Source organism: Cebidichthys violaceus, unplaced genomic scaffold (assembly GCF_023349555.1).
Source record: "Cebidichthys violaceus isolate CVI_PGR_0920_01 unplaced genomic scaffold, fCebVio1.0.p SCAF_8, whole genome shotgun sequence".
NCBI lineage: Eukaryota > Metazoa > Chordata > Actinopteri > Perciformes > Stichaeidae > Cebidichthys > Cebidichthys violaceus.
The window spans coordinates 2091368-2230000 of record NW_027176964.1 but is presented as its reverse complement, the minus strand read 5'-3'; the positions used below and the strand labels follow the sequence as shown (position 1 = coordinate 2230000).

The window sequence follows — 138633 nt, the reverse complement described above, 5'->3', positions numbered from 1 at the left end:
CCCAGCAATCTTGAGGTCCAGAGAGCAGAACTTATCAGAGTCATCCTCCCTTCCTGTTGGGTAGCTCCACGCCAAAACACGGAAGTTGTTTCGTTTAAATGGTTGTCCTTCAAGCGGATAGTTGGTGTGAACCACAACCCTCCTCCCCTGAAGGTTCGGACCCAAGCGAAACTGGAGCTCAAAACCTGTGGAGGCAGAAATGTTTTCATGAATTGCTTTATTTCAACACATGGCAATCATGAAAGATAAACTGCTATGTTTAAATAATTATGGCCACGCCACCAATGTTTATTAGGGGTGTGCCAAATGATCCAAAATGGATATATCACTGTATTTTGGGGGTTTTTGTGGTGGCGTTGTGGTGGAGCGAGCGTGAAGTGTTTTTTCACTCTTTCAGGATAGTTTATTACAGGCAGCTGGTGCAGGGTGCTGGTGCAGGGTGCTGGTGCAGGGTGCTCACACAGCGGCATGAAAGCTCCCCAAAAGGCAAAACATGGCGATCGTCCCCTGGTGGCTGGCTGTTAGTTTAGGATGCGCTCGATTTGATATGCAGCAGAGTTTTCTATGACTGGAGCACGCCAAAATCATGTACGCAATTAATATCCAATTAACTGTGCATCACTTGAGCCTGGTTATTTGCTTCCTTCTATAGTCTCAACATCAGTACTGTGACATAAGAGACTGCTCTGCAGCTCTCAAATGAACAAACAGAATACTACACAAATATGTCACTCATAGCCAAAGAAATTGCCAAAAAAATATCAAACTTCCTGGTTCTTCAGAGTGGACCATAAAAGGATGTCTATATTTAGTCCAGTTTAACAGCCAGCCCACAACATCCATATCAGGTTCAGAGTGCTGCAAATGTCAAATGGTAAAGTTCTATGTCCAAATTAACTGCTCGCTCTCTCTCTCTCTCTCTCTCTCTCTCTCACTCACACTCACACTCACACACACACACACACACACACACACACACACACACGTTACTAGGTGAATGTGCCACGTTAAATCCTACTTTGATGACAAAGTCTAACAAAAAAGTGTTTCTATCCCGAGTCCCTGGATTATCCTTCGTAAATATCAAGTAGAACAAAAGGTAAATGGACTGCATTTATACAGCACCTTTCTACCTTCACTTATTTACTCATTCACACACACATTGACACAGCAATGGTGACGGAGCTGCCATGCCAGACCCTGGCCGTACTTGGGATTTAGTGTCTTGCTCAAGGGCACTTCAACACACGGACAGGAGGAGCCTGTGATCGAACCTCCAACCTTGTGATTAAACCTGAGGCAATATATCTCTCTTACTCTTCTCTTCATTCCCCTAAAAACTTTAAATATTTCGATGGCTCATCCTGCCCTCAGGTCAGATATATAAAACATCAAAAGATATGAATTGGCAACAACTGTGTTTATTTTTTTTTAACTTTTTGTTCATTTCCAAAAGAGTGTGATTTTATTGTAGTGTATTCATTTCTCCCTGGGCCTCTGCCTCAGGATGTATGGATGGAGGCTTCATACCTCTCTTACTCTCCAGAGACTTGTGCTCATTAAGCCACGCCCTCTTTAAATGATCAAATCAAATCCCTGAACAAACTCATCAGTCCTTCTCATAATTTGATCCCACCCACTTGGAAACATGTTATATCAAAGAGGTTAAAAAACGCTCTCACTGCTGTTTCACTGGGATTAAGCTTTATGTTTGACCTTTGAATATTCATTTAAATCCCCCCCAATGCAGAATTTTTTCAATCCACAAAAAAAAATGACTTCCTGAACACAAACCATCACTGATTCCAAGTGGACTAGTTGGGGGCAAAAGGACTTCATGACACCAACACTGCATACCCTAAATTCACCTTAAAATAAGTCAGTTGGTTTTGTGCATCACCAATGTGTGTTAATGTATATAAAGCAGAATCCAATAAACATAGATCTAATTTACACGGCCTGAGCAGCCTCTCTAATACATTCAGACATTAAGTACAGAGGAACACTAAAGTGCAGTTGTTTAAAAAAGCATTACCTTGTTCAAGTCTGAACAGGGTCCTCTCTAAATTCTCCTTGTCGTTAAGCATCAGGACTCGGATTTGCTTCAGGTGTTGAGGCAACATACTGGTAAAATCTTCAAACTGATATGATCCCTGGCCTCCTGAAAAGAAGAAAAAAAAGGTTAATAAATAGTTATAATCATTTACTTAACACAAAACACCAAATTATAAAACCAAGTTTCTTTTGTTTCTGAGCTGTATGAAATAGTCCTTAAACTGTACCACGTCACCATTGTACTCCAATGGAAGAAAAAGTAGCACACTACAATGTCATAGTGACAGGTGTGAAGCACTAAAAGCCTGCAGACTGAAACGAGGCAGGAAATCCAACCCACTCTTGATTGTAAGAACCATTCAATAACATTAAAGGCGCAGTACATACAGTAGACCTCTGATTCATGTTTTCTAATGGATTGAATGTTTCATGATGAATGTTTTGGGGGAAAAAGAGTTCAGGAATCCAGGGTTCAAAAAAAATAAAAAATGATTTGATCATTTTGGGTACATTTCCCAATCAATTAACCTACCATCCATTTCAATACCTAAATGTCTGCTGCTATTTTTATAGTCAGATTGTGGCTGTATTGATTGTGGCAGATTGAGTTGAACCCATCAGTAAAACAACCACAGACTGTAAAGAGACCAATGGGTTAGACCACGCAATAACTGTAAACTCAGAGGAAAGAAACTCTGAAGTAACAAGCAGAGTTACTAAACAGCAGAAGTGTGTCATATTACACTATCTACTTTTTCTGCTATCAGAGGTCTGGCAATTACAAATTTCATCAATATGCAAGGTTTTTAAACCACTTGAGCTCCAAAGGAGCCAAAACATCTGTGACCAAACGACGAATACACCAGTCAAAAAAACTGGCATGAAGACAAGAGAGATCAAATGTTAAATAAGGATCTTCCGACAATGACTTGATTGAGACATGCGTTGTGCAAACTGTTGTAACAGTATTTGTATTTAGCTGTATTTATTAAGTACAATTTTGAGGCACTTGTGAATGGGTCTCGTATGTTAATGAAGTATTTCAATTGCTGGTGGCAGCTGCGCAGCCATTGGCCACTTCCGCATTCACAGCCCAATTCCACCAATAAAGACAGTTTATTAAACGTCCAATCTGTGCCAAAGCGATTGATGGGCCAGACCGAACCATCGGCCTTTACTTTATCCAGTAGGACATACGAAGCCCTTAAAAGTGTCTCTTCATTAAACAACTACGAAATTCAAATGTTGCTTTGCTGCACATACACATTGATGCATTAGTGATAATAAATGGTATACTATAAACAACAATATGACATCCTGATGAGGGCCATTATGCACAATGAGCACTTACTTTTGATAATATAGATACGTGTTATGAATTGTTCCTATTGTTTGCTATTACTATTATAATTTATATTTCAGCAAAGGATCTGAATAGATCGTTCATCCCTGACTATTTGGCTTCTTGGACTCTGGGATCATATCCACATATTACAACTGACTGATTCCTTACAGTGTGCAATCAGATTTTCAAGGATGAACGTTACAGTACTAGAAACTAGTGACTACTCAAATAGACTGGTATGTCTTCATACCACAGGCCCTACAATTAGAATCAGACACCACAGTCATAGGCTGCTGTTTTAGAAGATTTTATTCAAGCAACATCACATGGGAAAGGCACATTTAGGAAAATATACATGTGCGTTGACTTCCTGGAACTTCCTCGTCGACACATAGAGGCCCAGGATAGTACTTAAGCTAATGCACATGGGTAGATATACAACAGCCGAGACTGCACACAGGAACAGAACATACTGTTTGGATTCTGGTCTGTACATCGGAGCAGGTCGATGCATCCAGAGTCACTGAACCCTCCCTCTGAGTCTGCGCAGTGCTTCGGTCCGATAAGAACAAGGTCAGGAATCCTACCGTTAATGTCACACTACCTATTTATAAAACTCTTCCGACCACTGTTCAGTTTGCCTGGAACACCGGGTCCATACCAATACAGAGTGACAACAGATGTAGACAATGTCAACATGACGGTAGATAAGTATTCGCCACGGTGATACAGAAACCTGCAGCGGATATCCCGTTTGTGGTGGGACTCCGAATTCCATTCAAAATAGTGGCCATTTAATGTTTACTCGCTTACTAGCACGCCGTTATTAAACATACAATAGAATACAAAACACTAATTTGATTGTTAGTAACAATTTAACAATTCGGCGTAAGTACACGTTACCAAAGGCACCTTATTTTAATTACGCCACACACGTTACTTGCAGTTCATTTGGTACTTCATGTCTTCTGCCGCAGCAGAATGTACTGTAGTGGGCGGTGCCGTTAAATTGAAATGTCATTGGGGAAAGTAATGTAAACTTGAGAATGGGTATTTAATGTTTCATAAAGAAAAATGATGTACCTTCGCCGCAAGGAAACGCTAAAAATGTTGATTAATGGACAAAATGCTAAATGGTTATGAGCATTCGTCGTCTATAAACAACTAAGGGTGTGTTTTCCCATATTAGGGTGTAATGTTGAATTACGAAGCGCAACGTGCAAAGCGTTAAAGCAAGGTTAATATTATAATTAAAGTTATAACAGTAAGCTAAACTTATGACAGCTAACGCTAGCTAACACCCGTTAGCTAACGTTAGTGATGCATGATTCGACCTGCTAGCCTACAGCTGGGGATACAACTCGAACAAGCGTAATAGCATGACAATATGACACGATAATCCAAACAGCTGAATATCCATTCCCACTCACCTGTCAGTTGCGTCTTCGTCAGGTCACAGCAACAGGAGGACAGCTTCAAGTGTGTCAGCTCTGTTTGTCTTGTATGCACAGTGGGTGAACCAAGGGGGCGTGGTCTGCAGACCGGGGGCCTTTACCGTAATAACCCCAGTAAAACGGAATTATTGAATGTTTTTAATACATTTTCAAACCTGTATTTATTTAACAAATAAATGTGTTCACTGCTCATTTAGTGTAAGTATGAATTTCATACATGACTACAGGAAGCTGCCCAGTAGCTTCAGTCAGTCTTGTACCTAACCTATTTGGGAATTTAGTGCCTTGCTCATGTGAACTTCAGAGGTGGTTGCTGAAGCACTACAACAGACCCTTAAGCCCAGTCACTTAGCTTCTGTGTTGACAGAAGAAAAAATGTCAAGCGCTTACTTAGACAACATAGTCTGCTCTGCAGCAATAACTAACTGATTGAAATAGGATATTGCAGCCAAAATGCTCATTCTATTGCAGAATTTCTGTTGCGCAATTTCTAAGCTTTACCAGACACATACACACTGCACGTAGGCACATCAACAGACAAGCGAGTTACATAAAATGGCACTGCAGTGCAGCTGTTGGGCAGACAAGAGCAGCACCCCAGGTCTGTACCACAAGACCACTGGCTAGTAACATAATACTAAGATTATGTCATACATTGACATAGATAAAGTAAATTAAAATGTAATCTGAAATCATGGAAGAATTACTATTTTCATTAGAATTTATTTTCTATCAAATTGTTCTTCAAGATGACTCACCAGGCCTGGTCATTAGAAATACTGCGACACAATGAATTTACAAAGCATAATGTGTCATGAACAAATCTCTTGCACATGCAGACTCCTCAATGTACATCATGAAATGACTGTCCCTCTCATACCACTAGAGGGACATCTTGTCCACACACATCAACAATGGATAAATCCAAATGTAGATTAAAATCCCAAACTATGAGAAGCTGAAGCACATTTTTCTGGTTGAACAAAATATGTATAGCCTTTCCTACTTGCACAATAATTATATTTCTTCAGTATGCATTCCCACTGGGAAAATAAGAACATGAAGGAAACTCAAACCACTAGCTTGCAGAATGAAATGTTGGACACTACTTTCCCACAATGGAAGCACAATGAAAATGCAGCTAATCAAAGCTGTTAAAACTTGTAATGCTCCAGGGACATTGCACAAAACGAAAGAATACAATATTGAAATCCCTCAAATAACTTGTTCATGCTTGCTACTGCTCAATTTTAAATATAGAACTGACATTATCGATTTTATCGACTCAAATTTGAAGTCATCTGTTGGCGCCCTGTATCATTTCCTGTGCAAAACATGATATTACATGAATACCTACCAAAATAATATGTAGTCAATATTATACAGAGTTATATTTTATGGTTTAGGGATTGGGACAACAACAGTGCATACTATTTATTTATAATAACATTTTAATATGTTTGTTCCTATTTGGTGCATCAGAGGTGAAAACCCACTGGAGCAATGGTGATTCATATGGAGTCAGCGTGGCTCATATAATGACTGTTGATGTGTCCGTCTTCTGACTGAGTACTTGACACAGTAGAATGTTCTCTTTCAAAAACAGCTTTTCTTTAATTGGTAAGAGAGAAAAGAAACAAGAAGGCAGCATTCTGCAGTGTTCTGAATTCTTGTGTAACAGATCATTATCAGCACATGGACAGAAAAGATGTGCTTGTATTTTATACACTGACTGCTGAGTGTGTTTGTTTTGCTTTCATCACACAGTTCTTCTTATTATCAACTACTCTTAATGTGGTACAACTATGTCACTCTGTTCTGTCTTAATGATATATATATATCAGAGGTCTTTATTTAAATTTATGTTTACTTTATTCTAAATGGACCATGATTTACGAAATTAGCATCATGCTGTATAGAAGAAGACTTGAAACTAGAGATTGAGACCATAAACTCATGTCTACAATGTTTACTGAGGTCATAAATCAACTGAGAAGTAGAGTAGAGTCATTTTCTAATAGATCTTACACATTCAGACTTATTCATGCAACCAGAGGATTCTGAAAGACTCATTTGTCATTTGAAAGAATGCAAGTTTAAGGCACTTCCACATTTTAGCCTTGAAGGTTGCTGCCTGTCACAGACCAGCTAGGTGTCGACTTGCTCAATAAACGCAATCCATGGACATTTTGACTTGTCAACAGGTGTTGATAATAGCAGCATTAACTGCTGTATTGCATTGCAATTACTGTTGGAATGGAGCCATACTTGATGTAATAATTTACACATGTGGTTTTGCTGCTATTACAAAACAACTTGACTGCTGTGACAGAAAAACTGTTGGAACCATTGGGGACCAAAGGAACCCAACTCTCTGAGATCAGAGCTGTGCAGCAACTTTGGAATAGTGGCCACAGTCCGAAATACAGGTCATGTAACACGCTGGGGACGAACATATCAGTCATGGAGGAGTCAGCCGGCTCAGCCAGAGAAGGACTCCAATGCTCTTGCTCTGTGGGCCCAAAAACACAGAAGCCTGAGGAACTTTGTCTGCATGTATGCATGGTAGGCAAGGCATTTCAGTGGAATAAATGGGGAGTCATTTGGAATGTTATCCAGTTTAACAGGTATGAAAGGATCCTAATGCAGTGTTAAATTCCCTTCTCTTGGTTTAAATTAAATTAAATTAAATTAAATTAAATTAAATTAAATTAAATTGATGCTAGCAGACCATTTATATACTGTATATTTATACATTTTCACATAACTTCTTCTCATATAGATGAACAGCCTTAGCTGTAAATGGAAAGTACACCTTGGTAATGAAACCTGCCCTGGAGTGAAAAGTCATATCAGGATGTTCCAATAGTTCAGCCATCAGGTTGTAAAACTGCTGCAATAATAGGCACACACACACACACACAGACAGCACTGGGACAGAGGAAATGATATTGTACTCACATATACATACTGCCAAGCTTGGACTACTTTCCTTCTACTGCAGCAGGACGAGTGGTGAGTAACAGCCTTATTACTCACTTTGGTTAAAGAGTTTTCCTTAGAAGTAGATTCTTTATGTGATATTTTATCATTTCTGCAAGTGGTGGCCCTCCACTACCTGAGGCTTGCTGAGCAATAACCTTTAGTCACAAAGGCCATCATCAAGAGAAGTTTGCAGTGATTGGAATAGAATGGAAATCTTTCTACTTAGTGTTTAAATGTCTGCTGTTCTTTCTGCTTAAAGATGTGTCCTGAAAAATGCATAGAGTCACTGAGACTTGAAAAACAAAACAATCTCAAAGAGACACAAAATAACTTCACAGAGACACACATCAACTGCAAAGAGACTCAAAATTACCACAAAGATACACAAAGCAACAAAGACTCAACATGACTACAAAGAGAAACAAAGCTACTGCAAAGAGACTGAGCAGCAATAGCAGAACTGCAATACTAAAATGTTGGAGAGCCTTAGCTAAATTCTTTATCCTATGGTAGATTTGTTTGAAAGTGTGACAATGGCTGTATGGAGACAACTGGTCAGGCAGTTTATAAGTCCAGAAATATGGCTTGTGGTCATGCTGAATTTATTCTTTGCTGGATTGTGTGATTTCTTTTCCATTTCAGAAATCGTGGCCACCGTGTAGCAGCTGATACTTTAACTCATAGATGTCTCCTGTGGGCTTGTGTGGCCTTCTCTTTATCTCTGTCTTGGTGTGTTATTGGGCGCCAGCAGGCTGCTATGCCAACGGCAAGGTCACCAAAGTCTGTGGCAGCATGGAACCCCGCCATGGTGTCCCCGGTCAAACCGGTCACAGCCCCTACCGCCTATACACCAACACCACCACGTTCAGTCCCAGAGAACGGATCAAAGGTAACCAAGGAATGTGACAAGTCAGTCATCAAGGTTTGTGGAAATGGTTAAACCCAACACTGCCAGTTCAGGTATATCGATGGAACCCAGTGCTGTGATAAAGGCTCTAATGTGAAAAATCCAAAAAACTCATAAAGTCACTCCCATAATATGCAGTACTCCAAAACGGAGAAGCCAGTGAGCAGTCATTTGCAATTTCAACAAATTAGATTTGAGACTCCCTTTAACCTGGTCAAAATACAGGTCTTAGTACAATCTTAGTAACTTATTAGTATAGAACCAAATGAATAAACATGATTGATAATGTTAATATTATTTTCTTTCAACTCTTACATTTTTGAAACACTCTTTTCCAGTCATCCTCTCCGGAACATCGTATTTTGAGGGCTTTCTGCTTCAGGCCAAGGATGCAGCCAATCAGGGCTCAGTATCCACAGTTGGCACCTTCACCCTGACCAATCGGAACAAGACACAGCTGCTCACCTGTAATAAGCACCAGGTGTGCACACGCAAACATGCATATATAGACTGTTTTTTCATTATTATTATTATTATTATTACATAATACATATGAAAAATGAAATTAAAAAAGCTTTGTGTGCGTGTGTGTGTGTGTCCAGGGTTCAGCAGTGAGCCATACGAGTGACGCCAAACAGACAGAGGTTTGTGTCATATGGAATGCTCCTACAGATGCTCCCAGACAGGTTCAGTTTTTGTGAGTTTATTTCTTTCTAAATGCTCATTCAAAGCCAGCTGATGAAACTTTTTCTGAACAGTGACTACATGTGGACACAAATAATGATACATTACAAAATAGTGTTCCATTAGCTCAAGTAGAGTCAGAAAGTCAGAAAACGAACTCAGCCATCTCAGTTACACAGCATTAAGTGTTATTAGCAACATTAGCTAATGTAACTTGATGTAACTGAGCTCAGACAATTCAATTGGCTAAGCAACCCCTTGACTCTGCATTGCGTTGGCTGGAGGAATGATGGACAGGTGGCTTGCATCCATTTCTGTGCTTACTTTTTCTGTCTGGATAGAAACTGAACGGTTGATTTAAACCAGGCACAATCGTTTGTACTGTCAACTTGTCAAATAACAACGATTGGTCAGTGGCCTTTGGTGTCTTGAAACAGATGCATAAAGCAACCTTTTAGCGGCTGTATGAGACAAACTTGGCTTTCAGCTAACTCCAATGTAAACCCATCTGCATCAGTATTAGACGGTAAGAGCAGCAGACGTAATATAAAGAGCAAGAAAGTCCAATTGGGATTGGATGGGTGAAACAAACACAGGACTTTCCCCTACTACACCGTTGTTCATGTCTCGTGTGAAACTAATTTCATGTTGACTTATTTTACCATAGTTTTGCTAAGCAACTTTCATACTTTGCTAATGACATTTATGTAACAGACATAATTACTTTACTGAAGAAACATCCTTTTTTTTCAACCCAAACTACGTTCTTTTCTTAAGCCAGAACAAGTAGTTTTGTTGCGTAAGTAAACCTAAAAATGTAAAAAAAAATAAAGTACAAAACCTACATTGTAAGTTTATTTTGAAAAGACATTATGCATGTAACAAGCAAAGACTGACATCCAAAACTGACTCTAGAAGAGCATCATTTGAATCATAGGGCTACTGACCACACGTCGGTATTTGAGTTGGGTGTCTATATGTGTTGCACTTGGCAACAAGTCACAGTAAAAATTGTATAACAAATACAGTAGCATAACAATTTGTACCTTGATAGGAAAATAATACATATACTGATGTACTGTTACACTACAAAAGACAAACAAGTTATTAAAGAATGACCACTAGTTAGCTTGTTTGCTATGCATTACTTCCAGTGGTTACATTAGTAGCATAGAATTCATAAAGAGGACATACTGATGTGAATTTGTGCAACATGCTCAGCTAAACCATGGGAATAATTCTCACAATGTTTTGGTTGTTGTCCATCTTATCAGTAACACCTGTGTTTGATTTGAATGAACCCTTTGTCGCAGACGTCTAAATAGTACAGGCTTTGTCCTCTGGAGAGCATCAATATGCGTATTCAAATATGATAAATATTATTTATAGGTGGAAATTTTAAGCTGAGGTCCAAGTTTCGGTATTTGACGTTTTTTGAGTGAGACTGTGTTCATATATGCTAATTTAAAGAATTTAGTTTTATGACTATGTGACTTTATTTTAAAGGTCTGTATTGACTCTATGACAGAATATGTCACAATACCTGTGTATGTGTATTTTTCCAGTGTGAGTGTAGTTGCCCACTACAATGTATATTGGGTGAAGCTGCCTGGGCCAGTCATCTATCAGCATGGTGTTACTCCCCACCCGCCTCAGTCAGACACACCTCCTCCAGTACAACCTACTACCACACCCGCCATCCTGCCTGGGCCTGTGAGTGTTATACACTTTAATGTGAACCGAGTGAAACAAATTAAGACTAATAACGCCATCTCCCTATCTTACACTTTTAGTTTACTTCTGATGGATGTGGCCAATCAAAATCCTGCCTGCTGGATCCTCCAGGCTGTGATCCAAAAGAAGATCCCCACTGCTTCTTCCTGTCCATGACTACCGAGGGACCGGACAAAACGGTTTGACTTTGAACATTTTCATTTACTGCAATCTGCATTCATTAAAAAGGCTTGAGTAGACAACACAATTTAAAACTGCTGCTTTACAAGCTGTTTCTCTTACTGTCTTGTTTAATGCCTGACATTGTTCAGAGCTAGACTGGGCTATCTGAAATTATACAAATAACATAGTAATAAATGATATTAGTGCCGCCCATTGAATCTTTGTCTCTTTTCTCTGCAGTCTGTGATATTTGAGCTGAGTGGCCCGGCGGAGGGATACATTGCCTTTGCACTGTCCTGGGACACATGGATGGTAAGCTAGTCCCTCAGTGTATTGCAACATTCTGCAGCAAATACAGACCAGTTTGATCTTCAGTCTAATCAGGAGAATATCTGGAGCTTTGATCAAGAATCACTCCTTAGTGTGCAGCGTGATTTCTGAGAAGAACAACTTTCTGTTATCACACATTTACCAAAATGTTGCACCTATTAACCTGACTATGTAAGTGTATACTGTATGTATTTGTGTTTATGCTTGTGTGTGTGTATGTGTGTGTTTGCAGGGCAACGATGACGTGTATATGTGTGTTAAAGATGGGGATAGAGTATCAGTGAGCGCTGCCTTCGTTAGTGGAAGAACCCACCCTGAGGACCAGTCACAGGTGACAAATGGTTCTGCTTGCTAAGCTAGGCTAACCACACCATCCATACCTGAGGCACAGACAGGCGATTGACATCCATCTTCTCACAAAGAAAGCAAATAAAAGTAATTCCCCAAATCTTCCTCCCTGAAATTGTTTTGCACCTTAGGCCAAACTTGTTGTTGTCCTTCTTTCTGTGTGTGTGTTTGCAGTTTGGTCTGTCCTCTGTGTTCTGGCGGCTGGCAGATGGAGCGATTCAGTGCAAATTCAGCAGACCAGTCAAACTGGTCAACCAGGAACCAGCCCGCTATGATCTGGACCATGACTACTTTTTGTTTCTCACCAGCGGACATGCTCAGTATGGTAAAATAGTCTGCACACACCCATGCAGGAAACAGAACTCATTGACCCTGCAGTCATCCTGTGTCTTGGAGGCCAATCAAAGTTCTTATCAAGGTTTATAACGTCAAACGGATGTAAGTTTGATCAGCATCAACAGGATGTCATTATCAATGATTTCTTACACTCTGGTTAACGGTTAATTGGCCTTTCAAGACTGAAGTGATTTATTGAATGCATGACACAAATACATTCTCATTTTTTACTAACTTGCAGTTTTTAGCTTTACTGCAGTCTGAGTTTAAGCACTTATTGTCTCATATTTTCACACATTTGATGGATTCATTTTAATTGCTGTTTGTTCAAAGCTTTATCTGACTTCCAAAAGTTTGGGATTCCTAGAATGACCGTTAAACAGTTACACTGAAAAAATGTATGTCCCACTGTAGTGCAGATTTTGTGCTGACATACAGTAATTACATTTTCTTGGATCTCTCCTCTAGGTAAAGTATGGAAACATAGTCACCAGCCATTAATCTCAACCCACAGGAAACACATCACTGGACCCCCTGAGGTCCTACAAGGCTCCCGTGGACCCATCATTATGAAAATGCATGGTTTGTTGAGTACTTCAATATTACATTCAGGTCACTGTGAGTATCTGGTGGAGTCATGTTAGCCCAAGAATGTGTTAACTAGACTCTGTGAGTTACCTATGACATATGTAGAACATGTAAAATCATCATCAGTATTCTTTATGCACAAACAATGATGAAAACACAAAATGATTGAATAAGGATGTCAGTCTAGCAGCTGATTTTAGTCAGAAGGAGGAGATGCAATAGTTTATGATGATGTTGCAGGGCAGTATTAAATGTTTAAATCGTTAATGTAACATTTAGTGGTACGTTTGGGAAGAGCGTTCAGCTGAATTGGCTTCACTCCTCTAGGAGCACTGATGCTGTTAGCCTGGATGCTAACAGGAAGTGTTGGTACCGTCTTCGCCAGCTTCTACAAACCTGATTGGTCAAATCGAACTCTGCTCGGCCAGAAAGTCTGGTTCCAGGTAGATATTATGCACACACACGCGGAATCTAAGCAAAAAATAAAGTGAAAGAAATGGAAATACCATGATGTTGAACGCTACTATGCTGTGTGTGTGTGTGTGTGTGTGTGTGTGTGTGTGTGTAGGTACATCGAGGCCTGATGATGCTGACTGTGACCCTGACCATTGTAGCCTTTTGCCTCCCATTTTTCTACAGAAAAGGTTGGAGCAAGGTACAGTACATACACACACACTGCAAAAAATATATTGTTTTACATTTTGACTGTACTGCTGTAATATTCATACAACACCAGCAGAGAGGGGTGTTTTATCAGTTATCAATTAATGCACAACTCTAGTGTGTGCGTGTGTGTCTGTGTGTGTTTGTGTGTGTGTGTGATTGTGCAGCATGCAGGTGTCCATCCATACCTGGGCTGCTGTGTTCTAACATTATCTTTGATTCAACCAACAATGGCTGCAATCAGACCATCACCTGACTCACACAGGTAATGCAATACCTCCTATACGTTTACATTCAGAAGAGGGTGCAATGTTTCCTAGGTGTCCGAGGTGATCTGAATCCTGTCTGCCTCTCAAGACCACACCCCTCTGATGCCCACAGAATTTCAACATTTAACTGTTGATTTATTTCCTGACTGAGTTCCTGTTGGGGTTAGCAGACAATGTCCAGGCTTCTTTATAGGTACACCTATTCAACTGCTCATTAAGGACTCAACTTAATGCATTTAGGCATGTAGTCATGGTCAGAACAATCTACTGTAGTTCAAACCAAGCATCAGAATGGGGAAGAAAGGATAGAAGTGACTTTGAACATAGCTTGGTTGTTGGTGGCAGACGGGCTGGTTTAAGAATATCCCAAATTGCTGATCTACTGAGATTTAACTCGTCAAATTCCTTTGCCTTGTATTGTGTTGTGCCAAACAGTTACAGATAACAGTTAACAGATACATATATTTATATCAATTCATCATCAAGGTCTAATAATCTGTGGACCTTGTTAAAAAAAAAAGGCGGTGATACTTGTAAACTCTAAGCAATTATTTCACAAAATCCTCCAAGAACTGAAAGGGTGAGTTCAGAAGTGGGGATGTATGTATACTTCATAAGTATACTTCTGTGTTCTGCAAAGTAAAATGATCAATGGAATTTACAAAATCAGTTATTTAGGGAGGGATATAACAGCATCAGTTTCCTGTCGGAAAGGGTCTGATGGTGAGGTAAAGCGGCTGTGGAGCAGCAGAAAAAATGTTGTCACCTAAAAGAAGGCCTGGTTGATGTGTATGCTATATTTAGAATATTTCTCACTGCTTGCCATCAGGCAGCCCTTTCCAACAGGGAACTGAAGCTGTTATATCCATCCATTCTCTTTTGAAAGCCACCAGATTCCATGAACAAAAATAGTAATTTTGCCTCATGGAACAGTTGTCCACCGCTGCCTCAATCAGTTAGTTTTATTGTATTACTGCATGACTTTTGGATTCAAACTAACGTGGCGTCCACAGCAGCACATTCAATGCCTAAAAAAATAGCTTCAATGCCGGTGCCCCTGACAGCTTCTTCAAATTGGGAGCTTGCGAACCACCATCTAAGTTACTGTAGGTAAGATGGATCAGGATATATGTAATATATATGTGGAAAGTCATCGTGCAGAAACCTACGTCAGGTCCTGTGGGAAAACGTTTTAGATGGGGTTAAGGGAAATAGCATTTTGACGCTAAAATGTACATACTTCAAGCTAAATTTGAATTTGAATATACAAGGAACACCACTGGAACGCTACAGAATGATATACAAACCTCAACAAATAAATAAATAAATAATGGACCCGCCCTTTAATGATATTGTTATTACAGTATATCAATATATCATATATATTTGTATTTCTGTCCAGGAGATACATCTTTAACTGGGGCCACTGGGGGGTTGGGTCTGTGACTGAGATCATGGCAGGTTGGTGTGCATTCAATTTATTTCTGAGCATTAAAAAAAAAAGAACAGTCCTACCTGGCTGATCAAAGTAACATCATGTCCTCTATGTGACTGCAGTGGCAGCCATGTTCCTGGGGACGCGTCAATCATCGCTGCTCTTCCCCCAGCCATGGGCAACACATGTTCTGATTGGCTACGTGACATGGCTGGCCTCATTTAGGTTCCTCCTCCTGATGCACAAGCACCTTTACACCAAGAAAAGTATGAAAACTAGATTGAAGTTGATTTCATGTTAGGCTTATACAAGGAATTTGCTGCTCGGCTTTTACTCTGATGAATTATGATGCTTCTTCATGACTGAGTATTGAGGGCGCTGCTGAGTGATTCCCCATATACCTGCATGCTACTCTAACTGTTGTTTGTTTGATCAGCAGCATCGGGGTCAGATGACCAACAAGCCATCCTCTCTGACCAATCAGAGCATAGTCGCTGGGTAGGTATGAGCCTCCATTTGTGTTCCCTGGTATTCTTAAACTGGATCACTGTCATTGCTTACTGACACATAGTCAGCATTAAGCGTTTAGTGATTTTGGGTTCACCTGTACCTTTCCTGTTATAGGTCTAATTAGACTATTCTTCTATGATGCTGGTAGTCATGAATTTGTTAACTTTAATCCATGCTAGCTGTTTCCCCGTTTTCAGTCTTTATGCTATTTCCCAAGATTTCACCTATTGCTTTTAAAGTTATGACAAGGAACTTTTAACTGGTTATGAAACAGTCGCAATTCAAAACCGCTGCCTCCAAATGACTTATGCAAATGAGCTCATCAGCAAGAATTGGGTCATTGGGTTGGATTACCCGTGAAATCACACAAAATAATTTACTGCACGCAAGTTCACCAAAAACTCCTTCAGCTCAGACTCCAGCGGAGCCTCCTCAACCGGCAGCAGAGGCTCCTCCTCTGGCCAGGAGCAGATCTTTGCCTCGCTGCTCAGCCTGTCCCCAGCGGGAGCCAACACCGACACCACACTGCTGGAGACCCAGGCTGTATTGCATTGCTGGGCCCACTGGAGGGAAGGGAGGCATTTGAAAACCCGGAACGAGGACTGCATGGGGCAGACCGTCATGCTGCAGTAAAATTAAAGGTTCTCTAAAGAGAGACTCATTAAAATGCTACCAGGACTACCGGTACATTATCAAAGGGCTTGAGAATAGGTGTATGACAAAGCAGCAATGCCTCTGCTCAGGCATTGCATATAATCGATACAGTTTATATCGGTAACTTTAGTATCATCACAAACTGCAAAGCCTTGACTCACCGCTGTGAACCCTACTGTTGGGTGGGATGGCGTGCTCTGGCACCCTGCAGGTCACACATCGCTATACTTTTATATACAAGGCAATTCTTGGTCTGCTCCCATCCTATCTATGTATTCCTGTGTTCTTTGGGGTCACAGGATTTTTATATGCAGAATGTTTTAAAACTCCATGATTGAAAGACCTGTGTGACCTTTTGATCTCAATGGGACCTATCCTGGTTAAATAAAGGTTCAAAAGGGAGAAGAACAGTGAAAACACTGTGGACTGACTGAAGTGAGAGACATCTAAGAAAGGTTTTGAGTCTATTTGTTTAACTTCTACCTTACTTTTTGTTGCAGGAGTTCCTCATAAAGTCTCTCATCTTGACTGCCTTGGCTCTGGGAAGCTCTGGTTTCCTAATGGCCCTGCTGTCTGCTATTGCTGAAATTTGACATTTTAATGTCAAAGAAACTCAATTTCAAGACCATGATCATTTTTAAAAGGTGACTTTTTATGCAAGTCTTGGAATGACTATATAATCCCATGTTGATAACAGAACGTATGAGGAATTTAACGTTAATATTCAACACACAAACAAATCTATGTTTCTTTTTTCTTCATCAGTATGTTGGTTGTATTTGTGTAGCTACATGTTTACTTTATTCCTATACATCTCAGATACATCTTCTATTTTATTAGTAATGTTTAATAATAGCATGTCTAGGCCCTTATTGAATAAATCATGAAAGAAAACTCTTTCATCAGCACAATAGCCTGCAACAATGATTCTCATGTACTTGAACTAAACAATCGGGGTTGTCTTAGTAACTGTGAATCTGAGTTGTCATTAAAATAAAGAAAGCTAGTATTTGAAATGCACAGTAAATATTAATTCTATTGGATACATCCTTTATTTTTTTTAAAAACAATTCATTCATTTTATTTATCTGTACACATAAACCCTCACATCGGAACAGGAAAAACTCCCCAAAAACCCTTTAAGAGAAAAGAGGAAGAGACCTTAGAGAGAGCAACAGAGCAGGATCCTCTATCAGGACGAAGTGTGATAGATGTCATGTGTACAGAATGAACAACATAACAGAGTTACAACACAGTCAATGCATATGACAGAACCACGCAGGAGGCAAGACTGTCCTCCAGGTATAACCAGGATCCATGGAAACCTGCGAGGTGAGAAAGCACAAAGACTCCAGGGAAGAAGCAAAGTCAGTAATGTGCGCTAATGGTATCGGTAATAGAAAATAGTAATGTGAGTAATAATAAAAATGATATTAGCAGTGGGTGTCAGCAGGGCCATGGCGGGAGGAAGGACCTAAACCAGCGTAGTGCATTTCCTTTAATGCAAATCAAATGTTCTAGGATGTCAGGATGTAATGATCAATGGTGTCTAACCCAGCACTGAGGTCTAACAAGACAAGAACAGAGACAAGTCCTTTGTCTGATGTAATTAGAAGGTCATTAGTTATTTTTACCAGAGCTGTCTTTGTGCTATGATGCTTTCTAAATCCTGACTGGAAATCCTCAAATAAACTATTGTTATGTAGAAAGTCACACAACTGATTCACGACTGCTTTCTCAAGGATCTTAGAGAGGAAGGGAAGGTTAGAGATCGTCTATAGTTAGCCAACACCTCTGGGTCAAGAGTGGGCCTCTTAAGAAGAGGTTTAATTACAGCTACTTTGAAGGACTGTGGTACATGGCCTGTTAGTAAAGACAGGTTGACAATACCTAGTAAAGAGGTGCTAATTAAAGGTAAAACTTCTTTAAGCAGCCTAGTCGGGATGGGGTCTAAGATACAGGTAGAAGGTTTAGACAATTCAACTCTACTGTCATCAGAGCATGGCATTACTTTTGTAAATGAATGTGGTACCACATTTGTGTATCATATGACATCACATAGTGTATTTGCATTAGCAGTGGTTATTTTGTTAAAGCAGTTCATCAATTGGACTCCAGTGAGTCCACAGGCCTCCAGCCGCCGTCATTTTAGTGTTGGACAAGCATGACGGGTCTGTTTGCACACACGCCTTGAACCAAGTTACAGTGGTGACATTATATAAATGCTCAGGTCTATTACCCCAGAGCTTTTTCTACCAGCAGTTCATCTGTGCATCATGTATTTATTCATGTCTCCATCATTAGTAAAGCTGCCTGTAAAATCTACGTAAGCGCCTCACACAGTTCTTTCTCAGGAGAAGGGTGAAGTGATCTGATCAAGGACCAATGGGACAGAATTCTTTTAATTTGGTGGAAAGACTTTATATACGATTAATATCGATGAGAGCTACAGTACATTACGGACAGGTTCAATCACAAAGTAAGAGAATGTACATTTTAATTATCTTTAAAATACAGAAGGATTCATTGTATATAAAGGTGTATAAAACGGTTGCATGTGCTGAGAAGAGTCTTACTTTTGACCACACAGAAAAAAAAAGATCTCCTCTACTGCGTGTCCAGAGAAAAAATTGTTATGTCCACCAAGAACTCATACAGAATGATGCCTATGAACCATCATTCTACAGGCTCCCCATCGTCTTTCTTTAGGATCACTCCTGGGGCAAAGAACTGTGGAATACCTGATATGGTTTCTCTGTACCAGACCGTGGTGCCTTCATGCAGCTGTCAGTGCTCCCATGAACATTTTAGTTGTTTGACTTGGGATTGATAGCAGACCACCTCAGCGTGCCACTCAGACAGTTTCAGAACATTCACATGTGGAATTTTGAAATGAAAGCCACCTAAAATGTAATATGTAAACTGTGTTTTATTCAAGTTCAGATTACAATTAAAAAGAAGCTCTATGCTCCACAGTGCACGGACCCTTTTTATTTTTCCAATGGCCTTTCTAGCACCACCCTAAGGGCAGACTCTCCCCTTGTAGTCCTTGGATGAGTCTCGGAATGGCAAAACGAGCAAAAGGCTGGATTACCAATCAAGGAATGTGGGCAACTACCCTGTCTTCTACAAATAATTTGTATCTATTACTAAATTGGTTTCTCAATTATGTTGTGGTAAAAAATGAAATCGCTGATTGGATTTTTATTTATGCACCACACCAGAGTCACAGGGAGGAGGTGGCCTTACAGAGACCAGGGCTCACGTCCAGAGTCCTGTCTGCGGCTCGACTTCGGCATCAAATACACCTTGGTGAAAGTTAGGGAAAGATCGGGATCAAGAAATGTAAGTAAACACGTTGTGTCTTGTGCTTCAAGTCACTGAGGACTTTGTCTATGAGACTAAGACCTTGAGCGTTACCTCGACCAAGTGCTACAAGGGCCGAAACATAACCATGAAAAGTTAAATGCTGTGGCCACTACAAGCTGATATTGTACACAATATTCTAACTGGTTATTTTTGTGGAAAACAAATGAAAAACGTTGTAACTGGACATTTTACTGTTAGAGTATACACATTTTTGCTAATTGACAGATACATTTATTAAGTCCAACTGAAATTGAATTGCAATTTTTTGTACGCCTCAGCAACATAATCACCTCATTTCTCCTGTGTTCTCCTTTGAGAAAATGATCGGCAAGCAAAAACGGAAAAATTCTTATTTTTAAATCTTGGTTTCATGGTAGCGGCCCCTAGATTTCAATTAATTCAGCGGAATACTGTTCCGGTATATGTCGACATAAATGGAGAGCTTATTTAGATACAGACAATCAAATCTATCACAAAAGCAGTAACGTCAGTGTTCTCTCAGCCAGACAGCAGCTTCACAACACAAGAGACGCAGACTCACCAGCTTAAGTTTCCTTCTTATGTAACTTACAAACATGAACACACGTATTGTCCAGCACCCTCAGCAAAATAAATGCAAAGGTCAACAATAAATGATCATACGACATGTATGATCATTTGTTTGTTTGTTTCTTGTATTATGATGTGACTAGTATCCTGAGGCTTGTGTTCTCCAGTGCTGCTGTTCTGAATAAAAAATGCTACACTGGCGTGACATCACATTATACTGTACAGCAATGTATTACATAACATTCTTAACCCAAGATAACATGTAAATCAATGTGACATCACAAATCACAGCTTCTCCACGCCTTCAATGGAACACAAGGACCGTTACGCTGCAAAGACATCACACACACACAATATCTCAATGATGCAATGACGATCGCAGGAAGAAAGCAAGCGTGTAGGAGGTTATACAGTTCAGTTTCTATGTAAAAAAAAAAGCAACAACAGCACACTAATCCTCTGAAAGGTTGGATAAGACGGTCGCAGATGACAGATGTGCTTCCCTTGTGTGTGTGTGTGTGTGTGTGTGTGTGAGAGAGAGAGAGGAAGAGAGAGAATATTGTGCATGCGTGCATTCCGTCCTATAATAAGTGTGTCAGTGTGAGAGTGTGAGGCTGAACGTTTGTGTGTCGCAAATGTCGCTAAAGCTGCTGTTTTCTGATTGGCTGCTGCCCACACACACTCAATATGCACCCCGCTGGCACTGAGATGTGTGAGAGAGAGAGAGAGAGGGTGATGTAAAGGGGAAATAGGAATAGAAACAGAGCCCAGTGTTACCAGTTGACATCGCACCACTTCAACCGCTGGAACAGCAGGTAAGACACAACAACCCTCCTTATGTTTTCAGTGCTTTCGCTCGGCTTGAAAGTTCTTCTGAGGCCTCTGGAACACATTGACAAGAACGTGAATGAATCAGTGATCCACAAGATTGTTGTGTCTTCTGTGTGCTTCATACATTTGAGAATAGGTGTTCTGTTGTGCAGCGTTAGAGTTATGATACCTGAATAGATGCAACCTGTAGGGTAAACAAAAACACAGTCTGGTGTGTATTTGAAGAAAATGATGAAGATGTGTGATCTGTTCAGTCTGTATTTTCATTTGAATTAAAATACAGACTGAACTTAATGACTATTTTCCTAACCTAAGTCCAAGCCAAATCAATGACAAAACTACTGACATACTGCTTGAGTTTGTCTTTGACTCATAGTCAACACAACACATGGCACTGTTTTGTCTTTACATTATCCATCTAACAAATCCATTTTGAATCTAACAAATCAAGCACATTCCTTTCTCAAACTTTTGACCCCACCTATGAAATGACCTCATTTACCAGCAGTGGTAAAAGTCAAGTTTGACTGTCAGTCCATCCAAATCAAGAACAAGCTTCTCTCTAGATTCCTTATTGCACTGGTGTTCAACAATCCTCATCAAAGATCTACAAAATGATGTTCCCATACAACTAAACTGCATCATCATCATACATATATATTTGTAACCCAAAATTTGATCAAAGGTATCACTGTTCAGTCTCTAGTGGTTGCCAAAAGGCATTCTGGGAAATGTAGGCGTGGAGAAAAATGTGTGCTTAAATGTGCGATTAATCATGAAATATTTTCTAGAATGCACTGAGGGATTTAAGATCAGAGAGGGGAGATTATGTTGATGGGTTTAGCAATCCTCGATATGTTGGATTACAAATTGATTAATAATATTTGTCAAGTTAATTGACTACTCTCATATTTATTTATGCATGCCATCCTAATATTATGTGCAACTCCAATTTTCACAAGGAAATCTCCAGAAGCCTTGGAGAAACAACTGAAACTTGATCCATGTGTCATTATGATAGCATGACAACGTGTGAAACAAAGCTGGATGTCTGTTATCTCTCAGCCCGAGGGGTGAACGCATGTATTATGTTGCCCCGTGTGTGGATTGATCTGTGGGTGTGGAATACAGGAAACACTGTTGATGTTCCTGCAGAGTTAAAAAGCGTGTATGTGTGTGTGTGTGTGTGTGTGTGTGTGTGTGTGTGTGTGTGTGTGTGTTTGGGATAGAGCTGGCAGCACAGTGTCAGCTACCCGTGACCTTGTATTTCATCTACTAGTCAAGAGAAAAGCGTGTAATGATTTACACTGTAGGAAAAATCCAATAGAGCCATTTTGATACATTACATAAAAGTAGGATTACAATCACATATGCTTGATTAAAAAGGGAATCCCATCCCTTCAGTGACCTCTGATATGACATGATGCGTGACAAATTAAAGTAAAAACCATGGAGTGTATAACTCTATGGGAGAAATGAACAACGTTCTTCTAAAGGACATTCCCTGTTTTGATGATGGTGATGAAGGGACGCTCCAATCGGTTCCCATTGGTGTTGGGATGGGTCATAGCATAGGATTCACAGCATTATGTTTCTCCACTTATTTATTTATTGACCTCATGACATTTTCCACTGAGGTTCCATCGAGGAAGATTATCAATATTTATCTGACAATATTTCATCCTATTACCTAATGGAAGAAATATGTATCCATATCACTAGATAATGACTCCTGGACCAAAATCTGCAGATTCTCATGACAAATAAACCCAAATTCCAGCTGATTCAGTGTAAGGTAACACACACCACACTCCAACAAATTCAGCAAATAGGCCTCCATGTATTCTTTTTCTTTAACTTTTTATTGTTGTTTTGTTGATGATTTTTTTTTAATTCTTGTTTATTTTTGGGGTGTTGGCAGTGATGGTGATAGCAATAGTATAGGCCTACATTCTTTTTAAATTATTATTTTAATTTCAATTAATTTTGTTAAAGCTTTATGTATCTATATATTTTCGTCTCTTCTTCCTCCCTTTTCAAACAACAGTGGTCAATCTATTCTTACTTTAACTATTTTCTTTTCTGTCTTTCAGTAGAATATACGGTTATATAGCACCTATCAACAATACATTTATTGTGCCTTGTGTCACCTGTTTCCATATGCATCGTCTCACAGAATAAATCAAAAGAATTCAGTGAAACATTGAGCCGGTGAAGGATACACTAGGTAGTGATCCTGGCACAGCTTTGTCTTTCAGACTTGTTTTTACAACGTACCTCAGGGACATCTGTAAGAACTCCCCCACATAAAGACACCATGCACTATAATCTGTAGCATTACTGTCTGTATAAAATCGAATCATTTGTAATCTATAGCTGCCCCATACACTACACGTCTATTATTTACCATAAAGGGTTAAGAGCAGATTGTCACCAGATTAAAGCCCAAGTCATTAAATCAACAGTCTGGTTTGGTAGCAGCTCAATGATGATTTCCTATCTGAAGGTCAAATCTGGTTTGCTTCCCCGAGTGATGTCTCCCTCTCTTCCCGTTCATTTATCTGTCTGTCTGTCTGTATCCCTCTCTCTAATCTGTAGTCCTTATCCAGGGTGGCTGGCACTCAGTGTGTTTGTGTGTGTGCGTGTGGTGCCAGATGTGATCTGGTGTACAGTCACTGGAACCTTACCTCAGGTCACAGAGCTCACAAACTCTCTCTCTCTCTCTCTCTCTCACACACACACACACACACACACACACACACACACACACACACACACACACACACACACACACACACACACAGATGACATAACAATCAGTCGATGTTAAAGGTCATGAATCAAACTCCAAAGGGCTCATTTCATTTCATCCGTCACTTTTCTTTTTAATGCAACAATGGTGAGAATGTCATGATATATTTGTGTAATCAGCAGTGGTGGGACAGGTGTTACTGATGGAACGAATGACTAAGGCGAAGTATAATGTCTGCGTTATGACTCTGAGATGGAGCAGAAATTCAGACGCAAGTTGTGGCAATCAGGAGCTACGAGTTTTAAAGTACCTCTATGAGCTGGTCTGTTGAAACTACAATAACCATCCATCCATCCATCCATTTTCCTTTGCTTATCCGGGGTCGGATTTGCGGTGGCCGCAGGCCAAGCAGGCTGACCCAGACCTCCCTCTCCCCCACAACATTTTCTAGCTCATTCCTGGGGATCCAGAGGCATTCCCAGGCTAGCTGGGAGATGTGTTGATACCTTGTCCATGAAAGTCATGAACAGGACCGGTGACAAAGGGCAGCTCTGGCGGAGGCCAACACCCACCGAGGAACGTGTCTGACTTATTGCTGAGAATACGGACACAGTTCCTACTGCAGTCGTACAGAGACCGGATGGCCCGTTGTAACGGGTCCGGCACCCCATACTCCCGCAGCACCCCCCACAAGAAACCCTGAGGGACCTGGTTGAAAGCCTTCTCCATGTCCACAAAGCAACCAAGGAACTTTTTGACTACCGTAGCAGCCTCCGCCAGGGATATGGGTGCGCCCCCTCCCAAGTTTTCAGGTGCTGCCTCCTCTCCAGAGGACATGTTGATCGGGTTTAGGAGTTCCTCAAAGTGCTCTTTCCACCACCCGCCGATGTCCCCCACCCGGGTCAGCTGGCTTGCCAGAACCTCCTTGAGGTCAACCGAAAGTCCTCGTCCATGGCCTCCACGAACTCCTCCCATGCCCGAGTTTTAGCATCCGCGACCACCGCAGCTGCAGCCCTTCTGGCCTGCCAGTACCTCTCAGCAGCTTCAGGAGACCCCTAAGCCAACCAGGCCCGAATGGCCTCCTTCTTCAGCTTGACGCCTTCCCTCACCTCCGGTGTCCACCACCGGGTTCTTGGGTTGCCGCCACAACAGGTACCGATGACCTTCCGACCACAACTCCTAGCGGCTGCGTCCACAATAGAGGTTTTGAACATGGTCCACTCGGATGTCCCCAACCTCCCTCGGGATGTGTGAGAAGCTCTTCCGGAGGTGGGAGTTAAAGACCTCCCGGTATCGCTCTACCTCCTGCACCAGCTAGCGAGGTGACATTCCACATCTCTAGAGCTAGTCTATGCAGCCGGCGATCGGCTCACCTAGACCCCCGGCCCGGCCCGCTGCCCGGTCTGCATTGCACCCAACCCCGATGCTTGTCCCTGCGGGTGGTGAGTCCACAGGGTAGCTGCTCCATGTTGTTTCTTCGGGCTGAGCCCGACCGTCCCCATGGGCGAAGCCCGGCCACCAGACGCTCGAGTTCCCCTCCTGGGTCTGGGTGCCCCGGTTTCCCTGGTCCGGGCGAGGTGGCTGAAGACTGTGGGCTGCGTTTCATCTGGGTTATTTTGAACCGCTCTTAGTATGGGCTCTCCCCTGAGACCTGTTTGCCTTGGGAGACCCTAGGCACTACTGCCCCAGACAACATAGCTCCCAGGATCACTCAAACTCTACCACGTTAAGGTGGCGATTTGTGGATAACAATAACCAACTTCCTGTAATCTTTAGAACCCCAGCATGCACCTGTCCCTTTCACCTCACCTAGCATCTTTGATCTTTGTCTCATGTCTCCCCCTTCGTACCATGGGGATGCTCGCCTCATTCTTTGAAAATTGGATGGTATTCTATAGTTATGTTTAGAGGCTCTGGCATAGCTACTCCTTCTTTCCTCAGGTCTCTACTTTCTTGGGATTAGTAAAGCAGTTCAACGTGATCTCACAGGAATATGTGTTTAAACTATGTGCCACCATACACAGAGAAAATGTTGGTTTCGGCAACAAAACTACTTTGGAAAGAAAAGATCATAGTTTGAGTTAAGATCAGCACCTTAGTTATGTTAAATGACTTAAAAAGCCCTTTTCTTATTTGACTTCTCCTGGGTGAGTCTTGTTTTTGTTTGACCTGGACTTTGATTAAAACGTATTTCTTTTGATCCTGAGAACTTTTGTGTCCACCACAACAAGGATCTCCATTGATGTATTCTATGTTGTGAAATAAAACGTTAAAGTCTAAGCTTGTGCTACAGACCTTATTTTAGACATCCAACCATTGACTTTAAGACGAGGGAACCGGAAGTAAAGAAAATGCGTACTTATCTTCGTGTTTTAGGACTAATAGAGAGGCGAACTGCTGCCCCTTCTGATTGGCCACCACGTGACCTTTTTTCAGAAACTATGATACAATTTTGCAAATCAAGAAAGTTGCATAATTTTGTAAAAGTGTTGTATCAGACAATATGACTATTTGTAATTAGAAAGACTACACAAATCCGAAAGTGGTTAAAGTGGTGTCTTTTGCTGACGCTACTTCGCCTCTCTATTCCTGCAATACTCGTGAATTTAGTGAACATTACATCCCGATAGGCCTACTTGATAAGATGGCTATCTTTTACAGTGTTGGAGCCTGGGGGGGCAGCCGGATGCAGCAGGCGGTAGAGGGTTGATACATATGTAGAGAGAGGAATACAGGAGAGAGAGAGAGAGAGAGAGAGAGAGAGAGAGAGAGAGAGAGAGAGAGAGATGAACAATAGTATGCCAATACTGATTTATCTCTTCTGCTCTAATTCACCGGCCCAGGTCGATACATCCTTCCTCTCTCCCTCTGCTCCTCTCTCTTCACTCTCCTCTACCTCTCTCCAACACACACACACACACACACACACACACACACACACACACACACACACACACACACACACACACATACACGCGCGCGGCAGCCGCTTGTTGTATGCGTCCCTCCTCGCCCCGCCGGGTGGCCGCCTGGCTGCTCGCGCTGCCGTTGGGGAGAGGTGGAGAGGAATGCGCGCGCCGCGGCCGCCTGGAGATGATCTCGTTTTGGCTGCTGTGCTGGAAGCTGTTGGTAGGTAAATGACCGAATCAGCGACACGCGTCAACAACATCTTTTTAAAACCAACAGCAACACTCGTCCCGGGGTGTGTGTTCTTCTCGTCGCGCGGTGCAGATTCAGGCAGGATTTTGGCACCACGTAGCAGAGGTGTGTGCACAAGGCTTTGGCTTAGCTCGAGCTACGATCAAATCCCAATTTTCTTGGCGTCTGCGTGCGCTTATCTGTCACGATTTTGGTGCTTTGCCCGGTTTTTGGATGCTGCCTTATATAACACACTTGGCTCAGCGCTCCTCTGACAGACTAGAATATTGTAGAAGAACAGAATAGTATGGTGAGAATGTAACCACACAGAGCAAAATGAAACATGTGAGTACACCAGTAGAAGATTCGTGAAATGTTGAATGCTTCCTGATGAGGCAACATACCTTTAATTATGCCTCATCTTCGACACATGATGTGTAAAGCTGTTCTGTAATCCTCCCATCACACACGCACACGCACACGCACACACACCCACACATACAAACGAAGAGGTGTCTGATTAAACGGTGCTGATGAGGCCGTCTCCAGCTGTTGATGGAGGGGCAAACAAGAGGTTTGAGGCTGGAAGTTGATTCACTTTACAGGCAATGTAATTCAGTGTATGAACGGCTTTCATATTTAATATCTGGAGTTGAAAAGTTGTGCTCGGGGACAGAGGCCATAGGTCCAAGGTGAAGTGATGGGAAGCTTGGATTAGAGCTGAGAGCTGCTGCACAACTAATAACGCTCCAATCCGTCCCCATTTGTTGTGATTTAGAATAGATTGATTGAATGAAGACAGAATCATCTATCTATTAAATATCCTATAAATCCTCTCAATGTCTGCTCACCAGCAGTATATTTGACTTTCTTTTGACTTTTTTTGAGGTAAAATAAATAACACTCAAAATCTGGTTGTAACATTAAACTGTGGTGGTGCCTGAAAATGCAGATTGCATTATTATTGTCAACAGAACAGCGGTGCATGTTGTTATCAATGAGAATGATAATCACAACCAATTTCAGGGGCAGATGGCGGATATATGAGAGGGAGAAATATTGAGTGTCTTTGACAGTATTTATGGAAAAGCCAGTGATTTAGGATGCAACAGAAGTGTTCAATAAATGGGCATCATTCTCAGTTTGTGGAATGCTGTTGTGGTTTCTTTTTAATCCCGACCTTAATCTTTTCCAAGCCACAACAAATTGTCTGACGATGGCAGAAACCATGACTGTTTCTGCCATTTGCAGATCATGATTCTGCTCTCTGATGTCTTTTTTTTTCTCAGATTCAAAATGCATGCTTATCAGCAATCAGTTGAAGAAGTCATTGGCTGTAGGGTGAACGTAACATGAAGGAAATGCCTATTGAGCTTAATTCAGGGCTGGAGTCTCAGTGCTCACTAGCGTCACTGATGCAGAGGCATTACATTATGTTCCTGAGGCTGGGCTGCATCCTGCAGTTATTTCAAGTCTAGTGTTTGTTCATATTTTTAGGTTAGCAAGCATGGATAGCGATATTGGAATTATCCTATTTTATTTGTTGAACTTCTGTACATCTACTATCTCATCACCTCTATGTCACGATATGCAGCTCAAGTAGGCCATGTAAGACATTCAGATGACTGAGTACGAGTAATGGAATCGTATCGTGATCATACATCAACATATTGTCATACAATTATTTCATCTAAATGGATGATAACAAGCACAGCACACATTTGTCAGAAAGTCTGATCAAACTGTTATATTAATACAACTATTTCCTCTATGTGATTACTATGTTTTTGTGTGGACGGATGTAAACATAGTCGGTGAATAGCTGGAAATGTTTTTTTTATTTTTTCTCTCTATGATTTTTACTTGAAACTGTTGCGTTCATTTTGCAGAAAATTCAAAAATAATTAGTAAAAATATAATATAATATAAGTATTTAATCACACAGGAGTATACAAACAGAGGCATTACCGTGTGATTATTTATAGATCCTTTATTTATTGACCTAGCAGAAAACGTGCTGTGTTGTGATATATTGTTATCGAGATATGAAATGACATTTATCTTGAGAGAAGATTTTGCGACATGTGTGAAGTGAAAGAGAACTGACTTTAGCAGCTTGCCTGCCTCTGCAGCTATACTTAGTGTTACCATAGCAGCACCTCTCGCCTGTCACCAGCACATGCCTGGAACGACAGACCATAATAATCTGCTAGCCCACTCACAGCCAACGCATTGCCACCATGGTAACAATAAGAAGGCTTGAGTTTCAAACATTAACAGGGCCTATGCACTGCTGCAATCTATTCCACCGTGTGTTTGTTATATGTGACTTGCTCTATATGTTTATATAACTGTCTTCGCTATTTCCTTTTACTTTTTTGTATATTCCAAACAAACCACATTTTTCACTTACATAAAGCAATATAGCATTTTTGTTTACGGTTGAATCACTAGTAATGATTCATGGGATCCCTTTTCTACCAGGAAAAGAGCTGAGCAAAACAAAGTTACCGGAGTTCATACTCACTGTATTTCTCTCACTCTGTCTCTCTCACTCTGTCTCTCTCTCTCTCTCTCTCTCTCTGTGTCTCTCTCTCTCTCTCTCTCTCTCTCTCTCTCTCTCTCTCTCTCTCTCTCTCTTTCTCTATGTCTCTCTCTCTCTCTCTCTCTCTGGAAATCCTGGCTTGGAGTGTTTTATGCATGTTTGTATTCTGAGGAGTTTACTAGAACAAGGTCCTCTTTTTGTTACATAATTACAGCTTGTGACATCTTTTACATTTTTTTGCAAAAAACAAAAAAAGAACATCCAAAGCCCAAAGTTGAAAACTGAATAGCGAATATGTAAAATATTTGAATATTCGGATCCAGACAAATTGCAAGGTAACAAGTCAAAATTCTGTGATACAAAGTGGAAACTCTGATTATTAAAGTCACAATTATGAGATAGTAATACTACTAGTAATAATAAGTAGGGGTGGAAGGTATAAAAGGTATAGGGAGTGTACAGTATAATACATTATTAAAGCTACTAATGCCTTTAGTACTTTTGATCATTAGTATTTAAATTTGATCAATTTATTTGAATTGTTTTCAGTGAATAACCACTATAGGTGACACTAACAAAATAAAAAGATAATGTTGTTTCACATTGACTTTTGGTCGGTTGAAATTATGCCATGCAGTTGATGTACCAGTGCCTCAAAATCTTACCGTGATATAAATGTTAGGGCATACCGCCCAGCCTTAATAATATTTAAAATGTCACAATTGAATTATTTTGTTATAAAACAAATACTTATACTAAAACTAGCGTCTTAAGATTTACAATTTCTGGCGGGAATGGACTTCCATACAAATATTGTATGAATAACCATAACACGTTAAGAATGTATTAGTATTCAGGCTACAATGAAGTTACCTCGTTATAATATTTGTGTCCACAGAGAGCGACAGCTGGGCTAAGGAGGACAACAGCTGAGCTAACGGATGGTAACCCCGACAACGGTAGCTCCGGCAACAATAACCCTGTCGACGACTCTCCCAGTCCTGTACGGCCAACGGATCCAGTTACCATGGAGATCAGCTCATCGCCACCGCTAACAAACACGGAGAGTGAAAACTTGGTTATCTGGGACAGCCAGGAAGTAGAGGAGCTCCATTACCCAGAGGTCCATGGGCTGAAGCAGCCAATCGGGGACGAGAAGGAGGAAGAAGAAGCTGCAGAAAAAGAAAATGTAATAAGAGATGCAGATGAGTGCGACTATCTTGTTTTTGCAATAGGAGAGCAAAAGGGAGATGATGAAGGAGGTGAAAGTGAAGGAGGACAAGACATAGAGAGAGGAGGAGAGGAGGTAGAAGATGGAGGAAGCGGGGAAACGGAAAGAAAGGAGGAAGGGAGTGGAGATACAGAAAGAGGAGAAGGAGGAAGAGGAGACCAAAAAGAAGAGGAGGAATGCAGAGGAGAGACAGTGGGAGAGATGAGAGATGGTGCTCTGTCAGAGCTCTTCTTCATCTCCTGCAGCCCGGTGTGTCCTTCATCTGAGCCTCTGATTGTCACGTCAGGTCCTTCAGAACCGTCTATAGACGCCATGTTGCATGAGGCCTGGGGTCACGACCGTGGCAACAGAGATGACCTCGGTGACAGTCACCTCAGCGACTGCCTCCAAGCTGAGCTGGCTATCGTGTACTCCGACAGCGACGCAGGTGACGACCAATGGGCTAGCTTCGCGCGCTGTGATGTCACCAACCACGAAGAAGCAGGAGGGGGAATTCACGATAGTGTCTGCGATGGAGAGAGCAAGGAAGAGGAGAGAGGAGGACGCAATACGGAGAGAGGGGAAGAAGAGGGTGAGGCAGAAGTAGAGAGTGAAGAAGAGGGTGAGGCAGAAGTAGAGAGTAAAAAAGTTGAGCAAAGAGAGGAGGAGGAGAGGAGGGGAGGCAGGGATGGTGATGATGAAGAGCAGATGATGTCGAGGAGAGATCTATTCCTGCGCTCACCTTCTGTCAGCTCCACAGCCAGCTCCACAGACCCTGACAGAAAGGTAGGACTTCTTTTTATGTAACTTTGAGCCCAAAAAGTTAATTTCCTGTTCATCTTGGCTCAGTGGTAGAGCAGGGTCGTCCTTCCATCAGATGATCGTCAGTTCGATCTCCGGCTCGCCAGTCCATGCACCTTGCATGGTAGCCCCTGTCATCAGAGCATGAATGGGTGTGAATGGGTGAATCAGGACATGTAGAGTTAAAAATGCTGTGATTGGCCGAGAGACTAGAAAAGCGCTTTACAAGTGCAGACAGAAGACTATCCTATCTTTTATGCCCAGTAGCCCTATGCATTATGTTCACATTATATGATTAGCAAACAAATATTTACTGTGATATTGGGGAGTAATGTCTATATGGCCGCCGCTCTGCACTGTTGTCATATGGCAGTTACAGCTAACAACGCTTACCCGACCAGTAGTGTCCTTGCAGAATTCTAGCACCCTACACTGTTAGCTCGGTCAGCATGTTTGCCGTAGTCGCCGGCTAATGCGCTCCCATGATCAGAGCCACTGAGCGGCAATCAATATGCTCTCAATCTGGTATTATGCACCTTTAAACGTTGTGTCTGGGGCACATTTAATAATGATACTCACTCTATATATGAAGGAGATATACGCTACTAAAACATTGCATTTCTACGTAAAAACTTACATTAGCAGAGTACGTTAGAACTAGCGTTAGCACTTCTATGCTACGCTAGCTACTGAAGGAATGTTTACACATGCTGCTTTAGCTTTTTAATGATTGTAACAATGAATAAAGACTGACCTGGTTATACAGGAGCAGTCAAAATGTGAGTATATTACTTGAGGTAGCTCCGACAACGTGACAGAGGAGCAGCAGGGGGCGGGGCTTAGCAAAGTGTCTACTATGTTCATCGCAAGTCCAGTAAAGAAAAAGTATAGCAGTGTGACCTGTATGTTGGGCTGGGCGATAAGTGGATATGAAAATGTATCAGTCAGTTTTACAATTTTACAATCAGTGTATAGCTGGAAATATTCACTTTTCTCTTTCTATAATTTAGCTCTAAAACTGTTAATTTTGCACTTAAGTTCTTAATTAAATTAGAAAATACGTGTGTGAGTATATTACAAGTATTTAAGTCACACAGGAGTATACAACAAGAGGCTTGAGGAATTTAGCTTAGCACCAAGACCTGCAGCAGGGGAAACAGCTAGTCTGGCTCAGTTGAAAGTTAAGTAAAGCTCCCTTATTAACATGTGGTGTCTGCTTCATCCGTAGATATAGAGGTAAATTAAAAAGATGACAATTTGTGGCTTTGGTGGTTATCAAACAACAGCTGGATGCAGCGACACCAACCTGTGTCATAGCTGGAGATGGGAGGATTAAATATTTTTTTTAAACAGCATGTAATCCATCCCCTATGGAGACAGCAATGCCACTCACTGCCAATACAAAATCCTGATGAAATCGAATGACTTGTGTTTGACTTGTGTTGAGAGTTGCTGTCCCCTGTGGGCCACTGCAGGTAATTCATGGCAAAATTTGGATAATGGACCACATGATGTTACTATACAGACATCAGAATATGTGAATCCTCCAATACTTGAGTTATATTTTCATATTCTCCCTTTTCCTCTGAAGGTCTTTATATTGTAGCACATCTGTTAAATTGTTCAGTCTCTGTTTATTAGTAATACTGTATGAATATTAAAATGCTTCTGTGGTGGGTCCCATCTTATGTCTGTTCTGAGACTGAAAACAATCACCAATCACCTCCACGTGTTTATTAGTTTGATTGTGTGTGATTGTGCTCTTTTCTCTCAGGCTCCCGTAGATTTCTGTGTCCGAGAAGAGACCCACAGTGAAAATGTCTCCACTGAGCATGTGGACTTCCTGTTGGCTCGCCAGCAGTGGAGGAAGATGGAGGAGGAGGTCAAAGGTCAGCCAATCCCCAAACCAGGGCTCAGAGCTCAGGGGAGCTTCCAGGGCACCCACACTTCACTGTACCCCCCCACTCGCAGCCCCCGACTCAAACACAGGTAAACCTGGGAGTTATAACAGTTCACTTGTCCTATTTGGATGGAACTTTATCAGACACTATTTGTCCTTCTGACACTAGTTGAAAAATGTAATTTATAAAAAAAAAAAACAGCTTAGTATATAATACAAATTGTTATATTGTATATATTTTAATTGAGACTAATCACTTTTTCTATAGTAAAGTTGTCGACTATTGCTCAGAAAAAACAACAACATTTGAGGATGTCTGATTGGGCTTTAGGAAATTATGATGCGCATTGTTCACTGTTGTCAGAGATTTTATTGGCCAAAAGAAAAAGAAGTGTGTGTGTGAGTGTGAGTGTGTGTGTGTGTGTGTGTGTGTGTGTGTGTGTGTGTGTGTGTGTGTGAGTGTGTGTGTGTGTGTGTGTGTGTGTGTGTGTGTGTGTGTGTGTGTGTGTGTGTGTGAGTGTGGGTGCTCCTCTGTCCAGAGTACTGAAACGGAGTGGGGAATGATAGAGAGATGCGGTTTCTCAGTCTGATTGCATTTCGTGGTTGTAAATAGAACTTTTGTTCATTGTGCACTTTATTGAGATTCACGAGTCTTAAAATCAGCTTGAACAGAGGTAGAGATGTGAAAGTGTGTCCTTCATGTATATTCAGCTGCCTTGATAACTAGCCCACTATTTTTTGTGTTATGTGAATGGAACAATGCTACATTTTGTTACTAGAATATACAAACATACATGTTACCCCGTTAATACAGTATAAAGTAAACAAACTATATAAAAAAGACAAAACAAAGACCAAAGACAAATACAAATAAATACAGACAAAAACTATAAATTCAATTAAATTTAATTAAATGATACTAAAGATGTTTTCCTCTACATCTTGAGAAAAAAACCCAAGAAAATAGCTCTCTTGTCTGCAAAAGTCAAGCATCATGTCGGTTTCATTTTGGCGGACAGTCACATATCTGATCTGATACACAATATAAATGAGATGCTGTCAGGCGGAGTGGAGAAAACTTCAAAGTCAACAACAACTTGAATGGCTGTGTTTACAGGGGAATTTAGAATCTTCAATGGAAACACAACTCTTTAGCTTTAGTTCATCTTAACTTAAGCTGGATTTCCTCCTGTCCCCTCAAAGGGAGATCCATCCACCTGTGCCCAGGGAACCCACCCTGTCCTCCACCCTGTCCCCCAGTTCAGAGGACTCAGGCCTGGATGACTTGTCCTACCGCAGCCCGCTGGAGGAGCCGGAGAGTGCAGTGGAGAGAGAGATCCGACTGACTCTGGAGAGGGAGGAGCGGCACCGCAGAGAGAGGGGGGTGATTACACAGGGCCTCACTATACCCAGGTAACAGAACATTATCATTATTATTATTAACAGGGAAAATAAAGTGCTGTTTTTCTTTTGCTACACTTCAATAATGTGCCATTTCAGAGTATTGTAGATTGGGTTAGTATCAGGGAGAAGGGGGGGCACGCAGTGTGTTCTCTTGCTGGATCCCTTCATCAGTAACCGAACAGAGGACGAGCTTTCTGTCACTGTTGCTTTGTTTTAACTCCACCTTCTACCAGCTCAGCTCGTTTGGAAAGAACCAGGTACCGTTCACTAGTCGAGCTGTACCGAGCAGTGGAAACGTGGCATTTGTTCACCAGCTTGTCATCAACTTTGTCTGTCTGTCTGTGTGCTGCTGGGAAAGTTATTTACTGAGGGTTCATTAGAGCTGACTGTTGAAACCAGTTTGAGAGTGTGTGTGTAGGCAGGAAAACCAGAACAATGAGCGAAGAAAGGCTTCACTGCCCCGCAGAGCTGAGGAGAACTGCTGAGTTGATGATAATTCTCTGTTATGGCACTTTGGGCCAAACCTAATCGTCATTTATCACGTTAACGTAAAAAGATTTAAGAAATATGGAGATGCAATATTGCATTAAAAGTCCAACCAAATGTTTGTGCAGAATCACCTGTATTCCAAGCCAAAATATCCTAAATGAACTTGTTTCAGACTGATTGTTCTTTTTCTATTGTTCTGTGTGCAGACCCTCCACCTCTCAGACGGGACGATCTCCACCCAGACCTCCAGCCTGCCGCACCCCCACCTTGTCCATCTCTCCATCCCCTTCTTGCTCCTCTTCCCTTCCCCGTTCTGTCTACCATGAAATGACGGCCAATAATGTCATTATCTTGGAACCCGACTGCTCCAGCTCCGCCTCCAGGAACCGCTTACTATCTACCGCAATCGGGGGCCTCTCCGATTGGCCGATTAGCCAGGACGCTGTGCCTTCCGGCAACGTCATCGTTGTGGAAACCTCCAACCTCATCATTCGCAGCGCTTCCGAATTCTGTCTAAGCTCCGGCCCCGTGTCCACGGAAACGCAGGAGAGCACCTTCTCGTCCAATCCGTTCTTTAAGCTACGCTCCCTCAGCAGCCAATCGCTGGTGGAGCAAGAAATCCGCATGGTGAGGCAGAGGGAGGAGGAGTGGAGGAGGCAGCGGGAGGAGATGTGGAGGCGGGGGAGGGAGGAGGAGTGGAGGAGAGGGAGAGAGAGGTACGACACTGTGCTGGTGTCTCCGGGCCTGAGCGATAACATCAGTTTCAACGGTACGTATACGAATCATGGCCACTTATCCAAGTATCAGGAACATTTATGGGGACATGAACACCAGAACATCCCAGAAACGTTTGACTGTAATGTTTAGTTGTGGTGCAGAGAGGTCAAACAGTTCGACTGGGCACCAATCAAACCGAACCAACTGAACCGCTGCTCTCCTGCACAACATTTGATGATTGCCTTAATTGAAAAACATTGGGGGGATTTAGTTGAAAATAGTGTCAGGATTGTTTGCAGACAACAGTGTGTTTTCACCGTTCTTAGTCCATTGCTGAACAGAACACTAGTTAATACTCTGTACTGAATGTATAGGATGAAAAATACATTTTAAAAAACTGCTTTCAGCCTACAATGATAATGTTATGTAATAATAATATAATAAGATAATTATTTTTTTCCGGTGAGATTGAATTGTCTTTTTGTTTCCTTTGTTTTCATTCCAGTGCCAGAGGTTCTAGACAGATGTGTGTCCTCTCCTTCGTCCCCCTCCAGGACCCGCAAAATGGAACGATCCAGCATGTCTTGTGACCACAAGGTTTGCTTACATACACACACACACACACACACACACACACACACACACACACACACACACACACACACACACACACCCCTGTACGATCTTTGTGTGGGCCCTCATTGACATAATACATTCCCCAGCCCCTTACCCTAACTGTAACCATCACAACTAAATGCCTTAAACCTCAAACAGGCCTTCGAAGAGGTGAGGAGCAGCCAAAATTGTCCTTACTGTGATTGAATTCATCAGTCAATTGACCCATAGTTAGGTCCCGCCCCAAGAATACAGACTGGCCAATCATAGCGTAACATCGGCTAGCTCCGACCAGGGTCCGACAACTGTACAGCTCTGCTCCCAACACTCTCATGCATTGGTTTCAGATTTTCCTCACTTTCAGGCTGGTTTTGTAGATTTCCTATTTAAACCCAGCTCGGCTTTTCTAAGTAGGCTAATACATATTAGACACACAGCATTCTAGGCTAGCCAGCCCGGTCTCTTAAAAATATGTTCCCATGCAACAAAACTGCGTTGTCAATTAGGTTTCAAGGTAAACGTAATTTGTTCTTGATTTATCACAAATAGATTTCAAATCATAGTCCGCAAAAGTGCACATCAGGAGGACATTGAGCTGGATCAATCATACACTGGGCTCATCGTGTCAAATGCTACAATGACTTCTATCACCTGCCGCTCAGCTTTTACATTTTATAGAACCGTAGAAGCCGGTAAAATGTCAGAAAGGTGTAAAGAAATAGAAACTGCCCCCAAACCCACTAACGAGTCTGTTGTACATCCTGAAAGTTGCATGAAATGACATCTTGTGTCCACGTGGGGGCAGCGCAATAAATTGACAACACAACACTGACGTGTTGACGACAACTTTAAATCTGAAGCAGTTGGCTAGTTACAGATCCAGTAGAAGCAGAGACACAATATCATTCATTTGGAGTTGTGTTTCTGCTCTCTCTCCTCCTGAAAAAGCATCTGGTTCTTTAGCTGCTAGAACTCAGTATTGATCTATTGATAGAAGTATTGGTGATGGAAATGACTTGTACAGTACACAGTACATACACAGTACTTTATAGGACATATACAACTCACCAATGAGCAAACATTTAACTTAACGTAAGATTTTATTCCATGACAGTAATATTTACTCAGACATGTCATGTCCTCCCTGATGCACTGTTTGTAATGTTTACTCTCACACAGCAGCTGCTTGTAGTTCACTGTGTTGGATTGCTTCATGTATCAGTACATGGCATGAAAATCACATTTTAATTTTTCAAATTTGTTCTTTTGCAATTTCTATTTTGGGTAATTGATTTCTTCCTTTACTCGTTCATTCATTTATTAATTGTGAACTTTCTGATTTATTCAATCAGTTGGACTGATTAATTATTAAATCTATTAGTTCACAATTTAGCAAATATATTCATTATTCGTCATCACTCTTGCATTCATGCGTCTAATAATTCCTCCAACCATCCCGTCCTTTGTTTATTTTTCTATTGCCCCATCCATCCATCCATCCCATAATCCATCCAACTATTTCCATCCATCCACCCATCTTGGCTCCAGTGGTTCAGCTGAATGTCCCCCTCCCTCCAGTTCCCCTCATCCCTCTCTTCGATGCCAAGACGACAGAACGCCATGGCGCAGCGATGGGAGGCCTCCCTATTAGCCAATCAGAAGAAGGAGTGACCAACAACAACGCTCAGCTGTCAGCCATTTAAAAGCCAAAATGACATCTTACTCTGTTACTTCCTACTTCTGTCCAGAAAAAGTCACACAGTGTACTGCAATGTTTGTCAAAACTTTGGGTTTGAACCAATGGGTCACAAATGTGTTGCCTGTGGGATGCCCTGTGAGAAGAGGACTGTTTCTGTCTGTAAGCCTGGTTTCAAAGATTAAGGTTTGGGTTTCCATAATGCTTTAATGTCTGAAAAAGTCCAGAAGTCCTGTTTTTGAAGTCAAACTGGTCTTTTGCATGATCTGTGAAACATTGTGACACAATGGGCCTGCAGCCACAGTTTAGACATTTTTTCTCATATGATAACTTGTGTGGACTTCTTAGGCTCATTCCCCGGAGGCGTATCACAATAATAACCGAGTATAAAAGTGCAATCATAATAACGCCACTGTTTTTGACATGTGACACAGACTTTATGTGAACTGCAGATATGTCAAAATCTGCGGTCCTGTTAATATTTGATATAAACAGCACTTTGATTTCTAGATGTTTATGAATTATGGTACTAGTACAACTGTAGATACGTTTTGATTTTTATGACTATGACTGACTGTAATGCAGTGATTTTCAAACTTTTTCTGGGCAGTCGCATTTTAATTTTAGATATTCATTTAGTCTCTATATTTCCATGTGACTAACAGCATAGAGCGTTTATTTTAAGATATTGTAGTTATGCAGAGACTTGAGAAGTTACATGCAAAAATGATTTAGCATGTCGTGATCTTTTTCAAATTCATAGTATTATAAAGGTGCCAACCCAGACTTTAAAAATCTCTGCATTAAGCCGGGGCCACACTGTGCAGCGCAGACCCGCTGTGTGTGTCACGCGCTTGGTGTCCACACAGACAGCGTTAATGCTGCTGCTGCTGCCAGCCCGTCTTTCTACAACAAGTTTGCCATTCATAATGGCCAGAATGTTTCATTTCGTTTCATTATAATTTAATTTATATTTGTTTAAGAAGTTAAGAAGCGTGTGCTCATTTTCAATAATAATAACAATCCATAATTAAGAGCCGGCACTCTATTTATTTATGGAGCCATGCAAGTCACTGCATTTTAACACTGCCCTGCAAATATTTAAGAATAAAAGCCTTCTGTTAACAAAGTGAAGGGATGCTGTTCCAGAAAGATCCCTGAGGACTTTTATTTTGAAACGTAAACAGGACGTGTCCTGGGTTTATAATAAATATTTATGTATATATATATATTTATATATATACGTTTTCTGTCTGCAACATGTTCTAATGATAACGACATTGAAACTGTTGCTGGTATGAAAAGATCATTTTTACAGCCTCCCTTTGCTGTGAACTGCGTAACAGGCAGAAAAATGAGGCGAGTCCTTGAATCTCTATTAGAGCTGCGCCGCTCACACAGACAGTGTGTCTGCTCTGACCTGTCGATACGGGCGCCCAAATAAAAAGCAAGGGAGTGTGGCCCCGGCGTCAGTGAAACGTTATATAAAGAGCCATCGATCAAAAGAGTTTGGATGTTCCAGGTTTCCGTGTCAGCCATTTTGGCTAAACAGTGCTAGCTGCTAACGGAATAGCATTTTGGTCACTGTCGCACAGACTGTAGCTTCTGCCTCTTCTTTGGAAGAGGTTGGTTGTTACCCAGAACGAGGCGCATACAGGATTTTTTCAGGATATTGTACCTTCAAAGTTGCAAGCCATGCTAGTTTTCTTTACTCCTACGTCAGCATGGCCTGGAACATGACATGGACATGTTGATGTTCAATAGTAGCCTAAAAATAGACTCATTTTTTAAATAATGAAACCTTTTATTAGATAGCTACCTATTGTAATATTAGTTTTGGTGAGCTCTGTTTGCCCATTGGCTTTTGAAGAACCATATGAATACAGGTTCTGATGTTGCAGCAGAAACATCACAAGTCAACTGGTGACAGGAAGGCTAAAGTAGCCGGGTTTCCATTCTATTGTCCAGCGAATTTTAAGCAAACTTTTGAAACGTCGCAAAAAAAGAATTGCGGAATTAGGTGGGTTTCCATTAACTGGCTCGGAGCGAATGAACAGAGTAGAAGAAGTGGAGGTTGTGAACCGAAAACAAAACAAGTCGGCTTGGCCTCGATAGGAAAATGGAGAGAGGTCTCTGTTTGCCAACTTTGTATTGTTCTTTCATGTCAACTACTATTGATCATGTTTTATGCAGTTTGGAAACAAAGACAATTCAATTTATTTTGTGTAGCCCAAAATCAATTTTTTTTTTTTTAATCTTTACAATCTGTACACATACGACATTCCTTTGTCCCGGGACAAAAACCCTTTAACTGGGTGAAAAAAAAGGAAGAAGAGGAGGATCCAAAGCAGAAATAGATGACCAGTCATGCGAGTTAAATGTTCACTCAGTCAGAATTTACTCTGTTAATGCTTTCTTAATTCATTCAGCACATCAACTCTTTTTGGACAAAGGCAAAAACCTCCTCAAACAAGGGTAAAACTTTTTTTTATCGAAATATGCTTCCATACAGCTTTTCTAATGCCACACTTCTAAATGGGCACAAAATATTAAACAAAGCTTTTTTCTTTTTTTTAAACATCCAATATGGATGGCTGACACCTGACTCCCACAGGGACCCCAATTTATGTTTCCTAGGATGGCGGAGTTATGACCCGCCCTACTTTGCCTCTGATTGGCTGGTCATCGTTGCCTTGGTTGGGTGGGTGGTTGGTTCGGCTGAGGCATTAGCAGTGAGATTGCGCCATCCTAGGAAAAATGATATCGCCACAGGGACATGGGCGGTGCGTTCATTGCTAGCTAGCTTACAGCTAATGTCTGTATAGTTTTTACATTAGCTGTTTAGGGCAAATAAATAATCAGTGTATGTCAAAATTATACGATTAACTCAAATATTCCCATCCAGTCTGAACATGCCTTGAAAATGAGCTGTCATTACCACATTTGTATTATGTGTGGCAGTGTGAGCAGGTTTCTTTTGTTTGTTTTTATTGCTACGAACTGTCCAAACTCTGCTGTTCAAGCAAAATAACTTGTGCACTTCTAAAATAATCAGATATTCTAATCTAGTCTAGTGAAGAGTTTTACATATTTTTATGTCCTGTCCTGATTCCTAAAAAGAGATTTCTTGTATTGTATTTTTGCTGCATATATTTATGAATTGAGCAATGCTTATAAATCCCTAAAGCTTTTATTTGTAAAAGGTTTCTAATATATTGTGTCAGAGTGAATTGGAAGTCTGCAATGTTTTTAGGCAGATGACTCTTTTCTGGGTGTGCATGTGTAATCCATTATAATAGAAATCCATCCTCCATACATAGAAATCCATCCTCCATGTTTCAGCTAGTCAGAGCTTACTTTAGTTTGGCTTCTATAGCTGCAGAACAAGCTCACTCACTGGGTTCCCTGATAAACTCAACTCCACTCGGCTGTCTAGCAAAGGTGCATTCAAATCAACTCAGAAATTAGATAGTGACAGGGTTGAAATAATACCAGGCGAGTGGGATGTTAGTCACATTATCGTGACTATGTTTTGAGTGTGCTATGAGCATTGGTGTGATGTCACAACTGTGTTACAGTATAGAATACAGTACAACTGATCTGAACCTGAAGCTGCCTCTAAACATATGATGAGGCTTGTATCTTTATTTTCTGCAATCAATTTGGAGAGGCCAGGTTTGAATTTCTTCAAATCTATCTTAGTACAAAACTGTATTTAATGTGAAAGAGATGTTGGTTACAATTTCCCTCTTCATACTGGCTGTAACAGTACAACAGACTGACGATGTAAGAGACGAGGCACAAAATAGTCCTCACTCAGTGAAAGTTCAGCTGAAGTTAATGAGGCTTCAGCGGTCAAGATGCTATCTTCGTCTGTGACGGGGTGCGTTAGTCCCTTTGATTTCTCTTCCCCATCTTACTATGCTAGTCTCAATGTACATGTGAGATATACAAGCAGGTAGTTTTAACCAAAGGAAAAACCAACCGTTGTGTTTCTTCATGAATATGAGATTGACAGCGAGGAAATAGCATGACTTTGCCATTGTTTCTCTCAACCTACCTGGTCCACATCTTATCTAGTGATTTATCCTATGAAACAAAACCAGTTTGATGGACTGTACCTTTGGAAGATATACACTTGATTTGACTTACTGTAATTGCAGTGTCCTCATATTAGCTTTATATTGTATTGTGTCTTGTTGCCCATCTCTTCTATTGCAGCACAGTCGGCATGAAAACATGTTGGCAATTTGTATGTTTCTGCAAAACCGTGGATGCGTTGAATACGGACATTTTTGCAGTGGCGTAGTATAACAAGCGGAGAAGATGACGTAGTATATGGAGTGACCGTGGTATAATAGCGTTACTGACTGTTACGTGGTACAATAACAGGTATAAGAAAGAATGTTCTCTAAGGAGGGCAGGAGGGGTTATCACACAAACACAGGACTTTCACCCAGGTGTGAAACTAAAAGTAAACGTTGAGTTTATGATTGCATCATACCGTTGTTACACTTCTAACCAAATGTTACATTAAAAGGCCGGCTGAGGGAGAATGTTATTTATTTTGTCTAGTTACGTCGGATATGGTTGTTACATTGTTGTGTTCTTACTTTGTTACGTTGTTACTTTGTTACATTGTTACGCTATTATTTTAACACAAACCATGATCTTGTTATTTGAGGCTGATATGAAACATATTTCTGAAAAGCATTTTTGCATCAGAAACGTACAATGCCAACATTGTTTCTGGCGACTGGCTTGTCTTCCTCAATGTAGGAAGAGATCCTGTCAGGGCCAGCGTGGAGAGGACCAAGAACTGTTTCAATGTACCTTTAGCATGGGACTGTTATTTTAAGGTAGACTTGAAAAAATCGGAACATATCCTTTAAGAATAAAAATCTAGGCGCTGTGATGTCATATGGGATTCTGAGATGAATTGAATGCATAATAATAAGAACTGCTATGTCCAAAGCCGGGCAGATTAGAGGTTGAGCATGTCATGGCGGTACTGTGTTAGATGCACTGTATGAACGCACATAATACACACCCTGTGAATCCACATCCATGCCTGGTCTGCACCCTGTTTTAGTTGCATCACCTTAACTATCTAAGATACTTTATTACTCCACAACACTGCTTATAGTGTTTACAAAGGACGTGCTCTTAGTCATGAAGTTACATTTCTGAATGGTAGTGTGGTCATGGCACCTCTTAATGAACAGGCAGTGAGCTGACACTGTGTGACAGAATATTCTGTACGGCTCATACAAACAGATGTCCAGACTATCACTGCTTTTCCTCACTAGCCTAGCATCACTTATTCTGGTTCTGTTTATTTATTAGTTTATTTGCCTTGAGCTTCAGTCATTTATTATTGCCAAATGGAAGGTCAGGTGATGACATCTTCAATAAAGCGTGTGACTCCTGAAACCTGCTGTGTGGTCACCGTCTCTTTATCTTTCAGCAACCATGTTGATGGTCAGACACAAACACGTTTTTTATTTTTTTAAATATATTTTACAGAAAGTAAGTAATCCTGACTCCAGTTTGCAGAGATAACTTCCTGAATGGAATAGGTTTTACACAAGTCACCATATAAATATCATTATTATATATAAATAATATTGACTAAATAGGATCACTCTCCAGCATCTCTGTAAATATGGCAAATAATTTAAATACAGATACAGGTATGAGCAATAGCTTATGGTGGCATATATGATCAAATCCTGAGATAAAAAATACGTGCTTGAAATGAAACGATCAAACTGAAACTGTAAATGTAAATGCACAAACACTTTCCTCACTAGAAATTACTCCCTTGGGTTTCCTGAAAAAAAAAAAGATACTCTGACACAGGAAGTCTTTATTGTCAGATTAATGAACGCACACCATAACAAACAAGGAGAAGAGAACTCACTGCTGCAAGTGAATCCATCAGATTTCACTTAACATCACATCACATGCAGTGAAGAGGCCTGTGAGCTGATCACCTTCTCAGTGATGGTTCTGTGTGTTAATGGTGATTAGACTCAGAGAGTCGGTTCAGTTTGCTTAGATCACAACTCCTAAATAAGAACATCTCCACAGCTAAGTCTGTAGTCTTAAGACATTCCCACACGGCTAAACTGCTAAAAGAGTATGAGATGAAGGTTGAACAGAACACAGCATCAACATTAGAAGTAGAGGAAGATGCAACACGCTCATCGTCGACAGTGGATGAAGCGGGAGCATTGGAGGATGATCGGCAGGCTGGTGATGACCGAACACCTACGAAACAGCTGAGAGCTCTGCAGCATGTCAGAGGGACGGACCTTCACTCCTCTGTACCTACACAACACACACAACACACACACACACACACACACACACACACACACACACACACACACCATCACCAGTGCAGCTCCACTTTGAACCTGACGTTGTGCATTTCATTAACGCATCTCTACTATCTTCCAACTTGCACATATTCTTAATACTTCTTCTGTCTGAATTTTGCACATTCCCACACAGATAATTTTTTTACATATTCCTGATATATTTGTTTGTATATTTTCTATTGTAAATGTTTCTATTTCATATAATTTATGTCTCTTGACCTTTCCACTGTAATTATTGTTGTGCATTAAACACCATAAGAAATCCTTGTATGTGGAAACTTGCTTGGGAATAACAGTTTCTGATAAAGAGCTACAAAACATTCATACTCAGAGTGAAGAAGCCTACAAAAATGAAAAGGCATTCATATTTATCAGAATGAAACATAACAATGCCTTCTGATTTTCATCTGGGAAGAAACCTGGTCCTACCTGATGCACAAATATATTTGCTTATCTGAACAGAATAACGTATTCAGCACTTAAGATATGAAATAATACGGATAAAAGGATTCAGATCAGCTCTTCTTTCATCAGCGTTAGTTTCCCTTCTGGAGCTTTCATCAGCAGACGTTTGTTCAGCTTTTAAAAGCTCTGAAACAAGTAAGTGTAAAATGAGTTGAGATTGCTTCATCAGCCACACAAAGATAGTGTTTTTCTGTTGAGGTCTGGAGGTGTTAAGACAACATGTGGACTGCTTGTGTCCTGCAGAGACACTGGTACCATTGTATGCAATGACAAATGAATGTTGTCTGTCTGTCAGTGCCAATGATACACGTACTGTCATCAGTCATCAGACCTGATGCTGTCCTGTTCACACACACACACACACACACACACACACACACACACACACACACACACACACACACACACACACACACACACACACACACACACACGCACAGAGTGGTGTAATGACATGGCATCAGTGTCAATATGAAGAAACACAGACTGATGTCCAGCATGACTTTGTGGGGGACATCTGAGCTGATTCATATCCAACAGGATTAATGTCACACACACACACACACACACACACACACACACACACACACACACACACTGTGATGAGGGTTAGACAAGCAGAGACAGAGTAATCAGTAACAAAAGGTTTATTAGCGTCATCACCTGACAGTGTAGACAAACTGCTACAGTTCAAACTTCTGACGTTAGTATAAAACAGTGACAATCATCGGCAGTTAAAAACACTATTGCTAGTCAAAAGAAACACATTCAATGAAGATCTCACTTGGATGTTGGCTCAACATCTAAAGGTATCAGTCGATTGAAATCGTTGATCTAGCATTTATTTTCTGGCTACTAGGTGTCTCTGAAATCTACTTTGGAACAGCACCCTACAGAAACACGTGTGTAAAAACACATTGCTGAAATATATTTCATTATCTTCAGGTCCACTCTGAGATCTAATAGCTGCTCCTCAGTGTGATCCAGCTTACCTCTCCTGGTTTGTTCCAGCAGAGGGAGCCGTAGGAGAGCAGAGCTCTAAACATGCACACACATTTAGAGCTCTATATGATGTATATTACACACATCCTCCTCATCATCACTGTAAAGGTCTTCAACACTCTGTTTAGAGTCATTTTCATATCGCACTGTACATATGCATGTAATCCTTACAATATGTGTTATTTGATAATACTGTACAGGGAGTTACGTTTTTATTCAATTAATTATATTTATATAACTCCTCTATTTGAAATATATTCAAGTTTAGCAAACCTAGCCGCTGACTGAGCATCTGTTTTGCTAACGATTTGTTATGTTAACTGTACCTGCCCCCAGTGGGCCTCGCTCTTCCTCAGCTCCACCCTCCCGTCCATATATGTTCAATTTTGGTTCCAAAATACCAAAAATGGCAAACTCAAGGCTTCAAAACAGCAGTCCGCAAACCAAAGGGTGACGTCACGTCCACTCATAGATATTCAGTCTACACTTTCTCAGAGTGGTGAAGCTGAAGTTGAATTTGAAGTTCAAATGTTACATGAAGCCAAAACAAATCGCTCAAAGAGGCTAAAAAGCCCAGAAGAGCTGCCAAGTCGGTGATGATTCTCTGCTGGTGAAACACTAAACGGATGTTAAGTCCTGCTTTACTTGAATTTCCTACAGTAACTGTTGACCTGTGACCTACAGCACATCCAGGTAACTTCTGGTTCTCCTCGTTTCATTACTGAATATGAGACTAAAGCTGTGAAATTGGCCTCTTTACTTTCTTTGTTTCGTACATGTTTTCTGTCATTGTGATACAGAGCAAGATTACAGTGGAGATGTCCGTGGCTAAGTGGAGAGCAGAGCTGCCTTTCAATCAGAGGATCAGCGGTTCGAACCCCTGTTCCACTAGTCTCATGTCAATGTCTCCTTGAGCCTTAACCCCAAAATGTCTCCTGTGTCTGAGGTGTGTAGATAGATACTGATTTGTAAGTCGCTTTGGATAAAAGCATCTGCTAAATGACTGTAATGTCTTTGCTAGAGGTGTTTTACTAAAAAAGAGCAACTTCCTTTATACTGTCTTCACTATAAACAATCTCCACTGGGACCAGAACATAGTAAAGAAAAAGCAGCCGATCACAGTTCCTGTGGTCCTGATGTGGAGCTACATTTCTAAGGAGGCATACGTCATCTAATGCCTTAGATCTGTCAGACCAGTTCCTAGTTCTAGTAGCTTATTAACACAATGTCAGCAAACTAATCAAGCCAAGGAATCACTCATGTGTGGAATGATGGCTCTGATGTTGATTTGGGGTTTTCAGAGTGCTCGAGCATTTCCGTCCATTTCAAGCCCCAGTTTATGACAAGCATGCATGTCATTAGGTTAGCAGACTGACACAGCGGGTTATTGAGTAGACATGCATTAGTTAGCACACAGTACAGCAGGGTTTGTGTTTTTTCTGGATCTTTCTGATACCTGGTCCCATCCGTGTCTCCGTCCATCTGTCTTCAACTCCCTCCACACGTCCCCCGTTTCCATTGGCTGAACTTCCTGTTGGATAGCCATCATGGCGCTTCTTCTCCCTCATACTGCGGTCGTCGCTGCAGTCTTCGTTGTCCTCGATGATCACCAGCTCTGCCTTCAGGGAGCCCTCAAACTCCTGAGCCCGCCCACTGTCATCCTGCGCCGTCTGGAAGCCCATGAAGATGGCTGTGATTGGCTCAGTGGTTTCCATGGCGTTGAGGATGGTGTAAGGGATGTCGTCTCCGTAGAGGGGGGAGGGCACTCTGTCAGAGTGGGCGGGGCCACTGTACAGGGCAGCGGGTGGTCTGCCATCGTGGCTGGGTTTGGATGGTGGGCTGTAGCAATAAAGTTCTTCTTCGTCCACGCTGACGTAATCCCTAAGAGGAATATAGTTGGCTGGAGTGTAGCAGAGCTCCGCCTGGCAGGCAGACTCTGTTTCCTGGTCATGTGATCTGCGAGGAGGGCAATCATTGGCTCTGCCTCCATTTACCACACTATTGCTTTGGGTGATGCTGCCGGTGTGACAGTTTCTCACCTGGTAGGAACTGCAGTGACGGTCTTTCTGGTTGCCAAAGGGATGTCCCACCCTCTTATGGCTTCCAAGGCGATGAGCTTCCCTCAGGTTGCTTTGGTTATTTCTCTCTTCCTGCCGTCTGTAACTACTGTCCTGGTGACCGGAGCCATACTGTAGCCCAGGTTGTCTCTGCCCGTTAAAGTCTTTCTCCGGTACGGTGTGTCTGAGGAGATGGCTCCCGTAATGTCCTCGCTGGTTTCTGAGGTGGAACCCCTCCTCCGCTCCGTCGCTCTCATCTCGGTGGTTGTAAAAGCAACGCTCTTCCGTTCTGCTGCGGTTAAGGTGGTAGTTTTGGTGGTTTACTTGGCGATGCACTGTGGCGCTTCTCAGCAACTGTTCCACCTCTTTGGCTGAGAGCTCGGAGACACAGCTCTGATCATGTGACATCTAAACGTAGAAATACATGCGTCGTCATGAGGAGAACACAATGAGAGGTTCATAGTATCAGACAGTTTAGAGTTTCCCTTTTTACGTCATCTATTTATTTTCATTGCTTTGCTGATGATGCGCAAATTTATAAGGCCCTAAAGTCCTATTAGAAGGATGGACTGACATCAAGTGTAGGAAATCTAAAACTTCCTGCAACTCAATGAAGAAAAATCTGAAATAATGAAATAATCTTGTGAGGCTCATTAAACACATCAGAATTCAGTGATACATTTGATAACCTCAGTTAACCCTAGAGCTAGGAATGATCTTCTGTCTATCTTACTCTAATATAACTTGTGATTTTAATGTTAATAAGGTAGTTCACACTTGTAATCATCAGCTTGTTATTGTTCCCAAAATCAGATCATTTCATCATTCACTGACGAGTAGAGAGTTACTCGTGCTAAATGAATCAAGGCTTGGTTCCTGTAGCTCTCTTTAATGCTTTAAGTTAGACAGACTGTTAACTGGAACAAAAAAGAGATCACATAACCTCCATCTAGCGTCATTGAATTAGCTTCCATTTGACTTTAGAATTCATTTTAAGGTTTAACTCCTTACATTGTAAGCACTCCATGGTCTGTCTTCAGTGTACCTGCACTGAGCACTCGTCCATCTGTCTATGGACCAAGGCTGTAATGTAACCCTATTGGGACGGGTTGGCATCGCCATTTACGTCCACCTTAAGTGTTACGTGTTCTGATTGATAATGTCTGACTATAATTATGGAAAGAGTCTTGCTGTGAAAACACTGCGAGTGCCGATGTGTTTGTAGAGAAATTGCACATGGCTAAATATTGAGATGATTTGGACAATGTGTAAGAGGTCTTTGAACTCAATGACCAGAGTATGTAGAGAGGCAACAGGCAGAGGAGGATGAACCCTTATGACACTTATAATAACAACCTAAGCCTCTCAGTGGAAAATGCCGTCCTACTCTCTTTCCCTACATTCCCTGTCTTTCCCCACTAAGTCTCACTATCTCATAAAGAAATATATTTACATCATGCCCAAAAATAATCCTACAAAAAATTAAAATGTATTTTCATTAACTTCAAAGACCATGAAAAGAACATTCATTTGTATTTATGTGCCCTGTCATTTTTTTTGTACCACCATATGAATGTTTGGGGTTGTTTGTTACGAAGCACGTTGTCAGTGTAAGCTTTGAAAAAGGCTGTATAAATAAAGGTTATCAGTGAATACCTCTTGTGAATTCAAGGCATAAACACACTTCCTGCCGTCGTCGTAAACCTTGAGGCCGGCGCGCTGGTTTAACTCCTCAGGAGGAACTGTTGCAGTAGAAAGTACTGTGCTTTGCCCAGTCAACAGGTTTTTAGTCACATTGATCTCCATGGCGAACAGAGCTGGGACACACAAGGAAGACAGAGTTAATATCAGGTCATGTTGGCTAAATCTCAGTCCCTCGGTCCAGGTTGCTTCAATGACAAGCAGTGACAAACGCTCCCTTGTAAATTTTTTTAAAAGTTCCCTCTTCAGTGAGAGTAGAAATCATGTGTCATGCATGTTTACCTCTCCTACACAGCCTACTGCAGCCTCTCTCAGATGTCTCGTCTCAATCAGCACCAGGTAATGAGCTGGTTTACTAGTTGTGCACTAGTTTTCCTGTTTTTTTTCTTCAGGTTTTTGGAGTATCCTGGTTTTGTGATGGAGCGTGTAAACACCATATTCTGGTAGCAGAAATCTGGATAAACCCTAATCCTGGTTTTGAGAAAGCCAAATATGCAAGCTGTTTTACTGGGATGGAAACCAGGAGAGTAAACACCTTATCCAGGGTTCTGATCACTGTCAGCCATGTTTTCAGATGTGCCCTCAACTGGTAGTTACACAGTACAACTAAATATAGAGTGGGAAACAATTAAACAAAATAATTACAGTCTGACAAGAGTAATGAGGACGATACTCTGGTCTTTAATTACTGTTAGATGGAAAAGCTGAATGCAAAGTGAGTTTATCATCAACTGTTGAGGAAACGACAGTGTGGCAGGATGCAAAGACACAAGGATACTATAGAAGGACATGAATATCCACGTCATGCAAACTATGAAGGCAACTCAAAGTTGGTTATCATCCTTAACTGGTATTCAAACAGGGTTGTAATCAAATCAGGATCTTAAATCTGACAGCGGGGCCATGTTAGCGTGTTTAACTTACATTTGACGAGTGATTAAGGTAAACTTGGTCTCCACTGGGATCCAAGCTGACTACATCTGCTGTCCTCTACAAGCAAGTGAGCTACAAGCTTTTCAGACACATCTCAAGTGAATGTTTGATACTAAAACGCAGCTTTTCAGTAGATTATTCCTTTAAGGTTATTTGTCATCAAACTACAGGACTATATCATCACTCCTAAACTGCAAAGACCAATGTGCTTTGAAAGACTTTACAGGTATGTGTAGAAATGATCTCACTCTTTCTTTGTGTGTTTGCTTCAGAGTGTTTGTTGGCTGGTGGAGAGGGGGATTCTGGGACATCAGGGATCCCTTTGGTGACCAGTAACGCCTCTGTGGGACAGAAAACAGAACTGCTAACACATATTCATCTTGTGTGCTGGTTAAAGCATCCAAATGATGTCATGACTTACCAGGAACGAAGCTGTCCCGGGCCTCCTAGAGGACAAACACAAATCAACATGTAAATGCAACATGTCGAAAGCACCAAAACACTGTACAGCTGTGTCAGCCCGGTCACCAGGAGAATATCTTGGCATTGTGCGTTCACACGACTTTCACTGTTTGTGTGCCGTGTGAAACCAAAAAGCAGCGTTGGCTTTGTTAGGTAACGATGTTACATATGTAACAAAGTCTGCTAAGGGCAGTTGTTGTTGTTTAGTAACGCTAGTTAAGTTGTTAAGTTACGTTGTTATTTTAATCTTTTCTCGAACCTTAACCAAGCTGTTTGGTTCCCTAAACACAACAAATTTCAAAACGTCAACCATGTTGTCATTGTGCGTCTCTGTAAGCGAGACACATGGCTGAATATATTCATGAAATGTATTTTGCATTCAGAAATTGTCATTCAGTGTATCCTGTGGTTTGCAGAAATGTACAATGCCAATGTGTGTGTCTGTGAGAGACAGAGTGTGCGACTACCTTGATAATGTCCCTTGGACTTTTCTCCACAGCCTTCAGTCTGCTGAGGATGAAAGTCTCGTTGGTAGAAATCATAAACTCCTCTCTCTCCAAAGACTCCACCTCCATTTCTATCCTAATGGGTCAGAGGAGACAGTGTAGGTTCAATAGATCATATTGGTTTGTGTGTGTGAGTGTGTGTGTGTGTGTGTGTGTGTGTGTGTGTGTGTTTTGTACCTGTGGATGTTGAGCTGCAGTGCTCTGGTCTGCTGCTGGTCAGACAGAAGGCTCTGTTGCTGTGGAGAGTCTGTTGCATTGTGGGAAGCTGAGTCCTGTAGCAGCCACTGCTCTCTCAGGGCTTTTTTCTAATGATTTCAGAGGATTTAATAACGAGGATTAAGATCTATTTAAATGTAATCAGGTTTACATCTACAGCTGCCAACAGGTGTCATTTCCCCTGATCAATGTTCTTCTCATTGTGATTTCACTAAATGAGTTCACATGGCAGCAGCTGATCAGTGTAGTCAAACAGGTAATGGTGACCACAGTGTCTTTCTTATGAACGTTTGTGGACAAACAGATGGACAGAGTGATTATTCGTGCTAATAAGAGATAATACCCATCTATCCAAACGGTTTACCACACACCTCATCTGGTGTTAGCGCTGCCCATTTGTACATTTACTGAGACAAAGTATAAGAGTGTAACGTGAACCTTTAGATGCTGAAGTTTGAGTTTTTCTCGGTCCAGCTCCAGTTTCCTCTGTTTAATGTCTTCCTGGATGCGATGTTTCTCCTGTTACATTACAGACAAAAGATAGAAGGTTATAGGCAGATATATACATACATTTCTTTAATGAATGTTTGGGTTAGTAAACTGTATAAATGTTGTAGGTATGGCAACAAAAAGCATTACAGTGATGGCCTGCAGCCTCTCTTTCAGCAGGTCAGACTCCTCCATGCTGCAGGAGGGAGAAAAAGAGAGCAAGGAGACAGTGGACAAGAAACAGGAGATACTTGTTGGACACCTTTTTTTCCACTGTTCAACATTGAAATAAAGGCAAACTGCACTGATCTACAAGATTATCCAATCAGAGCCCAGCCAGACGACTGTAACAATGATGACAGCTTTAACAACACACAGCAGTACAAATGGATTTGAGTTGATAGCAGGAAAACCTCCAGTTTATGGGATCAATAAGAAGTCTTATTGATCTTACTCTACTGTAATGCATCACAGTACTTCATCTGTATCTATTATTAAGTAAAACCAAAAAAATATTCATATTGAAATTCATATTTCAATGTGTGTCTGTGTGTGTGTGTGTGTGTGTGTAGTTTCCCCTTTCTGCCACATACTGTACAGTAGAGATGCACTGATTGCTATTTTCATAGCCGGCTCAGATTTTCTGTCTAAGAACTAGGATTGACAGTGAGGCTCCAGACAATCTTTTTTTTTAAGACAGTGTAAAGCTTACACTGGAAGCCGTGAAACATTCTTAATGTTATACTTATTGTCATCTGTAGTTATTTATACTACATTTTACAAGATTACATATACTTTATTGGAACGTCATATACATACATAAAATTGAAAATGTAAAACGGATTGGCATCTCTACTGCACAGTCTCACATTTCTACAGAGTCAGAGTGCAATAAAGTCTCGGCCACACGAGGGGGGAAAACAATCCATCATTCTAAATGGACTTTGTATTGTGTGAAGGTGCTAGCAAACAACAGAAAATGCCTCAAGCTGCCGTGTAGTGGGATGCACCACCAACAAGGTAAAGAAGCCAGAACTATGTTTTTATGAACTACTGAATTAAAAAACTGACAATAAGGACAATAAGACGTGAGGCTTCAGCAGGACGAATGGGGAAACAGTGGAATTATGACACTCAGTTTGCCTAATGTTACATGTGCAGCATGCATTCTGTCCTAATGTCAGTTTTGGGACAACTATATATATATATATATATATATATATATATATATATATATATATATATATATATTTTTATGCAAGTTGTGTTATAATGGAATGTGGATGTTATTGTGGCAGATTGTTTTCCCTTTCTAGTACATGTGGTTTTCTCTATCTGTATTATGTTTTATGTACACAGTCTATATTAAGTATACTGTCAATCATTGTGACCACATGATGATTTTAATGTTTATGTGTTAACTACATGTCTAAAACTAACTGCTGCTGTATCAGGGGTAGATTTGTGACTTCCTATTCAGAAGCACTTGAGGGGTCACATCTAGTGGGTCAATGGGGTGTCCAGGTCCTGCTGGTCCTGCTGGTCCAGCTGTCCACCGTGTGAGCCATGTCATTGTTGCCTTGTTGTGGTTTTAAATATTTGCTTTTTCAGCCGTCTATGGTTTAAATATAGCTCACAGCAAACGTTAAAAAAAAGATTTCATGACAGTTCTAAGGGTCAAATTAGGTTTCTTTTATTCTTGTCTTCATTCACGTGATGATTTCCTTATTGCTACCATTTCTTTCTGTTCTGAATATAAACAATATGTATTGCCTTTTTTTAAGGAATACAATAAAAGACTGAAAGACTCCTCATCTCCTTCACCTCCCAGTCAATTCCCTCTCATCTGTCTCCAGCACACAAAAACACATAACAATATAAAATACTGACAATACATTCAATACAATATTACATATAAGTTGTTATTACATATAGCATACAATATTGGCCAGGAGGTAACCCCTTGAGGTAACTTAATAAGTGTCATCGTCACTGTTCATCAGAGGGTGCTGCTGTGAAGTCTGGGTAAACGACATCACAGAGGAAACTGCTTATAGTGATCAGTGTCACAGTGATAAACCGCCTTTATGCACAAAAAGCTTTGGACGAAATCATTCTTAGACAAATACTGTTTAAATAACTTGCTTATAGTAATCAAGTCGTCCGCTTACAGACTTCATTTTGGGTCCTTTCATACATGATAACGTATGGGAAAGAAATGGTATATTTTATACTTTATTTTGATATTAGACATTACACTGAAACCAGTGCCAAGCTGTTGCTTCGTAGCCTATTTGCACTACTGAAGTTACTGTGTATGTAAACAGCACAATGCTGTTTTAGGCTATCGACTAATTATACTTTGAACTACAGTTAACTATGTTTTATATACAGTACTGTATTATAGTGTATTTTAATTTAATTTAATTTATTTGATTAATTAATGTCATTAATTTGAAAAGCGTTTGAAACAGCTGTACTGCATTTTGAACTTCAAAATTAAATAAACGTTAAAAACACCACTCTTTGGGTTTATACCCCACCCTGCAGAGCCTGCTGTGTGAATATAGGCAGGAGGCTGTGTGTTTAATATAGATGTGGGTCAGGAGAGTTTATAGTGGGGGTTCAAACATGTTCACATGTATAAGGGGGTCAGGGGGTGGAGGGTATTCTTAGACAGAAACATGCTCATTTACTGCTTCTATTTCCAGGTCACCATTTGGCAAACTGAGTGAAGATCCAGGTGTCTGGTGTGAGCCTCATATACTTCTCTACTGGTATTGAACCAACACCTCCTAAGGCCTGCAGTATACCCCATAGCTAAACAAATATAATATAGATATGCTAACATGTTATTGACCCACTGCCTCAGGTCAGCCAGGAGAAAAGGGTCTCAGATTAATATTGCTCCAAATACCTTTAACAAATCAGTCAGAGAGGGACTACATATTGTTCTGCCCTCGCAAGGCATCCGTGCTGTCAGCCTGAGGCTCAATCTGACCCTCTGTCAGTCACATAGGCTGTCAAACAGTTCATCCACTCAGTCCTCACATCGCCTCGTAAAAAAGGGAAAACACATTTGCCAACCACACAGTTATTAATCAATAAGGATGACTGTGTTATCACTCCTACAAAATAAAAGCAGAGTAGAGTTTATATCCTGTCAGTCAGTCAGGTAACGAGTCAGTAAAGCAGTGGGCAAACTGAGCTAATCTGCTCATGAGGCTGGTAATCTGTGTAAGCCATCTGCTTGGCAGCAACAATACAGACAGAAGGACAGATTGACGACCATGTGCTCAGTACCTCACTATCTACAAATTCTCCCAACTGTTCCTGTGCATTTACTTTATGTCACTGACGTCACAGTATCACCGTACGGGGCTCTACTCTTTCAGCTGTCTCTAAATAGAATGAAACACACACGACTTTTCAAAGAAATCACATGAATGCATCTCCAAAACATTAAAATTACATCTTTCTTCATTTGGCCTATACTTTCACACAGTGTACCAACTATCAAAGTACAGTACAGTACTAAAGTACTAAAAAACTACTACACAACCGCTAAGTATCTGCAGTATGTAATACAGTAATTACAGAGCATATGATGAGTTTGTGTTGAGTGAATTTATAAACGTCTCAAATGAATACTGTGGGTGTGTGTACAGAGTTAACGTTAAAGGTTTTTATACCACTGCCTTGTATAGCTCACAAAACTCAGCTCAAACTACGGGACAAGCAGCAGCAAGGAGAAACTGAAGCTTAAACAGAATTAAAGAATTATCTCTCTCTGTCTCTCTCTCTCTCTCTCTCTGTGTGTGTGTGTGTCTCTCTCTCTCTCTCTGTGTCTCTCTGTGTCTCTCTCTCTCTCTCTCTCTCTCTCTCTCTCTCTCTCCCAGACTGTGCACTTCACCATAATGAGCCTATCAATTTTCATTCTGTCAACATATATACCTCTGAAGCTGTCATTTGTTGCTGAAGTTACTTGTAATTATTAAGTGAATGTTGGGTAACTTGAGTCCTTAATGACAAAGTCACTTTAATAGCTGGTGGCACACCTTATTATTTATGTACACAACAAGGAAACACGTCATACTTCCCACCTATTAATACTATAAAAGAAAGACGTGCAGAAAATCGTGTTCAGTTAGCTTACCTCGCAGAAGCCCGCTAGCTCTCTCGTGCTGGACGGTTGTGTCGCTGTCTGTCCCGCGGGAAGCGCGAGACCTCAAGGCTCCAGGTGTAGGTGGGCGGGGCTTTGCGGTTGCGCGTGTGCTACAGTTGATTGACAGTTGGCTGTCCCTCTGTCAGCCAATAGAAGTGATCCAAACTATTGCTAGAAAAATGTCCACTAACGAAAAGTAATTAATCAACTCATAACTGACTGTTCTGTAACTGTGCATGATGCTGTACTGCATTTTTAACTCGTCAATACAATTTGGAAAATAACGAAGCTGTTTATATTCATGTAATAAATATACAAATGTCAATTAGATAATAATCTGCATGAGAAGTAAAGAGAAGAAAATTTGTTCAACTGTTCAACACCCCCCTAGACTTAGATCTTTCATACAGAAGAGTCAAATATATGTTCATATTTACAGTACATGAGGCTGCTGTATTATTCTTTTTTTTACAGAATGCACATCATACCAGCTGATGAAACCAGGTTGTATCATACATTTTTTTAAATGTTTTTTAAAACAATTTTTAAAGTTAAAGTTCTGCCTGTTTACATACACTGTAGAAGGTATTAAAATAGAAGGATGAGTAGCATGGGAACAAAAGACACTGAGTGTATTCATCATTCATCAGATGTGAATGAAACCCTTCAATTGCATGTGAAGTTAGACCTTAAAATTATTAATATTATTATCTTTTTTGTGTGAAAGAGGCATACAGGAGAAAATACATATTAATTTTGTTTTATGTCAGACATTGGCAGCCTTATTCCAAAATATATCATAAAAGTATTGGCCGTCATTAACCCATAAAGACTTAACCATAGTGCTGTAGTAAGAATCAACAATACGCTCTGCAGTTGTCTCCTGAAAGGTTGTCATTGAATAAGTATATCACTAACAGTAGCCAAGACAATTACAGCCAAAAACAAAGGCTTACAAACATTTAGACCTACATATAATCTAATGCACAGTCATTGACTGAGCAACTGTTGTTTTCTGTTTGATTTGATTGTGCAGCAAAGAAAATACATCTTGGATTGTTGGATCAGTTTAAGGGTAAATTAAAGGGAATCGGTGAATGAATGAGTGTGAATGGGTGAATGGTGACACGCTCTGGTCGGACGACTAGAAATGCGCGGTACAAATTGTGACAACTGGAGGCAGACTTGAACCCAAAAGCACGACAACACACAAACTCAGGTTCAGGTAGAAGTGGTTTACTTCAAAGTTAAAAATCCGAAGACAAGCAAAGGGTCAAACCAGGTAATCAGTCCGTGTAGCAAACAAATCCCAAAGACAGTCAAAAGGTCAGGAACGGGCAACAACAACAGGAGTGAATAGGCAAAAACATACTAGACAATTTGAGAGAATTTTGAGGGAATGAGGTAATCAGAGGATCTGAGATGACAGGAGAATTAAAGGCAGGGTCAAAACAAGACATGACAGACTAAGTTGTGACACATGTACTAAGTTTACCATTCTAAACTCCCTTGGTTTGATTGTGGATGTAAAATCAATTGTTGTTCCTATATGTGTCTACATTTATAGAAACATCTGATGTTCATAAAGAAAGCTGATGCTTATGGCTTATAATAGGTTGAAACGTGTATTTATGAATAAACTAGATTATTTTTAATAAACTCATTATTGGAATGACCCAAACACATCTTTTAGCTTTCAATAAATAATGTATTTAGAACATATGTTTTTGTTGTTGTTAATTTTAAGTAAAGGGACTGCTGAATGTTTTCATTAGTATTAAGTTGTTTTGATGATAATGTGATACAATGTCTTTATATTGGGTCATGCCTGACAGTAAACCTTTATTATTATTATTTATTATTATTGGAAGGGTCCCTTCACTCTAAATGACAGCACAGTCAAATCAAATCAAAAATGTGAATTACACTTACTTGCCCATTTCTTTTATTATGTAAGTGTTTGAAGGGGGAGTTCTGGTACTGTACGACTGTCCGACCCTTAAGAAGCACTCTGTGGGAGAGCAGAGCAGCTCTGAGTGAGCTGAGGTGAAGTCGCTGCCTCCCCACTAACCTGTCTGACATCTTACTGACTCTTGTTTCACAATAAGAGCACAGAAACTCAAACATGACCAACAGAAAAACCACGGAAGAAGTCACCACACCACTGCACAAACTAAGTCATCTCAGGTAAGTAAATGAGTGAAACACCATGTATCTATTCATGTATCATAATCACATGTAAATCAAATATTCAGAATGAATGTGAGGCAGAAATCCATCATGACAGCTACAGGGCAACTTGAGTCAAGGTCCTACGTCATTGTGATACAGTATCTATATTAACATACACTACTGCTCATACAGAAGAGTCAAATATATGTTCATATTTACAGTACATGAGGCTACTGTATTATTCTTTTTTTTACAGAATGCACATCATACCAGCTGATGAAACCAGGTTGTATCATACATTTTTTTTAAATGTTTTTTAAAACAATTTTTAAAGTTAAAGTTCTGCCTGTGTACATACACTGTAGAAGGTATTAAAATAGAAGGATGAGTAGCATGGGAACAAAAGACACTGAGTGTATTCAAAGTAAATAATCTCTTTGCTGGCCTGTGAGTTTGAAGTGATACACAGCACTGTACTTTAAAACATGATGCATATTCAACATAGATTTTACCTGAACAGAAAAAATCTCATCAAACAATGTCTATAAGTATCTTTGGGAATGAGGGAGGTTTTTTTACTTCCTAACAAGTCTTTTCACTATAGAACAAACTAAATGAAAGAACTTAGACATGCAAATAAATGACAGAACAAAGATATATATAACCAACAGCATTATAACTTAAGCAATACAACAACCATCTTGAGATGATGGAACATATACTGCCTACAAGTACTCTGCTGCCAGCTGGAGGGAGACTATGACCACTAACCACATATATCACACGTGCAAGTAAATTACTCCTCACAGTTTCTCTTTAAACACCTTAAAACTTATGGATAACTACTATATCCCATAATGTATAATATGAATTCATGGTCCACAGTTTTTACAAAATGTCATATTATGTAGTGACAACTGGTTTGCAGCAATTAAACTAATTAAGGCCTTTGCACACCAAGTCCATATTTTGTTGCCCAAAACTGCAGAAAATTCCGTTTTGACAACAGGTTCATTTTTCCGAATTTTTTGGCCTCCGTCAAAAGCTGAGAGAGTTGTTTGACCACTCAGAGCCACCATAAAACCAACTCTAAAGTGGGATCTGATACGCTAATACACTTCATCTCTCAGCACAAAGCACTTTATGACAAAGAAAATATAGAATACACAGAAAAAGCGGCAGGTGATTTCAGAACAGTTTGGAATCGGGGATGATGGGAAATGATCGCAAAACAAGGGATGTACGAAAGATCAGACAGTCGAGATATCGCTCTAGGCAGCTAATCAATGGCGTCTTGCTAATGTCATTCATTCATTAGCCCCGCTTTGGACTGGTGCTATCCATTAATAAACCAATACATTTTTGCAACAAATAGATTTAAATACACATCAACATCAATCTTCAGTGTTTCTATGCATAAGAATTCATATTTCATGATGGACTAAAAAAATGCATATAAAAAAATAAGGAGTTGGTGTGCAAAGGCCTTAGATTAAGGTGGTAATGATTGATTAATTTACAAATGCTGCAAGAAGCTGCTGGGGGTCATAGTCATGTGACTTCTGTGCAGGATTCTGGGTTCTATAGGAGCAGAAAAGAAAAACATTTAATACAAAATTATTATTGGAATTTGTACATTGCTGCAGAAAATTGAGATCTGTATTTGATTCGTCCCAAATACAATAGAATCGCCCAATTGTCAAGAAACTGTGACGAGTGACACTCCCTTTGCTAATGGTGTTGTTGCTTTTGGTTGCTGTACTTTCAATTTAGGTCATGTCAGAAAAACAAATATGGATGTATCGTTGTTATATATACAGACTGTTACACTGTGAACTAAAAACCAAAACGTGTAAACATGTAGTGCGTAAGCTACCTGTGAGATGATGTATTTGTCACTGGTTTCCATGACGTGGTTCATTTGGGGTTCATCAGTGTCAGCTGTGCCGGCATCTGAGGGACTCTGAGAAATCACAGGTCTCGTTTTAAAATACTGAACCACAAACACCACCTAGAAAGAGCGAAAGAACAAGAGACATCGAGTCATTTCAACCATGTCAAATGATTCTTTGCAGACAAATCAAATGTTTGCGCGAACCCAAAAAATACATGTGTATATGACAAGGAAAATATGTAGCCAAACGCAGTCATAGGACAAAAGACTAAGCCTATACACAAAGAATGAAATAAGTGGGCGAATACTTTTGAGCTATTGAAACAGAGCTCCCTCATTTTTTATATATTGTTTTTGTGACCCAGCTTTTTGTCCCCGCCAACACTGTCGTGCATGACTTGTTACACAAAAGAGGATTTCAAGTTCATTCAAGCAACACCAACTTGTGTGCAGTGTGTTTGTGTGTCCTGCAGCAATTTAGTCCATTAGACCAGTTTTCTATGAAAGAAATAGGCTAAATATCTTTGGCTCAGCAACATAATGGTGCACAGAGGCAGGCAGAGCAGTGGTCTGACCCTCTGAAAGGAGGCTCTGGGATCCTCTGGTTAGTTTGAAAAACGATCTTAAAATGTAACGTATGTGAGGGAAAGTAATTCATTTAAAATCAATACTGTTATCAGAGTTCAAAGAAGTTACAGGATACGAGGAACAGGGTACTTACTGTCTGTCTGCTGGCAAATGCAAGGATTACAGAAATACTTGGTGTTGATGACTTTTGATTCATTTGACTGATTCATCAATTTTATTGCTGGACTTATTGTCTCTGCTAGGCATTAGATGAATTCGGATGTGTGTACGTGTGTACGTGTGTGCGTGCTGTCCACGGATATCCTTGCATACTATTGGACCCTTCAGCCTAACATTTGTTTGTGCTCATTTGTTGGTTATGACCTCTTGTGGTTTGCGATGATTCCCAATTCTTGAAAAACACATTTTATTGACTGTTTTATACCGTCATTGACTGCTGACTCCTTACTCCTTGTGGCTTCAGTAGCAAAAGGCACATGTTGGCCTTTGCCATGGCTCAAAAATTGACATCCATAGAAAACTTTGGTTTCATTTTGAATGTGATTGATTCTATACCCAATATGTTATGATCAATGGGTTCAATACGAGATGAATAAATCCCTGTTGTTGTTTTATTTGCTGCCATCTTGACTATAAGTAAGTAGGGAGGAACAACTGAGTGAGATTTGACTCTTCTTTGTTTGGGAGGGGAGAGGGCGCTTGTCTACTGAATACCCTTTTGTAAATCCAAACTGTAAACTGTATTCTTACAGTACATGCTGTACTATACTGTAGGTCTACCTTACTAAATTACATTGACATTGACGTTCATATGGAAAAGTAAAGGAGAACATACTCTATGAGACTGTCTTTTTAAAAATGTAAAGGGAATACTGCTGTTAAAAAGAACCTTATTTGTTTAAAGTGTTTGCAAACCAAATGTTATTGCACTTTTGTTCATATATCAACAAAATCATGCGATTAATCGCGATTAAAAATTGTAATCGTTGCCCAGCACTAGTATATATATATATATATATATATATATATATATATATATATATATATATATATATATATATATATATATATATATATAGAGTCACCTGCTCACTCTTTCTACCTTGCTCTGATCGAATGCTAAAATGGCGTCTTTCAATGTATTCGTGGTTTGCAGAAATGTGCAATGCCAGCTGTTTTTCCTGGCCATTGGGTTGTCTCATTACAGAGACATCTGAAGTCTGGCCTTAGGGAAAAAAGTTGCAACAAACAGTAAGATTGATCATGAAGGTGACTTCAATGGTCTAACGATCTTTTAATAATAATATGTACAATGAAGCTCTGAAAAGTGTTAGTGTTGTTAGATTCATGCACATGTGCTACCACGGATCATAAGATGCATAATAACTCACCAGAAAGACAGCGATAGCTCCCCCGATGGCTTGTCCAGCGATGACATCACTCCAGTGGTTTCGATACTCGGCCACTCTGTTGATGCCTGTTAGCAAAGCCAGACTGACCAATGAGAGGCTGAGCAGGGGGCCAGTCAGACGACCTCCTCTGGAATCGATGCAGGACATGATGTACATCTGGAGAGGACAGTCACTTTATTTCTGCAACACTATTCAGAAGCAGCCGTATGTGAAGATAAACAGCATTTATTGATCATTTATGCTAGTCTGTGCACATTTCCAGCACCTGCTACATTAAACAGAGCCACTTACTGCCAGGTAAACAGCTGTATACAGACTCAGCGCAGCCTCTTTGGAGGGGAAGGTCTTCCTTGCGCTCATGATGTCATCAGGGTCACCAGTGCAAGCATCTGATTGGCTGACAAAGTGCTGTGTGTCCAGGCAGCCGAGGGCAGTGTAATTGGGCTGGCAAACAGACAGGAAGTGAGGGGCCAGACATCCTGTGACCAGCTGACCTGCGTTGACAAAGATGTCTGTTGTGAACAGACCGAAGACATACACACCTACAAAGAAGCATACACAGATGACAAGATGATACAGTGTTAGCATGACACTTTCAATTGCACACAAATGTGTGTGTATAAATCAAAAAGAAACATTTCAAACATTTGTCATCATAACAAGAAAAGAATCATGTAAGAAATGTAAGAGCTATTAAAGCACATCTGCCATTTTCCAAATGAGCAGATTGTTATTTGTGAAATTTATGCGCAATATTCCTTTAAATATTCCAACAGGGAAAAGTAGCAAGGGGACTTCTTTCTGCTAACAATTGCACATTTCAAATGCAAAAATGCAGTTTCATCTCAGATGAAAATGCAGTACACTTCATCTCATTGATGATGCAACATGAACAAAATTTGGTAGTGTCTGAAATCTCTCAATACTCAATTCATTAGTTAATTGCTGAGTGTTTGTTAAGTAAGGAATCGTTTTTGTGTGGCTTTTTTACAGTACAAATGTTGACCTGTTAGCAGGACAAAGGTGTATTGTATGATTATCTAATTTATACATGTATAATTACAAATAATGTCATTGTAACAGACGATGCACCTCGTTCTTATAACTGCTAGTTTATTGCATCATTTTACAACAAGTAGGTATGTAGTTATAATGACGAAGCATCTCATAAAATGGTCCTTTATAACAAAGAATGTATCTTGTCAGAATGAAACGATGCATTTGATGTTTTGGACTGTATGACAGCATTCACTTTTCTACCAATATATTAAAAACCTGTACACCAGAGGAAGCTGGCCAAAACCAGAGGAGGATGACTACAATCACCACTGAATGACACTGACTGATGATTAAAAATGATTGTCAGTATGAAGTACGTATTGAAGCTATGTGTTGGATGGGACCACATGCTTCAAATAAATAAGGGGCAGCATTTCACCTCTCTAAATGTCAGTGTAGGTTTAAGTTATTTTACCATCATATTTGTTATGACATTACCAAGGAAACGGAAAGTCCTGCGCACCATTGGGTTCACGTAGCAACAGTCACCCATGACAACAACCTTCTCCTGATCGTATAGGTAGTTTGAGTTGTAGTGAAGGAGGAAGATAACAAGCTCCACACCTGCAATCTGAGAAACACAATGAACAAAGATCACTTTTGGATTCAAATAATATTCGAATAAAGTTACCAGTGCTGATGTAAACTGTCACACAAGCTTATTTTCATACCCCCTCATTTTCACTTTGTCCTCCATTATATCTTACCAGTGTCAAATGTCCAGAACGGAAATAGAATCCTTCCCCTAAAAATCACAACCTATGCTCAGGAAACCTACAGGTTTTACAGGAGTGTTTGCCATTCAGATGTGCAGCGAACTCACAGTGGTGTATGTGGTCCTTTCAGATGTACAGTCAAAGCAGACACATAGAGATGTATGTCTACCAAGGAGAATTATAATACTGGAGTCAGCTGTTAAATACCATTATATATTATAGGATTAATAATTATAATTGATAATAATATGTTCATAGAATTAATCATGTAACTATCTGTAGCGTTTTAAAACAGCAAACTATTATTTGTTTTGCCACTTTGGGGCAGCACAACACCTATAAACACAACACATGATCATAGTTGTTGTGTTGTTAGAACAGCTGTCAATAATTTAGACATCCAGCAGAGTACTGAGGAATGTAAGTCCAATATAGTGTCCCAATGTCTGCCTCGGATGTGTTACTCTTGCCCATTCTGCCTCTCCGTCCCTCCCTTCAGCCACCCGCCACATTGTAATGGCTATATGGAATAATGACATCACCAGCGTTAAGATTGCTTCCCTGTAAGCCTCTCTTTCACTTTGCAATTCCGCTAACAGTAGCCATGTTGCTAACGCTACCACTGGCTGCCAGCAAATGAACCAGGAGCATGGAAGCCAAGATGAGCAAGATACAAACATACATCTCTCTCTCCTTTTGTTGAAAGGTTGTCTGTTGCCACTTTAACTACAACAGTAAAGTTGTAGGCCTTAAAGCCAAAATAAAGAGATGAGAGGCTAAAAGGCTCCGTAGAGCTGAGGGTGACTGCAGAGCTGGAGACAATTCGCTGTCACAGAGTGCAACAGACACATCAGGAAAATTCATAGTAGCGTATTTCAATTCATAATGAAGGAGACCAGGCAGGTCCAAAACCTGAAATATAAAAACATGGAAGTAATATTAAAATAAGATCAACATGTTTGACTGGGAGCTTCTCTATTCCTCGCACTTGGTCCCTTAACAAGAGCATCCTTGTCTTCTTCACAGCAAAAAACAAACAAACCTTCAGTTGATTGGGTTTAAATCTAGACTTACCAGTACAACAGGTAGTCCACCCAGCACAGAGTACAGTATTACTGGCTGTAGGCGGCTGTCCTGTTCAGGTCCAGGATCTGGTTTAGTTAAAGTCGGGTCTCTGCAGATGAAGCCTTGCTGTGCCGGACTGAAAGTGTCCGTGAACTCACAGTAGTAAACCAGCATCACTGTAGCTGCTAGAATCACCACCTGAAAGTACAGCATGGTGAACTCAGTCTCCGGAAATCTGACTTCACAAGGTATTGGATACTGTTACCGCGACGACGAAGAATCCAATTTATAAATTCCAAATTTGCCAATATCCTGTTTGTGTCACAATAATCCAGGCTTACTCATTCCTTCTTAATACCACCATCATAATAATTCTTATTATCCCATTTTGAAGCAAATCTGATGTACAATCCATCTGACCAATCCTTGAAGGATGCTCCAGTGCAAATATCAAACCACAGATGTTGGTGTCTCTACTGAAGATGATGAAGCTTTGCCCCTCAGAGACAGAAAGTTGTTCTTCTTTTCCTTTTCTGTGAGTGAGAGGGAAACCTCGTCCTTCCGCTCCTGTGAATTCCCTGAATCATCTGACGGCAGTGAACCAGGGATGTCATTCTGTTTCACTGAACAATCTCTAAAGAGCAGCTTGCAGTATACTGAACACAAGCTCCCATCAGTAGTTAGGAGAGTTAGACACAGTGGAGGACAGACAGCGTGAGATTAAAGACTGATTTCACAGGTTTGATCAGAGTTTAAAAAAAAAAAAAATTTCCTCTGTGCATTATTAAAGCTGCGTTAAAAGCGTTTCTGACTGAAAACTGAAGCCATTATGTCTCTTTCTTCAAAGTCACTGCGCTCCACTGATGAAAACAAAAATGTTAGCACACAGAACATGTGACTACAACCCCACTTCAAAAAATCTGTTATTTTCAAACTTAGCACAGCAGATGTGTCCACTTGATTCATAACCGTATTGATTAGCTTAATATATTATTATTGATAACCAACGTCCTTATTAGTAACCTACGTCACTGCTCTTTGCTAACGGCAGAGTGGGCGTTTCCATTTGAAAACACAAGAAATGACCGCAGATAGACCAATTAAATGGATTTTTAATTAGGGCCACTTGTCTCCACCTGAACATTTGTGATCCTGTTTTCTCTCTCTTTTCGCTCTGTCTTTGTTCACCACCAACTCCTGAGGGAAATATCTGTCTCTTTATCCGTCTCTGCTGCCAGAAACCAGATTGATGTGAGTGGAGTTGAAACAAAAAACCAACAAACGGGGAAGAGACTCAAAGAAACTAAAGAGTGCTGAGAGGAATATCAGTGTACGCCTAACTATATATATGTTTGATCAGGACCTCCTCTTCACCAATTCTTTATTCAGATTGATTTAAAGAACAATGTTAATATTTCTTGTATGGGTTCGGAAACTCCTGATTCTTCAGTTTTCAGCCGTACTTAAGCAGTTCGCGCATCTCTCACTGCTGCCGAGTCTCTGCACAGCCGTGTTGTATGGCTGTGGCAACTTGAAATATTGCCCGGCCATTAACAGGCAATCCAAATGTTAGAAGCCCGAAATGTAAGACTAATGATTGATAGCACTCAACGCTACGCCACACCTCTAATCCGACCTGCTGGTGCTTCCAAACTAAAAGGAAGCTGTCATGGCCAACTTGAGGGGAACTAAAAGGAGGTTTCTGAGGAACCCAGAGACCGCTACAGACTACAACGAGGCAATTAAGTTGGAGAAAATCCCTCTAATCCTTAAGACTGTATATAAGAGGTGAACATAGTCACCGTGATGTCACCAATTGGTTTGCAGACTGCACTTTTGAAGCTTCGAGGTCGGTATTTTGGCCGTCATCATCTTGTTTTTCTGCAACCATGTATAACAAAACGTTGAATAAAATATTTTTAGGCAACCAGAATGTTACCATTAACTTTCATGAACTGAAAACACACTGAAAGGGTTTAAGTTGTAAGATGAAAATTATAAGAAGTGGACGTTCTGCATTTTAGCTGTTGCTTTTTTGCAACCAGAAGTGACTTGAAAGGGTGGAGCAAAGTAAAACTGAATGTTGGTATAAAAAATATATGATGTATTTATTTTTTTTGTAGTTAAATTCATCAAACTTTCTATATAGCTTTATATTTCATGCAAGTTGTAAGTGCTAATATTTTAGCTGTTAGCCAGAGTTAGTTGTACCAACAAAATGTTACCTACCCCAAACAATAATTTTGTGTAAGACCTGAAATCTGTGGGCCACACACACAAATTATGTTAAAAGGTAATTTGTTGAATAAAAAGCTCTCAGTGGCTTAAATTCTAATCTTAAATCGTAATTTGTATTTCATAATGTTAATACAACCACAGAAATAAAACAGGAGTAGAAGGGACTAATGTTAGAGAGATTAACAGCATTTAATAGCAGACACGTATAACTAGTTTGCATCACATTTCAGCTTAAAATAGCTCTTAAATACAAACATATATGTTAAAAAAAAAACATCCCCAGTCTCCCCTATTCCACACATCATCACACTGAAGCTGACATGTCTTGGCATTGTTTTGACGAGTTTGAGGAAAAAATGCTTAGGTGCTGCACCCAAGTCTTCGAATGGTAGGGGAAATCCTACCTGTTTATTCTGGCATCATGTGGGCTAAAATGTTGGTGATGTTCTTATGTATACAAACATGTCCATATATCGTAAGATAAGTCGTTAACGTAAAACTGGTCGAGTTCATGTCCATTTATAGTATGATAAGTCGATATATACAGTATCAAGATAATGTCTAAATCTTGACGATAAGTCTGTTGCGTAAAAAAATATCTTAAGTTATCTTAATCATCTCATTTTAAGCAGATGCTATAGAAAACTATGTTTTGGGATAAAATGGATTGTTTCAAATCCTCACTAAAGACAACCTCCATGTAAGAATTGTATCTTTACTATATATAGTCGGTCTACGCAATAAATTAAATAATAATAAACTCAGATTCCAGTAAAGTTAGACCAGTTGGCCACATGCATTCTGCTGTTTTTTTTCTGTCAGTGTGTTGGTGTCATTGTCACTGACCTCAGATGTTTTTCGTAGCAATGACTCGGCATTACTCTCGTCACTTTTCTTTCATAGAAATGTGTCTGTAAAAGCTAGTGATTAGCACTGTCTGGCTCTGGCCTGTCTGTGTGGATTTGCATGTTCTCCCTGTGTCTGTGTGGGTTCCCTGCAGTCCATCCATGGGTTGTTAAAATAATGACTGGGGTGGATGTGAGTGAGATGTGAACTACACAAGTCAGAGACTGTACTGAGTGTTACAACCTTGCGACGGACTGATGACCAGTCCAGGTGTTCACCACCTCTCACCTATGTGAACTGGGATACACTACAGTGAGCAGGTAAAGCCATGTGGACAATGGATTGATGGCTGTTAAAGATTACATCATGTATTTTGAATATAAGGAGCTAAAGATCAGTGTCATTGTAGATGTAATGGCCTTATAGGTAATAATATATATTTATATCAGCTTTATAATCTGCGAAAGAGGGAAAATAAAAGTATTTTTGGACAAATCTTGACATGGGACATTGGAGTTATTTTCTCTGTTCATGGCCTGTCAGTCTGCCAATAGGAGCCTAAAGTACAGTTTAGAACACTCTAGAAAAGTCTTGTATATTCCATGGGTGTGGACTTGTTTCACTATTTATGTATAACATTTTAAACACTTTACATATAGTGTTTGATTTGTTAGTGAGATAGTTATATGTGGATTTGTCACTACGAGCAACTTATTTAAAATTACTGGATGAGACTGACTGTTCAGGACCAAAAGCCCCAGATTCACTGCATCCATTACTTTAAATAATGTTGTTAATTTCAAATGTGAAATGTGTTACACATGTTATACTGAAGGAATAGAGGTACTGGTGGTCCCTGGCATATGTAGAAGCTACTAGCCTCATTTAACATCAGTCCAAACTGTTATACTCCTCAGTTTGCTTTTGTCCCCTTTGTTTTTGTCGTCTGTCTCTGTCTTACTTTGTATAATTCCTTTAGTTGTTTATATATATTCAAGTACTTTTCTACACAAGAAAAAGAATGACGCTGTCATGAAGTCTGTACTTGATGGAAACTTGTAGGCAACAACGTATAGGGTTAGGGTTATGAAAACACTCCTGGAAAATAAGATAAAAATCATATTTATTCATCAGATTCATACAATAGCATAGTTCAATCCCAGTGAATGTCACTATATACAAAATAAATACACTGAGAAACCTTGTAGTTCTAAGAGTTCTTGCTGCCCTCCAGTGGTAAAACTGAAAGTGTCAATAAACAGCCTGAACTCAGTAGCATCTTATGACATCATAATCTTTCAGTCAAAGCTTAGGCACACATCTGACAGGACTACAATGAGTCTTACGTATTAGATCACACAGTTGGGATGTATGTCTAAAAAAAGCTATGAGTGGCACAGAACTGGGTGCAAAGGCTGTTTTTCTATCAACATACCAAGCCCAGTATAAAGTGACAGTAAACCAATTAACTGTGGAAAAAAAGAACCACTGGTTCCAACTAGACCCAGTGACAGTCCTGCTGCCCCGTGGACACATTCAACACATACACGCAGCCCAGCAGCACACTTCAAACCTTTAGACAGGAAGAAAAAAGAACATTTGTATCACCTGTGTGTTGCTGACTACATCAGTATCCGTGATTGATTTTTTTTCTAATATTCCTGAAACATGGATTCAAAATGTCGATATTACAGGAATTAAATGTGAACAAGTTGGAACATATTCACTGCCTTCAACGACACTCAACTCGACGGAAAAACACTCGGTGACCACTTTAGTAGGTACACCTGTACAATCAAAAGCAGTCCAATCTAATTCTGGTCTTGCATTTGATGACCTAACATCAAACACCCAGACTGTAGCTGGGACTTAGGCTACATCCACATTACTCCGTTTTCGTTTGGAAACGGAGTTTTCAAAGGAAAACGATCTCCGTCCACACAGCGTTTCAGCCATCGTTTCCTAAGTGATCTCCGTCCACACCACATGCCTGGAAACGAATATCACGTGACTCTTCACGTACACTGGACATGCGCCGATGTAAACAGGAAGTATATTGTCGTATTTTGTAACTAAGCAACCAGAGTAATAAAGTAGTCTTTAATGATCGTAAGTACGTGTTTGATACTTAAGATCTTCTCTCAAATCTTCCTCTATAAACTCAAACAGATACAGTTCGTGGAAAGTTGTATACGTTTTATTTTTCAGACTTAACGTTAGTTACAGCGCTGCGGGTCTCTCTCTCTCCCTCTCTCTCTCCGCTCACTGATCTCTCTCTCTCACCCCACTCACTGATCGCTACAATAACAGCTGTTTCCTCCGCAGACATGCAGACTTGACTGGACAAGTGCAGGGAACATAAACCTGTTTGGAACTGTGCATCTCTCTACTATGATACTGTCATTTGGTCTATAGTGAGCCTCTGTGCTGGACTGTCAAATGTATGCACCGTGTCATTTTAACAAAGACAAACACACAACAGCATACCCATGAGTCTGAGCCACAGGAGCACAGTCAAGGCCTCATGGGAGCTTCAGCTGTAGCTCACACTTTGTCTTGCTCAAGGACACTTTGACTCAGAACACGTCCCAGCCAAGGAACGAACCGTCAACCCTCCAGTTACCAGACAACCTTAGCCCAGTGAGCTAGTCGCCCCCTGTTCTCTCTTCCGCCTCCGTTTGTACACACTTGTTTTCTTCTTCTCCTCCTTTTGTTCTTCTTCTCCTTCTTCTTCCCTCCTCTCTGTCTCCAGTCTAGTGTCTTGTGGTGCCTGTGAGATGGGAGGATTTGGGATTTGTAGTTTTTGTAGTTTCTCTGTAGTCAGGGCTGACTGGAGATTCTGGTAGAACCTAGAGATGACCAAATATCAATAAATACAAAAATTAGAGCTGCCTGCAGCATGTTTGAATTCTGATGTCTAGAACTAGTCTGAGTAGGAGAGAGCCATTAGCAGACCGACCTGTGGATCCGTCTAAGGTTCTCCTCCATCTTCTGATTGGCTATCTGAGTTAGGAAATGGATGTACTCGTGTTCAACCAGGAGCTTTCCTTCGTGGCTGAGAGGAACCTCCAGGCCGTGGGTGCTTCGGACAGCCTAGAGGGACAAATTACAGTCACGCTTTTTACACAGTATATGCAAGCACCACATGCAGCAAAGCAAGGGGGATTTCTACTGCATGGATTGTCCAAAGTTCAACTGAATATTAAATGAAAACTAATGGTACCGATAGTGACGGCATCCTGGAAATGTTATTGATGTCACAGAGCCTACCGTGATGATTTTTCCTGTCTTGCTGACAGTGAGACCAGAGTTCCTGAAGCCTGAGTTGATGGACACTGAGTGCTAGAAAGACAAGACATGTTAATGACAGAGTGGTCCGTTGTCCATGTTCATTAAATCAACACTGTGATCGTTCAACAATACACACAAACTGTCATCCTCACCATCAGCTGAGCGTCATCCAGCCGCCGACACTGAACATGGAGCACAAAGGGCTCAAACTTAAACACTGCATCTCCACTGGACCTGGCCAGACCACACATCTGAGGAACAAACACAATGTGCTCTTGCTAATATCAAATCCACATTATTAGATGAAATATTAGTAGTGCAGAGGTCCCTCATATCTCACCAGGTCCTCAGATCTGCATTTCTGGTGTGAGACAAACAGCCAAACGCAATTCTGTTTGAGGACATGACTGCTCTGTGGAGCCTAGAAGAGAGGACACAGGACAGGGAATTTAAAAAGAACAGACTTAGACAAAGTGCTGTGGTAATAGAAAATATCATCGTTACGTATTTGTCATGCAAAAGGAATACCGTTGTACCCTACAGCTAGCTCTAACAAAAGTCAGTCTCTGACTAGTTCCACAAGTTGCAGTTGATAGCGTGTTAGCTTGTTAGCTTGTTAGCCTGAGTAACGCCTCCCTCACCCCGTCGATGAGGATGACTCTGCCGGAGCAGGAGCTGGTGGTGAAGTACTCCTCACAGCTGTTGAGCAGAGACACTACATGTGCAATATCCTCATCCACGCTGCCCTTCTTACTCAGGTCCAGCTTGTTCAGACACTGCTTCTTCCACTGACTGAACGTTTTCTCCATAGCTAACGTTAACGTTAGTCATTTAGTGTGGCACACACACTGTGACAGTGTGAGCTGACGGGGCAACAATGTGTTTAAAAGCTCGGGACTTTAATGACAAAAGCAAAACAAACTTTAAATTGCATCCATTACATGCTAAGCTCTGTAAACATTAGCTAGCTGCTAGCCATGCTATCGCGCAGTGTTGTTTTTCCTTCTTCTGCTAAAATGGCGGCCAATATATTAGTCAAGAGTGTACAGCGCCACCTGCTGTACTGGAGGTGATACTCAGCGTATCAATCAGTTACTTGTGTCATATTTTATCCAGAAGCGTTGAATTGTAACTTTTTTTTTCAGTGAGCGCTTGCTAATACGTGGCTGACAAAGCCATGCTCCATGTACACCAATGAAGGTTATGCACTGAGAGGGGCTCAGAGAGCTCTGGGGAGAGTCCGAATGGAAGCACCCTGAACTGAAAGTGACGGCCTTGAAAGGCAAAAAAAAGAAACTGTCTGTGGTAAGGCACAATGAGAACATGGAAATAGGCCTCCTTCAAGTAGACAGACGTGAACCCCTCTCCTCCGGAAACAGCACACGTTGTGCTCACCATGCAAATGGACTGGACTGTACTTGTATAGCACTTTTCTAGTCTTTCCGACCACTCACACTACTTGTCATCATTCAGTGTGGCTTTGTGGCACTGTGCCAAAGCACACTGACTGTAATCCTGCGGGTTTATTGTTGGAATGCTGATTCAGCATTCCAAGTATTGTTCTTCAAATCTTTATTGTTGGAATGTTGATTCAGCATTCCAAGTATTGTTATCCTAATCTTTATTCTTCAACTATTTCTTCCATCCCACGTATTTTGGCACTTAATAACGTCCAAATTTTTTCAGCTACAGAAACCGTTCAACTATTTAAATGTTCAGCTTTTTAAGGACACCCCTGCTATGTCTCTTCATATTTCTAATCTTTAAACTTTTTGAATTATTAAGCTTTTTGCAACTTTTTTTTTTTGAATGGGATGTCTATGGAGAACCTTTTCAAATCCTCTTAAACTTTTTCAACTTTTTCTTATTTCCTTTTCTGTTATATATCATGGTACACATTCCGCAACAAGGTTTGGCAGAAACTGTGCAGTACCAGTATCAGTTTGGAAATATGTCGAACCAAAGTGCTTGAGTTCTCTCTATAAATATATAATGTTTGATTGTAACATATATTCCCTTTGTCATTACTGATGGATTATGATCAATATGGCACTCCAGTGTCTTTATTAGTCCTTTCTTTTTTAAGAAATATTGATTTCAAATGGATACTGAACTTTTTATTTTATCCGTATTTCCGTGTGTTTCACATTTTATGATACATAAGCTGAATAATTATCTTCTATAAAATATGTTGCATACTAAACAAACTAAGATACATAATTTGGATGTGGAATAAGTTGAAGTGCTCGTGTTACACTTACACCTTTATTGTCACAGTCCTCTGCCATATACTGATAATTAAAACTATAATGTCATACAGGAAGATGATGCCTATATATAATTCATAGAATGCAGCTCAAAATGTAAACAGTATTAAGCATTTAAGTTTATGTCAGGTATTACATTGTTTGTTTTAACTGTAGTGTGGATGAAGTGTTGCTTTGCATGCTTTTTTTAGTTATTCTCTGGTTTTCTGTAACTGATATCAAAGTGAGTGTATTCACTGTGGAGCTGGTGTTGCCACGGGGTTTTCCTGTATGGTGTCAGCCTCTTCATTTCCATGGAAAAAGGAACAGAGCAGAGGAGACGGTAACACTTTATAATAACTACACGCTATGAAGCATTTGTTCAGTATGTAAACACTTAATTAATCATTTATAAAGCATTGTTCCTACATTAACACTCAATAGTATACAATTCATAACAGCTATAAATGTTTTATTCTTGATTAATAAGCTCGTCTATTATGTGTTTGGTGATTATGTTTTTCATACTTTGTAAATTAAGTATTATATATATTACAAACCAATTATTAAGGAGTTGTAGATGATTAATAACATCCTTTATGAAGTGTTAGTAAATGATTAAGAACTTATTTAGATGTGCATTATTCATGCATTTATATATATAATGATTTAGATATGCATTAATGGTTAGGAACTATGTTAATATATGCTTTATAAATGCATATTAATACTGCATTTCATGATTAATTCAGGTAGTTACTAGTCATTTATTAAGTATTTTGTGTGACCTCATCTAAAGTGTGGACTATCTATGCCTTACAAAGCATTTATGAATGACATTGAAAGACCACCAGTGCCTCAAAACCCACAAAAGTCTGTTATCTTCTCAACATAAAAGACAAAACACAAAGTGATCTGGAACACATCAATATTTATTACAAGATGCAAACAATGTACTCGTATTAATACAAACCTCTCAGCCATTCATTCATGTATAAACCAAAACAAAGATTCTCCTTTAGAAGAACATGGCTGGATATAAAACATTTACATCCCCTCCACTCATATGAACTGATAAATGGTCATCAAACATTGTCCTTATCATATAACAGCTAGTTAGCAAACTGTCTCCTGGATCGCTCTATTTACAACGGAGGTAACGCCGTGGCGTGTGCCATCTCAGGACCTCTAGTTGGTGACTTGCTAGCTGGAAGGCTAGCTAGTCTATGCTGCCGGATCGCTCGTGGGCTGCTATTCATAATTTTTGAATCGCTCTTAGTCTGGGCTCTCCCCTGAGACATGTTGTCCAAGGCAGTAGCCCCTACCAGGGTCGGACAACATGGCTCCCAGGATCACTGAGCCACTCAAACTCCTCCACCACGTTAAGGTGGCGATTCGCGGAGGAGAAAAGGAAGTTAGAAGTGAAAATAGGCTAGAAGTGGGGATAGGGTAGAAGTAGGGGTAGGTTGGAAGTGAGGAAAGGGTGGAAGTGGGGATAGGTTAGAAGTGAGGGGAGTAGAGAACACAGTCTGTAGTTGGGGTTGGATTTGTTGATTTAAAGCTTTGATCATTTCATGTGGGGAACGGTAGTATTTCTGGTCTTATTGTACTGTGATGTACAGCATCACCATGGATGAGACTGAACTCAACTTAACTCGACTGGATATTTGTCATTTGACACTGGTGCTTGTCAGAAGTATGAAGAAGAAAATAAAAAGGAAGTAATTAAAGGTTTGGAAATGTATATTTTGGGATACATTTATAAAAGAAAGTAACCCCTGCTTCCACTCAGTGAATGGACTGACCAACCCGTTCTCACTCCAGAGCGTCATATATTGGTCAGGGCTTCTCAGCGCCTGACACCAACATACGGAGGCACTGCGTCTGTGCGATGCATCGGGCTTGGAACTCACTCCATTGTAGAAGCTCAAAGCAAGTGACGTAGTATAGTGCAAGATAGCAGATGGGTCGAACAAACACAGGATCTTTGTCCAGGAGGCCGCTGTTTGTGCCCCGTGCAAAACTAAAAGTAAACTTTGACTTTTGCACTAGTCGCTAGTGACATGAGTCGTTAGTGTCATTAGGCATGTGACTCTCATGAGTCACTTGTGATGTCATCGTTAGTCACTCGGTAGTCAAGTGAGATGTTAGTCAGTTAAGTTACCGTCAACCATGCTCTTTTCCTAAACCTAACCTAACTTCCTGTGAAGAAGGAAGTTGATTTTGAAAAGACCTTACGCATGTATTGAGTGTATATGGACAATCCGGTGTTACGCATTGGGGTGAGAATGTGTTGGAAATGACGCAACAAGAATTGTGTGAAGAGAACCACAAACCATTACAGATACTCCAACAGGCATTCTGTGGACAGCTCCTGGTGCTGAAATGAGGTCTCATAAACCTACTGGATGAATAAATGCAGAAAATCTGGATCTGGAGTGAAAGAGATGCGTGCAACTAGCTGTTCATCAACAAACATTACCAACATTACAAAAATGACCAAGTCCGTGTCACGGCACTTTTAACCAGAGTTGGAAATCATTTCAGGGAAAGAGCTGATTGGACCAAAATTGCTGATTTCACCCAAAATCCAGGAGAAACAATCGTTAACTACTTCTCTAGACTGAAGATAGTATTTGATGCACACAGTGGCATTCCAGCACCCGACCCATACACCGACAATGGTCCGTATGCCCAACAGTTAAAAAATGCATTCCTAAATGGATTGCAGCCAGGAATCAGTCAGTTTATCAAAAAGCAAAAGAAAAGTGGAGCCTGCTTTGTTGCGGAAAAGAGGGTCATTGGGCAAGGGACTGCAGGCAGAGGAGGGAAGGAGGAGGAGCAGGAGGAGGAGGAGAACGACAGAGCTACGGCTGATGACTCAGGTCATGCACACACACACACACACACACACACACACACACACACACACACACACACACACACACACACACACATACACACACACACACACACACACACACACACACACACACACACACACGCACACACACACACGCTGACACAGACTCAGACACAGACAATGAGGAGGAAGAGACAGCGATATTAGAGTTAGAACAAGTAGAGCTACTGTATGTCTAATGCAGGAAGAAAAGCCATTTGTAACTCTAACGATAGAAGGATGTGAAGTGACTTTTTTGTGTAATTCCGGAGCATGCAAATCTGTTAACTCAGCAGACTAGGAATAGTCCCCACACCAAAAGGTATGAAAGTAATCAGAGTATCAACAAATGACTGTTACTTACAGGAGGGTGTAGGTTTACCAAACTATTTTTATAGTTTAGATTTAGATTCCACAATCAACTGAGAACGTGGCTCACCCTACCACTCAACAGCAAAACACAGGAGACATGCACTGCACAATGTACTACAGGTATGCAGGGACGGATAAGAAGTTTGAAAACAAGTTATTTTAAACACTAACAGCAAAATGAAGGATGACTAACCTTTATTGGAATGAAAAAAGTTTTGTGGGAGCCGCGTGGGACATAAAGTAAGCAAAAACAAACTGCAACTGTGGAAAGAAAAAGTTAAATTCCTAGGCTATGATCTATCTAAAAATGGCTGATCACTAGATAAGAAAAGAAAAGAAGCCATTTTGAAGGCACCAAAACCTCAAACAAAGAGACAAATTATGTCATTTTTAGGAATGACTAATTTCTGCAGAAACTCGGTTCCAAATTATGCTGAGATGGTATAATTTGGTTCATGCATACATGTGTTTGCTCAACAGTGGAAAACAGAGGCATGGTAACATCAACTAACAAACCTTTCACACACAGAGATTTGATCTTACACTTGCTAGACGCTGTACAACTGCATAAAAAGGTAGCAGTCTGTAAATGTACAGTCCATACAACAGGAACTGACCCCATCTCCACAGGAAACCGCAAAGCAGATGAAGAAGCAAAAAAGGCTGCACAAAAAACACATGACCAATTTCCTCTTGAAGATCAGCACGTAGACAATGACATTTTAAAAGACATGCAAACAAATTCTCCAAAACAAGAGAGCACGTACTGGCAAAAACAAAACTGCAAAACAGACAGTGATGGGTTCTGTAGATGACCTGAGGGCAAACTAGTACTACCAAAGACTTTATATATTTGGTACATTCATTGTACACGGCAGTGAGGTTTACAATGGGGTTTGTAATCCTGAGGAACTAGTAACACATCGGGATCTTGTTGTGGCTGTGATGCTGTTTCCTGTTTTGAGTTTTGCCGCCGAGATACAACCACGTCCTGTGACCGTCTCTCTGAAACACTGTCAAAAACTGACATTTTAGCCTCATCTTACGCTACACCTTTAGATCCTGATTACTTGTATCTAGATGTTTTACCAGAACCAAAGATCTCAGTCATCATGCGCTCGGATCTAAAGTTTTTACAGCTACAAGTCAAGTCAACCCAGCGAGGCTTGTTTTTTGCTCTTAGCTCTGGGTGCTAACCTGTTGCTTACGTATCGAAGGCTGCAGACTGGGCCAAGTTGAGCTACGATCTGCAAACTGTAGCATAATTCCCGCAATGGGTCCACTTGTTGGACTTGTGTCAGTATCACATCTACCATGGCTCCACTCACCTCCCCATCCAGCTGCGTCCACCTGGCTGATAAGATTGCAGTGCTGGAAATGAGAATCTCCACACTGTACCAAATCCAAGAAGTTAATGCAGTGATTCTCAACTGGTGGGACCCGTTTTCAGTGACACTGACTACATGAGGCAATCACCTTTGCCTCTGGAATAGAGATTCAAGGACATATACAGTGAACTATTCAAGTTCATTGTATTGACATTTTAAGTCTGCAAGTCCACTTTGCCTGTGAAATAGAAATTTGTGGAAGTGTCTGTTTCAGTTCACTAATGAGTTTTAACTCATGAAATAAACAAGGTTTTTGCAAACTTTAAGCCCTTTTATTATATTTATTAATGTATGTATTGAGAATTCCTTTAATACAATTACAGTAACATACATTTTTATTGAGTTGTCTAGGAAAAATTCTATCTCACTGAAGCAAGAATTATGTTTATTCAACTAGTATATCTGTGTTTGTTGAAGGCAGAAATACATGGCATTGAAACTGATTTTGTTAGCCTCACAGAAATTCTGTGAACAAGAAAATCTAAGTTGGCAGAACTTTTAAAACTTGTAAATCTTAGTTAAGTCAACTACCATAGTCAAAAGTTGAGAAAACTTAAAAATCTCTTGCATCAAGTTGCCTTGATAATTTAAGTTTTACAGTGTATTACAGAGTACATTATGACCATAAAGCTATAAGAAATCTGGACATTTCACAGAAGACGGACTTTTAAATGTGATGTGATTTTATTGACCTCAACAGGTAAACTGCATTGTCAAAGACACTTTGAAGTGACTGCATTCGTTATTCACGTTAAGTCCCTCATGTTAGTGTGACCACGGGAACATGTAATCACCTGGTTTCTCTCGTCTCAGAACCTCCGTGTTCCATGTAATGCCACGTCTTCACTGCATGCTACGGCTTCACTCAACGCAGTTTTGGTACCAAATCCTTTTTCCCCAGCACAGCCTGCTGCCGCATGATGGAGACTAGTGGAAAGAATGTCCCCAAAAAAGGTCAATAGGAGTCGGAGGCAGAGAAGAGAAAAAAGAGGGAACTGCGGAATGTTTATGTGCATCGCTTGCACTGTTGTAAAGTTTGACTTGTAAGATTCAAAATACTTCAAAATGCACCGTTCGGTACGAGGCTTACGAACTGAACAATACGTTTGAATAATACTAGTGCATTTGGAAAATGCAGAAGCTTAAATTGTGGGAGATATAATGTTTTCGGTGGACTGTGCTCACGTAATTCAGACAACGGGCTGTGTGATCTTTTGATCCCGGAACAATAACAAAAAACAGCTGAGGCACTGCACGTGTGTTCAGGGATGCTAAGCTAGCTTAGCGGGGAAACAACAGCAGCACACAATCTACGAACTCTCCCCGCAGCAAATGCATAGAGTCAAAACCATTGAGTGTTAAAAAACAAAGCTAGGTAAAAAAAAAAAAAGAATCTGCACCAAGCAAAACGCTAAAAATGTCATAACTTCTCTTACATATGTTTCAACCTGAACTCTTATTAAATACGAACTTCTGCTGGCTAGCTTTCTGCTTGAACAAAAGTCACGCTGGCCCACTGACCAATCACGGCGCACTTAATGCTGACGTACTTAGCAGGCTACCTCGCTACCACTGCACGTTAAAGAATATGCCCAACATATCAAACTAAAGATGTGATTGGTTGAAGACGATGACAATCAACAATATCGTCCCTATTTACTTAAACTGCAAAAGCTCTCTAGCGGGCCTCAGGCCTCTCTTCTGATTGGATAAAAGCGCTACTTAAAACAAGTTGCACTGGAAGCAGAGCTGCAGGGTGGAAGCAGAGCAACTGAGGAAGACTGTAGCTGTGCAGTGAGAAAATAAGATAATGGAAAAATAATTATAATACATGTAGTGTATTTATGAAAAATTATACAATTATAAAATAGCTATAATTTTGTGATTCTGTTTAGGCCAGTAGAGAAGGCTTTGTTGGCCCTGATGTCCCACCACTGTCAAAATGTGATAATGTAGAATATGAAAAAGAGCATTATAATTGAATCGTATAAAGCCAAGTTTAGATTATGTCTTTAGCTTAAAGTATGCAGTAGCAGTAGCATTTCAAAGTGGAGTAGGTTTAAGAGGATTTGTAGTGTCAAAAAAAACATATTTTAAAAAGTAACAAGAGGTAGAAACAAGAAACGTCAGAGCACTATGTTCTTACAAACTGAATATTTTGATACTTGAATAGCTGTCGGTATGCAGAACTAGTGAAGAGTTGAAAAAAAATGTACGGAAGAAATAGAGGAATAGAAATTTGGATCTCAGTAGCTCATTGTAATATATAAGGCTTCCAGCCTTGTTGCTAGCAGGCACACTGAATACATGTGTGCTGCTTTATTAGCATTCACATTACGACTTGGGATTGAGGGGGAAAGTGGAATTAAGCAACATATCTTCATACAACACTTTGATGAGATCTCACAAAAAGTTACTCCTCCTTTTTTGTGCATTTTCCTATGAAACCAACGCTTGTCAATGTCCATTTGTTACATGCATACAGTCTTTTCAAAATAAACTTCCATCTTCCCAGGAAACAACTCAGTTAGATTTACGCATCAAAAAGAGATTGTGAAATACTTAGTTAGGTTTATGAAGCGCTAGCGTAAGTTCAGTCAGGAAGACTATACTCTTTTATGCTTAAGCCTGTAGTTTATTTCTCATACATCTGCCACTCATGCTTGCTCACTCATTATTTCCTTGATGTCATTGTTCGGGGCTGTCAATCATGATATCAGCTGTTTAGATCAGCTGGTCTCTTCTATCCAATAGCACAACAAAACAAGGACATGATTAGCCTATCATCTTGCTGCTGTCTCTTTAAATATGATTGTCTCTCTACCTTCAATACGTTCATGCTGCTTTTATGCACCCCTCCACCTCCCCATCTCCTCCCAGTCTTCATCAGATTCATCATCTTCATCAACTCATCATTCTATCAGCCTCATCAGCCTCCACCAGTGTCTGGACTCCATGAGGAGGTTTATCTTCTGCTGCTCAGGGCAGACGGCCCTCCATTACAAATCTCCCTGTAGGACTTCCCCTTCAGCAGAGGCCTCTGTCACTAAAACTGTTGAGCTTAGTCAGCTGCAGTGAACTCCTCCGGAGTCATTCAGTTCTTCCTCATTGTCCTCCTCTGACTGCACTACCACCAAGCTGCACTGGTGAGTTCAATCAGCCTTCCCCACACTGATATCAATAGGGGGTTTTAGTTTGCTTGATTCATTTTTTTTTCTTTCCATTATTATCTTTATTTAATACTATGTGCTTCTTTATGTATATATGCATACTTTACTGGTTCATTCTGTTTTGAAACTGGCATATTTATGGTCTTTATTAAATATCACATGACCATGGAGCCCCAACAAAATTGTAACAAAATGGTCCATGTTGAATTTTTATTGAAATAACAACATTTTGTGAGTCCTCCATCTGTGCTTCTTCAAATAATAGAATAAAGAAAATTGCAATCACTTTCAAGTAAACCAGATTGCTCCATCTTACAAAAACAAATGAAATGTACAATCACTTTGTGCAAAAAGTAACTAATATTTAGAGTTTTACACTGCATATCTTTACAAAAAAACAGTAACGTGCAACCTGTGCAAAACAAAACAAAATGAGTGCAGATATGTGTGAGCCATCAAGTTTTATCAGTATTAGAAGCTGCAATGAGCCTGCTTTCCACTACACATCTCTTTGAAATGGGGTTGCAGACTAGATACGGCTACTCTCAATTCATGCTCAATGTTGAGCTTAGATCTGTATTTGGTAACAGCAGAAAAGCTCACAGCCCGCTGTCCGATGAGTGGAGCTCACATGTGAGTGGCCAAGGATCTTGGCCGTCGCGTTTCGCCATGTATTTATTAATAACTTAGTTTTATGTCCGTGTACTTTGTACTTTTGTAATATGTGATGTTCTCAATAAAGTTCTTGAAATAAAAAAATTATGCAATTTTGTAATACCTGTAATACTAGAGGGGCGCGCCCCACAGTTTGAGACATACTGCATTAGTCATTGGTCAGTTATTTCAAAACACAACTCTGTACTTTTATCTTTGAAAGCTGTTACTCCGTTATTATACGTTTCTTGGATCCTCATTAGTATTCACAGCTGCTCTTCCTAATTTCTACAGGTGAAAATAAATTATAAATTACATGTAGTCAATAATAAGATGCATAGTTATAACCCAGTAAAACACCATCTATCCACATCTAACTCAGCTCTATAAAATAGAAAAGCAGTTTACCTGAAGATTGTGTTTGTGTAATACATGGGCCCTGTTCTTTTTGGATATTAAATTCCATCTTTGCCAATAAAGTTGATCCAAAGTTCCGTATACTATGTTAAACTATAAGGCCTTCTGCTCAAGTGGGGAAGGAGCAGGTGAAGATCTGAATATTGCAGCATATCAGCTCAACAACAATATTAACAGGATTGACAAACACATGGCTTTGGTAAGGCACTAGAATGTGTTTTAAACTGGAAATATAACTGAACAGCAAGCTTAGCGCCAGAGAAAAGTCAATACTGATGTTCTGTTTGATGAGTGAGTTTAAACACATGCCATTTCCTGACACCTAACACATTTGCACTGCGGTGGGAGCAGAGGGGCAGATGAGATTATGTTTGTGCTGATTAGGTGGCACAATGCCAATTTTGGTGCTCGTTTTAGCATGAAATTAGAACCTCAGATAGCTCATTGCAGACGCAGGATCATTTCCTCGGCTTTAATTGACACCTGCACACAGACTTCTCTAACATGCATGTTTAAGCAACTGATCAGGATCATGTCAGGATCATTTCTTGTCAAGTCAGAAACCTCCACGCTGCTGAATGCAGCTTTGCTTTTGGTAGTTGAGCTGCTTCCCTCTGTTGTTCAACGGTTGCTTGCAGCTAGGTTTTTAGTTTCTTACTTTAGCTTGGTATTTTTTTAGATTTTTCTTTAGGTTGTTTTGGGGGATGAACCTGGTGCGACAGCCCACTGCTTGGCTGACCCCTGGCTTTGAGACACTTTGAGAATGGTAACATTTCTCCAGACTGTAATAACCCTATTGTTTGTTTGACAAGAAGTCCAGAATGCAAGGCAAGGCAAGGCAAGGCAAGTTTATTTGTATAGCACATTTCAACAACAAGGCAATTCAAAGTGCTTCACATAAAACCATTAAAAGCATCAAAACATAATGCAAAAGAAAGGAGATTTAAAAACAATTAAGAAACATTAAAATCAGTCATTAAAACACAAAAAAATGCAGTGGTATAAAGACACAAGTGTTTGAGTGTATTGATCAGCCTTTACAGAATGTTGAACAATATAATCTTAAAAAGAACATGTGTACCAAAATATTAAAATATTTAGCAAAGGTCAGGTTAATTTACTATTTAGAGTTAACTTACATGACATTCTAACATGCAGCCACTTACATTTGGCCACCCATCTTACAGGAGAGAAAAAACTGGCTTCTGTGTTGTGTCTGAGAGTGTAGCTGAAGTCCAGTACATCTTATGTGATAAGGACCAGCAGTGTTTTATCAGAAATATTCTTCAACTACCAGCCAACAGACTAACCTTTATATCTTTATTGTCTCACAGGTGAAACCCCAGCCATGAACTATGAAGACCAATATGACGTGTTCATGGATCTTTTAAATGACACCAATAACACAAATGATCTTACGTATGTGGTCAATGAAACTGTCCTGTTATGTGAAAAGCAGGCTATCAACAAGTTTGGTGCGAGTTTCATCCCAGTTTTCTACTATGCCAACTTCCTCCTGAGTTACCTTGGTAATGGGCTCGTCCTCTTCATTATCTACAAGTTTGAGAAGCTCTGCACAGTGACAAACATCTTCCTCCTGAATTTGGTCCTCTCCAACCTTCTCTTTGCCGCCAGTCTCCCCTTCTGGGCAACCTACCATATGTCTGAGTGGATTTTTGGGATGGTTCTGTGTAAGATGGTCAGCAGTGCCTACTTCATCGGCTTCTACAGCTCCATCCTCTTCCTCACACTCATGACATTTGACCGATACCTTGCAGTGGTTCATGCAGTGTCAGCTGCTAAGAGCAGGAAAAAGGCATATGCCATCGTTGCCTCAGTGGCAGTTTGGTGCATTAGTATTGTAGCGAGTGTGAAAGAGCTGGTTCTCCGAAATGTGTCAAAGAGTCCGTTGAATGGCCTGATATGTGAGGAGTCAGGATACACTGAGAGCATCATGGAGCACTGGCGTCTGGTCAGTTACTACCAACAATTCCTGCTCTTCTTCCTCCTCCCTCTGGCCATGGTGATGTACTGCTACATCAGCATCACTGTCCGCATCCTATCCACCCGCATGAAGGAGAAGTGTCGCGCCATCAAACTCATTTTTGTCATCATCTTCACCTTCTTCGCCTGCTGGACACCCTACAATGTTGTGATCCTCCTTCGAGCTATTCAGAGCTCTCGCTCCAGTGACGGTGACGACTCGTGTTCGGATGAAGAAAGCCTGGACTATGCACTGTACGTGACCCGGAACGTAGCCTATTTGTATTGTTGCATTAGTCCCGTGTTTTACACATTTGTGGGAAAGAAGTTCCAGAGCCACTTCAAAAGGCTGATGGCTAAGAGGATCCCCTGTCTGAAGAGACACATGAGCATCAGCAGCCAGAGCACCAGAACCACATCCCAGAGGACCCCGCACTCTGCTTATGAGTACTAGACAGACAGGCAGACACCAAATTTCACTCCAAACATGGAGTTCACTCTTCAACGCTGTAAAATCTAATTTTCAGTTAGAAACAATCAAGCAACCTATATTCTATGTAAATATATAGGGGAGCAGAGAATGAAGTTGCTCTCTCTCTCTCTCTCTCTCTCTCTCTCTCTCTCTCTCTCTCTCTGTTGTAATCCGAGCTTCTCTCTGCTCTGTTGACAAAGCCGGGCTGGCCTCATGGGCTTTTAGTGCATGTTCGTGCACGTGAGCGTGCCGCACTAGCTTGCACATGACGGTTACAGCTGATAATGTTCCGGTAGCGTAGCGCCCACCCCCTCAGGTAAACACTGTTAGCTCTGTCATCACTTTTAACATAGTTTGCACTGCTAGCACTGTTAACACTGTTCGCACCGTTAGCTGTAAACTGCTGGCTCAGCCGTTGCCATGTTGAGAGCCGTCAATAGAAATTCTCCCAATCTTGTATATAGCACCTTTAACTTCCTTGGATAAGTTCATCAGTTTCAAGACTGCAAAACTACGGACTGCTTAACATCTACTTCTTACATTCAAGTTGTTAGCTTTTATCATACTTTTCTTTTTTTAGCATGTTTGTGTTTGTGCAAAATTTCTCAAGAAAGCCTTTTGAAAAAGGTTACATGATGACGGTTTCTTATGCTTCTTATGAGACTCATACTGCTGTTAAATAAAATTCAAGAAAAAGATACAACAAAAGAAATATGGTTTTCTCAGGTGGCTGATAGGTGACTCTTATCTGACACGATAAGGGTCTTAAAGTCTAAGACTAACTTATATATTTTTCTTCTGTCAAAGAATCCAACACAAAAAGCATGTGTTAGACTGTCTCTCACTACATTCTGGCTCTGTACCCTAACTGTGGCCCTCATTCCCAAACATACATACAACTCACAAATGAATATGTTCTCTTTTAAAAGGGCTTAAAGGATCTGTGTAGGATGCAGTGGCATCTCACAGTGAGGTCAAAAATTGCAACCAACTGAACACCCCTCTGGTCACACCTTAGCAAGCGTTATTTGAACACCTGCCCCCCATACCAGGATTTGTCCAGGAACCTTAATGTCAGTGTGAGTTGAGGCAGACCTCCAGCAACCCAGTGAAGGACATAGAATGTTGTTGGTTCTTAAATGAGTGTTTCAATCTTGTTGAGTCAATGTTGAATGCAAAGTGTATGTTTGTAGTGTGATGTATTTGACACATATTGTATAAGTGCTTTCAAATAAACTTAACCCTTAAATAAATATGCCAGTCAATGACATCTGTTGTTTTATGGGAACTATTTTTTTTCTAATTTGAGTGAATGTTTAGATCAGTTCCCTTTTATGACAGAACATCTGGAGCAGTTTCCTGTCAGCTAAGCACATTCCTCTGAGTCAGTGTAGTCAAGTCTGAGCAAACAACATAAATGTATGATAACTTAAAGGTGATTTGGTTTGAGGCATTACACTAAAATCACATCTTAGAAATTAATATTAGTTTAAGTTACAGTGTCACAAATCGACATAATAGAATTACAACACAGTCAATGCATATGATATAAATGATTCATGTAATGACAGTAGTAAGCAGAATAATAATGGGAAAATTACGACTACTAATAATTACAGCAGCAGTTGATATAATATAATAATAAAGATGATACAAGCAATAATGGCAGCAGTGATAGTAATAGAAATGTGACTAACAATAATGGTAGCAGAGGGTGTCAGCAGGGCCTGGACAGGAGGCACGCCCACGGTCCAGACATAACCACCATCCATGGAAACAATGGCATTTTAAGGGGTAGCTTATTCAAAAACATCAGATGCTGAGGTATCCTGACCTTTTGTCCCTAGTATGGGTCAAGCTCCAAACACACTGGATCATACACTTCCAATAATGCAACTAGATAGTGTTTTGTTTGCCCCACCCCCACCTGACATTTGCCAAAACTGAGATTACCTTGGTGACGCTACTATGACATCATCAGGGTTATTTTCTCAGACTTGTCAAAGCATTTGTGTGCTTTCATTGGGTTTTTCCTTTTTATCTCAGTTATTGTTTTTAGATATTCTCTGTTTTTTTTGTTTCTCATTTTGTTTTTCTTTCATTCAGTATGTACACTGAAAAGGTACATTTAGAGAAAAGACCTCAAATGTAGCTCCCCATAGCAGCCTCCATGACAAGTATTTATCACAAGGCTCTGTCAAATGAAGCTTCAACCACACCTCTAATCACCTGTGAAGCCTTAGTTTGTCTCAGATTTCTCTGAAATGAGACCGTGCTTTGTGCTTTGTAAAGAAGTTTGACTAACGCCGTCTTTGATTACATCCAATATTCAACTCACTTGGATTCCAAACTGCAGATCAATCCGTCTGAGTCAGGTGATGATCTCCCTCCGCAACCACAGTCTACATCCCGACAGAGCCACTTACACTCGGGAGTGCACATACCTCGGCCTTGTGGGCACTTACACTTAAGCCTATACATTAGATTACATCTCCCCAACTCCTGATAGATCTCAGTCCTCTTCTCCTCAAACGGACATGAGCAAAGCCTCCCTCACACACAGTTCTTAACCAGCTGCCATGGTGCTCTCCCAGTGTGCTCTTCTCCTTGCATTGGCTGACTTCATATCCACAATCAGAATCCATGAGATACATTAGAGACTGGACTATAGCCCATCTCCAGTCAGCCCTTAAAGGTAAAGGCATTCCCTGCAAACACAGTGACAAAAAGCTAGTTTGTTTCACCTTTACCCAGCTTCCATCAATACTCCAACAAACACCAGGCTTACTGTGCTTAGAACATCCTCGCCATCCTTTCATCCCAGTGTTTGTCCACGTTTGCCTAACAGCTACAGACTCCCTTACATTAACATGTCTCCGTTTAGAGTATATTATACACCACTCTACGATGCACACTTGTGGTCAAACTACAAAAAAACAAGCTTCCAGAGACTACAAGTAGCTTATAATGACACCATGAGAATATTACTAGAGACAGAGATGGAGTAGTCAGGGTGAAATGTTTGTGGCTGCAGGAGTCAATACTTTCCAAAGTGTTTTAAGAAATCTTATGTATAAATTTATTTGCTGGCTTAATGACTCTGAAAATTAAATCTTGGTTTTATCAACATAAGGTTTAGTAACACACAGTCCCAGCTGTGGGACTTTTTAGGGCGACTGGTCTGACAAACGTCAGGAAACTGCGGGAAAATAAACCTGAGGGTGGCAGTAATGCAACATCGTGGATGCCAACTGCCGTAAAATATCAAAGAAGAAGAAAAAGAGCGGAAGCGGAAGTACTTCAGCGTGTGTGTGTGGGTGGGTGTGTAATGAACTATGTCAGTCAGGGTCGCTAACAAAATAACTATGTCTTCAGTGAATATCGTGCGTAGATTAGGACAGTGCGTAGTTTCTCAGTCGCTCAGTAACACGCTCCGTAGGGCCGCGCGACACGCTGCTCCGCTCCCCGTGTCCTGTCTCAGAGGAGAGAGAAGGAGGAGCCAGCTCCACGCTCACAGAAGCGGCTTCCTCGACCTCAACCAACAGGTACACCTTCATATTTATACCCCAAAGTATTCCCTGCTAAATGACATTCTATTTTTTTCAATTCAATTGATTTTGTAGGACAAAATCACAAATCACAAATCTTTGCCTCAGAGGGTTTTACACTCTGTACACACGCGACATCTTATGTCCTTGAAGCCTCACATCATGTCACGAGACCGTAATGGCAGTAGTAATAATAGCATAATAACAGTAAGAATGATTACAACTGATAACAGCAGCAGTGGATATGGTAGAATAATAATACATAAATATATAATCAATAATTATTTATACTAATTGACAATAAAAGCAGTAGTAATAGCACCAATAGAAATATTAATGTGACTAATAACAATAAAGATAGTAGCAGTGTGTGTTAGGCAGGACCACGATCCATTACATGGAAACCTGTGAGGACAGAAAACAGAGACTCACAATGTTAGTGATGGCTCATGAAGGCATGCAGAGAGAGAGAGAGAGAGAGAGAGAGAGGAGGAGGTGAGAGAGAGGAGGAGGAGGAGGAGAGAGAGAGAGGAGGAGGAGAGAAGAGAGAGGAGGAGGAGGAGAGAAGAGAGGAAGAGGAGGAGGAGGAGGAGAGAAGAGAGAGGAGGAGGAGGAGGAGGAGGAGGAGGAGGTGGTGAGAGAGAGGAGGAGGAGAGAGAGAGGAGGAGGAGAGACGAGAGAGGAGGAGGAGGAGAAGAGAGAGGAGGAGAGAGGAGGAGGAGGAGAGAGAGGAGGAGGAGAGAGAGAGGAGGAGGAGAGACAAGAGAGGAGGAGGAGGAGAAGAGAGAGGAGGAGAGAGGAGGAGAAGAAGGAGAGAGGAGCTCGGTGTGTCTCAGGACGTCCCACCGGGAGTCTAGGCCTAAAGCATGCCCAGACTAACATGTACACCAAAGTAATGTTAGGTTACACTGATGCGCTTTTTTCAGGTAATGATAATACTGAAACGTCACAAAAATCAATTTAAAATGGTTTTCATGTTTTCTGATCTTGCTTAGGCAGCGTTGCATAAAACAATCCTTTCATCAGGTTTGAGTTGCTCGTCCATTTCCACCGAGCATCAGCACTGTCATCACAGGGGCTCACTTACACCGCAACAACCTGTGGCTGCAATACACATCGGATCACACGACTTTATTATGATGAGAACATGAGCTATCGGTATTTGGCATTTTTTAATTGTGTAAAAAAAAATGTGAGACTGAGATCACTGCAAGATCACTTGCAGACATTCCTTTCTGCATATAAATGCTGCCTTATATCTATTGATTGCACAAGAACATTATAGGTGTAATAGACTTTATGACAACACAGCACATCATATAATATTAACACTTCACTAACCCATAATGCAGACAAAGAAAAGCAAACACTGTGTCCTTGTGGTTCTCATTGTCCCGTATATCAAGGGGAGACTTTAAGGAAGCCATTCAGAATGATCATGTGTACCACATGAACACCTTTCAGGACATCACAACAGACTCAAGAGTCCTAACAGAGTCCTAAAAGCTTTCATTGTGTGTTGTGTTCTGTGTCTTTGGTAGGTGCAGTCCCAGTGTCTGTCCACCCGCTGTCTCTCCACCGCGACCCACTCCGAGGACGGGAACCTCATTTACACCGGCAGCCTGGGCGGTGCTGTTCGAGGTGAGTCACTATTTTTGGTTAGATGCTTAAAAATAGGTTGTGGTTAACACAAACTTTAGAGAATTTCATGCTTCGTTTTATCATGTAAAATACATCAGTAAATACTCTTCTGATGAAGTTTGGCAAACCTTCTGTTTCTGCTTCAGACTGCAGGTTTGGGGATATTTTACTCTGCAGTGAGTGACGGATCAACTTAATGCTGAACATGCAAACATTAGAGTGCTGCAGGAAGGAGTTCTAAAAATGTATTTTTGGTTAGATGCCTGGAAATAGGTTGTGGTTAACACAAATTTTAGAGAATTTCATGCTTCGTTCTATCATGTAAAATACATCAGTAAATACTCTTCTGATGAATTCTGTAGATTTGACTCTTAAAGAAGGCAGCACATAAGAAGACCTCATTACAGCCGCTGCTCCGCCTTTAACGCCTCGTTATGGCTCATGAGACTGTTGTATTTTATTTCTAGCTTAATGTTAGCTTTTTATTTCTGGCAATTGCATTCATGCATTAAATCATAAAAGTAATGTTCATTTGTGAAGCTTTTCTTGCTGAACAGAAAGTGTAAGTAACATACAGGTTTTCTCTCTCGTCAGGGGTGAAACTGTTTTCCTACAGCACCAGCGGGGCCAGCCTCTTCCTCGTGCCCCACACCCTCCTGAAGACCGGACTAGTGGTCCAGAGCTTTGCCATGAAGGCCACTTTCTGTGGAGTCATTGGATTCTTCACCTTCCTCACCCCCATCCTCCTCCACCTCGTCACCAAGGGCTACGTGATCCGCCTGTACCACAACCCGGACAGAGACACCTACACAGCCGTCACCTACAGCGTCTTCCTCACAGAAAAGAAGAGCATGTTCCACCAGAGGCAGGTCAGGATCCCAGCTGTCAGCCAGATGTTCACCAGCTTCTATGCTGGTAAAATGGGGCTCCTGGTGAACCCGGACATGTTCCCCGTTCCGCATGACTACAACCACCTGATGGGCTACGACAAGCCCTTCAGCTTTGACACAGACCAAATAAATAAACCAGATGAGAGCTGAACTGTGCTGGTGTAGGACGTGTCCACAGTACATATGTTCACACGTCACACCAGGGTGAAACGTCCACGGAGCACTTGGCAAGGATTTCTCAAACAATATTTTGATGGATATTTCATGTTAATAAATTATATCATAATTAACCAGTTTGAAACGGTTTTCCTTCTCTTGGTCTCTGCAACTGTGTCATGATGATGCACATTCACAAGCTGCAACAATACTTTCTATAATACATAAACCAAACTCCATTGACAGTCTCAGGCCAAATCCCAATGTCCCCCCTTACGGACTCACGGACTTTGAGGCGCGCGTGAGGGTTTAGGGATGTCCCACTGTCAAATCATCGAGTGTTTGAGGGCTCTCTCGCAGACATTTTGAGCCCTTTATGAACCCTTTCCGTAAGTCAGCATGGTACGCTGACTTAGCCTCAGGGATTTACCCACAAATCATTGCAACGTGACGTTAAACACGGGGTAACCAGTGGATGCATGGAGACTTAAAACAAAAAAAAAAGGTAAACAAAGAGGACGACTCACGTGTGTTCAGCCTGGAATATTATATTTACACAGAAACATTAAGGGTTAAAGATGGAACAAAAAATAAACTTGAAATCAGAGGATATTTATTTATTTATTCATCAAATATTTGATTTTGTCATCGAAGATGTTTTGACAAAAACAATTAAATAGATTATATGAAATGACCTCATCTTGTGAGGAAAGAGCCTGAAGACGTTCAAATCAGGGAGTACAAAGTATAAAATAAATACCCACAATTATACATCTTATTTTTTGTCGTTTTCATGGTAAAGTCATATGTTGCAGCAAAGTGCTGTCCCATTCCTATTTACACCATTTCGAGCCCTTGCAGCCTCTCACAACTGTGTCTGACATGAGAGAGCTTGCTAGTCTTTCCCTCATAGTACCTGGTATACCATGACTTCCATTATTAGTCCACTGGCCAGAACAGATGCCGGTACCAAAACCTCACCTATAATACATTTATTATCGGGTCAATTTAAAATGCATTATGTTTGTGGTGATACAAGCTGAATGGTAATGAAGTTCATTACTCTGAGTCTGTTGTCTCGTTCGGTAAACTGCATTCAAGTGAAACTTTGTTTGAAAAAACCCGGTGAAACCGAGCGCTGCTTGGACTTTGAGTATTATGTATTCGTGGTGTTTCGGTACGGGTGCTTGGAGCAGCCAAAAAGGACGAAAAAGACCCAATAATTAAAAAACAAGAGCAATATTATCAGTTTCTAAACGAGAAGCACCCAGTGGGACTACGGTGACACAAATATAGTTCTACTTTTAGAGTCATAGCAACAACTTTAAATGTACATTTCATACATTATAACCTAATTTGCAGTTTGGCAAACCTTCTGTTTCTGCTTCAGGCTGCAGGTTTGGGGATATTTTACTCTGCAGTGAGTGACGGATCAACTTAATGCTGAACATGCAAACATTAGAGTGCTGCAGGAAGGAGTTCTAAAAATGTATTTTTGGTTAGATGCCTGGAAATAGGTTGTGGTTAACACAAATTTTAGAGAATTTCATGCTTCGTTTTATCATGTAAAATACATCAGTAAATACTCTTCTGATGAATTCTGTAGATTTGAGTCTTAAAGAAGGCAGCACATAAGAAGACCTCATTACAGCCGCTGCTCCGCCTTTAACGCCTCGTTATGGCTCATGAGACTGTTGTATTTTATTTCTAGCTTAATGTTAGCTTTTTATTTCTGGCAATTGCATTCATGCATTAAATCATAAAAGTAATGTTCATTTGTGAAGCTTTTCTTGCTGAACAGAAAGTGTAAGTAACATACAGGTTTTCTCTCTCGTCAGGGGTGAAACTGTTTTCCTACAGCACCAGCGGGGCCAGCCTCTTCCTCGTGCCCCACACCCTCCTGAAGACCGGACTAGTGGTCCAGAGCTTTGCCATGAAGGCCACTTTCTGTGGAGTCATTGGATTCTTCACCTTCCTCACCCCCGTCCTCCTCCACCTCGTCACCAAGGGCTACGTGATCCGCCTGTACCACAACCCGGACAGAGACACCTACACAGCCGTCACCTACAGCGTCTTCCTCACAGAAAAGAAGAGCGTGTTCCACCAGAGGCAGGTCAGGATCCCAGCTGTCAGCCAGATGTTCACCAGCTTCTATGCTGGTAAAATGGGGCTCCTGGTGAACCCGGACATGTTCCCCGTTCCGCATGACTACAACCACCTGATGGGCTACGACAAGCCCTTCAGCTTTGACACAGACCAAATAAATAAACCAGATGAGAGCTGAACTGTGCTGGTGTAGGACGTGTCCACAGTACATATGTTCACACGTCACACCAGGGTGAAACGTCCACGGAGCACTTGGCAAGGATTTCTCAAACAATATTTTGATGGATATTTCATGTTAATAAATTATATCATAATTAACCAGTTTGAAACGGTTTTCCTTCTCTTGGTCTCTGCAACTGTGTCATGATGATGCACATTCACAAGCTGCAACAATACTTTCTATAATACATAAACCAAACTCCATTGACAGTCTCAGGCCAAATCCCAATGTCCCCCCTTACGGACTCACGGACTTTGAGGCGCGCGTGAGGGTTTAGGGATGTCCCACTGTCAAATCATCGAGTGTTTGAGGGCTCTCTCGCAGACATTTTGAGCCCTTTATGAACCCTTTCCGTAAGTCAGCATGGTACGCTGACTTAGCCTCAGGGATTTACCCACAAATCATTGCAACGTGACGTTAAACACGGGGTAACCAGTGGATGCATGGAGACTTAAAACAAAAAAAAAGGTAAACAAAGAGGACGGCTCACGTGTGTTCAGCCTGGAATATTATATTTACACAGAAACATTAAGGGTTAAAGATGGAACAAAAAATAAACTTGAAATCAGAGGATATTTATTTATTTATCCATCAAATATTTGATTTTGTCATCGAAGATGTTTTGACAAAAACAATTAAATAGATTATATGAAATGACTTCATATTGTGAGGAAAGAGCCTGAAGACGTTCAAATCAGGGAGTACAAAGTATAAAATAAATACCCACAATTATACATCTTATTTTTTGTCGTTTTCATGGTAAAGTCATATGTTGCAGCAAAGTGCTGTCCCATTCCTATTTACACCATTTCGAGCCCTTGCAGCCTCTCACAACTGTGTCTGACATGAGAGAGCTTGCTAGTCTTTCCCTCATAGTACCTGGTATACCATGACTTCCATTATTAGTCCACTGGCCAGAACAGATGCCGGTACCAAAACCTCACCTATAATACATTTATTATCGGGTCAATTTAAAATGCATTATGTTTGTGGTGATACAAGCTGAATGGTAATGAAGTTCATTACTCTGAGTCTGTTGTCTCGTTCGGTAAACTGCATTCAAGTGAAACTTTGTTTGAAAAAACCCGGTGAAACCGAGCGCTGCTTGGACTTTGAGTATTATGTATTCGTGGTGTTTCGGTACGGGTGCTTGGAGCAGCCAAAAAGGACGAAAAAGACCCAATAATTAAAAAACAAGAGCAATATTATCAGTTTCTAAACGAGAAGCACCCAGTGGGACTACGGTGACACAAATATAGTTCTACTTTTAGAGTCATAGCAACAACTTTAAATGTACATTTCATACATTATAACCTAATTTGCAGTTTGGCAAACCTTCTGTTTCTGCTTCAGGCTGCAGGTTTGGGGATATTTTACTCTGCAGTGAGTGACGGATCAACTTAATGCTGAACATGCAAATATTAGAGTGCTGCAGGAAGGAGTTCTAAAAATGTATTTTTGGTTAGATGCCTGGAAATAGGTTGTGGTTAACACAAATTTTAGAGAATTTCATGCTTCGTTTTATCATGTAAAATACATCAGTAAATACTCTTCTGATGAATTCTGTAGATTTGAGTCTTAAAGAAGGCAGCACATAAGAAGACCTCATTACAGCCGCTGCTCCGCCTTTTAACGCCTCGTTATGGCTCATGAGACTGTTGTATTTTATTTCTAGCTTAATGTTAGCTTTTTATTTCTGGCAATTGCATTCATGCATTAAATCATAAAAGTAATGTTCATTTGTGAAGCTTTTCTTGCTGAACAGAAAGTGTAAGTAACATACAGGTTTTCTCTCTCGTCAGGGGTGAAACTGTTTTCCTACAGCACCAGCGGGGCCAGCCTCTTCCTCGTGCCCCACACCCTCCTGAAGACCGGACTAGTGGTCCAGAGCTTTGCCATGAAGGCCACTTTCTGTGGAGTCATTGGATTCTTCACCTTCCTCACCCCCGTCCTCCTCCACCTCGTCACCAAGGGCTACGTGATCCGCCTGTACCACAACCCGGACAGAGACACCTACACAGCCGTCACCTACAGCGTCTTCCTCACAGAAAAGAAGAGCGTGTTCCACCAGAGGCAGGTCAGGATCCCAGCTGTCAGCCAGATGTTCACCAGCTTCTATGCTGGTAAAATGGGGCTCCTGGTGAACCCGGACATGTTCCCCGTTCCGCATGACTACAACCACCTGATGGGCTACGACAAGCCCTTCAGCTTTGACACAGACCAAATAAATAAACCAGATGAGAGCTGAACTGTGCTGGTGTAGGACGTGTCCACAGTACATATGTTCACATGTCACACCAGGGTGAAACGTCCACGGAGCACTTGGCAAGGATTTCTCAAACAATATTTTGATGGATATTTCATGTTAATAAATTATATCATAATTAACCAGTTTGAAACGGTTTTCCTTCTCTTGGTCTCTGCAACTGTGTCATGATGATGCACATTCACAAGCTGCAACAATACTTTCTATAATACATAAACCAAACTCCATTGACAGTCTCAGGCCAAATCCCAATGTCCCCCCTTACGGACTCACGGACTTTGAGGCGCGCGTGAGGGTTTAGGGATGTCCCACTGTCAAATCATCGAGTGTTTGAGGGCTCTCTCGCAGACATTTTGAGCCCTTTATGAACCCTTTCCGTAAGTCAGCATGGTACGCTGACTTAGCCTCAGGGATTTACCCACAAATCATTGCAACGTGACGTTAAACACGGGGTAACCAGTGGATGCATGGAGACTTAAAACAAAAAAAAAGGTAAACAAAGAGGACGGCTCACGTGTGTTCAGCCTGGAATATTATATTTACACAGAAACATTAAGGGTTAAAGATGGAACAAAAAATAAACTTGAAATCAGAGGATATTTATTTATTTATTCATCAAATATTTGATTTTGTCATCGAAGATGTTTTGACAAAAACAATTAAATAGATTATATGAAATGACTTCATATTGTGAGGAAAGAGCCTGAAGACGTTCAAATCAGGGAGTACAAAGTATAAAATAAATACCCACAATTATACATCTTATTTTTTGTCGTTTTCATGGTAAAGTCATATGTTGCAGCAAAGTGCTGTCCCATTCCTATTTACACCATTTCGAGCCCTTGCAGCCTCTCACACTCAACCACCTACCAGGTGACATCAATTAAGTCCTTGAGGGTTCAGGGTTTAGGGTTTAGGGAGGACATTGGGATTTGGCCTCAGTCTCTCTCGCTCTCTCCCTTCCTTCCTTCCTTCCTACCTTCCTTCCTCCCTTCCTCCCCCCTCGCACAACACACTGAGCTACTTCTTAAAGGAGCTACGCTACTCTCATAAAATGACAATGGCCTGCCAGAACTTCCTGTATTAGGTCCGAACCAGAAATCACCAAAATGAGGTCTAATCTCATGTGATTTGTGTCCCATTTGAAATCCTTGTTAATGTAGTTGCCAGGCTGAACAGCAGTGTGTCTCAGGATGTACATGAATGTAGAACGAGACATGAGGATTGTCTTTAGGGTTTCAAGAGAGGCCGTCAATGGTCCTCTAAACATTTTGCCCCAGGAGAGGGATCATGGCTGGGGACATCCTTTAGAGGCCCATGGGGTGTCTTACCGGGGGACGGCACAGGCTTTTGACGTGCCAAAGTCCACCATTTTTAGAGTTGTGCACAGGATTGCCAAGGAGATTTTTGTTGATGTTTGTTGATGTTGTAAGTTCATCTTCTTCCCCAGTCCTAACGCCTTGGAGGAAGTTGGCCGAGGATTTGGACATCTGGCGCAGCATGAGGCCTTCAATAAGCCTTGTAATTATAACCCCGTTCAGACACCCATTTCAAGCAAGGATGCAAGAGCTTACCTCACTCACAACTAGCATCAAATCACAAGAATGCCCACAGTGCTCTGTAGCCAATTTGACATATTGGCAAAACCACTACCCAGAATCCCAGTTGTCAAATTGGTGAAGATGTGTTCTTAATTTGCTTGTATCTGCTGACAACAAATAACTAAGTACTAAGAAGTAAATAAGTACTCATCCTGGGTGTAGATTTTGGTATCATGAACCCTGGTGTCTTGGTCTGCTCCCTGTGCTCTTTCTAGGTTGGTTTGGAAAGTGTTTTCTTTTAAAAATGTGTTCATGTTTTCAGATGTTGTGTGTAGCCAACATTTCCATGTATTAATAATATATATTCTGAAGTATAGTGTCATTTTCTGTCTAAAGCTGGGGGCAAACATCAGGTTAGTCTTCTTCCAGATCCAACTGTTTGGTCAGTAAACTTACATTAGCCAGTGTAAGATCTGTGCTTATACTTTACTGGTCATCCCATTAGGAAAGTCTTGGCAACTTATAATCAGTTGGCGTCTAGGGCGATGAGATTGAGGCAACAAATTGGGCAAACACATTTGTCTTTCAATTCTCGTACAGCTCTTTGCAAAGCACCCATTTTTTTCAAGATAATTAGAAAAGCACAAAGAATGAGAACATTTACGCAAAGTTTTATAACATGAAGAAAAAACATGATGCTACAGTGGGTTATCAAACGGAAATATGCGTGTCATTCAGTGTCAAACAGCATGCCATTACACAGCAGTGCAGTCAAAGGAATACAAATGCAATACAATCAAATGTCAGGATGTATGCCATAGTTTTGTATGTGGGTACCACATTCTTTTCCAGAAACGTCATCCTACTAAAATCAAAGACAGTCCTTTCAGTCCATCCGAAGAGTAGCCGCCCCCCTGAAGGAAGAGTCTGGCTTCAGTCCTCAACGTGGTCCCACACATACTAAACCAATGTCATTAACACTGGGGAATCCTTTCAAAACACTATGTTATGTGAAAATAAGAAAGACTCTCAGTTTTGGGGGTAATTGTAATTGCTAACATGCCGCCAGTAGAGGCTGATTCCTAAGTGTAATAGCGCACAAGCGTTTTGGCAAGTCACTTGTTTCGCTTGTTACTTGCCGTCTTGGTTTCATCTCCCATTTCATCATATCTCATCCAGCACAGAAGTAAGTCGAGGACGTGTTTCCACCGTAGAACAAAGACTGGATGCAGAGGGAAACTTCTAGTCTAGGTCCATCACAAATGACAACAATACACCTTCCAAACACAGCTGTACTCAAGTTCTCTATCACCTCAGACTTGTTCCACTCGTGTGGATGTTTTGACTTGGACTTGTCTTGATCTCAGTCTAATCCTGTCCCAAGATCAGTTAGGTTTTATATTTTTATGGACAGCATGGCTGGCTACTATCTCAGGAGAGCGGCCAGATCCCTTTATTTCTTATACTATTCTGAGTTTACAAGTGCAGATACTGATAATGTTCCACTGAAAACCAAGGTTTTAAAGATAGCTTGTAACACTGTGCAAGAATATTTTTATACTTATGTAGTTACATATTTTTTGATGAAGTTAACCCTTGACATGAGTGGCCCTGACTACAGGTCTTCTTCCACTACAAATGCCAAATGTTCAGGCAACCCAAGCGTCTCAGCTGAAAAAGCGCTGAACCCCTAAAGCGCTTTCAAGCGCCTCCACCTGGGCGTCATTTTCAGCTTTGGTGGACACAGCTCCTTAAGGACGCTTGTTAAAGTCCTGTCCTCAGAGTGGGACGTCAGGTCTGGGCTCTGTCTTATCTCTGCTGTCAACAAAGAGGGCTCTTGGATGGAACTTGCCAGCCAAACAGTTGTTGGAAGGTGCATCGGTTCACTTGTGATTGAGCTAGGCTAGCATCCAAATCTTTGTGCTAACCAAGGCTAAAGCCATCCCTCAACTGTCTCCATACTGAACCAAGATAAACTTCATCTCATGGACTCTTGTCCTCGAGTCAGATGGCACACAAGAGGATTTCCAAAGTGTTGTAATAGAAACCTTACGGCCCGTGGCATCCCTTTTAGATAATAGATATGTTTTTGCACACTAGCATTGTTAACATAAGACAATCTCAGAAATCTGAAATCTGAAAAAGCAAAACAAACCAGTGAGTCAAGCTCTTGTGGACTGATAGGACTCAATTTATTCTTCAAAAGCTGAACCTCCCCCTGAACTCATTTGGCATCAAAAACAGTCAAATAAAATATGCAATTATTAAGAGTTTCCGCAATCAATGCTCAAAAGTCATCAAGAGATACTTGTCAGTCACGTAGATGCAAAAACAAAAGTGTGACATACATTTTCCAGCCTTAGTCCAAATGATGCGGACAAAGTCATGGCTACATCTCCTTCACAGACCAGCAAGCCAGTCAGTGTGCGCACACACACACACACACACGCACGCACACACACACGTGCACGAGCACACGCACACGCACACACACAAAACTTTAAACTAAGGCAAATAACTAAACATGAGATTTAATATTAAAAAAAATAATTCATGAGCATTGCTTCGGACGTGGAGGATTAATGGATCAATGATACATTTCCATCATTTTCTGAAACCAGCACAAAGCACAAAGGCATTAAAATATGAATCTATAAAAATAAATAAACGTATACAAAGTAAGAACTTTCATGAAAAAATATATGACTTAAATATAAATAAATAAATGAATAACAAATGAAATAATTAACACTTTAAAATATATAAATAAAAGCTTAAATAAAGGCTAATTAACACACTCACTCATCTGAAGCCTGCCACCTCATGGCGCCGTTCTCTACACCATCTGAAGGCCGTCGTCCTGTCCCCACTGTTCCTTGTAAATAAAGTTAAAATAAACTGCTCCACCTTTCCACACAGGCTCTGCCAGGCAGCACTGTGCCCTGTGCTTTAATACCAACGCTGTAATGCCATGGTTGTCTATTGTCCATAAAGTTTTGAAATAAACCACTCGGCACTCGTCGGGGTTCCACAGGCAGTGACCTCACTACTACTCCCTATGCTTAGAAAACTACATACATCCTAACGTCATGTGTCCACGTTGCTGAGAGGGGCTCAGATAAACCACTCCTTCTTGCTCTCGTCGATGGTTTCGGTGAAGGCCGGGTCGTTGACGATAATTGCCGCGTCAGCACAGTCCGCCGACTCGGCTCCCTTGGCCTCATTGGTGTGGTAGGAGCCTTTATGACGAAACATGTGACGGATCACAAACACCATAATACAGAGGACGGTGAAGATCACCATGGAAATGATACCTGGAAACAGAAGAAATGAGCATGTCATTGATACCACTCACCTGAGACACAGCCATCAGTGTTGCTCCTCACGACTAGTAAACTTTGACACAGCAGCTGGATCTTCATATCAGAGTACAGCATTCATTCTAAAACGCTTTCTCTCGAGCTACAAACTGCAGTTGTAAAGAGTGCAGTTTTGCGTTTTCCCTGTTGTCTGTCCTCCTGGTATTTCAAACAGCGGAGGCTGCCTCGGTGTGTTGGTGCGCATTGTTCTGGGTTGTTTTTCATCAATAAAGCCCCACTGACTCAGACAACTTCTTACTTTTGCATATCTTTTCTATTTGAATATACAAGTGACACTTTATAATATAATTGCTTTAACATACTCTTATTTGTTGGTTTACCATATTTTATTGTAAATTTTCATATTTTCGATTTTAAATGCTGTCATGTTTTACTGTTGCACCAGTCACTGAGCCAAATCTGTTGCATGTGTACCATACTTCTGATTCTGATCGGTTCTGGTTCATTTGCTTTGCCAACAAAGCAGCAACATAAACAGACAAAGCAAACTGCTTTTGATGGAGGTCCGTTTCTGTCTGGATACAGCAACGTGACATTGATGCATTCTCGTGGGAATTGGGATGTTGCTCAGATGTCTGTCAAGTGTATTTCAATACTATGTATTTCTATGTTTACTTTTATGATTGCTCCTGTCTGACTGTTAAGACAAAACATCTGTCTTCTGTTGCATTTGGGGTTTCAACAGTTTTAAGGACCGGTCCTTTAAGGATTGGTCCCAGCTGCAGCTCTCAGGTAGCTGGAAGCCAAATGAGATTTACCTCCAATTATGGCAGAGTTGCGATCCACTCCATCACCACCGGCCTTGTCCTCGTTAAAGGGGAAAACAGCTCCAGCTGTGGAGAAAACATTTGTTATCTGTTTGAATATCCTCCCCAGACTTTTGGATTTTTAATGTTCCATTAAACTGTATTCATTTAATTCAATTCAAAGTGGCTTCATTAGCATGAAAGTAAAACATGTTGCCAAAGCATCAAAATACAAAAGTACACAATAATATAAAAATCAATATTAACACAACATTACAATTGTTATACAATAATGATATATATATATACAGTGATTTAATTACATATGTGTGTGTGTGTGTGTGTGTGTCTCGGCCATTCACTGTCCCTAAGGTTGTGGCATGTTGGGCAGCATGATACGCCTTGTCTACTTCTCCGAGGAGTCTTTTTCATGTTGAGGTCATTAAACTCTTTGAAATCATGGATTACAGAGTTGAATTTGTCAAAACAAATGCTCCTTATTTCATGAATGTTTTACATTTTAAGAGGACGTCTCAGCCTCACCTGTCACAAACAGTGACCACATATTGTGTTTTCTTTTGGTTGCCATGCTTTCCTTTGTGGTCACTGAGCCTGTGCTTGATTAGGATCTGTCTCTACTTAGATATTCCAGAGATATTCTGAGAGAGATTTCTTTACGGCCAGATAATATTAATGTTGTAAATAGTTTCCTTTACATTGCGTTATATCTTGGTTTCCTCTGATCGTCTGCAGCAGTGTTGCTGTGGGACTGGTGAGACTGTGTCACTGTGTCTGAGGGACCAGCTAGCCTCAGCACCAAGTGACACAGGGGACTCTCCTCTGGGCTCAGCTCTGTGTTTGGAGGGCTTTGGAGTGGAGGGTGTCACGGGGGAGTCAAGGATTCTTTCTGTCTAGGAGGGAGAGGCCAGGAGCAGCACATTGATCCAACTGAACAGCAAGTTCATTAACATACACATTAGATAGTGAAGGATTCAGTTAGTTTGCCTCCAGTTTTAACAGCACACTTCCTTCCTAAATTCATTGATTAAACCAGATCATACATTTTGCCTCCTATATACCACAATGTAGAAGTATGTAATAAGTAATAAGTATGTAATAGAGCCCTTTATGGCAAATAGATTCTTAAAATGTACGGTGTACGTGGCGCTTCATTCAAATGTGAAGGTTATTGTAGGAGCTATTTATTTTATGTTAGTATTTTGATATATTAAGATTGCTTTTTCTCTTTAATAGTCATTTTAAGTCAAGTTATATTATTTTTTGTTGTTTAAGTATACTTAGTTTTGGGTTAGTTTGTTTGTTAGTTCTTTGGGTAACACTGTGTGCACCTGTGGCTATATGTAGGAGTAGGTAGGTAGCACAGGAGAGACAGCGTACGACAGGAGTTGTCTTTGTTCTTTTTGTTTGTTTGCTTGTTTTTGTTTGGTTTACTTAAATATATAAGAAAAATCGGAATCCTGTATGGACATTCAGCTCTTTTCTGCCTGCGTAAAATACCAACCACGGTGCAGTGGCCTTTGATTATTGTTTGTTTTATTTAGATTTATTCGACAAATGGCCACTACAGATATATACATTGGTTGGTGGTCCGGTGTTTTGAGAGAGGGGCCAACTAGATTTGTACTCAAGCTGGTGTGTTCATCACTATTTCTTTATTTAGAATACGATAGATGAATTATCTGTCTCTACCTGCTTCTACGTGCCAGGGGTCACTAGCTGAAGCCATGGGCGAGATGGTCAAGGGAGAGGCTCCACAGTTGGATGGGACCAGAATCCCATGGGTGCTGACGGGTGCAGTCAGGCCTGAGCGCAGCGCAGCTTTCAACGGTGCCACACTGTTCCACTGAACTCTTGACAGACAGCCCACAAAGCCCGGCGTGTTGTAGCGCTCGATCAGGATGGGGTCAATCTGTCCCGTTTCTACAAGAAAGACACAACAACACGTTTAGGCCATTACAAAACTAACCAAGCAACACAAGTGAAACTCTTTTCAGGGCTCAATGTTGCCTTATAAAAAAAAAATGTATATCTCTAGTCAAACTTTATGCTGTGTTCACACCAAACGGACAGGATTACATACAAAGTCTATGCAAAGTAGGGAATGGAAGAGAGTAGACGCAAATTCAATCGGGGCAGCGCGAATGAGGCGAATGGCGTGACACGAATAAGGCGAACAGGCGAAATTCGCCGTTCACCTCGAGCTGAAATATTTCAACGACAACGTTAGCATAGCCTAGCACCAATCGATCCGAGCGCCATTCTGAAAACTAGCATTTAAAAAGTTGTTTGTTTGTCGTCTTGTGGATAGACCTAGTAACGCATGAAATCTAACTTTTTACAAAACGCCATCATCACGTAGTTCATTTTTGCTTTTTTTTCTGTTTTGTAATAAAATTGTTTATTTTGGTTTCATCCAGCTGTAGTAAACCAGCCGACGTGTGGCTCGCTAGATACAGAGAATACACCTCCATGAAATTCATGAAACGTCTCCGGATGATGTTATGAACCCAGCAACAATGGTGTTTAGTTTCCCAGGATATCTGGGACTTCCACAACATGTACTAAGCAGCACTAGTACTCATTTCAGCCCAGACTGATGAAAAATTGTCTTCATGGAGGGAACCCCCACTCCTCTCCGGCGCGAGTGACACGAATACACGCAATGCAAAAATCCGCCTCCTCTTTGGTGTGACCCCAGCATTAATACTGGTTTTGTTGGTTAAGAGTTAAAGAAAGCTTTGTAAAAGTGCATTAAGTATTTATCACATGTATTCCATAAAGCCTACTTCAGAATACTGCATACTGCATACAGTACATAATAGTAAATACATACTAAAGTAATTCAACACACTTACTGCTGGTCTTTTACATTTTATGTAGCTACTCTTAAGTGTAGTTTCATTTTCATTTCCAGTCAGTCCTGGTTCTCCCTGATTCCAGTTGTAGTGTGAAATAATAATTACTGATAAATCCATACACACTTGTCCTATATTATAGTTGTCAGCATGTATTGCTGCTAACATTGTTCTTGTGTCACATACAAAATCTTTCTGTAATAGAACTAAATGATCTAACCAGCAAGCTAGCTTGTACACGTTGTTATCAACGTTAAAGGAGCTGTTTTTAACATTCAGAACATTAGTACAGCAGCAAACAGCTGTTATCTATACATATACACATATATATATATATATATATATGTGTATATGTACAGATAGAGGAGTAATGTCTACTCGAGCAGAGAATGAAGTCGCTCACATCATTAAAATCACAGAAGCTCACCCAACAGCTCTAAGAAATCTGCACAAACACACTTCTACTCATCTTCACACTTACCAAAGACCTTTCCGAGAAAGATGCTTTTTATCAAGTTGAACTGGGTGTCGGAGGTCTCAGGTAGGGTGTATGTGGACACTGAGTAGTGGTCCAGCTGGAGAATATGGACAGAGGAAAAAAGTGAATATTCAAACTGTAACCTGCTCTGTTTTCATCAACACTACTACCTGTTCTTCTTCCAGTCTGGTCTTTAAAAGGACATTTGACCCCCCCCCCCCCCCAGTGTGTAGGAGAACTACGGGGGCATTCAGGTAGGGATGGGTATCTTTAGGATTTTATTACCATGAGGAGCTACTCTTGTCGGGTTGTTTTTATTTTTATTTTTTTGAAACAAATAAATTCAGAAAATTATAGAATTGATTTCTATTCCAAATATACAAGCAGCAAAAGCAATATTTACAACAGCAAACTCACCATATGAAGTCATTAATATCATAATGTAAAAAAGTCTAAAATGAAAACATAGTTCCATTTCTGCCAATAAATCCCCCTAAATGTTACTCACTGTTCCTTTAATGCAGGCTGACCTGTTTTTCCACTAATGTGCAGCATACTGTATGCTGTGGCAGAAGCACTGACCTGGAGTCTTATCTCCCTTAAGTTCCTGGTGATGTTGACAGAGTGGGGCTGCCCGTTGGCCATGTTACGATGGTCAACATCGATGGTGTAGGGCTCTGATAGCCCACCGAGACTGTAGCGGATTTGGAGAGTGCCTGGACACACAGATGATTATAATGTTAACAGCAGTTTATAAAATACATATTTTAAGTTAATTAATAAATAAACAAAAACAAATTGATCGGGTATGACGTTGATGAGCCCACCGTTGTGTCGGAGCACCACAGCTAGGTAGTCCTGAGTTCTGGAGCTAATGTAGACCAGGATGCTGGGAGCACTGGAGGTGCTGAAGCTGAACACCAGCTCCTCTTGAGTCAGGTTGGCTTCACTAGGAAGACCTACGCCTGATGTGCTCTTCACCTCCTGCAACGCAAAACTTCCCCCTTCTGGCAAGAAGTCATAACGCACCAGGGTTCCTGTCTCAAAGTAGCCACCTACATCTAAAACACGCAGCAGAGAGAAGGGTAATTAAAACATCTGTATTACATTAAAAGTGTTGATCACTCTATTTTGCCGCATCTTATCTAATTTCATGAAAGATGGCATCATCTAATCTAAAAATGATGTCATCTACTCTAAACCCCCTTCAGCGTTGGAGGCCGTACCATCATTGCAGAAGGGTCCGTCGTACGCAGTGAGGGAACAGTCACAGGAGTATCCGTTGTACTGCTCCACACACTTCCCTCCATTCATGCAGTGCATCCCGTAGCTGTTGCAGTGGCCCTGGCAGCCTGGATTCACCCCTGGAGTTACCTGTGCCCTCTCCTCCAGGTCAAAGGTCACACCATTTATCTTCAGAGCCCGCATGCAGCCCAGAAAACCCCTCTGACCACTCGAGGCACCTTGGAAACAAGAAGCATAGCATTAGTTTAGGCAGAGCACTGAAGTCTGCTGATGTTTCCTTTGCATGACATCACATGTGACAGCTGTGGAGAACAGGTCAGTACATGAGGTGCATGTGTGTGTCTTACCAACATAAAGCTCGCTGTAGAACTCCAGCTTTGTGTGTCCCTGTGGGGGCGTGGGTCTGACCTCTTTGTACTGTCCGTTCAGCTGCAGCACCGCTTCCTTGATGTTCTTTTCAGCCTCCACACGATGCCATTGGTCATCGTTCAGAGGCACCGGCGAGCGGACACTGAGCTCCACTCGCTCGCTGCCCACATCGAAAGAGAAGAAGACCACCGAGCCTCCTGGGAGCCAAGGAATCAAATTCAAACAAGACTTTAAGACTTCAGGATAAGATTTGCCCTAAACATGAAGTCCATCCATGATTTCTCATTTGTTTGGTATTACTGCAACCAATATCTATTGAAAACATATGTACTTTGCTTACTTTAAGTATTATGCCCTTTTCAGTCCAGGCCCCTCAGCTTTGAAACTATATATGATATATAGTTTCAAAGCTGAGGGGCCTGAGCATATTTATCTCATTCTTATTTGTATTACTATTATTAGCTTCTCTCTTATTTTTCCATATTTACTGTAAAGCACTTATACAGTAACTTATCATACCATATCAAGTGAAAAAATATTTTTTTTCATCAGTAAGCACTAATCTCTTCAACAACCTGGCCAAATAAAACCTTATTCTGAGTGAACTAAACTGTTTACATTTCTTAGTAAATCAATGTAAAATGATTCATTGATAATACTTCCTTAAAGTAAAAACTTAAAATCTGAATGGGGTCTAATTAGAACCTCTTACCATAAACGTTAGTGTTAGGTGTACAATATTGACTAAAGCTACTTAGGTGTTGCTTTTGGACATTTCTAAGCACAACTCCTAGGGGTAATATTCAAGAAGACACTGCCACAAATATCACAGAGCACAACACACCTTCATTGTGGTGCTTAACATGTATCTGCATTTATTGGGTTTAAAAACATTTGACTCTTATCTCAGCGAGGAGTGTTTAATTGACCTCAAGAAGATTCTAAAACCTGGTGCAATGCACACACACACGGACACACCTCTGAGTTCAATGTGAAGGAAGTCAGTGGTTCCCAAGTTCTCCAGAAAGACGCCATGAGTGGACGAAGTCTTAAAGTAGAAGGAGATGTCGGTGCTGGTGTCTCCTCTGAAGGAAGGGAAGTGGAGGTGTGAGGCAGGGCTGGTGAAGGACGCTGCATTCCAGAAGTTCCCTTCAGATAACAACAGCAGGACATGGATACAAAATATGAATGTTTCTCTGATGATATGAAAAATCTCATAGTCTCTAGATTGATGTGTGTGTTTGTGAGAGAGAGAGAGAGAGAGAGAGAGAGAGAGGCACTCACGGTCCCCCTGGCATTTGAGCGGCCCTATTGTCAGTTTGGCCTCAGATCCAGCCCTGCTTGTATCACCAACCACAACCTGACTGACTGGCAAATGGTCTTTATACACCAACAGGCCTGCATCCTCCCTCCTGCACACACACACACACACACACACACACACACACACACACACACACACACACACACACACACACACACACACACACACACACACACACACACACACACACACACAGGGAGACAAACACCAATCAATCAAGTCTGAATCATATTGCATGAGATTTCCAAGTAAAAAAAAACATTTTTACAGCTTAGTCTGTTATGACTTTTACTTATTACAATGATTTAGCCAAAATGAGCTAGGCATGCAGCAACACCAGTAGACACAGCTTTATAGTAGAGTCCAGTAGAGCAGCAACACAAAGATCAAACTGATTTCTATAAAAAACTATATTCATAACTATAACCACAGTTTTGAAAGTAAACTCAGCTGACCTATGTGCTAAAATTGTCTACTTTACCATTAAACTGCACAGAAATAATTATTGTAGGTAAGTACGTTTTGTTTGCATATATTATAGTTTGTTTTCCATCAAAGAGAGCGCTCATTGCTTTTTCTGGGCATTTGACATATGGTTGAACCATAATATTTCCCTTCATAAACTTTCCACATTTTACTTCTCTGACAAAACTTAATAAACAGGTTTCAGAAGTAAAACATCTCTGTCTCATGTTGAATGTCCAACTTCAATTTAAGAAGTGTGTCAAAATTGAGCAAGGTTGCAAAAGCAGACTTGTGTAAATGTAGACTGTAAGCCCCAGTGCAACAGTTTGTACCTGTAACTATAAGAATAGGGTTACATATAGTAGAATGGATACAACATACAATGGAAAGAAATGAAACAGAGTCTACAGACATCCTGGTAACGGCAGTCATGTAGTATTAGTGCTACTAGCTACAGCATTAGCAAGAGCATTACTGCTGTCTGTCACAGCTGCTTTAGTTCAGGAAAATATACAAACTGTAACTTTAACTAGCAAAATATAAGAAGCTGCTCAGCTGAGCAGTGCTCCACTCACCAGGTGCGCAGGTCAGCGTCACAGTTGCAGTAGTGCTTGGGGTCAGTACAGTTGTGGTCGATACCACAGGAACACTTCTGTATGCCTGGTCCTGAACCCCCCCAGTAAGAGTGCCTCTCATTGGCTCTTCCTACCCACCAGGTAAATGGGACGCCATCTGGGAGTCAAAGCAACAGCTTGGAGTCAGTTAGACACTTGAACGTTGTAACAGTAGAGGCTAATGGTCAACCAAAGCTAACAAGGAGCAGACACAAAGAAGCTCCAAAAGATCCTTTGTTAGTGACTGAGAAGTTGCAGATGAAGCTTCAGATGATAGTTCTGAGGGAAACTTTACCGGGAGTGTTGAGCAGACGAGACATTCGGCAGGCGTAGGCTACATACTGGTCACAGTACTCTGCACTGCTGGTGACCGACAACACCTGGAAACACAAAGAAAACACATCTCACACATTTCAACTGAGACACTTTGCTATTTGCAACACCACATAGCATGTGGTTTACAGACTGGAGTGTCTCTGTGGGTGTTTCTGTATTGGACGAGCATTAAGAAGACTAAAAGACGGAGTGGCATCCGCACAAAGCATGTTGATTTTGATACGTGGAAACGGGACTTTGCCATCCTAACACACTGAAAGTCATAGTGTTGTTGAAAAGAACATCAGAGGAGGCGACCACCTAAAAAAGACTTTTCCAATGCGACACCTTTTGGATTGCACAACGAAATGCTCCGATCTCAATGATGAGATCGATTTTCTCCTCACTTGAAGAATACCATAAAAACTGTAACATAAGGAACTATTAAATGTTTAAAAAAAAAAAAAACGTGGACCTGGTTATGGTTGTAGATTGAGTCACATTATGCCATCATCTCCTCTCTTTCCTCTTTTTCTCCTCTCCGTTGATGATGTGTCACTTCCTTTCTTTGTACTAATAGGCTTCCACATTGATAGAAAACCTCCAACTCTACCGATCAATCTGACACAATAAAGGTGTGCAAGCTACTGCTGACAATGACCCTGATGAAGACCAATGCTCATTGGTCTCATGGTCATTTTAAATACATTTTGTCATGTACGAATAAGGCATTGTACCAGTGTGCAATACATTCTTTTTTTTAAGGAGACATGCACTTTATACTTTATTGAGACAATAGCCCAGTCATACGAATAAACAGCCATGTTACACCTGAAGGATCCAAAGAGCTGTATGTGAATACCACAAAGACCTATCAGCACTTCTGTTGATATAACAAGATCCTGTTCATTTTCATGTTGTAGCGTCATATTTTTCTTTATTAAAGGATCTATATATCTATATATATATATCTATATATAAGTAAATGGAAAAAGTTGGCACACAGTGCACAAGTCGTTCCTAACAAGGGAGACCAGTGCACAGCATCTAACCTCTCAACTCACAACCATCTTTGAAGCGTACTCCTCCTGAATAAGTTTCATTCTATCTGAGAACTTTTGGACTGTATTCAAGAGATTCTAAGAAAAGTGCAAACCACACACACACACACACACACACACACACACACACACACACACACACACACACACACACACACACGCTGAAATGCATTATTACACTTGATGTAGTTGTTACTGTTATCTGGAAATGTGCAGCCTAATCCAGGGCCTATCACTAACACAAAATGTTTGCTGACTCCTTAAATAGATCTTTTTGTTTTGCGCATATGAATGTGAGAAGCCTCTTGCCAGAAATCAAAAAAAGGTTATGATATGGTCAATATATATATTACTTATCAATTCAAGTCAAACAATGCAGATATTATGATTTTATCAGAGAGTAGAAATCCACTGGAGATCCATCTAATCTAAATTTGATGTCAGTAAACATTCTTAACATGAGTTTATGGTCATGTGGCACGTGGCAGCCTGGCACGTTATGGCAACGTGCCAGGCTTTTGTGACTTCTATATATTATTATTATTATTTTATATTGGCTTTTATTCAAGAATTTACAGTAATCCCATGCATATTTTATAATGTAGAATTACCAGTTAAACATGCCTATAGAATCTGTATTCACAGATTTTTACTTAAATATTTTAACTTTACTTTACTTCAACTTGTGACAGTATCCTTTTACTATTAGTACCAATGCAATACACGAATGTGATCCACTGTAAAACAATACAAAGTGTGCAGCAGGTGAACTAGGTCAAAGTGAGTGCGTCGTCCTTGTTTACCTGCTCATCAGTCACATTGTAAGTGATCTGCAGGACTGCCTTCCCTTCCTGGTCTGCCCTGGTGACTGAAGTCTGAGGAGATAGGTTGTTCTTTAGCGTGGTCCAAACCCTTTCCTCTGAAAGACCAGAAGAAATGCCCTTATTATTCTCCACACCGTTTTCAGCAAAGATTCATTTGCACTATACAATACGTTAGCAGATGCATAAGAACTCGTACAATATACAGGGAAAAATAGCATGAAGAGGCTTCCACTTTTCTCAATTAAGAGATTAACTGTCAGGTGACTGCAGCCTTGACCAGGAGGGGATGCTGGCAGACAATGTCAAACATTCATCGACTGTTTCGACCCTGAACCACATCCCAGTCGTTGGCGGGTCGACGGTGGTGGCTTCCAGCTCAACTCTTCCCTAATGTTCCATAACCAGCAAGAAGCTCTTTGTGCTGCCTCACCTAACCTGCTGGCTGCTGTTTTCCTTCATTCCTTTCTTGTCCTTCCGATGGCTGTTCGCATTCTCCACAATCGACTGTGCCGGCAATCCTTTGCACTCGACCTCGACTGTGAACGGCCCTGCTTGCCATCCTTTCCCGCTGCTTGCACTGCGGATCCTCCCTCACGCCGCACTTATGCAGGTGCGTTGGAGTTAGAAGTGTGTCGTACACTGACTGCAGTAGGAAGGAGATGTGGAAGGCTTCCAGCTTGCATTGTGACGTTTCGTCGAGGCTCCGTGGGACGTGAGCTCGACAGCCATTGACCTCCGTTGGTCATCCTCTAAATGCCACACTTCAGTCTGGATCATGGCTCTCCACCCCTTTGTGTCTGCTTTTCCTCACTGCTGGAAATGTTTTTCCCAAGGCCTGGTCTTCCAGTGCATGGACTTCCGATAATGTCCCGAAGCTTCAACATGCTCTCTGCTTGGGCCACTGATGAAGTGGCTGCCCACGCCTTATTCTTGTTGAGATGCCTGTATCTCTGTCTTGCTCGTCCTGGTCCAGTCTCTGTAGGTCAACATGACCCTGCACTTTGCCACCTTGAACTCCCACAGATGATAGTGGGAGTTGTAGCTGGTCAGACTGTATGTTCAGTCCTACTGATGTGAAGCTTGGAAGTATTCCCAGTCCCTAAGAAGGTGCTTGTTGATTTTCCTCTCCACTCCTTATGCACATGACATAGGAACTTCATAAACTGTCACAGCCACACCAGTCTGGGCAGCAGACCATGCTGATACAGACATGCCTTGAATTTCCCTGGTAGTCCGGATTTTTTCAAGTCCTCCTCAACCACTCCAATGTCTACTTTTCAGTGCTGGTGAGGATATTTAGTTATTCCTGTCAGACAGGAATTGCAGAACCACCTCCCAAGGAATATGAACGGCCTCTCGTCTATGGATCGAGAATAAGGTAACCAACAAATTCCAGCTTTGCAGCTGGAATTTGTTGGTTACCTCATTCTCGATCATCATGCTACTTCATTGCTTTAACATTTTCATCAGGTGTTTTTGACCCTGAACTGTAACACCCCCTTGTTGGCGGGTTGGAAGTGGAGGCCCAATCACTGCCCATCTCCTCCTTACCTTCAGCTCAACTCTTCCCTCCTGCTCCATAGTCAGCAAGAGGCTCTCTCTGCTGCCTCACACAACCTTTGGGCTGCGGTTATGTTGTGGAGTGTGACAAGCACAGCAGCAAAAACTGCAAAACTTTTAAGTTGAACTAAAGTTTGTGCAAAATGATGGTACAAGCGTTGAATAAATCGTACCCAGACTGGCTTGTGAAATAAATTGAATGAATGTGAAAATGAAAGGGATTAACCCTACACCCTTTCCACAGTGACCTCTCACCTGTCATGTCACAGCTGACTCTGAAGGGGGTGATCGGTCCACTGCCGTCTGGGTCAATCCAGTAGCTCCCTGAACTCTTCCCCTGGTGCCTATACTCCTCACAGGACTGCTGATACATCGCTACAGAGGAGACACACAGCTTAGCAGACACAAAGCAGTGTGTGTGTGTGTGTGTGTGTGTGTGTGTGTGTGTGTTAGCACACTTACATGTATGACAGGTAGCTCCAGTGTATCCAGTGCCGCTACAGTTGCAGCTGAATGTGTCCCACGTCTGAGAACAGCGACCACCGTGCTCACAGTGATTAGGAACACACCTGACACACAGTGGAAGACAACTCACGTGAACACAGCAGGGACCAGTTTCCAACCCACAATATTAGCTGTAAGGCACCATAACTAGCCACTGAGCCTGAGCTTTCTCTTATTTTACGAACATCTTAAGTTTATTATTCTGACCGAGTTGTGTACCTGTCTATAATGGCACACATATCCAGGCTGATATTTTCAAAGGTTCCAATGAGGCCCTGTTCCAAAGCCCTGAGGTCAGCTAGATGGTCATCGATGTGGATCATCTGCATGCATCCCTGGAATGAGCGCTGAAGTGATCGGGTGTTGGTGTGCAGGAAGTTACCTGGAGACAAGCGCAGTAGGGCAGAGGTGATGATCCCAACCGCTGGAGACATGATCACAGAAAGAACTCTTTGCTGTTCTTGACAGTGAACAGTTTGTCTATGCTGCTTTTCACTCACTCCCTGTCACCCCCATGGCCGTAGTCAGGATTTAACAAAGGTCATGAATCCAAGCCCAAGACCTCCCACCTCAGAAAAAAGTTAGCCACCACACACTGACATAACAGGATTTCAGGAGTCCTTCACTGTCTATTTTTGATTTACACAATATGCAATTTGACTGTATAATACTAATAATGTATTTTCTTCAGATGATATTAACTACATAACTAATAATGTTTTGAGAAGAACCAAGTTCAATATTTCTATGCTGGTTGTTTTTTATAGCACTGTATTCTTGGGGTGCCCAGAGACCCCAGTCCTTGTACGTTAAATAATTTAGGATGACGGTTAAACACTTGATACTAACAAAGGTAATTGGATTCCATGATTCACCGCATGAAAAATAAAAAGTATCCTCGGTGCCATCTTATCATTAAACATAAACCTTTCTTTGGAAGGTTAGTGATCTCTTTGAAGAATCACCTCCAAAGTAGTAGGTTCCTCCAGTCTGAATCTGGATGGGGATGGCTGTTCTGACTGTGGAGGCCTCGTCTCCATCCACTGTCAGCATAGCATAGTTCTCCAATGCGTTCAGATGGACATTGTGCCACTGGCCATCATTCAAACCTGAACCTGCAAGGGAAAACACACACAACAACAACAACAACAACTGAGGAAAGCAGCAAAATAAAAATGGAGCTTGAAGTGGCGACAAATTGAACTAACTGAGGGCTCCTGAACTTCCATTGTGAAGTGCATTGAGCAGAGCTCACCTGATGAAATGTCAATACGTGTGTTCTTCTTTTGTGTCACATTCATGTAGACCGTGACCTTGCCCTCCGTCAGTCCCACCTCCACCCAGCCGTCAGCCAGGGGCGTGAACATCAGCAGCCCGTTGGGGTTCCACGTCCTGAAAGACAGACTGACTGACAGCGTGTCGCTGTCGCTCTGACCCGGCAGCCGCAGGAAGGACGTAGAGTTGAAGAAGACGGAGAAGGAGTTGGACTCAGCGCACGAAAATGTCAGGTTACGCTACGTCGGCAGAGGAAGAGAGAGAAAATATTTGACCTGCCCTTTATGCGCTTCTTCTTCTTCAGGAGCACTATTTCACCAAAGCCTTAATCATGAGTAGTAAGTGTATCCAGTCTCACAAGTCTTGAGTTCAGTAAGGAAAATGTTTTGTATTATATTTAAACCACCACACAGAGATTACACCTGCAAATCTCTTATTTAACTTTCATAGGAGTACTAATCTTCTTTCTTTTTTTTTTTTAATTAACAATGGGTCAAATCATTATGTGTAATGTGAAAGGCAAAACTCGTGCTGGAGTGACAAACCAACCGATACCTAAACTGTGCAGTTGTCCTTAGCTGTGTCTTTTAGCTTCTTTCAGCTCATTGTTTTGGTTTTCCAGCCATCACTTTCACTCTCATTAACATCATTTCCAACAGTGAAAAAACCATTGTACACTACCTGCTCAGCAGCAAATAGCAGTTTGCTTTTGTCAATAACTTTGGACTAGTTCATTTGATCTTTGTAGGCTTATTTTCAGGTCATATCGCCCTAGTGGAATGTAAACAGTAACAGCTATGGCGTGTGAGAACTCACGTGGCAGGTAGTGATGTTTAAATTCTACCACCATCAGTTTAATGTCAGGAGTGCAAATATATTCCTTCGCAGTCACATGCTCAGGATTACACTATTTAGAGTTAACAAAGACAACAAGACCTCCTCCTCTCTTCTTACTGCTCTGTTCAAGCAGGCTGTCCGGTACATTTCTATGCAGCCATGTCTCCATGAACTACATGCTGACAGTTGATCAGATTTATTTGCTTACGTTTATTAATCATGCTGGTGATTTTGGTACTTAATCTATTTGATATTAAGAGTGGAGAATGACTCAGCTTTCATCAGTTGCTATGATTGTTGACCAGTCTTTTAAGTTTTGCCTTGTGTTTTGATGCTTTTAATGGTTTTATGTGAAGCACTTTGAATTACCTTGTTGTTGAAATGTGCTATACAAATAAACTTGCCGCATTGATCAGCTTGTAAATCTATAAACCGGCAAACATTCAGTTGCATGATATCTTAGTGTTGTGATCACTTTAATATCTGTCATTATAGTGTTATCTCTAATGAGATGGACCACAGACATCATCCTTGGATGATCTGATCTGTAGTGTTTCATTAACTCACTCAACAGAGTTCTCCTTCTTTGTCTTTCCACTATTTTCTCCTCTGCTTCAGAAATTCTAGAGCGGCTTTAAAGTCCTCCTCTCTTCTCCAGTTTGTTACCTTAGGAGCTCTCTTAAGGCCAAAGAGGCTTTGTGAATAAAGTTCATCTCTCCCAGGATCTTAACTGTCTGGGAATTTCTTTTAAGACGTCATAATTCTGTGATTTTTCTTAGAATTTTGACCCTAGGAGCAACTCTTTGCACTAGGAAGCTTCATGAATACGGCCCCAGGTCTCTGTTAAACACACACACACACACACACACAGACACACACAGACACACACACACACACACACACACACACACACACACACACACACTCCAGCAAGAAACAGTTGTCTTACAAAGCTGGAGGTGTCCACCTTCTTCCTGCGGACCAGGTTCGTGATGTTGTCTCCGTTGTAGGTGATTCCCTCCATGCAGCCCACAAAGTTCCCTCTGCCTCCTGAGCTCGGCTTCGCTGATAAAGGCAGCCCTCCAAAATTGATCTGAGGACAGAGCAGAGCGATATGGACTGAATGACTGAATGATCCGACTGTACCGTGATGTTTATAGCACTACTGTGACCAACACACACTTACTGTCAGGAAATCAGATCATTCACTTTCAATTCAGAAAAAGGAACATTGCAAGAAAATAAAACACTGGTTAAAAAACTGAAATTATATGATATCATATTGCCAGGTACTGTGAATGAGAAACAAACAAAGTGGCTCGGATCAAGCCACACAACAGTATTTCAGCCAATCAGCAACAGGAGACAGAGGAAAGGCCATGGATGAACAGCATGAAAAGAAATGCAGTGGTAGCGAGAGGGACAGTAAATCTGCCTCAAGTTTCCACCTTTAAGGCTACAGCCAAACATGAAACACTTTGGAGTTTAAGTTCATAATATCCAGCAACTCTGATGGGTTTTCTTATCTATTTTAAAAGAAAAAATGGTTTCTAACGATATAGAACCCCCAAGAGCATCGTATACTGTATATAATTAATCAATAGCTTAATTGTATACAGTATACACAGTATATAGCTTTGATATAATGTTGTGATTTTATCAAAGCTAAGGGGTGATGTTCGGCAGAAGAGGGACGACAACCTTCTTAGCTGAGGTTGGCAACCAAAAAGGTAACAATTAACTTTCAACTGAAATCACACTGTGAAAGAGTTAATGAAAACACGGACAACTCCCAGACCGGACAACCACAAGGTAGCCCCGCCCTAAAGCACACCCTGCTTTATGGTCTGTTTGACTCTAAATGGACCATAATGTACTAAATGAACATCATGCTGTATTGAAGAAGACTTGAAACTAGAGATTGAGACCATAAACTCATGTTTACAATGTTTACTGAGGGAATAAATCAAGAGAGAAGTAGAGTCATTTTCTCATAGACTTCTATACAACCAGAGGATGATGGCTATCAGAAAGAATACAAGTTTAAGGCACTTTCACATTGACTTCTCTTTTCAGACCTGGAGGTTTCTGCCTGGGGTAATGGGGATTGAGGAGATAGCAGAAACAAGATACTCATCAACAGACAGGCAGACTGTCTCCATCATCTTCTTCTCGCACACACTGAAGCAACAACAGCAGTAACTGAGGCAGCTGTATTTTCAAAGGTAGTGATTTGCTATTATCAAATTCCATGGCTACCATGACACTATTTATTGACTGACCCAAACTCTACTGAACTCTGCTCTACTGACTAAAAGAATACATCCACATAAAGTTGGATACATTTTTTTTCTCTCTATTGATGGTCCCCCATCCAAGAAGAAGAAGTTTTCTCACACAGCTGAAAAGTTTCTAGTGGAAAAACTCAGGGTAATGAAAGCAATGACAGACCTGACAAACAGAATTAAAAAAGAGGAGATCACATGTTCCTACTGTTCAGATGGTCCGATGTAAACGGACATCTTTTACAAAGACTACTTAGTCAGACTAGTTTTCACATTCGTTTTCATCTTAAAGGACCAGTATAACTTAGAGGCCTTTGAACTAGGAGCAAAGTCCGAAAGTGACCGAAAGGGAGTCTTTACCTCATGGTCCAGGTCCAGGTGGTCAAACTCTCCATTGGTTCTGAACTGCTGAGTGTGATGGTCCAGAGTGAAGTTGACATTCCTCCGGTACCGCTCTATGACAACAGAGTGCCAGTGGTCATCATCCAGTAAGCTCCCACTGGTCACAGAGGTGTGACCCTGAATGGAACCGTACTGGTTACTGCCTGGAGAGAAGTGAGCAAATCACATGGACAGGAGCAGGTTATACATGTTTGTCATGTCACATACACAGATAATAGAGTCCTTATAATTCCAATGGAATATAATAGGCTTTCTCTAAAAAACACTTTTGTTGTCCTTGAAACCACACAGACTTTATAGAGAGCTACCTAAGTTGATGCTGAGCTGCAGTCTTGCCCTGCGGAGCTCCACGGAAATGTAGTCTCCTTGTTGTCCCTCTCCGTGGACCAGGACCCCATCTCCAGCTGTGGTTCTAAACTTAAGAGAGATGACATCCTTCACAATCTTTATCTTCTTACTCCTGAAGCGGTAGGAGATGACACCATGGCCGTCAAAACTGATCACATCTGCCCCTGGAAGACAAAAAGAAAAGGGTATTAAAGAAGTCAATAGAACAGATCTGGGATCCAGGACCGTCAAATGTGGTGGCTGTGCCTGCTTGCTGTGAAATGAGTTGCTTTATGTCCTAAATGTTTTATGTACTCATCACAGCTGTAAGCAGTGCATGAAATGCTTGGTCTTGTACGGTGTTGTTTTCCATCCAAAAGAGCGTAGGCCTAAATCAGTCACACATTGTGAGTAGCTGGTTGGCTCAACGGCACAGTCTTTGGGAGCAATTTGGGGTTCAGTATCTTTCCGAAGGATACTTCGACACGAGGACTGGAGGAGCAGAGGATCTGACCGCAATTTTCAGATTAGGGGACGACCCGCTCGACCTCCCAATGTAAACACGCATCTCATACTGAAACCACATTCATTAAAAACGGTTTAATAGACAACAAGAATGAAAATTATTCAGCAATTATTGTTAGAATAAAAAAAAAAAAAAATATATATATATATATTGCAAATCTTCTATCGATGTTTACGAATGAAGCTTTGAATATTTGAGGTCATATTTTATGACGCCATCACCCAAAAAAAAAAGATTTGATGTTATTGTGGTAATACAAATGTAATTTATTTCTACCAGGTGTCCAGTTAATACAGGAGTGTGCCACCAAGCAGAAGAGCAAACAGTTTTCTGATGACAGTGATGACAAGTGTTTTTTGCAAAGTTACACTCCAACAAATATGGGTTGAAGCAGATTATTAAGCTGGATAGAAACATGTCATGAATTTTAGTAATGATGACATCTATTTTTTATTAAAATAAAAGTAAAAGTAATACTGCCCATCTGTGGTTGTAACCCTTTTAAATATGACATGATCATTGTCACTTGGACATGGGGTGGCCATTTTGAATTTCCTGGATATCAGGAATTTTGCTTTGGATAATTTAAATGTATCCATTTAGAGTAAAATAGAAGATAAAGCGGTGTATGTTTAGGGCATGACTGTGTTGTGAATTATAGATCGCTACCACAGCGATTTACAGTCTAGCTGTTTTCGGATTCCAACTTTATTCCTTTCACAGTGTGTTTTCACTTCATGAAAGTGAATTGTAACTGCTTTGGTCTAAAAATGTCTTATTCAGAGTTTGGTTGTACTTATCTCCACCCTCTCGTGTTACTTCTGGTTACAAATCACCAAGATGACAATGGCCAAAATGCAAAACTGGAGGCTTTAAAATGCAGTCCACAAACCAATGGGTGAAGTTACGGTGACTACGCCCCAGTGTTTCCCCTACCATTATATTAGGGGGGCATACATTACATACATTACATATATACATAAATAAATATCAAGAGGCTCTGGAAATGTTCTTCCAGAAGCCCAGAAAGATACACTGCAGTGACAAAATTGTGGATAATTGTCATAAAAAGAAATGTTCTGATGTTTAGTTCAATGTACAGTTCAAATAATTGTTCAGTTGTTATATTGACTGCTGAACACCATGATTCCTTTAAGTGTTTGTGACGGTGCAGCAGGCTGTGGTTATCTGCTAAAGGGGGCTTACAGACAAAGTTTGGTGACCTCTGGCCTTGAAAAAAAGGGGTGTCCTCATACCTTTATTTACATAGAGTGTAGGCGTCACAGAGAAGGAAAGAGGATTCTGCAGTGTCACTGCAACAAATACTATGTGAGCCAGAACCCATCTTCTGTACTGGTAACCATCATAAATGGAGTCCTCTCTTCAGTTAATTGACCCACACTCACACTTAGTCCTGACTAAGGGAGGAGCATCCTCTAAAATAAAGTCCCAAACCTAATTATCCACCAATCTATCAATAATCTATACCTACTTTACTTAGACTGGGTCACAGGGGCTGGAGCTCTCACAGGAGGCGGGAAGCACCACAGACCAGACATCCATCCATCCATGTGCTTCAGGACCGGGGTAGCAGGCTTAGGAGGGTGTTCCAGACAACCCTCTCCCGAGCAACACATTCCCAGGTCAGACGAGATATGTAATCTCTCCAGCGTGTTCTGGGTCTACCCCAGGGCCTCTTAGCAGTTGGACTTGCCTGGAAAACCTCTAAAGAGAGTCGTCCAGGAGGCATTCTGATCAGATGCCCGAACCACCTCAGCTGACCCTTTTCAACACGAAGGAGCAGCGGCTCTACTCTGAGCTCCCTCCGGATGTCTGAGCTCCTCACCCTACATCTAAGGCTGAGTCCAGGAAGCGAAGGAAGCTCATTTCGGTCACTTCCCAAAGCTCATGACCATAGGTGAGCGTCAGAACATAGATGGACTGGTAAATCAAGAGCTTTGCCTTCCGGCTCAGCTCCCTCTTCACCACAACGGTTCGGTACAATGCCCGCAGCACTGCTGATGTCGCTACGAACCTCCTGTCAATCTCATGCTCCATTTTAGCCTCACTCGTGAACCAGACCCCAGGATACTTGAACTCCCTCGCTTGGGGCAGTGACTCACTCCCAACCCGGAGGGTGCAATCCACCATTTTCTGGCAGAGAACCATGGCCTCAGACTTGGAGGTACTGACTCTCATCACACTCGGCTGCAAACCTCCCCAGTGCTGCTGAAGGTCACGTTCTGAAAGAGCCAATAGAACCACATCATCTGCAAAAAAGCAGAGATGCAATTCTGCGGTCCCGAAAGCAGAAACTCTCCTCCCTCCAGCTGTGCCTTGAAATCCTGTCCATGAAAATCACAAACAGGATTGGTGACAAGAGACAACCCTGGGGGAGGCCAACACACACTGGAAACATGCTCAACCTTGTGCCGAGTATCTGTACACAGCTCTCACTTTGGTCATACAAAGACCGTACGGCTCATAGCAACGACCCAGGTACCCCCCACAACACTCCCTGAGGGACACGGCCGTAGGCCTTCTCCAAGTCCACAAAACACATGTAGACTGGATGGACAAACTCCCATGACTCCTCCAACAGACCTGCAAGTGTAAAAAGCTGGTCCACTGTTCCACAGCCAGGACAGAATCTGCATTGCTCTTCCTGAATCTGAGGTTCGACCAGACAGTTCCAATTTATATCCACACCTACATGCAACTTCAATTTTCAACCTCAACCCCCAGCAGAAACCCATATTGATACGGTGGGCTTTTAGTATGGGGTAACAGTAATACCCCCCCCCCCCAGTTTTCCCTCTCTCACTTGTACTTACAATATGAGCAGCCATACAGCTCCAGGCGTACTCCGATGCGTCCCTCCCTGCTCCAGTTCACTGGGATGAAGCGGATGTAGTGAGCCAAGATGGAGTGCTGCAGCTCATGGCGAACGACACCTTCACTGTTCACATTCCCCTCAAATGTCTGAAACACACAGAAACAAACATGCAGCAAAATTCTGGCAGGAAGGTCCCCACGTCCTCATATCAAAATCTGTTCAATTTTCTACATGAAAAAAATGTATCAAATACAACTATGGAATTTTTTTTTTTTCTTTCAATGTACTGTTAGATAGTCTGGAAAATGTATGGACTTTCTATTCATCCCTTAGGTTACCCAACTTAACGTGTGTTTAACTGGCCGGCTGGGCAGTCCATCTCACCATCTTCACTTTCAATCATTACTTTGGTGTCCTGACAGGTAATGACACTTACATAGCTAATTACTGTAGCTAGGTTACATCGTTTCTTTCCTACTAAAGGTACTTTGGGCATAACCGCCAACTCAAATCAACTTTTAAATAATGTTTGATAATGAAACTTAGGCCCTGTATTTAAACCATTGAAGTATTGGGACGCATGTGCTGCTACTATACAGCACCTTGGGCCCAGTTTGGGGTTTGGTGTCTTGCTCAAGGGCGCACAGGACAAGAACTGGCACCTCTCCAGCTACCAGTCCACACAGCTAAGTCCCCACTGAGCTACTTGTCTTGTCTGTCAACTTGTACCCTAGTCTAGTCTACCCAAACATGAGATAGACCAATGTAAATATACAGACATATGGTATATATGCTGTAAACTGTACTGTATATGTCACTTTTTCCATATTGGAAGGCCATCCCACTTTTCAGACTTTTATAGCAAACCATTGCCTCAGTATCAGTGAAGCTAGTTTTATCAGTTTAAACTATAGTATTATTCTCAAACACAATGAGACAGGCTTGAGAGCAGAATCCATCACAGCACAATGAATGCTGGTTGTGTACAACTTGATCCCAACTTGCTCTGATGGCATGCTAATGTAGGCATCAATAACACAACTTCATCAATTTAATACAATTTACCAATTTTGTAATGATTTGGAAAAATTAACTGATAAGACTCTACTCTGTTCTATTCTATTCCACTACAACATTTTTATATTCAAAATAATAAATGATTGAGTGTTTTGGGAAAAGAATCATATCTCTATATAAATATACAGAGATCTGTGCTTTGTAACTATGGAGCATACATACTCTATATAGACTACAATAAACACAATTTCTCAATAAGATCAGCTATAATACCTCTACTCATTACATATCAGCGAGAAATAGTTGGAAACATATCATTTATCATCTGCAGTTGTGTCTGTTAAGAAAAAGATACTGGAGGGGACATTGAGGTCAGACTTCACCTCTGAACAGCAGACTGTATAAACACAGCGTATAAAGGACAGTGTATTTCGCTCCAGTGAATTAAAGAGAAGTCTGTACTTCTGTATTTCAAGGTGCAGAGAAAAATGCAAGGTTATCCCATTTGAAGGTTTCACTGCAACATGTTGTTATGATATCTGATAACCAGTCTTGGCTCAGCTACTGAGCCAGATTTTGGATTTAATACAAAGGGGGAGATCAAACATCCAGTGGGAATTCCCCAAACATAACTAATGCTTTTCACATACTGTAAGTGATTAATGCCATACCACCGTGCTATTATCATCATTACTTTGATGATACTTTTGCAGTGTCTTTGTGCTATCTTTTATGCAAATTACATCAAATGGTTTCAAAGGGGTAAAAAGTTTAGATGAGATGGCCTAACAATATATGACATAGGATTCTTCCTTACCCAGATGTTTCCGTCCTGTAGATAAGGCCTCCAGTTTTTCTGTGTGTCGCTGTAAAGCAGCCGATACTTGCTAGTCCAATCAGAGCTGCCGTAGCGACCCTGTGTCGCTATGGCAACCACCTGCTTCCTAGAACCCAGATCCACCTGTAACCACTGGTAACGGTCTGCATCCAAGGGGGACCAGCCTCCAGAACCTGGTTTTAAGGGTGTTGTAGGGCGGATGACCGATTGGAGGAAGGGAAAAGGAAGAAGAGCAGAAAAGTTGATCTAAACATTTGGAAAAAAACAAACATTTTCTTCAGTCTTCAGCTTGAGGTACACTGAAAAGAAGTCTGTAATTTTACAGAATTTTACTTTTTTATTTTACAGAATGTTCCTGTTTTGTAAAAATACATGAAAATATAAAAGAATCGACTGTTAATTTAGATGTCTAATGTAAAATAACATTTAAAAAAACCCTGTAACTGTGAAAAAACATAAAATGTTTTTTCAAGAAGATATATTTTTTAATGTGTTTGCGAATTCATTTCACAAAATACAAAAAAAATTAAATAGAAAAAATTAGCTATAACTGTTAAATTAAAGTTTAATAGTGTAAATATCTTTTTAAATGAGATACAATTAGTGAAAATGACCCGTAAAAGAAGTACTGTTTCTGTAATTTGACATAGATTTCTTTGTTAATTGACGGATGTTTTGTATAATTATGGAACAAGAACATTGAATTATTGTGTTTTTATCAGTGTATAATATATTTTAGCATTGGTAAAATGTTAAAATACAGTTTTATTAATGAAAAGAACAAAAGGTAGTAGTAATAGAAAGTTATTCTGTTATTCTATATAGATTTTTAGTTAAATCAAAATTAAAAAGATATTCATGTCTTTATTGAGGTTAAAAAAGGAATGTAAAAAGCTTGTAAAATTACAGGTTTATATGATTAAAAAATAATGTAATTTTTAATGTAATTTTCCAATAAACTTCCAATAAAGTTATTTAACACTAAAAAATTTGATTAATACTTCTGTACATAGTTATAAATTATTGATAATAGGAATATACGTTCTGTTATTTTACATAAATTTCCTGTTATTATCAGGTACAGGAATTGTTCACAGCTTCCACAAAAAAAAACATTTTCAAATTTCACCAAAAAGAAAAATGTCAAACTAAATTTAGTTAGCTTCAACGCTAGCTTTACCATCAGTCATGTGTAGCCTCTGGTTGTAGTCTTTCAAATCAAAATGGAACAAAATCTATTCATTAGAAACCTGCAACGAGCATTTGTCAAAATATTCCATTCACCAGCTTTCTTTGTGAATATTTTGGACTCTCAGTTGGTCGCACCAGCATATGATTTGGTCACAGCTAGTGGTGGAACAATGTTTCATTCATTCATTATACATTTCTACATTGTTTAGTTAGTAAGAGACTTTTGTTCATCCTCTGTTTTATGCTTTACAGAGATCCGATACCGGACTCTGCGCTCCAGCTGTTCACAGTGGATCGTGATACAGAGCTCTCCGGCAAATCGTAAGGTGGAGGAATCTGTTTGTACACCAACAGTGGCTGGTGTAAGGACGTGACGGTGATTCTGCAGCACTGATCTCCTGATCTGGAATCTTTCATCATGAACTGTAAACCCTTCTGCTCCCCCGTGAGTTCACTTCATTCATTCTGGTCGGTGTTTACGTTCCACCACAGGAGCTCACACTCGCCTCCAGATACTGTGTGTGGAGCGGACCAACCCGGACTCTTTAGTTATTGACTTTAACAAAGGAAACCTCAGCCATGAACTCCTCGAATACAGACAGTTTAATGTTCAACCAGAGAGGAGAACACTTTAGATCACTGTTACACCTATCACAGCATCCCTCGTGCTGCACTGGGTCTCTCTGACCACGTCATGGTCCATCTGATTCCTGCATACAGGCAGAAATGAAAGCTCTGTAAGCCTGTTGTCAGGAAATCAAAGCAGTGGACCAGTGAAGCTATGGAGGATCTCCGGACGTGTTTAGACTGTACAGACTGGGATGTTTTCAGGACTGTTACCAACAATCTGGATGAGCCCCACAGAGGATGTGATGTCATACATCAGCTTCTGTGAAGACAGCTGTGTACCATCATGCACCTGGGTGAGTTCTAACAACAAACCCTGGTTCACAGCTAAACTCAGACAGCAAAGTTTGCAAAATGAAGAAGCATTTTAGTTTATGCTCGCCATAGTAAAGCTCACGCTATAGCGCACGCCAGAAAATCAAAAAATCAGGGCCAGTGTGGGGCAAGTGGTCGCTGCGTTTGGTCGTGCACCTCTGAATTTGTTCCACTTGGTGCACGTGATAACGTGGTTTCATACTATTTATGTCTAGGGAATCTACAAAGAAGGACAATTGGCTTCTAAATGCTTTAGAAACAGGGGGACTTAAAAATCTTCATTTGAGTAAATATTTTGCAGCCAAATCAAATTCTTTACAGGATATTAAACCTTTGTTTCTTTAAAACGCATTTATTACTTGACTTCTTTCTTTACAGTTCTTGTATAAAGGCAATAAAAGTAGTCTGTGAATATGAGGTATGAGTTTACAGATGATTACAATCCCTCCTCAGCATTGTGGAGGTTAGTTTATGGCTTTTTGCCAGTTACACCTTCAGTCTAAGGGAATATCTATGAGTTACACTCGTTGTCTTGTTGATTCTTCAGTATAAACGGCTTCGTTCATTAGTCGTGTGTGGAAGAGACTGGGATCAGGCACTGCTTTCCCAAATTTGCTAAACAAAATACAACAAATAAATACATAGACATAAATGTACTGAATTATTTTTTATTAAAATAATGGTATCCGATACCAGATTGGCATATTGTCACCGTTAGCCAATCCAGCTAGCATGCTACGCTTATAGAAAACACCACAGCTTATCAAATCAAGTGCTTCATAAACAGTCAGCCATCAGAGGGCAATTGATGTCTTTTGGCTTCACTTTTGACGAGCTGTCACGCTGCTACATGTGAACCCTACAGCGGCGGCCTGCGATTCGAAGATTAGAAGAGTAATATACAGTCTATTACTCGTTGTGCCCGTCTGCTCTCTGTTATTTTGATGCACATATATGTCCATTAGCAGGAATGTAGCGCAACAAGGAAGTGAAGCAGTGCTCTGTATTTAAATGTGAAAGTGCACTAAATTATTTACAAAGGCATACCTTGTTTCCTGTTGAGTTTGGCATAACCAGCTCCACATCCTCGGGCATACACCGAGGAGCTGGTGAAGGAGCTGTAGGGGAGAGGAGTGGCCAAGCTGTCCTCGCACTTTCCTGAACCAGAGGGACAAAAAACACACAGAGTTCAGCCGATCATCAGCAAAGAAGTCAATCTGCATATGTCCACTGACGTTTCCTCTAGCACCACCAGCAGGTCAGTTTTAAATAGTCCAACACTTTGGTTTAATGAATCTACAAATAACGGCAAAAACAAATGCCATTCCTCAAATTTACATTTTGTTAAGTGCTAATTAGCAAATGCTTGCATGTTAACTCCATTATCTAAAATGGTGAACATGATAAACAATAAGTGTTACTATCACGGATCAGATCAGCACAAAAGAAAAAAGGGAGCAAATATAACTTTTAGATACTTTTTAGATTTTCTGATACTAATTGCCGATCATTGATGATCCATATTGTCAGATGCGGATCCCTTTATTGTTTGATTTTACAGCTGGTTCTCACTAACACATCATGATAACGTTATAATTTACCTTCATCCAATACTCATTTCAACAGAGCCTGAACGTGTCATAATGTGCAAAATTCTTCATTAGCAGTGCTGCTAATATTACTAGCTCTCCTCTATTTCAACACGGATTGGTTGTTTACAATGTAACATTATCAGAGATATTTTACTGAACGATCATCAGTAAAAACTTTATTTCACACTGTGATGGTTAACGTTAAACTGAGTAATTAATCTGCGGTTCACATGCGTGGTGAATCGTGAGGGGGATCGGTACAGATCACGGATCACCAGTGGTCCGTTACACCACTATAGCATGGTGATGTTAGCCTTTAGCTCAGAGCAGGTACAGCCTCAGAGAGCTGCTTGCGTAGCTGTTTCCTCTTTGTTTTGTTGTATCAAACTCATTGTAAGTCCTCTGTCAGGTTGAGCCCATTTGTGTCATTGTCACTGCTGCTGTCCAATATGGCCTGAATGACTGTTACACAAAATGACCCCTCAAGGGTTCAGGTTTGGTTTGATTAGGCAACTAAAACTACTTGAAGCTCTCTTCTCATCCCAACTGCTCAGCTCCAGGTATGGCCCGCTGACGGAGCAGTCATAGTCTAGGGTTTTGGGGAAACTACTCTCAAATTTAGATTTGTTATGATAAGCATGATATGAACTTCAGGGTGTGCACCAAGACTCCCCTGGTTGTTTGTGATCCCATCAACCCCAAACTATAACAGTTATAGTTTCCATCCTAGCGTCCATGAACCATTACACATATCTTATGTGTCCTTAGATGTAACTTAATCATGTATTTTCCTTGTTTGAATTCATTTCCTTAGTCTATAGCCTGCATATTTTCTAAGTGGATCCCTCATTGATCACTTTCTTGTTCTCTCACCTTTTCATTATTAATAATCGGTCTCATCTTGACTAATCAAGACAACATGTGACAATTGAAGAAACCTCTTTCTTTTATTGAACATGGTTATCTTTGTCAGTATCCTTTTGTGACTATGCACTGCATCTTCTATCTGTGCTCATTACACTGTATGTGTACATGTTGTAAATACATTTCTATAAATCTGAGAGGAGTTGTCACAAAGTCCCAAGTTCTCAAGAAATAAAAGAGCAACTTAACAGAATAAAAATACTGTACATCCAATTCATGTTTACTGTAAATGTTCTCTACATGTGTACAACCACAAAAGGGTTCTTTTCACTATAGTGAATATACAGTATGTTGTCACTTCTCCGACATATTTCTGACACAAATTGCTTTTTTTACCTATAAATTGGACATATTCTTAGCATAAGGGTGTGTGTGTGTGTGTGCACGCCGCGCGTGTCTGTCTTTGTTCTCGACACGTTCACCAGAATGGATATCAGATGGGAGTTTTGGGTGGGGGAGGGGTCCCAGCTCTGTGTGTGGACAGGTGCGGGGTATGGCAATGAGCTTCCTAATATGCATTACAAAACAACAAGCCAAGCACGTCTCAAGCAGTTTAAAAGAAACAAGGAGGAGATCATCTGCTCAACACTCTGCTGCTAGTATCGGACAATTCTGCAAAACCCCATATTACATTTAATGATGATCATTTATTCCTATTACATCCAAATCATATCGAGAGGGGACTTTCTAGTTGTTTAAAATAATATGAATTTCATGATATTTGTAAGTGAGGTCGTTTTTGAACTTTTACTTTCTTCGTCATTAAATAAAAAAATATAATTAAGAACGTGCTGACGCAGCAGTTCAAAAGCGTTACGGGGCATTGGGACTGTGACTGCAGCAGTCTGCTGTGGGGATAATAAAGGGATTCTGCTGAGATGGTAGAAGAACTTTCATTGGTACTTCTTTTCCACTACGAAAACGTGTCACTATTAAATCAATTTTAACTGACATCAATTCAAGCTGACCACAGCCCTCTGTGCTCCATGATGGAGCGAACTATAGAACTTCTACAGCCACCTTTCAGAGCTACAGGGTGGGATTTGGGGTGAAATATCCCTTTTTTCCATTACTGGGAAAAAAATAAAATAAAAAGGCTTACAATTAAACAAAAAAATAAGACTATAGAACGTCATGGTGTCATCCGGCAGCAAGATATCAAATAGCTCTTAGATGAGTTTCCCATCATGCTAATAAAATAACATTAAATTGATAAATAACACCTAATCACATTCTAGAATGCTGAACTGTATAAAAGCAGTTTGATGTTCTTAGCAGTCATTTTATAGATTAACTCTCAGTGCATAGAGCTCAGTCTACTATTATGAAAACACGCATAGCCTTCTCTTATTCTGATATCTCCAGGTCAGACTACTGTAATGAAGACAGGCTGGGACATAACAAATGAAAGAGAATCTCCTAATCTCAAACATCTAACTAAGAAAGATTGTAAGGCAGGAATAGGATGTGGGTACCGTTCTGTTGGAAGAGCTCGATCTGTGACTCTTCAGTTGAAATGTAAACAGCAAGGCTCATAGGGACCAAGCTACTGCTGAAACATGTGTTCACACAAACAAATAAACAAGAAAACCATCACACAAAAATGGTTTGTCTGTATTACGTGTTTGTAAGGTGTAACCTTTTACATGCAGAGATCTTGGTAACTGTGTAGCTCATGTCAACAACCGATCCATCTGTGCATCTCGAGGCTCCACCGGGTCAAGATCCATTCTGCAGGGCATTTCATACAAGCGTTCTGTTCAGAAGCTCATAAAGCAGTTGACCTATGATTGAGAGGCTGTGGATGTGCCTCCCACACCATGCCCAGGATTCTCTTCACTTCTGACTGGCCTCTACCATGTCGGGGTCAGGCCTGGTCCCTGACTGGTTGATGAGACAACCCAGGAACCACAGCGGGCTCTGCCTGAGGGAGAATTTCTCCTTGTTGAGTCTCAAGCCAGCTGACTCAAGTCATCCATCATCTTTCTCTGGAAGATCTCAGGCATGCTGGAAATCCCAAAAGGTAGGCATTTGAAACAGTACCTGCCAAACGGTGTAATGGTACAGCTGTCTGCAGTGGAGGCTAGAAACCACAGTCTCACCACTCTCGTGCGAGGTTATGTAGGATATATCACACACCGTCCTGTAGGCTGGGGCTGCACCATATTGTAAAAAATTGACATTGCAAAAAAACATTGGTATATACTGCAACATGAAAGAAAAAACAGGAATATTCAACCTAACTTTTGTATGCAACATTTCAGAATTAAATGCATCAATCTGGTACACTTCAAGAACACTTTTGTGCTCTAAAAAATAATTTAATCACATTGGTTGCATAGATATGAATGGGGATAATGACAAAAAGTCACATCCACAAAGCATTGTTTCAAGACGGGTCAGGTGGGTTTCTGACATCGCTGCAGGCCCCTCAATATGAGGGAGGCCCGTGTATCCCAGCAGGGAGAGAGGGCAGCGATGTCTGGGCGAGGGGTGCTTTAAAGGTCACCGTCTGAGCTGTGAGCCGCCTTCACCCCAGGCCTTTCAAAGCCAATCTACTTAAGCCGGTTGCGACGCACATGGAGGAAATGACCCCAGTGAGGGCCAACCAGCACCGGGTAGAGGAATTGACGGCACTGAGTCCACCCGTTGAGAAGAATGAAAATATGTAAGGTTTATTATGAAACTGTGTAGTGTTTAATGAGAATTACTGGATTAGCCTCTCCCAAATGGTAATTACTCTCACTGCCAAAAGGGAGGAGTCAAAGGTTCCGTACTCCAGCTGTAGATTAACTGAATTTCCCTATGTGTGATCAATAAACCCAAGCCAAAATAATCCTGATGACATGTCTGTCATCACATCATCAGAAGACAATGCTTTTACAGGCTGAGAATAACTAACAAATATATATATATATATATATATATATATATATATATATATATATATATATATATATATATATATATATATATAAAGCTTGTTTATCAATTCACTAGTCCCTGGCCTCTTGTAATTTTGCAAAAGTGGCCCCCGTGTTAAGCAGTTTGAGTTTGAGCTATCAACTGTTAACGCACCAACAAGTACAATAATAAACACTGCATTCGCTTACACTGTAATGCGCTATGAATAATTCATGAGTGTGTGTACACTGATTAGACCTGCTAAATACGGGATAGTAAGTGTAAAGGGCTCCTTCTATTTTTGGTTATATATTTGTGGAGCACCTATGAATAAAATGCTGAGAATGGAGATGATATGTTACTTTGTATTCTGTACAACTGATATTGATATGCTATTGATATGTTATTGATATGCTTCCAGCACACATTTGCTTTCTAGTTCAGCATTTAGATTATGTTCTGCTTGAACTGAAGGCTCATGAATACATATCAGGCTGACTCCTGTCCTGCTTTAACATGATGACTTCCTTTAATAAGAGAGATGATAATAATAATATTAATAATAATCATCATCATTATACAATGATCCCCAGCCTGGCTCTTTATATACTGGCGGTTTGGTCTCATGCTGAGTCCTGGCTGTAGTCCACATCACTGACTGCACAGAGACCTGCACCGGCCCCAACAACAGCTAGCTACCAAATTAGCCACGATCTGCGCGTGTGTGCGTGTGTGTGTGTGTGTGTGTGTGTGTGTGTGTGTGTGTGTGTATTAGCTACTTACGGGATGCTGAGGATGCAGCGCTGCAGGTGCTTGTGATGCTACACAGGACTGGCAGCAACCACAGCACGGTCACACAAGACATGCTCACAGATAATCCACACGGTCAGAGACAATGAAGCGGGTCCAGGCGGGTCTCGGTGCGGCGTTCCCTCCGCTCGGCTCTCCGTTGTTCCGACCGCTGCTTTCTTTATTAGCAGCGAAGGAAACGAGCAAATGGCCCTTTCCGCCCGCTTGCGCTCTGCGCCTTTTGTCTTCTTTATCCTCTCTTACCAACCTGCCCAGAGGCACTGCGGCGGGGTTTGACCAACTACCTCCGGAACCAGCCTGTGAACCGAACGCGATTGTGCTGCGGGCCGTGCCTCGCGCTCCAGGTGCATGGTCAGACAGACGGGGGCTATCCAACCGCCGAGCCGCCGAACCTATCAATACACCCCCACTCTCTCCCACACTTGGTACGGTCCGATAGGGAGCACAACACGGGGCTCCCCAAAGTGAGAGTGAGCCATAGGTGCATGTTGGCTAACATTGTCAATGCTGCAATATTACTTTTATTATTATTGTTTGAGCTTAACAGATGTGTCAGGTCAGGTCGAAGATGTCTGATAGCAGGGTGCTTACCTGGGAAAACAAACTCAAAAGTTGAAAAGACAATATGAATTTGAATATGAAATTGAACACATTACCTGACAGCATATTTACTTTTACTTTCTTCGTATTTGAATGAGTATCATCAGCAGACTTCAGGTGACGCCAGAACAGGTTTTAGGTTTACGCTATAGTACTCTAGTCTTTTCCTTATCAGCGTATTAAACTTCACTTTAGTTTTCATAGAACTATGATACACTTGAGACTACCAACAAACAGAAACGTGTTCTTTTTAGTTCATGTACACTACCGTTCAAAAGTTTGGGGTCACTTAGAAATTTCCTTATTTTTCAAAGAAAAGCACCTTTTTTTTCAATGAAGAGAACATTAAATTAATCAGAAATACACTCTATAAATTGTTAATGTGGTAAATGACTATTCTAGGTGGAAACGTCTGGTTTTTAATGAAATATCTACATAGGTGTATAGAGGTCCATTTCCAGCAACTATCACTCCAGTGTTATAATGGTACATTGTGTTTGCTAATCGCCTTAGAAGACTGAAGGATGATTAGAAAACCCTTGAAAACCCTTGTGCAATTATGTTAGCACAGCTGAAAACAGTTATGCTGGTGAGAGAAGCTATAAAACTGGCCTTCCTTTGAGCTAGTTGAGTATCTGGAGCATCACATTTGTGGGTTCGATTATACTCTCAAAATGACCAGAAAAAGAGAACTTTCATGTGAAACTCGCCAGTCTATTGTTGTTCTTAGAAATGAAGGCTATTCCATGCGAGAAATTGCGAAGAAACTGAAAATGTCCTACAACGGTGTGTACTACTCCCTTCCGTGAACAGCACAAACGGGCTCTAACCAGAGTAGAAAGAGAAGTGGGAGGCCCCGGTGCACAACTCAGCAAGAAGACAAGTATATTAGAGTCTCTAGTTTGAGAAATAGACGCCTCACAGGTCCTCAACTGGCAGCTTCTTTAAATGGTACCCGCAAAACGCCAGTGTCAACGTCTACAGTGAAGAGGCGACTCCGGGATGCTGGCCTTCTAGGCAGAGTGACAAAGAAAAAGCCATATCTGAGACCAATAAAAAGAAAAGATTGAAATGGGCAAAAGAACACAGACATTGGACAGAGGAAGATTGGAAAAAAGTGTTATGGACAGACGAATCAAAGTTTGAGGATCACACAGAAGAACATTTGTGAGACACAGAACAGGTGAAAAGATGCTGGAAGAGTGCCTGACGCCATCTGTCAAGCATGGTGGAGGTAATGTGATGGTCTGGGGCTGCTTTGGTGCTGGTAAAGTGGGAGATTTATACAAGGTAAAAGGGATTTTAAATAAGGAAGGCTATCACTCCATTTTGCAACGCCATGCCATACCCTGTGGACAGCGCTTGATTGGAGCCAATTTCCTCCTACAACAGGACAATGACCCAAAGCACACCTCCAAGTTATGCAAGCACTATTTAGGGAAGAAGCAGGCAGCTGGTATGCTGTCTGTAATGGAGTGGCTAGCGCAGTCACCAGATCTCAACCCCATTGAGCTGTTATGGGAGCAGCTTGACCGTATGGGACGTAAGAAGTGCCCATCAAGCCAATCCAACTTGTGGGAGGTGCTTCAGAAAGCGTGGGGTGAAATTTCTACAGATTACCTCAACAAATTAACAGCTAGAGTGCCAAAGGTCTGCAATGCTGTAATTGCTGCAAATGGAGCATTCTTTGACAAAAGCAAAGTTTGAAAAACAAAATTAATATTTCAAATAAAAATCATTATTTCTAACCTTGTCAATGTCTTGACTATATTTTCTATTCATTTTGCAACTCATTTGACAAATAAAAGTGTGAGTTTTCATGGAAAACACAAAATTGTCTGGGTGACCCCAAACTTTTGAACGGTAGTGTACATTTTTTTTTAAATACACTGGGGATCAATCATTTAAACAACTATAGCATCCACTGTCTATCAGCCCCCTCCTTACTGAGCTGGGATATCTGAATCCGTCTTTTAGGTCATATTTTTCTACAACTTTTTCTGCAATTTCGCTTTCTTTTGTTTGCAGCCACTCCAGATAACTTTGTACAAATGTTGTCCAATTTGCAACTAAACAGGGTATGTTTGTTGATGAACAGCTAGTTGCACGCATCTCTTTCACTCTAGATCCAGATTTTCAGCATGTATTCATCCAGTAGGTTTATGAGACCTCATTTCAGCACCAGGAGCTGTCCACAGAATGCCTGTTAGAGTATCTGTAATGGTTTGTGGTTCTCTCCACACAATTCTTGTTGCGTCAGTTCCAACACATTCTCACCCAATGCGTAACATCGGGAAGGATTGTCCATATACACTCAATACATGGTAAGGTCTTTTCAAAATCAACTTCCTTCTTCACAGGAAGTTAGGTTAGGTTTAGGAAAAGAGCATGGTTGACGGTAACTTAACTGACTAACATCTCACTTGACTACCGAGTGACTAACGATGACATCACAAGTGACTCATAAGAGTCACATGCCTAATGACACTAACGACTCATGTCACTAGCGACTAGTGCAAAAGTCAAAGTTTACTTTTAGTTTTGCACGGGGCACAAACAGCGGCCTCCTGGACAAAGATCCTGTGTTTGTTCGACCCATCTGCTATCTTGCACTATACTACGTCACTTGCTTTGAGCTTCTACAATGGAGTGAGTTCCAAGCCCAATGCATCGCACAGACGCAGTGCCTCCGTATGTTGGTGTCAGGCGCTGAGGAGCCCTGACCAATAAATGACGCTCTGGAGTGAGAACGGGTTGGTCAGTCCATTCACTGAGTGGAAGCAGGGGTTACTTTCTTTTATAAACTACCAAAATAAAACAAAAATATTCCAAAAATATACATTTCAAACATTTAATTACTTCCTTTTATTTTCTTCTTCATACTTCTGACAAGCACCAGTGTCAAATAACAAATATCCAGTCGAGTTAAGTTGAGTTCAGTCTCATCCATGGTGATGCTGTACATCACAGTACGATAAGACCAGAAATACTACCGTTCCCCACATGAAATGATCAAAGCTTTAAATCAACAAATCCAACCCCAACTACAGACTGTTTTCTCTACTCCCCGCCTTAAGGTGCTACAGGGGCCAATGTTCTAGAACCAGTCAAGAAATGCTGGTTCCCCGGCAGGTCAACGTCCCTCGTGCAGCGTTGGTCTTTAACACAGATTTGCCCAGGGTAGCACCATCTGTCATCCACAAACATTGCTATTCACCCACCCACCCATTCTGTCTTGCTCTCCAGTCCGATCTCACAAGTTGAAAACCATCTAAAGTTACTAGTGAGTCTGAAGTGAGCTCGTTCAGCCAAGTCTCTGTGAAGCACATGATGCTACACTCCCGTTACCCTCTCTGCAGCCTGGTTGACGCTGTCAGCTCCTCCATCTTATTAGGGAGAGATCTGATGTTTCCCATAATAACAGATGGTAGATATGTTTTTTATATATATATATGGTAGGTAGCTATGGTAGGAATCCAGACAGAAAATATAGATGGAGAATTGAGCTCTACTACTTTGATGAAAAAGCTTATGATAGGTGGGTCTGGGTGGTGGGTTTTCAGAAAGGAATGAGCCTGCAGATAATACTACAGATAGACTAAATGTCTATGGAAAGGGCCGTTGCTACGTGGCATGATATGCATTGAAACAATCCCATCCAGAATTAACTTGTATTGGGTAGATATTAATGTGAGTCTTCATGTGAACGATGGATAGAGAATGAGATCAGCCTTTGTTTAAGATTTCTACGACTGTCGTATTATAAGAGATTAAATATGGACTTCCTAGACGTGGCTCAAGATTGACAGCTATTATGATGGGTACAGCTCATGGAGCGCAGACGACAGAGAGCAGGACTCTGTTTCAAGAGATATGAACTCTAAGGGCTATATGGAAGCGTTACATCTTCCTCCGTAGTAGCCACTGAAACCTATGAAAGGAGCTGCATCAGTGTGAAGTAGGATGTCTTTGGTTTAAGTAATTGTAGAAGAAGGAAATTTAATTTCAAGAAGACTGGAAGTGTTGTCAAAGCCACATTTCCATTTTGCATGTGTTGAATGACTATAATATATGGTTGGAAGGTTGGACAGGCTTTCCCTTGAAAACATGATGTGTGTGGTATCATTTCAGGTGGCCGATAAGGGCCAGCTGCTGGCATTTGGTGAATCTGCTTTTGTGAGAGTAATCGGAGGCGTGAGGATGGAGGAATGATGATGAGAAAATTGTCAAGAAGATGGATAATCAATCAATCAATCAATCAATCAATCAATCAATCAATCAATCAATCAAACTTTATTTCAGACTCAGGGTCCAGATAAGACAAATAGATACATTTACATACAAAAGAACAATACAAGTACATAGGCCTAGCAATGCCTTACAAAGAGAGAGCTGTACCAATGTCTCCACAGCTGGGACTGGTAGCGTGTGCTACTAAACCTTATGTTGGATAAAACCAAGAAGATTTCATTTTCAAAGTCATTAAGCTGGCAAATAAATGTATACATAAGACAAACGTGGACAAACACTGGGATGAAAGGATGGCGAGGATGTTCTAAGCACAGTAAGCCTGGTGTTTGTTGGAGTATTGATGGAAGCTGGGTAAAGGTGAAACAAACTAGCTTTTTGTCACTGTGTTTGCAGGGAATGCCTTTACCTTTAAGGGCTGACTGGAGATGGGCTATAGTCCAGTCTCTAATGTATCTCATGGATTCTGATTGTGGATATGAAGTCAGCCAATGCAAGGAGAAGAGCACACTGGGAGAGCACCATGGCAGCTGGTTAAGAACTGTGTGTGAGGGAGGCTTTGCTCATGTCCGTTTGAGGAGAAGAGGACTGAGATCTATCAGGAGTTGGGGAGATGTAATCTAATGTATAGGCTTAAGTGTAAGTGCCCACAAGGCCGAGGTATGTGCACTCCCGAGTGTAAGTGGCTCTGTCGGGATGTAGACTGTGGTTGCGGAGGGAGATCATCACCTGACTCAGACGGATTGATCTGCAGTTTGGAATCCAAGTGAGTTGAATATTGGATGTAATCAAAGACGGCGTTAGTCAAACTTCTTTACAAAGCACAAAGCACGGTCTCATTTCAGAGAAATCTGAGACAAACTAAGGCTTCACAGGTGATTAGAGGTGTGGTTGAAGCTTCATTTGACAGAGCCTTGTGATAAATACTTGTCATGGAGGCTGCTATGGGGAGCTACATTTGAGGTCTTTTCTCTAAATGTACCTTTTCAGTGTACATACTGAATGAAAGAAAAACAAAATGAGAAACAAAAAAAACAGAGAATATCTAAAAACAATAACTGAGATAAAAAGGAAAAACCCAATGAAAGCACACAAATGCTTTGACAAGTCTGAGAAAATAACCCTGATGATGTCATAGTAGCGTCACCAAGGTAATCTCAGTTTTGGCAAATGTCAGGTGGGGGTGGGGCAAACAAAACACTATCTAG

General features: G+C 40.9%; 10 protein-coding genes and 1 pseudogene across 17 annotated transcripts in view; 6 read left to right on the top strand and 5 right to left on the bottom strand.

Annotated features, from left to right (window-relative positions):
• The window catches only part of agla (amylo-alpha-1, 6-glucosidase, 4-alpha-glucanotransferase a), a 32388-nt gene extending 27475 nt beyond the window's left edge, over positions 1–4913 (bottom strand). For 2 of the 3 annotated variants that reach the window (XM_068702049.1, XM_068702047.1), the window contains exons 1-3: positions 4831–4913; positions 2036–2161; positions 1–185 (exon numbers count right to left, since the gene is read on the bottom strand). The exon at positions 1–185 is cut by the window's left edge and continues 26 nt beyond it. In XM_068702049.1, the coding sequence (XP_068558150.1) occupies positions 1–185; positions 2036–2123 (273 nt within the window). In that variant the 5' untranslated portion in view covers positions 2124–2161; positions 4831–4913. The remainder of the gene's footprint in view (positions 186–2035; positions 2162–4830) is intronic. The other variant, XM_068702048.1, reaches the window with a different exon arrangement.
• A 2828-nt stretch (positions 4914–7741) lies between these two features.
• On the top strand, positions 7742–17492 carry frrs1a (ferric-chelate reductase 1a). Of its 2 annotated transcripts, none has more exons than XM_068701989.1 (17): positions 7742–7869; positions 8482–8728; positions 9085–9227; positions 9349–9443; positions 10996–11143; positions 11224–11343; positions 11567–11638; positions 11889–11987; positions 12179–12329; positions 12809–12922; positions 13256–13371; positions 13497–13583; positions 13759–13856; positions 15263–15321; positions 15418–15561; positions 15732–15793; positions 16960–17492. In XM_068701989.1, exons 2-17 carry the CDS (start codon positions 8524–8526, stop codon positions 17050–17052), a joined length of 1806 nt encoding a protein of 601 aa, XP_068558090.1. In that variant the 5' UTR covers positions 7742–7869; positions 8482–8523; the 3' UTR covers positions 17053–17492. The 2 variants fall into 2 exon arrangements, with proteins under 2 accessions (XP_068558090.1, XP_068558091.1); XM_068701990.1 differs by having other exon boundaries at positions 7743–7869; positions 15735–15793.
• Positions 17493–21120: 3628 nt separating this feature from the next.
• Positions 21121–43912, top strand: LOC137865965 (pinin-like). Of its 4 annotated transcripts, none has more exons than XM_068701574.1 (7): positions 21121–21192; positions 30542–31639; positions 33429–33643; positions 34758–34967; positions 35654–36216; positions 36670–36761; positions 38358–43912. In XM_068701574.1, exons 2-7 carry the CDS (start codon positions 30671–30673, stop codon positions 38448–38450), a joined length of 2142 nt encoding a protein of 713 aa, XP_068557675.1. In that variant the 5' UTR covers positions 21121–21192; positions 30542–30670; the 3' UTR covers positions 38451–43912. The 4 variants fall into 4 exon arrangements, with proteins under 4 accessions (XP_068557675.1, XP_068557672.1, XP_068557673.1 ...); XM_068701571.1 differs by lacking the exon at positions 21121–21192 and adding an exon at positions 26755–27089; XM_068701572.1 differs by lacking the exons at positions 21121–21192; positions 38358–43912 and adding exons at positions 26755–27089; positions 38132–38351.
• Positions 43913–45987: 2075 nt separating this feature from the next.
• palmda (palmdelphin a) lies at positions 45988–52976 on the bottom strand. The gene is made up of 9 exons (XM_068738224.1): positions 52921–52976; positions 52843–52888; positions 52642–52722; positions 52165–52292; positions 51949–52063; positions 51441–51465; positions 51268–51360; positions 50042–50202; positions 45988–48793 (listed from the first exon to the last, which is right to left on the bottom strand). The coding sequence occupies exons 1-9, from the start codon at positions 52974–52976 to the stop codon at positions 47735–47737; spliced, it is 1764 nt and encodes a 587-aa protein (XP_068594325.1). The 3' UTR covers positions 45988–47734.
• Positions 52977–60580: 7604 nt separating this feature from the next.
• On the bottom strand, positions 60581–65976 carry LOC137865879 (phospholipid phosphatase-related protein type 5-like). Its single transcript, XM_068701425.1, has 6 exons — positions 65773–65976; positions 64421–64553; positions 63215–63465; positions 62903–63079; positions 60906–61040; positions 60581–60610 (listed from the first exon to the last, which is right to left on the bottom strand). Exons 1-6 carry the CDS (start codon positions 65974–65976, stop codon positions 60581–60583), a joined length of 930 nt encoding a protein of 309 aa, XP_068557526.1.
• A 3977-nt stretch (positions 65977–69953) lies between these two features.
• tyw3 (tRNA-yW synthesizing protein 3 homolog (S. cerevisiae)) lies at positions 69954–73132 on the bottom strand. Its single transcript, XM_068701933.1, has 6 exons — positions 72780–73132; positions 72479–72559; positions 72291–72389; positions 72118–72189; positions 71807–71940; positions 69954–71696 (listed from the first exon to the last, which is right to left on the bottom strand). The coding sequence occupies exons 1-6, from the start codon at positions 72945–72947 to the stop codon at positions 71480–71482; spliced, it is 771 nt and encodes a 256-aa protein (XP_068558034.1). The 5' UTR covers positions 72948–73132; the 3' UTR covers positions 69954–71479.
• An 8994-nt stretch (positions 73133–82126) lies between these two features.
• Positions 82127–86995, top strand: LOC137866118 (C-C chemokine receptor type 8-like). Its single transcript, XM_068701798.1, has 2 exons — positions 82127–82192; positions 84622–86995. The coding sequence occupies exon 2, from the start codon at positions 84636–84638 to the stop codon at positions 85722–85724; it is 1089 nt and encodes a 362-aa protein (XP_068557899.1). The 5' UTR covers positions 82127–82192; positions 84622–84635; the 3' UTR covers positions 85725–86995.
• A 2028-nt stretch (positions 86996–89023) lies between these two features.
• Positions 89024–92122, top strand: LOC137892767 (transmembrane protein 70, mitochondrial-like). Its single transcript, XM_068738136.1, has 3 exons — positions 89024–89287; positions 90832–90931; positions 91526–92122. The coding sequence occupies exons 1-3, from the start codon at positions 89078–89080 to the stop codon at positions 91969–91971; spliced, it is 756 nt and encodes a 251-aa protein (XP_068594237.1). The 5' UTR covers positions 89024–89077; the 3' UTR covers positions 91972–92122.
• A 231-nt stretch (positions 92123–92353) lies between these two features.
• Positions 92354–94412, top strand: LOC137892545 (transmembrane protein 70, mitochondrial pseudogene; annotated as a pseudogene).
• Positions 94413–96073: 1661 nt separating this feature from the next.
• On the top strand, positions 96074–96702 carry LOC137865889 (transmembrane protein 70, mitochondrial-like). Its single transcript, XM_068701439.1, has one exon. It carries the CDS (start codon positions 96201–96203, stop codon positions 96549–96551), a length of 351 nt encoding a protein of 116 aa, XP_068557540.1. The 5' UTR covers positions 96074–96200; the 3' UTR covers positions 96552–96702.
• A 2059-nt stretch (positions 96703–98761) lies between these two features.
• cntnap2b (contactin associated protein 2b) lies at positions 98762–132957 on the bottom strand. Of its 2 annotated transcripts, none has more exons than XM_068737919.1 (25): positions 132551–132957; positions 127395–127505; positions 124194–124387; positions 122358–122505; positions 118979–119182; positions 118629–118813; positions 116933–117076; positions 115127–115385; positions 114837–114986; positions 114091–114253; positions 113830–113936; positions 113623–113742; positions 111787–111902; positions 109903–109987; positions 109569–109725; positions 108489–108616; positions 108183–108353; positions 107183–107401; positions 106817–107053; positions 106418–106651; positions 106173–106306; positions 105594–105687; positions 103947–104177; positions 102249–102323; positions 98762–101424 (listed from the first exon to the last, which is right to left on the bottom strand). In XM_068737919.1, exons 1-25 carry the CDS (start codon positions 132630–132632, stop codon positions 101225–101227), a joined length of 3948 nt encoding a protein of 1315 aa, XP_068594020.1. In that variant the 5' UTR covers positions 132633–132957; the 3' UTR covers positions 98762–101224. The 2 variants fall into 2 exon arrangements, with proteins under 2 accessions (XP_068594020.1, XP_068594021.1); XM_068737920.1 differs by having other exon boundaries at positions 114837–114980.
• Positions 132958–138633: the final 5676 nt, after the last annotated feature.

What these genes read in the sequence shown, in the direction of transcription:
- frrs1a (XM_068701989.1), top strand. Translation starts at nt 8,524, where the DNA reads ATGTCTCCTGTGGGCTTGTGTGGCCTTCTCTTTATCTCTGTCTTGGTG. An exon ending in CAGCGGACATGCTCAGTATG is followed by an intron (nt 12,330 to 12,808) that starts GTAAAATAGTCT and finishes TCTCTCCTCTAG; the next exon opens with GTAAAGTATGGAAACATAGT. An exon ending in CATCATTATGAAAATGCATG is followed by an intron (nt 12,923 to 13,255) that starts GTTTGTTGAGTA and finishes TCACTCCTCTAG; the next exon opens with GAGCACTGATGCTGTTAGCC.
- LOC137892767 (XM_068738136.1), top strand. Translation starts at nt 89,078, where the DNA reads ATGTCAGTCAGGGTCGCTAACAAAATAACTATGTCTTCAGTGAATATC. An exon ending in TCCTCGACCTCAACCAACAG is followed by an intron (nt 89,288 to 90,831) that starts GTACACCTTCAT and finishes TGTCTTTGGTAG; the next exon opens with GTGCAGTCCCAGTGTCTGTC. An exon ending in CCTGGGCGGTGCTGTTCGAG is followed by an intron (nt 90,932 to 91,525) that starts GTGAGTCACTAT and finishes CTCTCTCGTCAG; the next exon opens with GGGTGAAACTGTTTTCCTAC.
- LOC137866118 (XM_068701798.1), top strand. Translation starts at nt 84,636, where the DNA reads ATGAACTATGAAGACCAATATGACGTGTTCATGGATCTTTTAAATGAC.
- LOC137865965 (XM_068701571.1), top strand. Translation starts at nt 26,958, where the DNA reads ATGCGTCCCTCCTCGCCCCGCCGGGTGGCCGCCTGGCTGCTCGCGCTG. An exon ending in CCACAGACCCTGACAGAAAG is followed by an intron (nt 31,640 to 33,428) that starts GTAGGACTTCTT and finishes CTTTTCTCTCAG; the next exon opens with GCTCCCGTAGATTTCTGTGT. An exon ending in CAGGGCCTCACTATACCCAG is followed by an intron (nt 34,968 to 35,653) that starts GTAACAGAACAT and finishes TTCTGTGTGCAG; the next exon opens with ACCCTCCACCTCTCAGACGG.
- tyw3 (XM_068701933.1), bottom strand. Translation starts at nt 72,947, where the DNA reads ATGGAGAAAACGTTCAGTCAGTGGAAGAAGCAGTGTCTGAACAAGCTG. An exon ending in GAGTCATCCTCATCGACGGG is followed by an intron (nt 72,560 to 72,779) that starts GTGAGGGAGGCG and finishes CCTCTCTTCTAG; the next exon opens with GCTCCACAGAGCAGTCATGT. An exon ending in AGACAGGAAAAATCATCACG is followed by an intron (nt 71,941 to 72,117) that starts GTAGGCTCTGTG and finishes TTGTCCCTCTAG; the next exon opens with GCTGTCCGAAGCACCCACGG.
- palmda (XM_068738224.1), bottom strand. Translation starts at nt 52,976, where the DNA reads ATGTTGAACAGTGGAAAAAAAGGTGTCCAACAAGTATCTCCTGTTTCT. An exon ending in TCTCCTGTTTCTTGTCCACT is followed by an intron (nt 52,889 to 52,920) that starts GTCTCCTTGCTC and finishes TCCCTCCTGCAG; the next exon opens with CATGGAGGAGTCTGACCTGC. An exon ending in CTGCAGCTCAACATCCACAG is followed by an intron (nt 52,064 to 52,164) that starts GTACAAAACACA and finishes CTGACCCATTAG; the next exon opens with GATAGAAATGGAGGTGGAGT.
- LOC137865889 (XM_068701439.1), top strand. Translation starts at nt 96,201, where the DNA reads ATGAAGGCCACTTTCTGTGGAGTCATTGGATTCTTCACCTTCCTCACC.
- LOC137865879 (XM_068701425.1), bottom strand. Translation starts at nt 65,976, where the DNA reads ATGCTGTACTTTCAGGTGGTGATTCTAGCAGCTACAGTGATGCTGGTT. An exon ending in CAGGACTTTCCGTTTCCTTG is followed by an intron (nt 63,466 to 64,420) that starts GTAATGTCATAA and finishes GCTTCTTTGTAG; the next exon opens with GTGTGTATGTCTTCGGTCTG. An exon ending in ATACAGCTGTTTACCTGGCA is followed by an intron (nt 63,080 to 63,214) that starts GTAAGTGGCTCT and finishes TGTCCTCTCCAG; the next exon opens with ATGTACATCATGTCCTGCAT.
- cntnap2b (XM_068737919.1), bottom strand. Translation starts at nt 132,632, where the DNA reads ATGTCTTGTGTGACCGTGCTGTGGTTGCTGCCAGTCCTGTGTAGCATC. An exon ending in AGGTGGACACCTCCAGCTTT is followed by an intron (nt 115,386 to 116,932) that starts GTAAGACAACTG and finishes CTGCCGACGTAG; the next exon opens with CGTAACCTGACATTTTCGTG. An exon ending in AGTCAGCTGTGACATGACAG is followed by an intron (nt 111,903 to 113,622) that starts GTGAGAGGTCAC and finishes CTGGTCTTTCAG; the next exon opens with AGGAAAGGGTTTGGACCACG.